Below are 144,179 nucleotides of genomic sequence, written 5' to 3' on the forward strand. Positions count from 1 at the left end.
GTGAAGAATTGTGCTACGTCATAGATGCTCCATGATGAATATGACACTATTACACTTTTGAGAAAGATAACAGCAGAAAATGTGCCTTCTCCTTTTAAATTCTTAATTAGTGATTAAGATAAATTCCTATTTCCAGAGTACCTAATAACTGGTCATCAGGAGATGGACTAAAATCAAGCTGAATGTCAGAAGGAAACCAGGTTTTTTTTAAAAAAAATTTATTTATTTATTTATGTATTTTGGCTGTGTTGGGTCTTCGTTTCTGTGCGAGGGCTTTCTCTAGTTGCAGCAAGCGGGAGCCACTCTTCATCACAGTGCGCGGGCCTCTATCGCGGCCTCTCTTGTTGCAGAGCACAGGCTCCAGACGCGCAGGCTCAGTAGTTGTGGCTCACGGTCCTAGTTGCTCCGCAGCATGTGGGATCTTCCCAGACCAGGGCTCGAACTCGTGTCCCCTGCATCGGCAGGAAGATTCTCAATCACTGCGCCACCAGGGAAGCCCAGGAAACCAACTTTGCATCCAGAATTGGTTGGCTATTAACGACCAATCCTGTGATGACAAAAGTTTCGCACTGACAGCCACTGCCCGTGGCAGACATCACTAATCAATTACGGCACTGGCCATCCCTTCCACAGATATTTACTGGGTGTTTCCTACATGTCAGCACTCTAACTGGCACAGCAGACACTGCAGTGAACAAGGTAAACACAGTCCCTGCCCCACTGGAGCTTATATTCTACTGGGAGAAGAAGGCAATACACAGGAAAGGGTATTTCAGGTAATGAGAGGTGAGAGGATGACAATTAAGCAAGGAAAGGAGATGGAGTGGCTGAGAAGAGGGAGGAGGAAAGGTACTTTAGCTGGGGTGGTCAAGTCCTCTTGGTAGAGGTCACATTTGGGGAGAAACTTGACCAGTGACAGAGGGCCAGCCTGACTCCTCAACACAGGTCTCCTGACAGCCATTACCAGTCAACTGCCGATTGGCTGTGCTATGGATGAACCTTGTACAAGGCACGCTGTGGAATGTAGAAAAGTCCAAGGTAATAACCATTCAGTGGAGCTGGGGGAACACATTTAATTACATCCAACAGCACAAGATTCTGAAATACAGAGTGGAAGGAAGACTTGGAAAACTTGGATTCTCGTCTTCCTTTCAAACTTTCCAATTCTCAGTTTCTTCATGAGTAAAATAAGAGGGTTGAACCTGATGGTCTATAAATTTCCTTTTAGACCCTATGGTCAATGATTCTAACTAAAAAGCAAAGTAGGGTTTTAGACAATTGGAGAGATTAACTAGATTAAGGAGAGAAGTCTTTTGTAAATGGGGTCATTTGAACAGTCAGAGGGAAAAAAAAAAATGTAGCCACAGCTTCTTGGAGTCTTCTCGGTAATCTCAGAGAGAGCTACAATCAGCCCCTGGTTTTGCAAACAGCTTCAACTGCCACAATGCAAAGCAGTGTTCACCTTACTCTCTAGATGGAAACTGATTGGTGTGGTCTTCTCAGCCATACACACATATTCAAAATCACCATCATGCCAGTCATCTGGTCATCTCGAACACAAAGGGCTACACAAAGGCAAATCACCTTGTTGTGGAATAAAGAGGAAAGAGTTACTAGAGATTCATCTAGAAGAATCCACCTTTTACTGCTGCCTGCCAACAGAAGACCCAGAGCTTTCAGAAGTGACACACAAGAGAATTACAGGTTTGCATGGTAATGATGGGTCTGGATCAAGACTCATATATTTGTTTCTAAAATTCCTGATCTTTCTTCACAATAGCATTAAAAATAGATCCCAAGTGCATGACAATGTCCCCCTTTTTACAGGCAGGAGTTCATGTTTGGGTCATCAGCCATAACACAAATATTTGTATGTTACAGTGATACTGCGTTTTTAGATGCTAAATGATTAAAATTCACTTTGCGGGTAAAAGTGCTTCATACGTAATCTCCAGAGAGACTTTGACTTAGAGTGTCTGACTCCATTTGGACTTCTTGTCCAAGTCACACAGGATCCCTCTCTATTTGTACACACTTTGTGTTCCACACTGGCCTCTTCACAGTTCCCCCAGCTGCTGATGGATGCTGACTTGGATCTGGCCACCCTGGCAGACTGAGACATCCAGAACAAGCCAGCAATAGTCTTTGGAGTGACTTCCAATCCACAAACAGCCCCACCAATTCACTGTTTCTCTACTTTTCCATGCTCTGGAGCAAAGATGAAACTGTCTCTGCGACCCATCCTGGACCACAGGGACGGATGGTTTCATGGGGGGATGTTCTCTGCAGAGAAGAGCTCACGCTACCACTCCAGCACTTTGGACCCATGAACTGTTCATCAGCCAAGTGACAGCTCCCACACACCCCAGCCAGGAGCTAAACAGAATGACCAAGGGCTCGTGTTCCCTGGGAACATACAAGAAAGGGCAGTGCAGATACCATCTCCTCTATTGTCCCCCCTAAAGCAACAGTTCTGAAGACACTCACTCAACACAGCTTTGGTCTACACTCCAGAAAGCCTTTAGGGCCAGACTGGAGTGTTCCCAGCCAGAGACTCATGGTTAGTAATAAAGCACAGCAGTGATATTATCTTCTTCCTGGTCCTCAATCTTCTCATTTGTACAATGAAGGTTTGCATCTGTCTTTTAAGGCTTTCACATTGTGGAAAATAATTGGTGGATAAGCCTAAGTTCAAATCCCATCTCCGGCACACCATGTGTGACCTGGTTTTGATTTACTTGTCTGTGTAATAAAATAATATTTGCCTCACAAGGTAATGGTAAGAAACAAATTAATTAAGCATATGAGTGCACTTGTTAAACCACAGTGAGCTGTTTCACATGATATATACAGTGAGAGTCCTCTTCCATCACCATTCAGCACAGTTCCCTCCCCATGGAGATGCTCACTCAACTGATTATCTGTTGGATTTAAGCTGACAATACACTTGTACCTGCAGTGTAGCCCAAACTCTGCTTGAAAGAAGAGTTTATGTGGAGCATCTCTGTTGAAGACGGAGACCCCAGGCTAACCACACCTCCTCACTGGTGAAATCTGGTCATAGCATCCAGGCAGGCAGTATGAAGGATCTGGGTAAAGGGAAAAGGAAATCAGGCACCTAGGAGTGAGTGTTAAGTGTACCTTTTCTGTTTCACTATCTTAGTGGCTTTAAGACAATTGCCATATTATATCTTGTGATTTTATGGGTCAGGAATTCAGGCCAAGTTTAGCTGGGGGATGTTTCAGTTCCACATGGCATCAACTGAGATCAGGCTGTGATATTTAGATGGTGTGATATTTAGGCTGAACTGCAGGATCCAAGACAGCTTCACTCACAGTTGGGGGGCCTTGGAGTGAATGGCTGAAAGGCTGGGCTCAGCTGGACCGTCAACTGGAGTAGCTACATGTAACTATGCCAACATGGTGGTCTCAAGGTAGTCAGACTTCTTACAAAGTAAGCTGGGGCTTTGAGGTAGTGTTCCAAGAGACCAAGGTGGGAACTTCAAGGCTTCTTCTAACCAAGCCCTGGGAGTTATACAGTGTCACTTCGGCCACATTCTATTGGTCTAGTGGTTCTGTTGGACCACTAGGGCTGCTCCATACTCAAGGGGATGAATAGCAAAGAATCTGCAGCCATCTTTAATCTACTCAATACCTGAACCTCAGTTCTGCTTTCTAGGATGAGCTGTGGGTACCACCCTTTCCAACCTCTCATCCTTCCCAATGTCCTGCCAACGTCTTCCTCATGTAATAAGGAAGCCAAGACTGAGATGTCACCAGGGCAACAGAAAAACCTCAATAGGTAACCCCCAAGTAGAGCTGCCAGATAAAATACAGTATGTACAGTTAAATTTGAATTTCAAATAATTAAAATAATAATAATAACTTTTAGTATGCATTTTTGGAGACATACTAAAAAAAAAAGTTGATCATTTGAAATTCAAATTTAGCTGGGTATTTTTCTTTATTAATTCAGGTAACCCTACCCCCAAGTGACCTACATGGGCCATGTAGAATTAGGAAGAAAAAACTTAATTTAAGCCATAGAGACTTGGGGATTGTTTGTTACAGCCAAATAGCCTAAATTGACTTAATTTCTCATTTTTGATGAAAAAATATTTTGATTAGGCTTAAATGAAGCTCTAATATTTGAAAGGAAGTCGGCAGCTCCTCTGCATAACAAAAGAGAAAATTGAAAGCTCTGGGATGTCACTTGAGAAGGAGAGATGGAGAGAAAACTGATAAAACACAGCCTCAGCCAACAAGAAATCTCCTGTCTACTTGAAAAATAAGAGAAAATGATGGTAGTGAGTAGTCCTGAGGGCACAGAAGTCATTGTGGGTTTGGAAGAGGCATGGAAGGACTTCGTGGGAAAGGTAGGCTTGCCTGACCTGGGGATGGCCCGATAAGTAGGATTTAGACACCAAGGAGGTGGGAGCTAAGTAGGATTTAGACACCGAGGAGGTGGGAGCAGGAATGTCCTGAGGGAAAAAGCACGGCCACTTTTGTCTGTGCTGTTACTTTCCAGCTTCTTCAGCCCCTGTGGGTCTAGGCTTCCGGGCAGAGATGGAGATAAAGCACCAGGTGGCCAATGGGCCCTAGCTCACAGGACTGGTCAGATGCTGACAGATCTATTGCATGCCACCGCAGAGGTGTCTGTGACTTCCCTGGGCCTCTGGACCCAGAGATGAAGTAAAGCCACCTGGTTGGGGAGTTGATGTTTCAACACACAAATCCAAACATTTTCGCTAACTTTCGTCTGAAACGTCAGTGTCATAGGAAATCTCCTTGATAGTAAGGGCCTGGCTCTCTTCATCTTCATGTGGCCCTACCCTACACAGCCCCACCCTTAGTGCATGGTGGGTGAAATAAGTATAAGAACACAATCAACAGGACCAGGCCCTAAATATATTGAGAGACCCCTTTAGCTGCTACAGCTACTCCTTTTGGCCACCAGGGGGCGGCATGGTGTCTTGAACTACAAACTGGTTGGGTTTCCGAACCAGGGTGGATGTGATTCTCAAAAACTAGTTGGTACCAGGTTGCCAGCCTCTGCCAACAGTTTCCTGAGCCCACAGCAAAGGGAGACAGAGAGAGGTAGTCATTTTCTTCCCTATAAAACTATTTATCCAATTTAAAGGAACACTCTTGGTTCTGAGATTGTCTTTCCCAGTACATGTTTTATCATTAAAACCTCCTTTCTTTTATGAAATGATGGCAACTATATGTGGTAGAGGGTTATTTTTTATTGTTAAAATTCTGATTTAATCCAATAAATAATGGAAACTTTCTGGTGTTCACAAATGATTTCAGAAAACTACTTTTTGGGTTTCTGAAATCAAAAGTCAGAGATCCATTCGTGTAGAATCATACAGGGCCCGGGACAAAGAAGGGGGTAGAAATAAACCTCACCTTTGGGTCCCCAGCCTTCTTTCCCACCACCCATTGCTGCTTCCTTCCTGCCCACCAGGCCCTGGTCAGCGGGTCACCTCAGGGCTCTCTGCCCTCTCCCTGCCCAACCTCCTCCTCCTAGTTGAAACCCATTCTCAGGAAAGAATCTGCCATCAGCAGCTTAGTGAACATTTAAATCACTCCTTTTCTTGCCCAGAAAGACTGGCCTTCTGATCTCTGATTCCAGAATGCAGATGAGTGCAGCCAGTTCAAGGATTTCAGGCATCAGCAGAGGAAGATGTGAGATGAAAGCCAGTCAGTGAGGTGCTGAAATCAGGCCACCCAAGGGGCTCGACGATCCCAATCTGCTTTATCAGGGAGGCCAGAAGGGCTACCCCCAGAGCAAGTGGACCAGGTTCTCAGACAGAAGGTCCCAAATGCTCATTCTTCACTCACCTTTCTGGAAAGTCACAGGTCAAACCCATAAGTGCCTATGATATTCTGTTCCTGATAACAGAGAGCCTTCCATCCACGGGATGGGCAAGAGGTGACTGCCCAAATCATAAAGGCCTGCTTCGGTCTCACGCCAAGAGGTACTGGCCACAGTGCACGTGGAATACAGTACTGCACTACTTTTAGCAATGATTGCATCCAACAAATCTGTAAATCTGCACTGAGACCTGCCATGGACGCCATAGGGACACAAAGGAATATGAAACGCAGGGAGGCTGCCTGCAAAGATACTCCAAAACAATTGCCAGAATTGAAAAGAGATGACAACTGGTTTGTGAGACTTGGAAAAGCTTCATGATCTGGGCCTGGAATAAAGGGTAGGGTTTTGACAGGAAACAAGAAACGAAGGACCTGTTCAGCAAAGATACAGCCTGATCCAAGGGCTCGAGAGGGAAGTACGGGATTGTGTGTAGGGCACAGGGCTCAGTTCAGTTTCGCCAAAATATCAGGCAAGTACCAGGAAAACAGGGAAATATAAGGAAAGGCAGGAAGGCTCAGCAGGCAGGCAGAGGTGGGCCTGAATCCCAGGGCCACAACAGACCCCTCAGCAGTCTTGGTTGACTCCCTAAGCTGAGCTCTTTGACTATCAAATGTGGATAATGGGCCTTACTTTTCAGAGATTTAAATAAGAGAATGGGTGTGCAATTGGTATTACATTTTGGTTTACAAACCCAAGCAGTAAAAAAAAAAAGTTTTAAAGTAAGTTTTACTTTTTTCTTATTCAATTTCTGTTCCAAGCCTCATTATCCCTGATGCGGGAAATGTCATGTCATATAGTTCAGGCCTCTGGCTGCAAACGTTCTGTGCCAAGTCGGGCCCACCCAGCCCTCAGTGCTGGCATGTACAGGGGCCTCTCTCACTCCACCTCCCCCTCACGTGTGACTCACACTGACTGCTCCTCCACCATCCTCACCCCGAGGTCCCATAAGCCCAGTCCTTCCCTGGTAACTTGGCTGAAGGTGGATGAGAGCAACGCGGCCTCCCTGGGCTCAGACCCACCAGCACCCTGTCTCTTTTCACCCCGAGCACTACCTTCTCTCTCCCCAACCTGGGACCATTGTTGTCTATTTACTACCTGTGCTCCCAAGTCTATCAGGGAAGGCCTAAACTTTTTTTTTTTTTAAACATTTAAGGATGCTTTCATATTTTGTAGTGACATCAATTTTTCAATAGAAAATATTTGGCCAAGCGTGACATAGACAACATACATTTGAGCTTGGGTGAGTTTCTAGAGGTGATTTAAACGGTATGTGATAAAGTTATTTTTACCCATAGCTCATTGGTTCTTTTTTTTTTTTTTTTTTTTTAGGCCTAAAATTCTGAAACTCAAAAGCCAAGAGAACTCCTTTCTGCAGAGCTTTGGACTTGCTGACATGCATCTACTGGCTAAACGGGGCAAAGGGGGTCTGCTAAGAAAACACCAGCAGTAAAGTGACTCATATTTTGAAAATACTATCCTACTGCTCCACTCAGCTGCCCAGCTCACTGGACGTGTGTGAAGGTCTAGTGTTGTCCCTGGGGTGTACATTTCTGTCACCCAGGATGACCGGCCGTCTGGGTTTGCTTTGCTCTCAGTGCTAAAAGCAGGAAAGTACCAGGCAAACCAGAACACGATCATCGCCCTGCAGTAAACGTCATGACTTTCCCCAGTCCAGGCATGCTAAACAACCCTGCGGGTGGAGATTACAGCTCAGGTCTTAGAATCCAAAGTGTTGAACAAACAAGAAGTCTCTCCAACAAAGGCTTTTTTTTTTAAACAGGGCTACTGGTTATAATGTCAGAGAAATGCCAGCAGCGAGGTGTTTGGCAACTGGTGGGATACCACAAGGCATCACGGAGGGAAGACTCGGATAGCCAGGTCCTCTTGGGGGGGCTCACCCCGCAGCCCTACCCTCACACGTGGCCTTCTCTATGACTCTGGTCCACACTCGGCAAGCCGCTGCCCCACCACAAAAAGGACACTCGACTTCTGTTCCATATTCTCGGAAATAAAAATATTGTAGGCTCGCCTACCCCAGTCCCCCGGGGATTCATTCTTCCCAGCTTTCTGCGTTTTGACTGCAGCCGGGCAGGCGTCTGATTCTGCAGCTCATCTGCAAGGCGGAAAAGCAACATGGAGTTCCACAGCCTGAAACCTAATTTCTGGTACGAAGGTACCATCTGGTGGATATTGCGGAAACTGCTCACGTCCTGTGCTTGAAAAGGAGCACCTGAGAGCAGCTCGCCCGTCAGAATGCCAATGGTAATAGTACTCCAAGACCGAGCGAGAGCTCAGCATCCAGATACCGGCTCTTTCCCTTAAATACTGGACTCCACATACAGCTATTCTCAGAACCAATCAGAAGCATCTAACAGAGTCTGTTTCCTGGCGTCCTTTGTGCCGTTTACAAGGACAGCCGTCCCCTTACCTGCGGTTTGGCTCTCTGCGGTTTCGGTTACCCACGGTCAACCACGGTCTGAAAATATTAATTAGAGAATTCCAGAAATAAATAACTCATACATTTTAAATAGTGCGCCATTTTGAGCAGCATGATGAAATCTCGCGCGGTTTTAAATCCCGCCCGGATGTGAATCAGCGCTTTGTTGGGCGCAGCTGCCTATTGGTCACTTAGGAGCCGACCGGTGTCAGATCAACCAACAGCTGGGATGTCTCCGGGCCTGTGTACAAGTCACCCTTATTTTACTGAATAATGACCCCAACGCACAAGCGTGCTGGTGCTGGCAATTCGGATGCCAGCCAAAGAAACTGCTCCCTTTAAGTGAAAAGGGGAAAGCTCTGGATGTAATGAGAAGAGGAAAAAAAAAAAAAATTATATGCTGAGGTTGCTAAGATCTACAGTAAGAACAAATCTATCCGTGAAATTGTGAAGAAGGAAAAAGGAGTCTGTGCTAATTTTACTGGCATACCTCAAACTGCAGAAGTTACTTACGACCACAGCACGTGGTAAGTGCTTAGTTAAGACGGAAAAGGCATTCAATTTGTACAATAAGATACCTTGAGAGAGACCCATTCACATGACTTCTATTACAGTATATTGTTATTTTAAATTTTTATTTTATTTATTTATTTGGCTGCATTGGGTCTTCGTTGCTGCACACAGGCTTTCTCTAGTTACAGCAACCGGGAGCTACTCTTCATTGAGGTGTGCAGGCTTCTCCTTGCAGTGGCTTCTCTTGTTGCAGAGCACGGGCTCTAGGTGCGCAGGCTTCAGTAGTGGCAGCACACAGGCTCAGTAGTTGTGGCGTGCAGGCTCTAGAGCACAGGCTCAGTAGTTGTGGCTCACGGGCTTAGTTGCTCCGCGGCATGTGGGATCTTCCCAGCCCAGGGCTCGAACCCGTGTCCCCTGCATTGGCAGGTGGATTCTTAACCACTGAGCCACCAGGGAAGCCCTATTTCAGTATACTGTTACGATTGTTCTATTTTATTATTAGTTATTGTTCATCTTTTACTGTGTCTAATTTATAAACTAAACTTTATCACAGGTATGTATGTAGAGGAAAAACATAGTACATGTAGGATCTGGTACTATTCATGGTTTCAGGCATCCACTGGGGGTCTTAGAACGTATCCCCTGTGGATAAGGGGGGGGGAATGACTGTAAATCAAGTAGCTATTCATTGTCTATTCTGTTCCTCTGAAGTGTAATTCTGCTTCTCTTTATCATGGACATTCATCTCTGAGAGTTGTATCTTAAGAAATCTAGTCATCTCTCATTCAAAAGCCTTTTGCTTGCCGAGTCCAACTCTCCATGGACAGATTCACACATGTGGTTAATCCTTCTGTGGAGGGGTCCTCTCCCCAGCTCACCATGGCCCCTTCCTCTGAGACTCTGTGCCCCTAATGAAGATGGGGGTGCTTCCAGCATGCTTGTCCACCAGTCCCCGGCTGCAGCTGGTTGAGCTGGGATGGCCATCTCAAGGTGGGCAGCCAGATTCTTGCCTTCCTGGCATTTGGGATTTTGAATCGGTATTCAGAAACCATGAACTGTTGCAGCTAGATCTGCAGTGAGGTGGACTCTGGTACTGAGGGGCGACTGTCGCCACCACGTGCACAGGAAAGCAACCAAGGCTGGCCGGCCACGAGCAGACCCCAGACCGGGGAACAGCCAGCTGCAGAGACCCTCCTGTCTGTGCTGTGGAGCATTCCGTGTCCCGGGTTGCACGCTGGCCCTCGGACTTCATGAGCCTCACTGTGTCTACCAGGGAATTCCCCTTTTTCTACTGGAGCAGGCTCTGCGGTTACTTATAGTTAAGACACACAGACTCTCTCTCACACCTGCTCGCCTGGAGAGCAGGTTTTCTCCAATCATCGTCCAGGGTGCAAACAGTCTCGGGAGGAAGTACCTGGTGACGGAGAAAGGAGACACCCACTCCCCATCACAGAGTCACGCCGCAGTGGGTGGCAGAGGAGGCAGCCAGAGGCTTCCCTGATGGCCCCTGGGTTCCCCGGGAAGCGACTCTGCAGTTTGGTGGGCAGGCTGCGGGAAGGGAAAGAGGCAGGATGAAGAACTGAGCTGCGATGCCGCCAAAAACCAGCCTCCGCCATCCCCACGGGGAGCTCTGCAGTGTAGACGGCCTGTCGGGGTTGCCCACATTGGGCGAAGACGTCCCAGCCTTTATACCCTCGTATCCATGTCAGTCACTGGGTGTGGGTCGCCTAGCAAAGGCAAGCCCTGGGACAGGGAGGCCCTTTACTGCTGTAGGCTGTCTGCTACAGGCCTCCCAGCAAGGGGGCAGCAAGTCCTTCCCTGAGGGCATCCCCAATACCTGACAACTAGCTGGGCTCCTAATGTGGTGTTTATTCCCTTGTTAAGGTCTCATTCCCGCTAGGAGACAGCATCTTTCTCGTTCTATTCTTTCTTACCCTCATGCAATGAGAAATTGACACAGGCGTTTACCCAAAGTACATTAAACCATCCCCAAAAGACCAGGACCTGTATGTAAGAAATATGGGGGAAACCACCAACACTTGTCCCATTTTTACTTTTGCCCCTTTGCCTCTTCTCTTTACTGTACTATTTCTCCCCTTTTTTGGTTTTCTTCCTTCTCTCCATTCCCGCCTTCTACAGGTCAGAGGTTTGTTTTCTAAGAGGATAAGCAACAGGCTGATTTGTACTAGGGGGTGAGTGACGGCTAACTGATCATTCCTGTCCAATGCAATCTTCTCTATTCCTGCTGTGGTCCAGATGTTCATTTCACCTCTATCTAGACAGTCTTTTACTTGGTCTCCCTTCTCCATTTCTTCCCTAGTCCACCTCGACCACTGAAGCCACACGAATCAACTTTAAATATCACTTTTGTCACGTCACTCCCTTGCTCAGTGTCTCTTCACTACCCTACGTGCTTAGTCCAAGGGGCACTGGACCAGAAGTCAGAGGCCTGAGGGGCTGCATAGCTTAGAAATGAAGAGCACATGCTCTGGAGTCCAACTGCCTATAGGGTGAATCTCATTTGCAACGCTTTCTGGCTCCGTGGCTTTGGGCAAGCTACTTGGACTCTTCTGCCTCTGTTTTTCCATCTGTGAAATGGAGGTGAAAGCAACATAACCAGCTGTGAGTATTTGATTAGATAATACACTGAAAGCATTTAGAATAGTGGCTGGTACACATTACGTGCTCTATAATGTCAGCTATTAGTAGCACTGTTAGTACTATTATTACCACTCATTCATAACACAGTATTATTAGTACTATTATTTACGGTATGATTCCTACTGGTAGTAGTACTATTAATCACTGAGTACCAAATAACTGAGTGACCTTGACCTTGAACAAACCACTTTATCCTACTGAAGCAGGGGCTTCGGTTTCCCCACCCTTAAATTGAGGGGATTGCCAAGTGTCCCTTCCAGTCCCAGAATTTTGTTTCTCTCCTCCTCTTCACGTCCTTCAAGACCCACGCCGTCCACGCACATTACTATGTTATTGTATGGTGGCTACAATTTCCGGCTCACCCTTACAGAAGCCTTCGTTCCCCCTTCTGCCCAGCTTAGAACTGTCCCTGCACCCCTCCACGTGCTCTCGGACTTACTAGCTAGAGGACAAAATTTGGTCTCTGTGATCTCTGTGTTTGCCTGTAACATCTGGAGCAGCTCCTTCTTCATAGGCATTCAGGAAGTTTTCGTGGGCCAGACTGATGCCAAGCGCCGAATGTCTTTGGCCACTTTCCAGCTGTGTGTCTTCCCTGCCTCTCCCCCTCTGGAATCACTCCCCCAGCAGAGGGCCTGGAAATGCTCTGACTTTTTTCAGTTGCCAGTTTAATTTGCCACCATCCGTCACAAGGCAAGTTCTCAGGGGCCTGGAGCACATCTTGCTGGGGCTCCTCGTGCGGGCGCATTCACCTCCAGGCAGAGAGGGGGTTCACATACAAAAGACGACCAGGACCACGGTGGGAGAGAGGAGGAGGTGGAAGCTGCTGGAGACACACTGTTACAGCCTCCGGTTTCTGAGCTCTCCCCACTCTGTGGGCACTGATAGAATTTTAGGAGCTGTCATCTAAGCATTCAGAAAAACTAGTATCCTTGAGTACAGACATCTTCCAGAAAGATGGCCTCCTAGATACATCGTTTATTCTTTCCTAGGTTAACGCCTGCGGCACCCACCACGAGTAGTTTAAGGTTAGGCGCCAGTAACAGAAGGAATTGACAAGAAGTTGTAAGATCCACACATGTGGGGAAGGGAGGTCGGAAATGCCATTTTTTTCCAGAAGCATCAATGATAAAATCTGTAATATCAGATAAGGAAGCCACCACAATGTGAATGAGTGGAGCAGCCTTGGACCAGTATCCTCTGGCGAGAAGGTCAAAAATATACTTACAGGGCTTCCCCGGTGGCGCAGTGGTTGAGCGTCTGCCTGCCGTTGCGGAGGACGCGGGTTCGTGCCCCGGTGCGGGAGGATCCCACGTGCCGCGAGCGGCTGGGCCCGTGAGCCATGGCCGCTGGGCCTGCGCGTCCGGAGCCTGTGCTCCACGACGGGAGAGGCCACAACAGTGAGAGGCCCGCGTACTGCAAAAAATATATGTGTATATATATATATATATATATACTTACATATATTTCAATCTGTGTATATTTGGGCCTGTTGACTGGCCATACTGGGTAGTTTGGGGGGTTTTTTGTTGCTGTTATTGTTGTTGTTGTTGTTTTGCCGCATCACTCGGCAGATGGGATCTTAGTTCCCTGACCAGGGATCAAACCTGTACCCCCTGCAGTGGAAGTGTGGGGTCTTAACCACTGAACCAGAGGGAAGTCCCCACTTGCTAGGGTTTTAAAAAACATGTATCCTTTTTAAGACCTAGCCAGATTTCTGGCAACTTCAACCCTCCAGAACAAAACCAGGATCCCAGGGTCGGGTAAAAATATCACAGCATCACTGCCTCACTGTAACACCAACTGGTGGTAAAGAAGGAGTGGAGGAGGAGGAGAGAAGCATTCAAGGAGTAGAGAAGCACTCTGGCCTAAGGGAACTGTACACTCACAGCATCACGTTCATTGTGAAGACCATTCAGTCTTCTGAGAGCCCCTTTTATGCTGCAGATGCAATTCTGAAAATGAATACAAACCAGAAGGTCACATGAATTCAAAGTCTGGCATTTCCCAGATTCATCTTGCCAACCTCTACAGCCAATGCTAATCTCAGTTGGTACTGCCCGGTAATTCCATCCCTGATTAATCTGATCAAAGGACTTGTGCCCAGTGTCTCTTGTTAACACATCATGGTGTGGTCCCTAACCTAGGGTTTGCTGCCATCTCTGCCACAACACGATAGAGGGGCTACAGACTGACTCTTGGGAGGGTGATCGCTACCATCTAGCCTTGGGCATTTGGGAGAGGCTCTATGTGCTGCGCTGATATCCAACCTCCTGAACCCTAAGCGGGACGTTTTATCAACTTCACACGTTCAGAGTAAAAGAACAAAAAAATCTCTGAAGGAGCCATGTTATGCTGGGGACAAGCCACTGGAGCTGGGGCTGTGCCTTCCTCAACCAGGAGTGTCCCACCCATCCTCTCCTCCACTCTTTCCAAGAAGAGGACTGACCCATCACTTTTCCAGGGTTAACCCGCCCCCTCTCACTTTCCATCCCACTAGCTCTTACCTCTTCTGGGAACTTGAATCAGAAACCACTAAACGACTCTCTCACCATGCCTCCTTCGCCCAGCCCCCGGGCATGCTCCCCACTTCCTGGGATAAACAAGCCCACCCAACCTGTCCTCTCTCCCCCGCTTCCACCACTCTGCTACATGGAACCCTTTTTCACTCCTTTAGGTGTACATTTTTTTGAAAAAAGCTGTTAAGAATCATTAGGTCTGTCTGAGGACCCTCTCTTTCAAGGTTGCACCTTGCAACCTGCTGCAATTCCCATTTCTCTTCTGAAGTTGGTCCCTCAAAAGCCACCAGTGATCTTCCAGTTGGGAAATTTAATGACCTTTTTTTCAGCCTTCGTCTTGGTCAACTCTGCAGCTTTTGGCATTCCTGCCAGCATGTCCTCTGCTCTCCTGATTCCCAAGACATTCCACTCTCCACGATTCTCATGCTAATACCGTGACTACCACTCCTTCCTCCTTTGACTCCTCTTCCTCCTTGAGCCCCCAGCATGGCATTCTCCAAAGCCCTGTCCTTGCCTTGTTTCTCTCCTTTAACTTTCCTTTTTCAAGATTTCAGCATTTACCTCTTTGTCCATAACTTGTGATCTTCATGTTCAGTTCTGAAGGTGCTACTGACCTAGAGATCTCTATTTCCACCTGCCTCATGGACATTTCCGTTGTTCCCTTCCATACACCCCTCACAATCAACAGGTACCAAAGTGAACTCATCACTTTCCAGCCTAAACCTGCTCTATTCCTGCTTCTGCTGTCGGCACCAACATCCATCCTCACCCCCGAGCCAGGCTCAGCACTGTCTTTCCTCCACCTCTGCCCGGGTCTCATGATGCCCTGAACTCCATCGACAGCTGCTCTGCGCCAGCTTTCTCATACCCACTCTCTTGACCCTCTTCCCACACTCCACTGTAACTCAGGCCTGCACTTTCTCTCTTCTGGAGAATTAAGTGGTAGGCTAACTTCTTGGGATTAATTTGTGTGTTTTCATGTTGTCATTTCCCTCCTCCATTCCATGAAGACGGCTGAACACTTGGTGCATCCTTGCCTCTCATAAAATCCTTTCTGGCTTTTATTGGAGAAAGCACACTTAATGCCTTTGTGGGCAACAAGGGGACAAAGGAGATGCTTTCAAGGAAGGAGGAGGAGAGACAGGGAAAGACTTACAAAATAAAAGAAGTGGAATCCTATTCAACAATATAAAGGTAATACTCAGCACCGAAAATGAATACTGATATAGACAAGCACGTGGAGGGGTCTCATATATACAATGTTGAGTGAAAGCTGAAGGATTCTATTTATAATAAATTCTAGAACAGGTACACTAATTGACAGGGACAGCACTCAGTAGAGTGGCGGCCTTGGGGTAGGGGGCAAAAGGGAGCTTTCTTGAGTGAGAGGAATGTTCTGTATCTTGGTTGGGCTGTGGTTATATGGCTATTCCATTTATCCAAACACATCAAACTCTACACATGAAGTCTACAAATTCCACTGATTGCCAAGTTTAATAAGAGGCCAGAGGGCTCCCCCGGTGGCACAGTGGTTAAGAATCCGCCTGCCAATGCAGGGGACACAGGTTCGAGCCCTGGTCCGGGAAGATCCCACATGCTGCAGAGCAAGTGAGCCCGTGCGCCACAACTACTGAGCCCACACACCGCAACTACTGAAGCCCACGCACCTAAAACCCGTGCTCCGCAACAAGAGAAGCCACCGCAATGAGAAGCCCGCGCACCATAACAGAGTAGCCCCCGCTCGCCACAGCCAGAGAAAGCCCACGCGCAGCAACGAAGACCCAACGCAGCCAAAAATAAATAAATAAAATTGAAAAAGAGGTCAGAGATTGGAAAGGGTGATGGGAGGAGTTACCTGAGTATTTCTGATGGTAGCACCCTGAAGAGGAAACACCACTCAGAGGAGAGGGCTTTGTGGTCTTCAGGGAACCTGGACCTTGGACTCCAAGGGTCCTAGACTTAGGAAAGCTTCCCATACCCTCTGCCACAGGAGACCACTCAACTTTACAGATGTCAGTGCAGCTATGATCGAGTGGAGGGTAGGGGTCCTTCCCAAGCCTCTCAGGTACCTCATTAAGTTTCGAGATTTGAGAGCATCCTTGGGAAGGCAGGAGTGCCAAACAACGATGGAGACTGAATTTCCTATCAGCCCAGCAGAATGAAACTGAAATCTCAACCTGAAAGAAAGAGAGAAATGGGCATTTCGTGTACACCAGGCTTGATGGACTGAGAGTCATACCTCCTACAAAGGGAAAGACCTCTGATTTTTCTCTCAATCAATACTTCCCATCCACTCTGATAAATTAATCTTCCTCAATCACAGTTGGGGGTCATGTCTTTCTCTGGCTAAAGTCTTCAATGACTCCATATTCCTTAGAGAAAACAAAAGTCTATATCTGTTGGCCTGAAATTCAAGGGCCTCTTCAATCTGTCCGCCTTCCCAAGCTCATTAGCCACAACTACTCCTCAGTCAGGAGAGAGTGAGAGGATGCTATGTAAGAAGAGACCGTAACACCGCTCAGAGGAGCTATGTTGTCCTGTTGCTAGGACGTCACACGCTTCCAGACCATAGTTGCTCCACGCACCATTTGGCCAATATTCAGAGAAAGTGAACACATTAATACTTACCTAACCCAAATATAAAAACAAGTGTAAATCTCTCAAACATTGGGATCCGTTCCAATCACATCTTTCATAATAGCCACACACAGTAAATGTTTATGCACGTGTGAGTTTGGGGGATGCGTGAGACAAGCCCAGGCTTTGGGGTGAATCCCTGCCCCGCTCTGAGGGGAGCTGTGTATCCAACAATCCAACACGTGCACACACACCCATTCCAAGCAGCTGATTTATCTCAGGAAGATACACTCTTCCACTTGCTCTCACTAAGCTAGACACTGAAATCCACTCAATTTAGCGCATGGACATATGTTGTAATTCTGACCATGGAGACGTAAGGAGAACTCTTCTGGGAGGCGTGTAGGAAATTGCCCGTTTTCTTAAAAAAGATCATCCAGGAAGAGATGTCTCTTCTGCTGCTGGATGTGATTATGTCTGGACAGGAGACCTGAAAAAGCAACCATTCACTGTCAACCATGGGAAGAGGCAGCCCAAACACGGAGCCTCTCATGCTGAGACTGGCACGGCAGAAAGATAGGGAAAACAGGGTCCCTGATGAGGTCAGTGGATTATCGGATTAATCAGTCCTGGAGTGACCTACCTATAGACGGCTTCAATACAAGATTACATTCTTATTTATTTAGTTAATCCATTTGAGTTGGATTTTTCTGTTAACATGTATCCAAATGGATTCTACCTTGGTCAAGTCTTTCACCCGTGCTCAGTTTCATTTTTCTCCTCTGTAAATGGAGCTAGTGATGCCCAATTCGTGGGCTGATTCTGAGGATTAAGTGTGAAGTATCAAAAACACTGCCCAGCACAGAGTAGGTGTTCAATAGATAGTAATTTTTTATTTTGTTTTGTCTTTTTTTTTTTTTTTAATTTGGCCATGCTGCACAGCTTGCAGGATCTTAAGTTCCCCAACCAGGGATTGAACCTGTGCCCTCTGCAGTGAAAGCACAGAGTCATAACCACTGGACTGCCAGGGAATTATAGTAGCTATATTACTGGCAGTAATACATATAACTGGTAGTTATATTTTTAACTAGTTGTCAACGTTGTTTACCAGGTAGCAAAAAATATACTCCTTTAAACACTTTCTTTTTTCAACTGTTTTTTTAGTATTTATTGAACAGAATTGAATCTTTCTGTGGAAAAATTCTCAAAACCAAGGCTTAGGATCATGACTGGGAATCTTCATTATCTTTCACAAACACGGTGCATTCAGGCCTTGCTGACGTGTGTAGATTCTTCCTGTCAAATATCAGAAGATGAGCTCAGGACAGGTCAGAGCATCTCCAGCAACTCCCGTGGTCCTGAAAATGAAACCCACTCCTGGAGTGATACTGGGGGCGGCAGGACTGGGCACTCAGTGTAGAGAGAGAGCCAACCAGGAAGAACAGCATCCTGGAGATGTTTGGGTCAGCATCAGGAAACTCCATCAGGAGCCGCATAAGACAGTGATCTGTAAAGCAATGGTTGTCAGCCGGGGGGGGGGGGGGGGGGGGGGCGGGCAAAGATGGGATAAAGACAGCTGGAGACGGGGAGTGGGTTACCACCTCACACAGTTTTCTTCTTGAGAACGTGGCTTCTCTCTCTCCTTCGCGTGGAGAAAGGGACGTGTTCAGTTTGTCCCCAGACGCTCACCCAGGCTGGGGGACCCGCCCTAAGAGAATGTTTCCTGATATTTGGAGATGTCTGCATCTTATCCTCCAGGTGGATGTCTGCTTTGGCGACGTGGAAGGTGCGTGAGGTGGGGTCTGCAGCTCGTCGGGGCTGCCACAGCAGGGGTGAGCTTCAGAGAACCATGCGCAGGACGCCTCCACGCAGAAGAGCAGCAGACTCCCCAGGAGGCTCTCCACCTCGCAGAGCCCGGCCTGGCCTGCCGGTCCCCCGTCTCGCCATAATGAATCTGTAGGATTAGAAACCTGATCGGCAGCAGCAACAAGGAGAGAAGAGAAAACTCTCCGACCTCCCACCCCTCGTGGAGCAGGTGCCGGGGAAGGGGACAAGGGGAGAGAGCTCGGGCCCTGGACGTCTTAGCGTCAAGTTGCTGGGGCAGCCCTGGCCAATCTGAGCTGTGGTAAAGGACAGGGGTTTTGAAATGACTTGAGACTGCAATTTTAATAACACAACCAGACCACAAAACAGCGGATCCTGAGGAACGGAACAGCACTCGTCGAGACTGACTCTCTCCTGGTTCCTTCACGCGCGTTCTGTGGAGAAAAATAAAACCGTTCCAGTGTACGTCACTGAAGTGATCGGGCTTAATCAAACCACTTAGTACATCCAGAGGAATGTGAGGACAGGAACACAGGTAAGTCCCTTGTCACTAGCTCAGAATCTAATATACTGACATTCATTAGGGAGAAAACACTAGAAGAGAGAGCTTTCAGGACCGCGTGCCAGGCAAACATGAACTAAGGGGCACGACCACGAGGAAGGAGCACGGGTTACGCAGCGTGTGCGCCTTTACCAAGTCCTTCCTGGTTACTCAAAAGGCTTTCTCTATTGCTTCCTATTTCTGCTGGTTTTATGAATCCCTGCATACCTAAGTTGCAAGGAAAAGCATTACTTTAGGCATAAGATGATCAGCGACACCGATCCCCCAGCAGCCCCTGAGAGCCAGAGACTTTTGCCTCTCCATCATCCTCTACAGAAAGGGCAAGGCCCGCCTGGAAGGCAGTTCGGTGAATTGAGACTGTTTTGCTGCTGCTGTGTTGAGATCTATTAATGCCGTCAGTGGTTTTCCTGAGCTGTTTTTAATTAATGGTTTATTTCAACCAAAGTGGTGGATGAACAAAAGTAAATACGCAAAGGTTTGAAAACAAATCAGGTTGGAGTGAGGAATTGTGCATTTACTCCTGCACATTTTCAGCTACCAATGACATGCTGTATTTCCTTAGAGGGCAATCTGACGGTTTATCACCTCTTTGAGTTCCTGTGCATCTCTTTAACCTCTAGTGATACTATTAACGGGGGGCTTATTTGCACTTACCGCACGTTATGACAAATACATCTATCCACGGACATTTAGGTGACTGCAGACAGACGGAGCTATAAAAAGCTTCAACTGCACCGCGCCTCATTGCCTGGGTAACTTGCACTTTGTTAAGCAGAGGTAGAATTGTGAGGAAGAGGATACCACAATCTGTAAGGTTTCAAACTTGGAGAAAGTCTCAAAGAAATAGCTAAGATGTGAAGCTTCTTTGTGGAAAGTGTTTACTGAACATCTACTATATGCACAATGCTGGTCAAGACACTGAAAAAAAAAATCAGATGGAATTTTAAGCACAGACGCCACCCTCCAGGAAGAGATAATACTTTGTGGAAGAAAAATTATCTACACACAAAACCATTAAAAGTGAAAAAACAGGATACATGGATATATGCAACATATTATGTAAATACATTACACATAGATTTAATGCTAAATTGAGAATTGTCAAAGTGGACATCTGTCCTAGCCCAATCAGCCTAAGGCTTCCAGAAGCAAACCAATAGTCTGACAAAGTCAATAGTCTGACAATATCCTTTGCTATGAAAGTACCTGCACATGTACTGCACATGGAGGAAATGCTGAAATTACCAGTTTGGGTGGAAGGGTGAAATTTAAATAAATCAACATTGTGATAGGCTCAGAGCAAGGCAGGGCTCTGTGTAAATGGCTGAACATCAGGGCTTCCCTGGTGGCACAGTGGTTGAGAGTCCGCCTGCCGATGCAGGGGACACGGGTTTGTGCCCCCGTCCGGGAGGATCCCACAGGCCGCGGAGCAACTAAGCCCGTGAGCCATGGCCGCTGAGCCTGCGCGTCCGGAACCGCAACGGGAGAGGCCGCGTCAGTGAGAGGCCGGGGTGGGGGTGGGGGGGCTGAACATCAGGTTTGGACAACAAATTGGACCTAGGGTTCTATATCCTTCAAAACAAAAGTTGATATGTTCAGTGCTGTGTTCCCAAACCCCTATTTGAAGCTCTGTCCCTCATTTGGAAGCCAAGGCAACTTTTGTTATCAAAGCAAATTACATAAAAGGGGGATGTTTCATCTTACTGATATAATTTCAAATAGCAAAATTTCTGATAGTCTAGGATATTTAGAAAACAAAGTTTCTCAGTGAGTAAGAAAGCAACAGTCACTCGAAGAGAGTTGTTATGACACATTACAGCTGCAGCATGTCCATGGGAGAAATACTGTTTCCTGTTAACTCTGCAGCTGGCTTTATCTGTGCCTCACGAAGGGCAATGCAGATTTGTATTTTCTCAGTCTGAGCTAATTTTTGCTTTCTCGCCCCCATTACGACCTGAAACACACACTGTGCTGCATTTCGTTAGTAATGTTCAGGGCTGTGTCCAAGTTAAGCTGTAACTGCAAAGTGCCCTGTATCCCCACCAAGGTCCTAGCACAGTGCCTCCTACGTGATGGAGGCTCAAAAATATTCTTTGGACTGAATTTGATTATCAAGAAATAGCAATATTTCATCAAAGCGGCACACCAAGCCCACGCAAAACGAAGATTAGGTCGAGGCAAGCAGGAGGTCAGGGAGCTCTTCAACAACCCAAAGACCTCCCCACTTGCAAAACTGAAGGCAGGCTTCTTCCTCAGCTGGAAGAAACAATCATTTAACAGGATTTCAGTACGAATCCATTAAGCAAAGTTGCACCTACAAAAGGAACTCTCAAAAGAAATACGCAGCTATGACTCAGATTAGCCTTCTGTGCAAATCCTGCGCATGTGAATTATATACTTTCAAACTGGCCATCTTTCAGATCTTGCTCGTTTTATGAATGGGAACAGTAATCAGCCTTTTCTTTCTGTCTTATCCTACCCAAGAATAAGAGGGGAGGGGGAAACATTCTTAAGGGTGACTCTTTAAGAGTTAGCTTTAGGCTTGTGCTATTTGAGTCCACTTTGCAGGTTTTATGAGGCAGCTCTAGGACAATGTAACAGCACATAGAAGAAAGAAAAATGCTTGCTTCTTTGTTAAAGTATAACTTCAGTTCATTTCTTTGCTACTTAGGCTAAAATGGCCCAAGGCCACTTACTTAAGGAACTTTAAATCACTTTCTTCTGCTATTGTCGCTAGTTTTGAAAATATAAAGGGCCCAAGCAGGAAATCTGCCTGGGAATGGGAAATGATCTAGCCAAGATCGTAGGTGGCGCAGAGCACACAAGCCCTGGTCTCAGAACACCATAAATTCTCGGTTCTTGTTGTAATTTTATGACTTCGGTCAGTTAAAAAAAAAAAGTTGAGATTTTCTGTGGGAAATAAGCAATTTAAATTACAGAAGAGGGTATATATATCCTAAATAAATATACTCTGGAATATAAAACAAATCACAATCCTCTCCGATGCCAAAGCTCAAGTATCTCAGGATCAGGATACCTATGGTTAATTCTATGCTAAAATACAAAGAGCAACTGGCCAAACCAATCCATGCTGTCACCTAAGGTTCAGTTTGATATGTAAAACACACCACTCAAGGAGCTCTTGATCACATGTTGCAAAATGGACGTAGTTCTGAACTTTTTTCTGGGTAAGAAACCTTCATTTACCCTTTGTATATTAACCTTAGACAAACGTGGAACTTAAGTTGATGGGTGTCGCAAATCTACATGAATTAAAGACAATTATCAAATCATGTCTTTGTAACTTGAGATGAAACCGATCTTAGATTTTTGTTGACTTTGCAATTAACTTGGCATCTTTCCAATGATCTATATCACTAAAGAGAAACTGTATAAAGCCTACCCTTAAAGTCTCAGAAAAGAACACCATTTCTGTTTTGCTATAATGCTCCTGCATCTTGAACAGTATTTAGCATACAGAATGTTAACAAACTGATACTGCAGAATAAATCAAACTGTGCATTACTGAAACAGCCTAAGGAACATTGTGTTTTTACTGAAGTCAAAGGTATATTGCTGAAGATGGCATCCTTTAAATGGGAAAGTGAAATGTGTTGTTCCTATAACCCAGATCCAAATTGTTCTTGATAGCAGCAAATCTAATTGAAATATATTCATTTATGAACGGAGAAGAGAGACATCTAGTGGATGGATTGAAAGACTAAACTCAAAAGCCACCCCACTCTTTCCATCTCTTGTTAAATGTCTGAAAAAGCCATTTGTCTTCTTTGTGAAATAGGTCAAAAGCAAGTTAGTTACTTCAATTTCAAGAATACTAAAATGCTAACGATTGAACAGAGTCTTCTACTTGGGGTTTAAGAAGCCGTATTTTTCTCCTTGCAGGGGTGGGGTGGGGTGGGGGGATGGGGGTGGGGGAAGAGTACTTAAAACCCTTTAGTTCATCCTTCCAGTGCCCTAAGGAATAATGTCCAGAGTTGCAACTTCCATTTTATAAAGGTGAAGAAAGAGAAATAGGAAAAGACAGTACTGCTCAGATCAAATTTTGAGATGTATCAGTGGCAGGTGAATTCAGACATACAACTCAAATGTAATCCAAACGTGAGCTCATTAGCAGATCCTTGATCTTGAAGTTATTAAAATATACATATTAAGGGTTGAACCACTTTTTCAATGGCCCATCTTGCAAGGGATGAAGTTAAAGACAGCTATAAATGGATGTGTAAATAGAATTTTAATTTGTGCCAAATATGTGACCTATTTTTAAAACAGACATCACCCTGCCTGCATCGTAAGTATTCTTTTTAATTACTGAATCAAAAGAGTGGCAGGATCAAAAATACCATTTCCACAAGTCCTTTTTGATCCAGATCATTTTTCAAGAAATATGTGAGCACTTCCCACATGCCAAGAATTGTATTTCATAACATTATCACAAACTTCACTTTTACTTGTAGCCTAAAAACGCTTTCCCAGTTTTTAAAACCAGTTGAGGTACTTTCTAATTAGCAAAAATCCAGTTACATCACTGACAAATTTAAATGTCAGCTTCAGGGAGAGCGGAAATATGGTACATAAATTTAGCACGAATTTAGACACATGGCCAAAATGTGTAAGAGCTCAAATATGCCACTTGGCCTAGATCAGGACAGTTTAAGGTTCCAATGGTTGTTCTGTATACGAAGTGTACTTTCTTCCTTTTTAAACATCATTGCCTCATAACATCCAATTCAGCCTCGAATAGACTTGCTGAGTTTTAGGCTCTTGCTATTCATTCAGCCTTTCAGCCTGGTAACTATGGGCATCATGCCTGACTTGGTAGAGACACATATTTAGGTCATTTGATCCCTCCCACACGCCAGCAGCATCTAGCACAATAATGCTGGTATAAGCTCTCCCAACAGGATGGGCGTGAGAGGCTAAGCAATGCTGCCAAATAGATTTTGAAAAAAAAAAATTAATAAACCATATGCTGTTCAGTATAAACAAAACGTAAAAACAATCATCACCAACAAGTCCTATTCAGCCACTAAGTACTTAAGTGGCCTCACATAGTGTGTTCTCTCATCTGTAAAATGTGAGCTGAACTAGACCAAACTCTGAAAACTCCACAATGTTACTAATGTCAGTTGTGTGCGTGTGTGATCTCAACCTTAAAGGCATCAATTTTCCAGTCTCTCAATGTCTTGAGGGTGGCAAACATCTTCCCATCTTACGCCCCACTCTTCAAACCTGTCCACATTCACAACATGCTGACCCTCCCCAGCTACTAACCATCACACAGGCCGTTGCTTCCATAACCAAAACATCTTCCCCACCTATTCTCCATCTACCAAAATTTTATTCTTCTTTCAAGGTCTCAGGAAAGACCAGTAGTATTTCAGTAGAAACTGCCCGGTGAAGTACTTCCATCATCTCATGAATGTACATGACATCCCAGCTAAGCATTATGGCACCAAAAAACAAGTCTCAGATTTTCTTATTGCCCAACCCTCTAAACAGTGGATTCTTAAGAATTTGCTTGGGAAAGATATCATGTATGTCCAATAAGAGAAAGAATGTATGGTTCTAATTACAGTATCAACTTTCTAATAAACCTCCAAGAGATTAACAATCTGCCGTATCACTGACTCTTATTCATTGAAAAATGGAGGCAATTTTTAAGTCATCACCTCTAAATTAATTGGTTTAAAATGGGATCTGGACAAAAGAATCAAAATTCAAAACAGAGCTAGAAATCAGTAGTGTTTCTACTGTTGACATTGAATGTTACACAACATTTCAGGGCATTTCAATTAGCCTTGTACAATGCTATGATTTAGAGACATGGCCATTTGTTTACACCATGGGGATTTCAAAATGATCAAAGACCTAGTTAAGGAATTATTGAAGACCTACTTCAGAAAATTTATGATCACTTAAATAATTCCCCACTGTTTTATGTAGAATTTCACTGTTTTATTTTTAAGGCAAATATTCAGCCTTAGTTTTCTGATATAATTTTAAAGGAAAAAAGTTGTATACTCATGTAATTCAAAGTTTTAATTTCAAAGTGAAAAATGGATTTTATTCACTCATCTATCAAACACATTTACCTAAACACTACAATGTGCCAGGAAATATGTAAGGCACTAAAAATACCAAATGAATAAGACAGACCCCACTGTGCAATTACTTTGACTATTATTGGGTAACATTTATCGAAAATAAAGAATTTCAGGCACACACAAAATAATAATTTTAAACTGTAGCCACACTTTATAACTTTCACCTTTACCGAGCCGAGTTATTTTTTCCTAAAAACCAGTACTACCACCACCGCCATCTTTATGAAAAGAAATTCTTATCTAGGATGTCTCTTAAAACTCTGGGCAAAATATTCCTCATTCCTCTGACAGCATCCTTACTAATGCATTAGTGTCTAAGCTCATGACATAATGTTCTATTCATCTTCATGCAGTGCTTGAACCATTGTATGTAGTCAAGAAACGGCTCTGGGATTAGAAGCCCCAGACTTGATGCATTATATAGGTAGTATAAATGAGTTGTAGTGTTTGAATAAAACTGAAACTATTTTGACTCAGCATCTTAGTTTTAAAGTAATATATAAAAGTCACCAAAAGTGAAGGAACACTGGAAAACAGTAAAGAATAATTATTTGCTAAATCAAAATAACAGAAAAATACCTTTCTTCTTCCTAATTTTTAACTTCCTTATTTTCTCCTTTCAGGTTTTTTTCCAAGTTGCCATTTTTTCTAAATCATTCATTTCTATTTTTCTTTTTTTTTTTTCTGTTCCTGTGACCACTGGAGCAATGTTAATGCAATTCTGAATTCCAGGAGGTGTTATTTCAACTCCAGGTCCCAAATGCATCAGTGGAACTGGGTTATAGCATGGAGAATACCAAAGACAACCACAGATTTTAACTTGTTTTTGTTAAGATTTTATCAGGACCAAGCAGGTTATAAAGTTCCGGTATGCTGAAAAACAAATTATGTGGAAGGGGGATGAACATGTTACAGTATTAAGGAGTTATTAACAATGAGTAACAGAAATCCTTTTCCACTAAAGTCTAAAAACTTTCCATACTCACAAGCAGAAGCTAGACATTCTTGCTTAAGGTCAATTTAGGTGTGGTATGGACTAATTACAAAAATACTTATTTTCAGAACTTGCTGTGAAAGTTCTTTATAACTTCTCGCTAACAACTCTGTCTCTGGCCAACTAAACAGACTAAGTGGTATTACACAGAAATATGTTCTAAAACACAGGATTCCAATATGAATGGGAGAATGTTTCACCCCTAGAGTTTGCACATATTTTGGTTTGTGAGTATGTTAGCTAATATATTTAGTGCCCATTTAACCTAAGCTGGGATTCTGGGTATTAACACTGAAAAGATGAAACTGCATAGGGCTATCCAAGGTACTCAAGTCTATTGATGATGAATTACAAAACAACAGGGAGTACAGGGTCACAGGAGTCAGAGCTGGGCTGGTAAGAAAATCAGAAATACCCTGGACTTTATTACTGACAGATCAGTCCAGCATTTAAAGAAACAACAGCACTCTCTACAATGATACAAATAAGCTTTTTACATGACAAATAATTTCCTCAATATTGTTACAAGTACTCTGGTACCACCTTTAGGGTTATCTGAAAGAATAAAGTTTCTATTCATATAGATATATTCTCTAGGACTTCTCTAGAAACTAAGAATAAAGAACATAATAGCCTATTATCCCTATAGTTCATTTTATTATTTCTGAAGATATTTCTAGAAACTGCAGGAACAATTTATTTCCATCTGTTAAAGTAGCTTGGAAAACAAACCAAAGAATTGTATTGAGGGACCCGAATGAAGAGGGTGATAACTTGCAGTCTACACCATTTACTAATGTTTAAGGGTGAAGTTGTACTTACTAAAGAGTAGGCATCCAGTTAGATAGCCATCATCTATTTTACTTCTGTCCATTAACATTTCTCAATTGATCAAATCCCTGCCTATTAGAAAGGAGACCTTCAAAAACATCTTTACTACCACAAATGAATTAATTGAAAAGGCTACGTTATATTCTCACAACTCATAAAAACTGCACTGTTAAATCCAGATAACAGTACTACATTTATATTATAAATTGAATTAAAGTCCAGAAAGTTCAAAAAATATGTCCATGATTATACAAATATATTTTTCATGTTTTAACAATAACAACAAAAAAAGTTGGAGGAATTGTATTATCAATCTGTAGAACCAGAATAAAAATTTCAACCTCTGGCCTCAGTCTAGTGTCCTTGCAATGCAGCACGCTCATGCAGTCTGACATCAAATCAGTTACAGATTTTAATTCACTTGGCCAACCTCTACACATATATAACCAAAGGTGCTGTATATAGAAGAAATGATATATAATGACAGGAGAGATATAAAGAAATAAAGAGCACTGTTTCTATCATATTATACATCAGGCAACATACAGGAAAAGTTTAGAGTCTTCTTATTTCCCCAAATAAGTTTAAGCTTAAAGCAAAACTTCTGACCTTCACATTTTCGTATCAAATAGTTAAGAACATCTTTATTAAAGTATGCATGAGACTGTAATCTGCAACTTTGTAAACACGTTTTCCAAGCTTGCTTATTTACTATTCAACCATCCTAGATGGAAAAGACATTTATGACAATACTAATAATACTTTGTTGGGCCAGGAAGATGAATTCTTCAATGCTTATCAATTTAGTTCTGTATCAAAACATCTTTGAAAAAGCAAAGTGCAAAACAGCATATATAGTAAGCTCCTATTTGTGTTAAGTAAGGGAGCTATAGTCATTTCTATATGCACAGAAAATTACAGGGACACATAAGACATTCTAACTGTAATGATGAGAAAATGAGACAGGCTAGTGTAGGAAAGAAATCTACTTTCACTATGTACTCTTTGGTACTGTTCGAACAGTTTTTTTTACAACATTCATGAAATACTTTTTCAAGTAAAAGACCTGTGACCCTGATACTATCACCACTACAAGACACAGTATGTTCTTGATTCCCCCACTCAAAGGGTTAAGAGTCACATAAATGATTAATATAATTTTAAATGTCCAGATTCACTCTAAATAAAAACTAAACTCTACCCCCCAATTCTATCTTTATATTAAAAACAAACAACAAAAACAATTAAATTGTTCTTCAACTTTTGGACAGAGGTATATATATTAACCCTGTGTGTTATTTCCACGGATTATGAAGTTCAAGTGTTCACTGGTATTACTGCTTAAGTTCTAAAAGCCATTTTAGTCTTCTATAAATAACTGGTAAAATTTCAAGTTCATAAGCAATTTTCTACCATATACATTGCAGAGATTTCAATGAATCCTACTATCAACAGAAATAAAAAAGTATGTAAATATATAAACACAAAGTAGAATGACACTGCTTCTAAAAAAAAAAAACAGAAAAGGTAATTCAGTTTTAATTTATTTTCATCACTTGTTCTTCATGATCCAGATATTTTAAAATGCAATGAAAATTAACTTTCCATGATATGTCAGGGACTGGCACTAAAAATATGTTCAGACTGCAAATGAGTTATACAAATGAAAATATCAAATGGAGATCCAGTTATCAAAATGAAAGCACTCAACATATTAAAAGTTCACAATTATTTGTTTAGAGCACATAAAAAAGTCAGCTTGCTAACCAACTGTTGTGATTTTTAAAGAACTACTGCAGAGGTTTGAAGAAAATAGATTTATTAGTTAACTTATAAAGAGATTAAAGAGCTTGAAACAAGTATTAAAAAGAAATCTGTGCCTTTATTAGAATGGTGTTAGGCTTTAAATATACCAATTTGGGTAATCAAATTATTCATTTTTTAATAAGAAATGACACTGCAGAACTGCAATACTGGTCCAACAGTCTTGTCTTTACTTTTCCTTTAAAGCGAGAAAACAGAATGCGAGTAATCAGAAAGCACTAGCAGGCATCAGTTAATCCAAGATACTAGCTTCTTAGTTCCAAAAGCACTTGCAAAGAAAACCATTGGGGGGCACAGGGTATGGAAGCACTTCCTAATAACTGGAATCCCATGAGTGTGTGTGTATGCCAAGTCTCACAGGCTATTTTTTGTATTTATCCTTTACTTGGTCACTTTTTTTCCCTCAAATACTAGTTTTTCTTTGACTTTTTTTTCCTCAAAGTATAAAAAGTATGAAATATAAACAAGCTCTTGCATTGCACACTTCAGAGTGTACAATTCAAGCATTATAGAGCTATCTACATACCGATAAATCCCATCAAATCTTGGATAATTCAATAATATACAAAATAGCAGGGCACAGAAAGAACTAAAACCCACTTCTTTTTGTTACACGTAAGATTCAAATATTCAATCTAAAGAAAAACACTTAATCGTTTTGGCTCTCCTCTACATTCGCATGTTGATATACTTATTAAAATATTCCTGTATAATTATGTTTGGTCTTATTATTTCAAGTCAGGTTTACAACCTCAAAACCAGCCATCCTCCAGACAAAACAGGTAATCAGAAAGATTATTTCTTCCCCACCTCCCTAACCCCAATAAACTATGAAGCCAATTTTACGACATGACTCCAAACACTGGATTGTGACGACAAATGCTAGGTCCAATTTCTTCATAATCCTTTTTGGTGTGGCATACTTGGTAGAACTCAGGCTGCAAATAAAAGCATATATTTTTGTAAAGGTCAAAAATTTACCGCTTTCCCACATGCTTTAAAATAGACTTGTTAAATCTAAAATGTTTATTATTAGTTCATTCATGGTACTTGAACAAAGCTTAGAAATTCTAGCAACCATGACTCAAAATCAGCTTTAAGTCTATAACCAAAACTGAAAAGGAGCATTTAACTCGAGTCCCTCCATCCCCCTCCTCAACACCTGTTTCTCCTGGGATTTTGAAATTCTGAGGAATGGAAGGTTGAATCTCAAATGCTCAGACCATTCTGTTGAGGCTTTCCCACATTGTACAGTGAATCAAGAAAAGCAGCAGCATTAATCTAAATTACAGATAAACTACTCCTAGTCATGCTACAAAAACTTCTAGATTAACTTGTTTTCCTCACTCATGGTCTGGTATGGACAGACTGTTTGTTCCATGCTCTCTTATCTCATTTCTCAAAAGGCAAAGGTTTTTTTTTCTTTTTTATATCTTTATTGGAGTATAAATGCTTTACAATGGTGTTAAGTTTCTGCTATATAACAAAGTGAATCAGCTATACGTATACATATATCCCCATATCCTCTCCCTCTTGCATCTCCCTCCCATACTCCCTTTCCCACCCCTCTAGGTCATCACAACATGTTGAACTGCTCTCTGTGCTACGCAGCTGCTTCCCACTAGCCATCCATTTTACATTTGGTAGTGTGTATATGTGAGTGCCACTCTCTCAGTTCATCCCAGCTTACCCTTCCCCCTGTGTCCTCAAGTCTGTTCTCTACTTCTGCATCTTTATTCCTGCTTTGCCACTAGGTTCATCAGTACCATTTTTTTTTTAGATTCCATATAAGTGCGTTAGCATCTGGTATTTGTTTTTCTCTTTTCTGATTTATTTCACTCTGTATGACAGACTCTACGTCCATCCACCTCATTACAAATAACTCAGTTTCGTTCCTTTTTATGGCTGAGTAATATTCCATGGTATATATGTGCCACATCTTCTTTTATCCATTCATCTGTCGATGGACACTCAGGTTGCTTCCATGTCCTGGCTATTGTAAATAGTGCTGCCATGAACACTGTGGTACATGACTCTTTTTGAATTATGGTTTTCTCAGGGTATATGCCCAGTAGTGGGATTGCTGGGTCGTGTGGTAGTTCTATTTTTAGTTTTTTAAGGAACCTCCATACTGTTCTCCAGAGTGGCTGTATCAATTTACATTCCCACCAGCAGTGCAGGAGGGTTCTCAAAGGGCAAAGTTACACACTCAACTAGGTTATACATCACAATTGAAGACAATTCAAATTAAGGAAGCAAATAACTTTCAGCTCTTATTTTTAAATGGTTTTCAATCCAAGGTTGTATAGTTTTCAATAATTCAGATAAAAGTTCTTACATTTTATTTAATACTCTGTGCACTACAGGATAAAGCACCATTATTTAGTAGGCTAACAATGTTAAAATATCTTTTAAAGGGCTTTTAAGATGTTTTGTCTGGGGAGAGGGATCTTAGTAATTCCCTTTATTCAGTTTAGAACATCATACTTCCTATGTGATGAAACATAACTCTTAATGCTTTTAAATATTTGCACAGAAAAAACAATGACCTTCTGATATCTGTATTACCACAGGGTTAAAAGATTTTTCCCTACAGATAAATTTTAAAACTTTAAAGGCTCACTCTAAAAAAACAAACAAACAAAAAACAAACAAAACAAAATCCAAATGAATTCCACTTTTTAAAATACTGTGTACATTTCTATTCAATAACTTCCCTGTACAATATTATATAAAAATTTAAGAAATTCCTCTTGTTCTTTTAAATTGTATAAGTACTAATAAATTCTTTTATCTTAAAAAAACCCACAAATTTTAAAGTAAGCTTCATCTCACTTACAGTGGAAGCCAGCATGGATCCTCCAAACCAAACTGCGTATCGCTGCATGTGGTGTGTAATGACTTGTACATCAATAGGTTTGGGCTATAAAAGACACAGTAAGATCAGTTCAATGGTAAATTCAAACAACAATTTCTGTATCATCTAACCTTAGATGTACATACTCAAAAATAAATAAATAAAACTTTAAAAGATGCGGGGGAAGGGGTACACACTGCAAAACAATACAACAAAAACAAATTAAGCTAATTTTATTATTTTTTAAAAAATATAACCACACTGAAGTGAGGGAAAGGAACTAACCCAGGTAACCTGTGAACACAATATTATGGCTATGCCCTCAGGCTTAAGATAAAAACTAAGTAAACACTGAACTCCAGTTAGTGGGTCTACTCACAGTGGTATGGATTTATAATTCTGAAACTACTATATATGTATTCCAGGATTGAGCACAAACAAATGTATTATAGAAAATATAAGCCAGGTTTCTTACTGTCAGGGAAGAACATTGCAAATATGGGAAGGTAGAAGGTAGAATGAACCTTATGGTGTTCTGGAACTTGCATTATCAGTATGAATCCATAGTTTTTAATTTATATAAATAGAGCCAACTAGATATAGATGGATACTCACACACATCCTAGCTCTGACTGCCAACAAGGCCTAGAAGCAATGACCCCCTCAGTAGCAATGAATATACCTAGTGTCCAAATCTTGGTTTCTTTTTTTTTTTAATTGAAGTATAGTTGATTTACAATATTGTGTTAGTTTCAGGTGTACAGCAAAGTGATTCATATATATATATTTTTTCAGATTATTTTCCATTAGAGGTTATTATAAGATACTGAATATAGTTCCCCATGCTATACAGTAAATCCTTTTTGCTTATCTGTTTTATGTATAGCATAAAACTTTGTTTCTTAATAGCATTCTCCACTAAAAGGAACAAGGGTGCATTGAAACAAAATGGCTGATTACAAGACTGGAGAAGAGAAAGTACAAGATGAACCTGCAATATCTTGCTGTTCCAGAAAGTAAGGAAGTACCTAAAGAATACTGGGGCCACAACAAAAGGAATAAAAACCACCTTTGAATGATTCCTACTGGCCAAATCTGAGAAAATTTGACCATCAAAATTAATAATAGTATAATGATATGTTGATATTATATCACAATGATATTAATGATACAGCCTATAGAATAACTGAGAAATCAGGAGTTCATAGATATTAATGAATGAATGAACGAGGTGGAAGGAAATACTCTTCCTTACAGTAAAATGAGACTATAAAACATAGAAGAAATGACAGAATTTGCAAAATACCATTTGGCCCCTACCACAGTAATAACTATTTTAGGAAAGAAAAATGGATATTAAAACCAGTGGGTGAGAGTTTGATGAAAATCAGGATAGTTACATAGTCTGAAAGTATCTCCCCATAAGATTCTTATTAAATATAAAGGAAAAAATAACTTTATAATAGAGGAACCTGACAGACACTTAACCAGGTGATCAAAGTTAGCATATGGGACAAATCATATCATGTGTCTAGTGATACAATGCACTAAAAAGAATACAACATCACTTCTGCGGTATTACTGCCAAAAATGCAAAATCTGAACCTAATCATAACGAAACATCAGACAACCCCAAACTGAGAAAAATTTTGCAAAATAAGTTGTCTGTACTCTTCAAAAAAATTAAGGTTATAAAAGATAAAAAACACGAGTACTTTTTCCAGATTAAAGGGAAATGATACCTAATTCAAACATGTGATCCTGGATTGAATCCTAGACCAGGAAAAAAAAAATAAATGTATTTTTTTCCTTTTGCTATAAAGAATAACGGGAGAAATTTGAATCAGATTATAACTAGATAAAATATTGTGTATCAAGGTTAATTTTGTTGATAACTATAATGGTCTATTTTTAGGAAATATACATTAGAATATTTAGGGGTAATGGGCCAACATATTTGCAACTCATTCTCAAATACTTCAGAAAAAGGTATATGTGTGTATTTGCATATAGACATATATTTATAAAAACAGAATAATAAAACTAGTATAAAATGCTAAAATTTGGGGAATCTAGGAGAACAATGTATAGGAATCTTCTACTAGATTTTGCCAAGTTTTTTAAAGCATGAAATTATGTCAAAATAAAAAATTTTTAAACTTACATGTCATAAAAAGATCTGGCTTTTTTTGTTTAAAAAAAAGCTGTTTGGCTGCCATTTAAAATTGGATTGACAAGAAATAAAGCCAGATTTAAATACAAATACATAAAGATGTTATGAAGATCTATAAAAATGACTGAGTACAATAAAAGGGAAGGAGGCGGAGTCCTCTAGTATACAGGTTTTTCCTGTATAATTAGATATGTCAGCACAGTGCTAACATCACTGAGGGAAAAAATCTCTCATTTCTTATTTAGAAATATACAAGAAGCTTAAAAATATTTTAAACATTTTTACTTTACTGAAATATTGTTTTCAAAAACAGCATTTCTTTTTTCATTTCATGTATCTGTAATGAGTCATTACAAACTAAACAACTACTTTTTACTGTACTCCAAGGGGTAAGTTTAAGATAATCAAAATTTAGGGGTTGAAAACAGTCAGCTGTCATGCAATTTCTCAACAAACAGCAATACAAGAGTGTTGTAGTTTACTTTTAAGTAATTTTGAGTCACTGCGGTAGTCTCAGATGGAGCCCTCATTCTTAGTAGTTTTCCAAGTTGAATAAAATGTGTTTTACTTAGCAACATATCCTCTGAATCAATGTTTTGCTTCAATATCCCACATTTAACAAAAATGAAACAAAATTTACTGAAAATGTCTTATAAATACATAAAGCAGTCATCTGAGAATTTAAGGCTAATTCTGACCTTTTGCTAGCAAGCCCAGAATTACAGGACACGTAATAGAAAGGTTGTTTTGCTGTACCCCCAATTTGATTTCACACTATGAGGCTGCTATGGGAGAGGCTAGAGGCTAGAGTCTGTGAAAGCAGTCTTGACCACACAACAGCCTCTCTCTCTCAACTCTGCTTTGCTGTCCTGCTGTAAAAGGTATTTAAAATTTTGTGGACCCATAAAGAATATCGCTGGAATATGCAAGGAATCTATTATATATAAATTATCTGTTTGAGACAGATATCAAAAAAATCTCTCTCATGGCTATAACCAAGAATATTTTCTAGAAATGTAGATAATATCCTAGAGGAATGGAATGACCGAGAATATCATGAATATGAATCTCTATAAAATTAACCACTTTCCATTAGAATACCTCAGGTTCCTCTTACCTTTCTAAATAAAAGAAAGTTGGCAGACATTTTGCATTCCCAATATAATAATCAAGGCACCGTCAACCTCCCACCAATAACTGAGAAAACCAACCTTCAATCTACCACCACTCAATTCCTCACTTAATTTCAGCCTGGCATCTACAGTTCTTTTCAAATCTCTTTGCAAGCGACGTCCGAAGTCCCTGAACATGGTTGAACCTCCAGAGAGGACAATATTCTGTATTAGTGGACAAAATAAATAAATACAACTTTTATGTAAGAGAAAGAAGAAAAAGTTTAAAGATACAAGAAACGGTACTAAAATCATATTATACCCCTTTGAAGAGAGGTGTTTTTAAATTTACGTTCATCAACAGAGAGAAAACAAAGAAGTTTTTTAAAAGTATGACCTAGAATAACAATTTTGCTGTCAATACTGACCTTGTAGAGAGGACGTCTGACATCAATAGGACAATTCTGAATTACTTCATCTACAACTTCTGAGATAGGCTGAGTAAAGTCTGGATTAGCAAACTGAAAAGTAAATTGGACATATGACAGAGATTAGACCACTACTGACTTAAATATCACAATAAAAAATTAAGGAAGTTTTCAGTTCAAAAATAAAAGGACTTCTGGGCTTCCCTGGTGGTCCAGTGGTTGGGAGTCCACCTGCCGATGCAGGGGGCACGGGTTCGTGGCCTGGTGCGGGAGGATCCCATATGCCGCAGAGCGGCTGGGCCCGTGAGCCGTGGCCACTGGGCCTGCGCGTCCGGAACCTGTGCTCCGCGGCGGCAGAGGCCGCAGCGGTGAGAGGCCCGCGTAACAGCCAAAAAATAAATAAAATAAAATAAAATAAAAGGACTTCTAAAAACCATAAATTCTGGTCTCTGATTTAAATTAAAGACACTGAAATCAGAGATTTCAGAAGAAATAAAATTAAAATAATGATCATATATACCATTTCATAACCACCAGAATAGCAAAAATGTAAAGCCAAACATATACTATGAGCTGGCAAAAATCTGTGCAACACGTTACAATGCTGATGAGAATATACATTGATATAAACTCTGGAGAACAATTTGGCAACATCTAATAAAATTTAAAATGTACTCACTACTAACTCCACTTCTTATAACAAACCCCAAAGAAACTCCCACATATGAGCTATTACATAAAGGCATAAAATTATAGCAGCTTTGCTTCTAAGAGTAAAAACAACCCAGAAGTCCACCAGCAGGGTATGAAATAAATAAAATGCTTTGCCGTCAATCCTCATTATTCACGGATTTGGTTATCTGCAAATTTGCCTACTCGCTAAAGTTATTTGTAACCCTGAAATCAGTATCTGCGGTGCTTTCACATGGACATGAACATGTGCAGAGCTGCGAAAACTGGAGCTGACTCATATTCACATTCACAGTTCAGGTGGAACAAGGCAACGCTCTGCCTTCTTGTTTCAGCTTTTATACTACAAATAAGTGTCCTTTTCATGATCTCTTAGTGCCACAGTTTTTCCATTTTTGTCGGTGATTTTGCTGTTTAAAATGACCCCCAAGGATAGTGTGAAGTACTGTCTGCTGCTCCTAAAGCACAAGAAGGCTGTGATGTGCCTTATGGAGAAAATACAGTGTTAGATAAGTTTCATTTAGGCACGAATTATAGTGCTGTTGACTCTGAGCTCAATGTTAATAAATCGATAATATCTACTTTAAAATGTGTCTTTAAACAGAAACACACAAAAAACAAGGTTACATGTTTCAGTGACAAAAATGTTGTAGCCTGAGCCTCACAGGAACCTAACTCCGCATTTCCCTTAGGAGCAGTGGCTCAGCATTCACTAATTCAGTGTTTACAGAAACTTTATATAACATCTACTGTGAATAACAAGAATGAACTGTATTATTCACAGGATGATATACTCATAGTCAAAATAAACAATTTCCAAATAGTGACACTCGTTTTTTGAAAGTTGAATGCTTCCATATATGCAAATTTTTTTAAATAATTCTTTTATGGATACATGTACATTTAAAAACATAGACTGGAAACACACTAAATTCATGACTGTGATTACCTCAGAAGGAAGAAAGGATGAAAAGGAAGTAGAGAAAGGAAAGGGTCTGAGGACGGTATTCTTTCTGTAGTTAATTTCATTTACAAAATAAATGAAAAATGTTAAAATATTAGTTATGTGTTTATTTGGGGTGGTTAGGTACATGTGTATTATACAATATACTTTTCAGAATACTTTTTTAACAGACTGGTTAGATGGGTAGGCTTGAGATGGAAAGTTTGACAATTTAAACTATTACATAAATGGAATGAGATTAAAGATAATAAATAATTTTAAATTTAATTTTTATATATAACAAAGAGATCTGATACAAGGAGAAACAATATTAGGGAAAGCTTCCTTTTTACCCATCATTTATTTTTATATGCATACCTATAGTCCTCCTAAATCAGGCCGTATATTTCCTGAGAGGAACCACAAAAAAGAAAAACATAAAGAAGTTTTCAAATGCTGGATCTCAGAATTAAACTTGTATTCTGAAACAAAGATCTCATTTTACCAAAATTTTTCAAAAATATGTGTAAGTTGCTATGTCGTTAAAATTGGAAAGGAAATGCTAGAAGGGATTTTTCCTAGATTAAAATAAAAGGTCAGACTCTAGCTCTAATTTGTCAAAAATAAATAGGTGTTCTTTATTAAAATGAATACAATTTAAATACTGTCTAGAAAATGAGGTGCCTACAACCTCTCTTGGCCTCTCATTTTTAGAATTAGGTTGTTCTAATGGGAGAAACAACATTCCTTTGTTCATTTAACTGATTCCATAACTTGACTGATAATTATCAGGCATGTGTCAATTTTTTACAATTTTTAAAATTAGTTTTAAGCTATTTAGAGGGTGGGCACACAATGGAGAGATTTAACGTTACCTGAGTAATGAAGCATAATGACAGAAAATATTTTAATTTACATAAACTAAAATACCACTAACAAAGGTTCCACAGACCTCTACTACCACAGTAAGAGAAAAGAAACTGGCAGTCAAAATCTAATTTTCCGAAACATGCTGATGAGTGTAAGAAACCCTAACAGGGATATACAGTGGGTATAAAAATGTGGCTCATACTGAGTCTCAAGAACCCAACCTACAGACTAGGGAGTGTTTTATCTGTCAGAGGTGGTCTGTATTGTACTCTGTGGAAAAATGGGATAATACGGCTCAACTTGGCTGCCTTCCTATGCCATTTATAGACAAGCTCAGGTCACAGGCAGGGAAGGGCTTAGCTGATGGGTAACTGGAGCAAGCAGAACTGGAATCCTGAAAATGTTATCTTATCAACTTGTTGATACAAAACTTTCAAATTCTCTGTGTGGTTCTTTGTTAGCCATTTCTTCAGTATTTACCTAAAACAATAATATACACACACACACATACACATGAGATTAACCTGCCTGTAATTATTTTTCTACCTTTAAGACAGTTTGTCTGTTATACCATGAGCAAGCAAAAGGCAGGGATAGGGTCATTCATTCCTGTGCCATGTACCTGTATGCCCTTCTCACAGTAATTTTTAATCAGGAATATATAAAAGAAAATATTTACAAACCTTTAAGCATTCCCATACCCTGGGATCTACCCACAGAAATTCTGATTTAGAAAGAAATGGAGTCTGACTTGAAAATATCTTTTGAAAAAGCTCATGACTACTGTGCTGCAGAGCCCCAGGTGAGAACGAGTAGAATAATATACAGTAAAGAAGCAAGCAATGAATATTTCTAAAATAAATTTAGGAGAAAAGAAAAAATTAACAGTAAATTAACAATAAAGTGTTGGAGATTTATTCGATACTTTAATACTAAAAGGCTCAACCTAGGGTCCCTATTCGTATCTTTAAGCCTTTTCTTTTACTTTCAGTAAAAGGATTAGTCTTGCCTAACTGCTCCTTGATCAGGTCTTAGTATTACTGCAAGTAGCTATCAAGGAAGAAATATCTTTTTTCTCTTCTGAAAAATTTATAGGGAATGTACCCAACTAAAGCACAGCAGCCCAAAGAGGTTTGTCAAAAAAATTTTAATTTCCTTTTAAAAAAAAATGAAGTGCTAAACCCATTCCTTCTAAAAACAGTTCTTTCTACTATTTATGATAAATTTAGCAGCTCAACAATAAATATCCCCATATTCTTTCACACATTTTATCTTCAGTGTTCAATCAAGCTCAAATGCCCACACTTTCATCTAACCAAAACAAAACAAAAAAAACCTGAGCAAATCCTTCAAATGACAGAAATATCTAAAATTACAGAAGAATCTTAAAATTAACTTGGGAAGTGACACAGTTCATACGATACAAAAAAAACAGGTCTATTTTTGGAAAACGCGGTGAACTGAACACACACCTATCTAACCTTGCTCTTTCTCTATTAAAAGCACCAACACAGAGAATTTTTTTAAGGCATAATCCCCAAAGTATGGAGGGACCAGAACAGGAAGAAACCGCAACAAAATTTGGTAAAACAGAATCTGAAAAGCAGATGGATAAGACCATGCACTCCCGCTAAAACACTTAATAAGTCATCAGTAGGAAAAGCCACGAATCCCCCAAAGAACTAGTTGTACCTGTCAGCGCTGAAATTTAGTTAGAAGGAGGGCAGGGAGGAAGACTGGCAGAAAGTCTCTCTGAGGAGCAGTTAAAGCCCCAGATCCCCCCCCTCCAAAGAAGTCTATCAAATGCCTCCTCATCATCCAGGGAGAAAACTGGTGAACCTATACTCTAAAGGGAATAAAGCAGAGTGCCAGGACTCTTTACACACCACTGAAAGGAATGAAAGCAGTAGGATTTTAAGTGAAGGTATTCATGCAGCCTACTGCTAACACATAAATACCAACCCTCTTCCTCAATTTGGCTGCCAGCCTTTACTCTCTAGGCAGGAGTCTTCTCTGGGAACTGGATTACCCGAAATGATCTGAACAAACACACATAGGGCTATCCTCCAAAGAAAAAGCCATAGTCAACAAAGTCCTATACTCACAAAGCTTAGATTTCCAACAGGCTGAGCATACCCCTCCTAAATGAGTGATCCCCTAGAGTCTCTAGCATGTAAAATATAGGAACCAAAACAAAGAGAAAGGCAACTTGGAAGAAAGCAGAAGGAGAAAACTTTAAAAAATCCCAACAACCTCTGACTAGTATCCTCAGAGAGCCAAAAGATATGCAACCATGAAACAAGTACATGGTAGCATAAAAAAGGAGTATCAAAAGCAGAGGTAGGGGAAGTTCTTGAAAATTAAGTATGTTACCAGAAATAAAAAATTCAATAGAGGTTCAGAAGGCAAAGTTGGATAAATCATCTAGAGATCAGAACAGAAGCACAAAGAACAACTAGAAAAGAAAAACAGCACAGCAGAATGCTAAGGAACAAAGTGAAGATCTACAAGTATCTATCTGGAGAGAGAAAAAAAAGGTCCTATACAAGGTTTAGAAATCAGAGCAGTTTTTCACTTCAAGTTATAATGGAAAGCAATCAAGCAGTAGCTTCAAAATGCTGAAGGAAAATAATTTCCAATCTAGAATTCTACATCCAAACTACCAAACAAGTGTGAAGATGAAATGAATACATTTTCAGACATGCAAGGTCTTAAAGTTTTCATTTTCCATGTACCCTTTTTTATCAGGAACTCTATTGGCAGATGATCTCCACCAAAATAAAGAAGTGGACAGTAAGAAAAGGAAAGACACAGGACAGAGCAAAGAGGGATCTAACTCTAACACAAGAGAGAGGCAAAGGGAATCCCCAGAATGATAGTGAACTCTCTTATCAGGTGCAGAAGGAAACAAGTTCAGACTGGGACATATCAGATGCTCTGGAAAATTAAACTGATGAAAAACCCCTATGCATCTGAGTATTCTGAGAAGACAGATTCAAAGTGAATTAATGACAATGATTTTAAAACTAAGTGGACAACTTATTAATGACTTTGTGGGAAACAAAACACTAGACAGGAAAATATTTAATGGTAAACTACATGGCTCACATCTAAATAAAATTTGTGTTCATCAACATATAAGCACTGGATTTTTACCTAACTGAAATTACAATCTAACTATTGGGACAAAAGATTATGAAAAGGTACTGTTTGTGGTGGAGACAAAGGGAGGAAAAAAAAGGCAATCCTCCTCTTCCCATAGCTAGAAGTTGATAGAAAAATGTCTAAAACTGAAAAAACTTGAAGTTGCAATATAACCAAAGCTATTTGCAGCTATGGATGCAATCACCAAAACAATCAACTAATAAGAGTATACCTCTAGAAAAAAATTGGGGAAATATATACAGGGCACTCCTACTTTTTGCTAAAATTTAAACAATTAGAACTTTTAAACAATGTGTGTATACATAACTAATTTTTTTTAAACTTTAAAAAAGAAAAAAGGGGCTTCCCTGGTGGCGCAGTGGTTGAGAATCCGCCTGCCGATGCAGGAGACACGGGTTCATGCCCTGGTCCGGGAAGATCCCACATGCCGCGGAGCAACTAAGCCCGTGAGCCATGGCCGCTAGGCCTGCGCGTCCGGAGCCTGTGCTCCGCAACGGGAGAGGCCACAACAGTGAGAGGCCCGCATACCGCAAAAAAAAAAAAAAAAAAAAAAGAAAAAAGAAAACAGATTTCTCATAGAAGAAATTTCAAAGAGAAAAAAGCTATGGAGATGAAAAGATGTTGCAAAGTTTTAAAAAACAATGAAGAAAACTTTGTATATCAAACAATAAAATTACTTAAATTAATAAAAAAAATTATATAAGAAACCTTAAACAGCAAGATATATTTTCATCCAGATAACTACTATCTTCTAAGCAATATGACATAACCAAAACACATTTTATTTACATATCTAATGTTTCAAGGCTTTTAAGACAGTCAAGATGTTAGCTAAAGATATCTGTAAAGAGTATTTCACTCAAATGCTTCTTCTTTTGAAATCCAGGGTATCTCCTATCTTCCATGCTATTATCTATCTTGTGGATCCTATTCATCTAAGACTCTGGTTCAGAATCTTCCATAATACTCTAATTCGTGTCCTCAACTTAGGGTTTTAACATCTCTCTCCAACATTTCAACTTCAAAACAACTGATGTTCCTTAACTCAAGTGACCTTTTTAATCCACTTCTACTTCAGCCACTCACATATACATGGCCCCACTGGAAAATGTGCCCTGATTTCCAGCTACATGTGGTTCTTTCTCTCCATCGTCTGGAATCCCCAATACCATGACAGAGGGAAAGTACAATGAAATTTCAATGCTCAAGGATGAAAAAAGGAGGTAAGGAAACAATAAAATAATCCAACCCTGTCTGGAAGACAGAAAAGGGACTTTACATCCTAAGTGTTTCCAGAGCACCCTGTAGCACCTTCAAAATTCCCAGAAATTGAAAGTATAAGAAACTACATAAGGAAAGAAATTATTATAGAGAACCAACAAGGACCTACTATATAGCACAGGGAACTACTCAATATTTTGTAATAACCTATAAGGGAAAAGAATCTGAAAAATATATATATATACATATATATATATAAATAACTGAATCACTGTGCTGTGCACTTGAAACTAACACGATATTGTAAATCAACTATACTTCAATTAAAAAAAAAAATACTAGGTGGAAAATAAAGAAAGAAATTGTTAAAATTATCTACATGGAATAGTGATACCCCCAGGTTCCTTTCCAGACCTGGTATAACCAGGTAGTTACCTACAATGTCCATGAATAAGTGAAAGAAAGAATATACGAACAAACAAAATGACACAAATAAAGAAATGAGCCAAAAATGTAGGAAAAACTAAATTTTAAGAGAAAAAAAATCACATTACATTACTGCCTCAAAAACAAAGAACATTCATGGGTATAATATTATAAATAATGTCATACTACTGATTTAACATAACAGCCAATAATAACATAACATAATAGACTAAGAGAAAAGAGGTTCTAGAAACAAAATCAACTAAAAGGAGGTTAGCAGATAAACTACTTACATTGATATATCAAGAAACAGCAGTATAAGCACTTATTTTGAGATCTGGAAGTAATTACCAAGAGTAATGGCTAAGTAAGAGCTAGCGGCTGCTCGGCAAATCACTGTCAGGGCTATCTGACTTTTAAACCCAAGCGCGCGTGCCCTTTTTAATCTAAAGAGCCGCAAAGAAAATGTGCTGGCTAAAATCTGAAAACCCCTGCATACCTGCCTGACAGCAGCGCCCTATCCTTCTGGGGCTCACTCCTTTGCTCCCCACTTCCAACTATACGTCAATTCATCATGACCTCCAATCCTCGCCGGTATCCCTCACTACCTCTAAGTAATTCAGCCTTCCGGATTCCCTCTCTTCTCTGGGCTGCACCACTTTAACCTCTGCCTTGGCAAAGCCCTTTGCTCCTTTCCCAAAACTGCCTAGTGGGGCGGGGCGCGGGGCGGGGACGACACCATTCTAGGGCTACAAGTTCTGAGTATCTCATTTCAGTGGTGCCCCACAACTCGTAATACAGTCACCTTCTTAATTCTCCTCAAGAGTGATTCCAAGTCACCATTCTCTCCCAGCCCTCAACCTTCTGTCTGATCCCTTCTCCAACACAACAGCTTGATTCCAGTTCATGAAAAATAATTAAAGCTATGAACTATGATGATAAACTTCTTCAGCTATCTGCCTGCTCCTCTAACCCTTTCCAGCTCCACATTTTCCTGCACCCATACTTAACCCCTTACCTCTGTCCCTGGAGTAAACCCTCTTAAAAATGAAACTAACCTCAGCCTTCTTACAACTGACTTCTTACCAGTTCCCTGTAGCCACTAAGCCTTTCTTTTACAGCCCCCTCTCACGATGCCCAGGATGACAATTCCCTGAGCTTTACCTCTCACTGAGCGACACACTGCCTCTATCACACCATTCCATTGAAATTGCTCCCCTAGGATCACCACTAATCTGGATGCTAAAAACCCATGGGTATTTCTCAAATTTCCTGTCACCTCACTGTAGCAACTGGCACTATTTAACCTCCTCCCTCCCTGAAACATTCACTTCTCTCAATGTCAGCACCACAATCCCTTTGCTTGTCTCCTTCCTTTCTGTATTTTTCAGCATCCTCTGCAGGCTCCTCTTACTCTGCCTGTCTGTAAAGTGTTAGTGTGCGCTAAGGCCCCATCCTTCCCACTCCACATTCTCTGCCTAGCCAGTCTCCTCCTTTGCACCATATATGGTGATGACTTGATATCTATCCTCACTCCAGGACACATGCCCCAGTTCAAAACCCTTAGAACCCAAGTGTTCATTTTCAAACTTTTTAAAAGATGCATAGTAAAACTCACCTCTTTCTACCTTATCTATCTTCTCCTTCCATTTTCCTAACTTCAGTGATGGCAAAACATTGAGTTGCTCAAGTTACAAACCTGGGAATCATCACAGATTCTTCATATTCTTACTCCCCTCACATCTAAGCAATTGGTAAATCATGTCAATTCTATTCTTTCTCTCACCTCCTTTCTCATTCTCATTGACCTACCGACTTTTTTTCATCTGGGAAACTGCAATAAACTCACCTGTTTCCAACACAATTCATTCTGTTCCTATCTATCCAACCCAGTGCAAGCAGTGACCTTTCCCATACCATACACAAATCTGTCATTTCCATGCTGAACATTTCTGCACAAGCACAGAATACAGTAAACTCCTTTGCACAGCATTTTAGTCTCTCACTAACACCTACCTGGATCCATCTCCTACCAGTCTCTTCCTTTATACTTTACTATCTAGCTCTCTTACACCCCAGACCTCTTCCCAGCTTTTATATATATATATATATATATGTATATATGTATATATATATATATATAGTTCTCTGTGAGAAATGTACCCCCCTAACATACCTGCCTGAGAAATACCCATTCATCCTTTCTCAGTTCAACTGTTATCTCCTCTAAGAAGTTTCCCTGGGCTTCCCTGGTGGTGCAGTGGCTGAGAGTCTGACTGCTAATGCAGGGGACACGGGTTCGAGCCCTGGTCTGGGAGGATCCCACATGCAGTGGAGCAACTGGGCCCGTGAGCCACAACTACTGAGCCTGTGCATCTGGAGCCTGTGCTCCGCAACAAGAGAGGCCGCGATAGTGAGAGGCCCGCGCACCATGATGAAGAGTGGCCCCTGCACCATGATGAAGAGTGGCCCCTGCTTGCCACAACTAGAGAAAGCCCTCGCATAGAAACGAAGACCCAACACAGCCAGAAGTTTCCCTGATTCTCCAGAACAGACTTAGATGCTCTTTCTTCCCAAGCCCTCACCAGATACATGCATTCATTAAGCAACTATACCATTTTTTAGATATTCATCTCATTCTTTCACCTTGATTAGAGCAAGATAAATAATTTCTCATCTTAAATACACAATGCTTAAACTGAGATCATGAAAACCGTATTCACTTACCACTTGCTGACTGAGTAAACAATACTAAACAAACTATTCTTACTGCTGAATAAGCAGAATAGGCATTTAATGTTACTAATTTTAATACAAAAAGTTCTTGTACTAACTTACTAGAAGAATTTTTCATTATTAAAAGCACATATTTCATTAATTTAATATAGCCTGTATGTTGCTAACACTTCATAAAGAGAGAAGACTATTTTGCTAATAGTTAAATATTTTGTTATGATAGTCAATTGAGGGTTCTTTGTATAATGGTTATTTTATATGGGAGGAGGAGGAGAGAGTTCTAGAACACCTCCTAAAATATTTTATTTAAATGACCATGAATTTAAGGGCTCCCCACCCTCCATGACCCCAAGTAAGCCACAAATATTAGACAAGTTTCATTTTTCTAAATGTATGAAATATAGTAACTGTTTACCCAGTTTTAACACAAAGGCAATTTTTTTCTTGAAAAAAATGACTCACTATAGTATTTTAGTATACAAAAGAAAGTTCCTGAGATTAACTCCTCTGATATAGTTGACTGATATTTTCTGCTGAATATTTCAAAACAATTCCATCTAAAAAAAAACTTACCTCTGGATGAAAAAATATTTCAGGTCCCAAGAATCTCTCATATCCAACATCAATGGAAAATTCTTTCTTTGAGATAGCATTGATTCCAGTATACTGTTTAATCCACTTTGATCCATCTGTATCATACTTGTTAAATTCTTTTACTAAATCTGGGCAGACATAACTATAGCGCTCCTAGAAAAAGAAATGAGTAATTTTTTCCTCTTGCTTTAGGAAAAGCGAAACAGAATGCCATATTTTCAGTAAACTAAAATCAAATGAAAAAACATCTTCAGAAAATAAAATTAGCAAATTAAGCTGAAGAAAATTTTATGTTAGGATGTTATCGTATGTGTAGTAAAAATAAACAGCTCATCTATACATAACTAAAGGTTTCACAAATGAAGAGAATAAGACTTAAACTAAAGAGCCAATTTCTAATATTTCAGTGCTATTTCATGAAAGCACTCATTAACGTCATCCAAAATTTTATGCTGTTTCAATAATTAAAGGAGTTCATATTTTAGAAAAAAGAAAACATAAGATACACAAAGAACTGGAGAATAAATAGTTGACATAACCACACAAATTAATATAGTAAGAGGTGCAAGTTATTAGGTATAAAATAAGCTTCAAGGATATATTGTACGACATGGGGAATATAGTCAATATTTTAAATGAAATACAACCTTTAAAAATTGTGAATCACTGTATTATACACCAAGAACTTATATAATATTATACAGCAACTAAACTTCAGTTAAAAAAAATTTTTTTTATTTTTTACTTTTTTTTACATCTATAGATCTTTAATACCTATCTGGAACGAAAGATTATGGGCTAAGTGAATGAAAAAAAAAACTGAAAATATAAACTATTCTTTTTTACTATATCACCTACAAGGCTGAATCGCTACATATTTGGATATACATCCTCAGTAAAAGTTTTCATCAAAAATGCAGTTCAAACATGTTATAACTTTCTATCTGCAACTCCTGATTGCCAGTCTCTCTTTTTTTTTTTTTTGAAGAACACATTTCACATATTTGTATACATCAAGGATTCTATCCAAGATAGGTACAAATATTATTACTGATAACCAACACACATAATGGGAAAGAATACTGGAAAACAGAAGATAATCTGAGTATGTCATATTAGGTCTTCTTTCTCCAAATCTTGGATGCACAAATTACATGGAAATAATGATCCTTAAAAGACATTAAGGCTGAGCACTAGTATGCTCTAGAACAAACCCTTGGTGTTCTTGTCAATTTTTAAACTCCAGAGATTTCCCAAAGATGTTGAAACAGCAGTGCTCGTATTAATTTTTTACATATTTAATTTTGATGCCACCTACCTGAGGTGACTTTTGGCAACCACTTACAAATTCCTTTACTACCTAGGAAGTAGTAAATTCATTTTCATTCCTATCCTTTGATAAGCAAGGAAAACACTATAATCATGCAAAGACTGTCAAATATATGGAGTTATTTTTACCTGGGAAGTTCTGCTTTGACATATTCAAAACATATGTGAGACCCAATGAAATTTTTTAGGTATGTTGACAAATGATAAATTTAAAAAGCAATGTTAAATATTTTGGTATTTTGCATGAAGCCCTGGTGTAGCATACAAATTATTAAAATACCTTACACAGCCTTCACATTTTTCTTCTATGGGCCATATCACTTGAGCCAATCATTGCCTCTATTCTACAGCCAAATGAATCAATGACATCAAAAATTTTGTTGTAACAGAAAACTGCTAGAATTAAAAATAAAGAAGTCAGAGAAAATTAAGGTGTGAGGACTCTGAAGTGAACTAATTACAGGCATACCCTGTTTTACTGTGCTTCACCAATGATGTGTTTTTTACAAACTGAACTTTTCTGGCATCTCTGCATCATCAGATGACCGTTAGCATCTTTTAGCAACAAGTATTTTTTAATTAAGGTATGTACAGTTTTTATAGACATAATGCTATTGCCACTTAATAGACTACAGTATAGTGTAAATATAACTTTTAAATACACTGGAAAACCAAAAACTTTGTGTGACTTGCTTAATTGCGATATTCGCTTTACTGCAGTGGTCTGGAACAGAACCCACAGTACCTCCAAGGCATGCTACATTTATTTTTACTAAAGAGAATAATCATAAAAATGTATGTTGAAGTCAGTTGGTATAAATGTTCTTATATGTTAGTCCTCTCAAATGTGAAATGTGGTGAGAGCAAGCAAAGGGTTGATATTCTCCCAAAATTTCCTACAAGAAATACAGAGAAAAAATACATGTAATTAAGAGTAGTGGTTTGTAACTGATTAACAAAAGTTTTTTTTAAACTACTGTTCTTGACTTAAGCATTTTTCATGTTCATATTATAACATGATTTTAATTTTTAACTAAATTATATTCTTAACTTTTTTTTTTTTTTTACCTTTACTGCCTTAGCAGTTTCCAAGGATTGCTCTGGAGGAATTCCTACTTCTCGGTCTCTCAGCAATTGCTGAATAAAATATGTTATATCTCGTCCTGCGATTGGAATGTGCTTAATACAGCTGCCAATCACATACCCTTCAGCCTAGATGAAAAAAAAAAGTGTCAAATTTACTTTCAACGTTTTCAAAAACCAGTTATCACCTAAATTAATCATTAAAGACCAATTTCTCAGATTACTGTATTTGTATCCTTAAGTATTGCTTTATCCCAGGAGAATTCTTCTAGTCTTTATTCCTCAACTGTATTCCTCACAGTTAACTTAGCACAGAATTTATAATACTGTACAGATATTATGAACAAGAATGAACAAAACTTATGAACAAAGCTTAGATTTATTCTCCTACTGATAAGAGTTTACAACCAAGACTGAAATGACTCAACAACAAAGAAACAGTGAGTTTCAGAAGTATTAAAGGTTTTAGATAACAGACTTCAAATAGGATATTAGTTTTAAATCTTCTATAATTTCAGCAAAAAATTTAGATTGCATTGTAAGAAATTTGATCATTAACCCACAAGGTGGCTATCATTTTCCTAATGAAGTAGATACCAACTTCACAAGCCTGAGGCAGTCCATGTACCATCATAATTCCAAATAATTTTAATTCTGCAGAATGAATTCATAAACTTACTAATACAACTGAGAAGTACAAAAATAATGTAGCAAAATTAAATTTCATTAACATTATTGTTTATGAAATGGTAAAATATTATTTGTAGTTAGACTGTAATTAGAGATGTTTACTATGAGCCCTAGAGCAAAAACCACCAAAAAATAAATGACAATAACAAAGAAATATATAGCGTAGCTAATAAGTCAATAAAAAAAGATAAACTGAAATTATAAAAAACAGTCCATTAATTCAAAAGAAGGCAGAAAAATCACAGGAATACCCAATTCTTAATATTCTTACTAAAACTCTTTCTTTTCCGAGTTGGTAACTTCTTTTTGCAAATTATCTATTCTAATATTAATTATCAAGATAATAATATTACTGCTTAATTGTGTAGATGTTAATTAAGACAAGACTGTGGTCAGGAAGAACACAGATCCTAGCCCCACGACCTAGGATTTGGTGATCTTAAGCAACTCAGTTATTCGCATTTTATAAATGAGTAAACTGAAGTCCTCAAAGGATAATATAATCTACAGCATAGATCGTGAAGTTTAAATGAGAATTTTAAATGAACATTTTAAGAATCTTTATGTATCTCTAAGCAACATACATATATGCATTATTTAATCCTCAAAAAAGTTTTATGACATAGGTCACTATTACTGTCCCATTTTGGGAAAAGAATATGTAGCACTAAGAAAGAAAAATATGCCAACTAAATTATAAAAAGCCATCAAAATGTTGGACACATCCTAACTTCCAAGATATTAAAATATCCCCCAATGGCAATAAAATAAAATGCAAAATATCCATACAATGAAATATTATTTAGCAATAATAATAAATGAAGTACTATACATGCTACAACATGGATAAATCTTGAAACACTGGGCTATGTGAAAGAGGACAGTCACAAAAGAGTGACTCTAGGACGTCCCTGGTGGCGCAGTGGTTAGGAATCCACCTGCCAATGCAGGGGACACGGGTTTGAGCCCTAGTCCAGGAAGATCCCACATGCTGCAGAGCAACTAAGCCAGGGTGCCACAACTACTGAGCCTGCACTCTAGAGCCCGTGAGCCACAACTACTGAAGCCCGCACACCTAGAGCCCGTGCTGCAAGAGAAGCCACGTCAATGGGAAGCCCACGCACCGCAGCAAAGAGTAGCCCCCGCTCGCCGCAACCTGAGCACAGCAACGAGGACCCAACACAGACAAAAATAAAAACAAACAAACAAAAACAAAAACCTGGTGACAAATGTTTTAAAAAAAAGAAAAAAAGAGTGACTCCATTTAAATGAAGTATAAAGAACAGGCAAATCTACAGAGACAGAAAGTAGATTAGTGGTTGCCAGGGGCTAAAGTTATGGGGGGACAGTGAATGCTAAAAGATACAGGGTTTCTTTTTTTTTTAAACATCTTTATTTGAGTATAACTGTTTTACAATAGTGTGTTAGTTTCTCCTTTACAACAAAGTGAATCAGTTATACATATATGTATGTTCCCATTACTCTTCCCTCTTTTGTCAACCTCCCTCCCAGGGTTTCTTTTCAGAGTGATAAAAATGTTTTAAAATTGACTTTGGTAATGGATGCACTTTATGAATATACAATAAAACACTGAATGGTACACGCTAAATGAGTGAATTGTATGGTATGTGAATTATATCGCAAGGAAGTTTGTATTTTTTTAAAGAAGGGCAATTATTACTATTATGACATCAGAAGAATAAATTATGACATCTAATCCAAAAGTAGTCACTCGGAGGATGTAATCTTCAACAGAGGTTGCCTGATGCATTAAAAAGAGGAGTAAGAATAATGAAAAAATAAAAGTTCTAAATAATTTCATTCCTTACATGTTATTCAATAACATAAAAATTACTTTAAAACAAACCTTTCTACATATACGCACCCAATAATAATTAGTATGAATTCAAGTAGTCATTTTGAATCTATGAGACACAATAAAAAATCTAATTTGTCATTAAAAATTGGAAGCAGAAAGGCTTTGGCAGAAAAATGCTATCTCTCACAAATAATCCAATCTGATGCATTTTTCTTAACATGCTTGATTAAATCCAAACCATGAAGCACAATCACAATTTGAGCTTTTTAATTCAAAAACGTAATTCCCCAAAAGTCATTAATGGTCATGTACTTTCGACTAACTGCTATTTAGTAGATAACCTATGACCAGTACGAAATCTGTTAATTAAGGACAAGAAAAACTATCAACTGGCTAACACACAAACAGATGCATCCCAACTGGAAAACTGAGTTCCACGTTTAAGACAAGAAAGGCATATTTCCATTCCAGATACTCTAATTCATCATTTCCTAATTATGAATTAGATACTATTTCTAATAATTTTCTAATTATTTTTAACTGTAGTACAAATCTATAGCAAAAAAAAAAATCTGGAATTTGTTTACAAAGTTCTAGTAATAATTTGAGCAAAACACAGCTATAGCTGAATGGTCAAATTACATCAAATTTTTAAGTGTAATATTTAAAGTTTTTAAAAGGTGGCATTAATTCATATAATTTAACTTTTCCAGGAGTTATCTGATATCCTGTTCAGTAATTTTAAACCATCCTTACCACAGGGATGACATGAGTGACACCGTCTCCACTGTCTATTACCGTACCGGTCAACGTCCGTTCTCCTACTTGTCTGGAGGTCCACGATGCGGCTAAGGCAAGAACAGCCTTGAACAAGAAGAAATATGACAGGCAAAAAATAAAAACAGTTATTAGAAAAAATTTTTTTACTGGAGTACTTTATGCAATTTTAAATGTAGTATCTTTGGAAAGAGAATACACAAAATTAATTTATATTATACAATAAAATTGTTCACAACCTACATATTATTAAGACAACTTACAGGCTTACATTAGTCTTTAGGGGCATGTTTACAAATTTTCGATATTTTAGTGAGGGCCATTTTCCTCCTATACCCCCCAAAAATGTGGAAGACTAACATGAGATAGTACGGTACTAACATATGGAAGACTAACAAGAGATAATACAGTACAGGACTTAAAACTGTGTTTATATGGCCTAGCCTGTAACATACTACAAAGTAAGGTAGAGAAGCACACAACCACCAATCAGCAGAGTTATTCAGTACATAGATGGCTATACTAAGTATCACTCATAAGATTAGCTCCAAATTTTCTAAGTGCAACATGCATTTAGGAATATGTAACCAGCTATTTAACCAGAAAAGGCCATTGCACACTTCCAAATACTATGATTTAATGAGGAAAGCAAAGTTGATGAAATAATGTATTTCTGCAAAATATCTTGGCATAGGCAATAAAGCATAATTTTTTCTATTAAAAGAGTTTGCAAATTAAGAAATTAATGAAGCTAGTTCATTTTTTTAAAAAATTACCTAAATTTCATACAAATCCAAGCCTCGAACAAGATAAATAATTAATTAATTAAAAAGAGAACTAAGGTGGCTTTATTTTACCTATTTGCAATATAATAGCTGAAAGGGACCTAGAAAGGTAACTAGGCCATCCTCCTATTTTAACACAGGATCACACCATAATAACTGTGGGCTAACCAAACTACAAAATAATTTATATACTTTTTAAGCATTTGTGATATGCCAGGTATCACATTTGCTACAGCGTTAAAAAACAAGTAAGAAGTAAGCTCTGATCCTGAGGGATGGGAGAGAAGCTGTTCCATACAGATATATACACAAATTAAATGCAATAAAATATTATGGGGATTTGTGATATACACGATACAGAGGGGCACAAAGGAGGCAGTGGTCAAATATAAGTAGTGGTAAGTCATTCAAAACAGACTACAAAAAAAGGACACAGTGAATGTTACAAGGGTAAATGAATGTGTACAGAAAATTCTTGACATAGAGTAAATTCTCAATAACTAACAGTTCCCTTATTTCTGTTCTATAAAAGGTCTTGATTTATCCAAAAACCATTAACTTACTTCCTTTAACATTTCCCTTTTACTGACTAAATAGCTCCATTCTAATACGATTTCTAAATTATCAGTTCAGTAGAGAACTATGATACGCTTTGAGGTTAAGAAAAAAATACATATATTTTAAGAGTGAATTAAACCAGATTAAAATTTAAGAGTGAAGCTTATTTTGACTTATAAACTTGCTTACCTGTACAGCAATGTACAAGCCTGGAACATTGAAGGACTCAAACATTATTTCAGCAGTATATTCCCTGTTTTCTGGAGTATTCAGTGGAGGTTCAGTCTATTAAATTGAATAAGATTTTAAGAATGCAATATCAAATTATTTTTATAAATTTATAGATAATTTTTACGTGAGAAATAATGTATTTCAAACACTGTATTTAAAAGTCATTAAACTCAGAGGTACAAAAATAAAGACACAGAGACCAAAAAAAACCAGTATAGAACTCAAACAGATCTGTATGTTTATATAACTGCTAGAGTATAAAACGGAAATGTTTACACAGTTTAAGATGTTTCTTCAGTTTAAGTTATGTGATTGCATACATCACGTGACTTAGAAACCTGCGGGTTAAGTCTGGGCCAGAACACATCCCAAAGAGGCAAGAAAGGACCTAAGGAACAGCCCTCAAAATCCTGGACTTCATGTTTCACTTATGCCTCAGGAATACCTAAATCATTTTATATTACCAAAGCTTGAAACTACATAAGACATCATTCTTTTTTTTCTTTTTTTTTTTTTTTTTTTTTTTTTGCAGTACGCAGGCCTCTCACTGCTGTGGCCTCTCCCGTTGCGGAGCACAGGCTCCGGACACGCAGGCTCAGCAGCCATGGCTCACCGGCCTAGCCGCTCTGCGGCATGTGGGATCTTCCCAGACCAGGGCACGAACCCATGTCCCCTGCATTGGCAGGCAGACTCTCAACCACTGCGCCACCAGGGAAGCCCAAGACATCATTCTTATTAATCTGATTTGACTATCCAATCCTTTTTGTTATCTCAAATATTTAAACTTGAAGGGCAAAAGTTTAAACCTAAGAAATAAAGAATTATCTTTTTGACTTTGAGGTAAGGAATGATTGCTTAAATTTAATGAACATAAATTGCAAAAGGAAAGACAGATAAAACAAATTCATTACAAATAAAATCATTTTTTTAACTTTAAAAGACACTATAAAATTTTTTTTAGAAAATTAACGAGGATTAGACTTTTTCCATATGTAAAACCTTTAACTTCTAAACTACTTGATGTGTTGAAACTTACTTAGGAGGGTTTTGGACTATGTTCAAGAGTTTGAAGATAATTCAGTAAGAGTTACATATAAAATATTAAGCAAACTAAAAAACGAAGGCAGTTAAATTATAAACTCCAAGAAAAGCAGAAATTCTATACAAAATAAAATACAATCAGAAGACCTCACAAGGAAAATATACAAATAGCTAATAATCACATGAAAAAGTACTCAATATCATCAGTCATCAGAAAAATGCAAATTAAAACCAAAATGAGAAAGTTTACCCACCCAACCAGAATGGCTAAAATTAAAAAGACTGACACATCAAATGCTGGATCTGGATACGTAACCAGATCACTAACACATGGTTGGTGGGTGTGCAAAAAGGTACAATCCCTGGAAAAAGTTCTGAAAGTTTCCTATAAAATCAATCATGCATCTTTCCTGTGACACAGCAATTCCATATCTAGGTATTTACACAAGAAAAATAAAAACATGTCCACAAAAAGACGTTTAAGAATGTTCACAGTACCCAAAAAATATTCATAGTCAAAAACTTGGAAGAGCCCAGGTGATTATCAACAGGAAAATGGACAGGGAGGCATACAATGGAATATGACCCAGCAACAAAAAGCAACAAATTACTTGTATATGCAACAACATGGATGAATCTTAAGTTTATGATGAGTGAAGTCTTACCAAAGAGCACATCTTGTACAATTCCATTTACATGAAACTCAAATATAAGCAAAACATGTATGTATTGGAAAAAATCTGAACAAGGGTTGCCTCCAGGGCATGAGGGCAGGGATTAACTAGAAAAGGGCATGAGATAACTTTCCAGGTTAATAGTAATGCTTTGTTATCTTAATAAGGGTTTAGGTTACACAGATGTATGCATCTGTCAAACCCAGGGGATGGGCAAACTACATGATGCATCCTGCAGGCCAAATCTAGTCCACCACTTCTTTCTGTAAACAGAATTTTATTGGAACACAGCCATAGCCACTCATTTAAGTATTGCCTATGGCTGCTTCCTACTACAACAGCAGAGCTAATTAAGCAGCTGCAAAAGAGACCACATGGTCCACAAAGCCAAAAATATTTACTAACTAGCTTTAGAGAAAGTCTGCCAATGACCAGTCAAACCCATAAAATGGTAGAGCTAAGATGTGTGATTTTATAGAATGTAAGTTTTATATAAAAGAAAAAACGTAAACAATAATAAACTCTAGTTGATGATAATGTATGCTAAAGTATTTAGGGATGAAATGACTCCATCTGCAACTCATTTTGAGGTGATTAAAAAAATAAGATGGGGCTTCCCTGGTGGCGCAGTGGTTGAGAGTTCGCCTGCCGACGCGGGGGACGCGGGTTCGTGCCCCGGTCCGGGAATATCCCACATGCCGTGGAGCGGCTGGGCCCGTGAGCCATGGCTGCTGAGCCTGCGCGCCCGGAGCCTGTGCTCCGCAACGGGAGAGTCCACAACAGTGAGAGGCCCGCGTACCACAAAACAAAAAAAACAAAACAAGATGGAGTGATAGAAGGATAACCCAATAGACAGATGTCCTAAAACAATTATAGTAAAATTAATTGCTGAGTCTAGGTTGTGGGTATATTGGGCGTTCACTGCAAGGTTCTTTTCAACTTTATGTTTATGGTCCAACCATTAACAATATTCACAATCACAATAAAATATAAAATATTAAAAATATTAAAATATTAATTTAATCCAAAATTAAACTATGTCACAGAAAGAGGGAGAAGGTAAGGATTTTGTGTTAATGAGGGGATAAAAGGAAAAGAACGAAATACTCATCTTACCTAGCAGGAAGTTAAGACTGCCTAATATTTTAAAAAAACAAAAATACAGGCTTCCCTGGTGGCACAGTGGTTAAGAATCCGCCTGCCAATGCAGGGGACATGGCTTCGAGTCCTGGTCCAGGATGATCCCCCATGCCGCGGAGCAACTAAACCCGTGCGCCACAACTACTGAGCCTGAGCTCTAGAGACAGCATGCCACAACTACTTAAGCCCACGCATCTAGAGCCCGTGCTCCGCAACAAGAGACGCCACAACAATGAGAAGCCCACACACCTAAACGAAGACCCAATGCAGCAAAAAACTTAACATAAATTAACAAACAAAAATACAAGAAATACATAATATAACTATCAAGAAAAACTCTAAAAATTTAAAGTGTTTGCCCGGGGGGAATCAAGGGTTCAAGGGTAGGGAGAGGTGAGGAAGGAAAATTTTAATTTAAATCTGATATCATAGCACTTGATTTTTTAACATTATGAACAGGCATTGCTTTGGTTAAAAAAAAAAAAAAAAAAGAAAGAAAAACGTTTAAAAATTAAATTATATTGTACTTTGTTACCAAGAATTACAAATGAAATAATAATCAGACCAGTTATTTTTTTAAAAAAGAAAGTGCCATGTTTCCAACTTTTTCCCCTGAAACTTACTGTTGAAGATACTAAAGATGATACAGCTTTATAACAAAGTCTTTAGACACATGACAATTTAGTAAACAAGAATGTATGCCCTACAAGTATAGATGCGATGAAAACATTCTCATTAAATTTCTTCAAAAATTTCCTCACAGAAATTAAAATTTGTACTTACCAAAAGAAAATAATGGTCTTCAGGTTCCGCCCTTAAATATTTAAAGATCACTTGCTCCATAAACCTTTCCATCAAGTCCCAATCTTCAACTATACCATGGCGGATTGGCCACTATTAAAACAAAAAATAAAATAGGAATTAAATCTTTACTAACATCAAAAAAAATAAAAAAAAAAACAGATTAGTATTAGATGAGGATAGCATTTCTTAGGTGTGCTAATGACACGCAGATCATTCAAAGATGCATACTTAACTATTCAGAGATAAAAGAAATTATTTCTACAACACATTTTCAGATATTTCAATTAAAAAACAATGCAAATATGTCAAAATGTTAAAAACTGTTCAATCTATATGGAAGGTCATTGTACTGGTCTTTTGAGATTGCTAAAAATTTTGTAATAATGGAAACGTAACCTATTAAAATTTAGCCTGTGAAAATTACAGGTTATGACAATTTGCTTAATCTTTATTAGCTCTCTCACAAGTATTTGTTGTGTGCCTAATATATAAAACACAGTTGGTAAGTATAGAGCAAGAATAACCATAAATCGAAAGCAAAATTTTATAAGACAAGTCATATGTATTTGTTATAGAACCATGGTTCCAAAACTGAGCCCCAGGTTACCACAGCAAATTCTCAAAGACACCGCAAATATTTTACATTTTCCAGGGAAATTTGGTGATACTCAGAATCAGTTTGGCATTGCATACCTACTATTTTAAAGTAGTTCAGTTTCAACATCAGATCATACTAGTTTCCCTTCAAGTAATATCACTTCTTTGAAAAGCTGGGTTGCCAGCAGTTGCTATGATGAAAGCTAAATACCTCCCCCAAAAAACCCATGTACAATAAGAAATGAGGATGGTGATGTGCAATCTGATTCCAGGTGTAAGAAACTGTGAAGTGCCCGACAGGCACATGCATCCTACTAGTAATTGTGATTATTTAACAATTAAAAATATGTTTTGGGCTTCCCTGGTGGTGCAGTGGTTGAGAGTCCACCTGCCGGTGCAGGGGACCGGGTTCGTGCCCCAGTCCGGGAGGATCCCACGTGCCGCGGAGCGGCTGGGCACGTGGGCCATGGCCGCTGGGCCTGCGCGTCAGGAGCCTGTGCTCCGCAGTGGGAGGGGCCACGGCAATGAGAGGCCCGCGTACCACAAAAAAAAAAAAAAAAGTCTTATTCTTTTCAAGTGGCTACTAAGTTGCTACTTAACAAATAGAACTGTTAGTAATTCCTTTCTAAGTGACACTGTAAAAAATTTTACTGAGACACTAAGGGCACTGAGAAAGTTTGTGAATCTCTGCAATAAAATAGTTTCACAACACATGTAACTAAAGATTAGTATTCTGAATATACGAAGACTTCCTTAAGCAAAGTAAAAATATAGGCATAAAACTTCAAAAAATATACAAAAAAACAAAAAAATATAGTTCCATGCACATAGTACAAATACACACCCAGTACTTAAGGCTGAATGCATTAGTGAAATAAATATCCTACAGTCATCTACTCAATCATTAAATTAAACCTTTTATCTATTAATTCCTAATATCCACATTTCACCATAGCCTTCTAGATACTTTCTAAGTCATTATACTATACTTAAAAAAATAACTTTTACTCCCCACTTTGCTTTAGGAAAGGAAAAAATGTACTACATCATTCATTTTATAACATTACTGGAACTGATATATTTTAATGTTCTAAGTGTTATTTATTCATTTATTCCTCATTTATTATTGTGCACCTACTATAACCATTGGCACAAATGCTAAGGACATGAACATTCTGCCATAAGAAGTTGTCCAGTGAAAGAAATAGATACAAACATAACATTGTAAGTTTTTAAGGAAATAAAGTACCTAGGACAAGATGATCAACTTGGCTTCAGAGGGAAAATGGGAAGGCTCCTATTCCTCTATGATTGAGGAGGTCGTATCTAAGCTGGGTCTTAAAGGAGCAACCTTGTTAATTTTGTTTCCAGGGGGTGGGGCAAATAAAGAATAGAAAAAAATATATACAAACACCACAATAATATACAAACACAACAGTTATCAATGAAAAACATGTGTGCCTTTAGGGAAAGGGGTGTAGACAGATAGATCAGTTCTACATGAAGGGGACCAGGTTCTCAAAAACTATTACTTGCCTTGTATTGGGGTTTTATTCTATAAGAAACAGAACATCAGTAGAAATTTTCAAGCAGGGTATAAATAAGAATAGCTTTGATTTTTAATAAGATTATTATAGCAGCACTGGGAAAGCCGAAATGAATCTTAAAAGAACCAAGGAAGAAAGACTAAGAGCCCCAGCTGTGGTGTAAATAACGCTAGGCCAGATTCAAGATTTCTGTCACTACGAGGAAAAACTCAAAGATATCATCACTAGGTTTCTGGCTCTAGAGTCAGGATGGAAAGGATCTATTAATCAAGGCACAAAAATTGTGGTCTGTCTTATCTTGGAATAAGCAAGGGTAGAGTATATGTAATAAATTTTGTTTTGAGTATATTAAACTCAAGAGCCAGGTAGTAGGTAGGTGACAGTAGGTACTTGGAAATGGGGTCAGGGAATTGGAAGTAGAGATGTAGGCTGTGGTTGCTGACGAAGGTGTGGATGAGACCACCTAGAGAAAGTCTCTAATAAAGAAATAAAAGAGAATCAAGGACAGTACCTGGGAAATACTGACATGAGTAGTAGGCAAAGGATAAAGAACCAGTGACAGTAGGGGAAAAAAAATAAACAAGTAACAAATAAAAAGAATAGTCCACGTTAAGAAGAGAACCAGCAGAGTAATCTTGTAAAAGAAATACAAATCAAGAAGGATGAAAGTTGTTACATATAATTGGATTTAACAAAGAGCTTACCAAATAATGAGACTAAATAAGAAGTTCAGTTTTAAAAGAGGAAAATAAAACAATAGCTAAAATGCTGAGGAAAGAAGGTAGGATTGAAAGAATTTTTGTCGTTTTGGTGTGTTTGTTGCATTTGGAAGACATGAAAATGTGTTCAGTTCACCGACTTCATCACATTCAAAGGTGTCTTTTCCATTTTGGTCACAGTTTAGATCATCACTATCATCTCTAAATCCCTGAAATGCAAGTACACCCCTCTCTGATCACAACTTCTTATCCTTCTAGCATACTCCGGCACCTCACTATATCTCTCTCGATCACAATTAGACTTGCAGTCCACTGGCTGTTGTAATTCTTCCCTCGCCAAAAACCATCCCCCTCACAACACACACAACAGTTTAGATTTTAGGCCCCATCACTTTGACTATTCATACTTCGTTTTTCATTCCATCTTCCAAAACCCAACTCAGCACAGTCCTACCCTAAACTTGCCTATACCCAGAATGCTGATCACACAAATCACACAGAACTGGTTGATAAAACTAAGAATTCTTAATTGCTATTCCCAAATGGACCTAAATTTACCCGGCAAGCCTTTGTTTCCCTACTCTGTTATCCACAGTGATGATTTTAAATATTCTCCCTATCACTCAGGTTTCACTTTCTCCCCCCTTATTTCCTGGGCAGCAGAGATAACATCACCATGTATTTCACAAGGAAAGCAGAAGCCAACAGTCAGGAATCCAACTTTTCTTCACCAAATCTATAAAACTGATTCCATACTTACCTCTTTTTTCTTTTTCACTTTTTATAATGTAAGAGATCCTCCATATATCAATTAGATCATCTGGATTCCATCCCTTTAACTTTGTCAAGAGCCCTGTATTATATTCCATCTTTCCTGTTACTTTAATCTCTTTTTCTTTCTTTCTTTTTTTTTGTGTGTGTTGGAGATTTCCCTTTTCTATAAAATTTAAATAAATGGAAAGAAAGGCCATGTTCATGGATTGAAAGATGTAACATAATTAAGATGTTAATTATTTTAAAACTGACTTATAGATTTAATAAAACTCCAATCAAATATCTCAGTGGGCATTGAAAAATATAAATAGACAACTGATTCTAAAATTTATATGAAAGTATAAACTACCTACAATAACCAAATAATTTTGAGTGAGCAAAATTGGATAGCTTTTTCCTTTTAACATCTTTATTGGAGTATAACTGCTTTACAATGGTGTGTTAGTTTCTGCTTTACAACAAAGTGAATCAGTTATACATATACATACATACATACGATCTCTTTTTCTAATGACTTTCACACTAGCATTTAAGCATCTCTTCCATTTTAAGCCCACAACTTGTCTCTTCATCTCTCCTTCCCAATCAAAGCTAAACCTCACTGAATATTACTGTCATTTTTTTCCTTGTCATTCATAATCCAATCTACTTTAATCCAGCCTCATTGCTCTTCTAAAACTATTCTTATTAAGGTTATAAATGACATCCTTGTAGCTAAAGACAGCAAATAACCTATGCGCTCTAGCTTACTTGATCGTAGCATTCCACACTCTTTATCTCTCCTTCCTGTTTACCCAGTCTCTCTAACTATGCCTTCTCAGTCTCCTTTGTAGGCTTTCCTCCTCCATCCAAATCTAAATGATGCATTGATCAGGCTCTGTCCTAGGCCTACCCCTAGGGAATCTTACCCCTTCCAAAAGTAACTAATACCTTCTAAATATTTATCTCCAGTTCTGTCTTGTTACTAAGCTCCAAGAGCCAAATATTTGTATAACTTCAAGACACTTATAATTATCTCTTCAATGGCTTCCTTTCCACCAATTATAATAGACTTGAAGTCAGGAAAGCCATTTTTCTTATTTAATCTCAGCAGTTAGTAAAGTTGTTTATACATGGTAGTTGTTTGTTAATGAATAAATTACTAAAACTGAAGAAAAGAGGGACCAAGGAAGAAATGTGCAAATTAGGTAAAGTCAATTTGAATAGTGTTTCCCTTTTGGTGCAGGTGGGGTAGTGACTGTGGGAGCAGACACAAGGAAGGCATTTGGGTTACTAGACTTGCTCTATGTCCTGAACTTTTATGATTACAGTCACAAAAATTTTTAAACTGTGTAACTAAGCCTTACCTATTTTACTGTATATAAATTATACCTCAACAATAATGGAGAAGGAGGAAGAATGGTAGAGAACAAACAAGAAAGGGAAAAAGATAAAAAGGAGAAAAGAGAGTGGCACTTCCAGATGACATAGGCTTCAAAAGGGCAGAAAGTGTGGGTCTGAATAAAGACGGGAGGGAAATATCTCTAGGTGTGGCGATGTGGAGGCAAGAGAAAGCCAATCACATTGCTGATTCTGAGATGGAAAAAGTAAATACTGCTCACCTGAAGGGGCTAAAATCTTCCTCTTGGGGAAAAAACCAGTACAGTCAAAGCGAGGCTGGGAGGAGCCACAGAGAAGAAGAAATTTCTATTGTGAAGAGGTTGAGGGTATTAGGCTTGTAACTGACTGAAATTCCAAGTGGCACAATTATAGAACAAACTAATTTTTTGAAAGAAAATGTTATTTATATTTATACACATCATAAAAATATACCTTTGTTGCATACGTAGGTTTTTCTATTGCTTCATCACCAATGAAGAAGTCTAGGTCATCAACACCTTTCATCACTCTCCTTTGAGCCTGATCACCCACTTTTGCTGACTCCTTAATAGCAATACCTTTAAAATAGAAGTTATTTATACATGTCAAAAATTGTATTTTTTTCAAATGAGACAAATTTTTCACTTGTATTTCTTCCATAATAAAGTGTTACTAAATAGAACATGATCTAGTATATTTAAAGTGTCAAATTAAAGCAAAAAGGTCATTAAAAAAAAAAAAAGACAAAATTCATTTAACACAATGAAAACTCAACTTCCACCCAGAGACAAGACCTCAAGTGGAAAAAGCCCCAAAGGAAAACAAACAAACAAACAAACAAACAAAAACCAAGTACTGCTGTGGGAATGTTTCAGTTATGTTTTTAAAAACTATGTGAGATCTATTTTGATCTGAGTAAAATTATAATTTCACCAAGTCAACCTATGCTTGATGGACAATCAGAAAGAAAAAACTGAAAAACAGTTATAAAAGTAGGAAAATTGCACGGGGAAATTTTTTTAAAGCTTTTTTCATATTTCTATCCTATTTGCATCATTATGAACTAGTAGTTTAGGTATAACACTGGCATAAAGACCTATTAAACTTAAATCACATATACAAAAGGAAATTTCAAATCATTTCAGTAAAACCCACAACAATCTTCTTATATAATTTCAGAAATCCAGCATACAGTTCTAGACCTAAAACTTATATAGTTCTTTTTTTTTTTTTTTTTTTTTTTTTTTTGCGGTATGCGGGCCTCTCACTGCCGTGGCCTCTCCCGTTGCGGAGCACAGGCTCCGGACGCGCAGGCCTAGCGGCCATGGCTCACGGGCTTAGTTGCTCCGCGGCATGTGGGATCTTCCCGGACCAGGGCACGAACCCGTGACCCCTGCATCGGCAGGCGGATTCTCAACCACTGTGCCACCAGGGAAGTCCTATAGTTCTTAATGAAGTTATAAATTTCTGAATCCTTCAAGTTAAACAGTTCTTCATTCAAAATATCTGCCTGGGGACTTCACTGGCGGTCCAGTGGTTAAGAGTCTGAGCTCCCACTGAAGGGGGTCTGGGTTCCATGCCTGATCAAGGAACTAAGATCCTGCATGATGCACGGCACAGCCAAAAATTTAAAAAAAACCAAAAAACTGCATGCACATAAGCTCATCGATGTGGCATCCAACTGTTACACTTTCATTTAATAACAATTTATATCCTTAATAAGGTAGGTAGAAAATACTGAAGGAAACTCTAAATCCAATCTACTTCTAAATGTTAGAAAGCTTCTCTAGCAATTTATTTACAGTGTACACAGACCGACATTAGATGGCTCACTATAAACTTCCTAAAAAACAAAGATTATGAAAATAACTTTGAACCATATCCACAGGTTTTCCAGATCAAATATCCATGCTCAATCAGTGGCAGTGATTATATTGGCTCATTATAAAACTACCTCTGCAGCATTAAAACTGTCTGGGTGAAAAAAAAAACCCAAAATCAAAAACCTTTTCATACACAAATGGATTTTTAACATGCCACAGCTTCTCATAGACAATGAAATCTAAAACTGTAAATTTTGACAGAAAGGTGAAATAGAGAAAGGATACAATGGTGATGAGAACCCAAGGTTCAAAAGTTTAAAATTATATGGGCTTCCAACAAAGACTGAACACAGCCACTTAAGAACATAAGCAAAACCAAATTTTACAAGGATGAGAATTAACATTATCAGTAATCTCCTGAAATAAACGTTTAATCACAACATAATGCTTTATAAAAGATTATAAATTAAGAGATTACAAAATCAGCATTTTATGGGTTGAATTGTGTACCCCCAGAAAGATATGTTTAGGTCCTAACTTCTAGTACCTCAGAATGTGACCTTATTTGGAAATAGGGTCTTTCAAGTTAAAGTGAGGTTAGCAGGATGGGCTATAATCCAATGACTGGTGTTTTTATAAAAATAGGAAATTTGGACATATCCATGCATGGAAGAAAAACAATGTGAAGACACACAGGGCAGCCATGTGACTGGAGTGATGAATATACAAGCCAAGGAACATCAAGGACTGTCAGCAAACACCAGAAGCTTTAAGAGGCAAGGAAGATTCCTCCCCTAAAGCTGTCACCAAGATCTTGGCCCTGCTGACACCTTGATTTCAGACTTCTCCACAACTGTAAGTTTCTGTTGTTTTAAGTCACTTTGTCTCGGCAGCCTTGGGAAACTAATACAACCACACACAGTGGTATAATACTAACCTCAAATATAACTAATATTAAACTAATACAACCATACACAGTGGTATAATACTAAACTCAAATATAACTAATGTCAAGTCCACAAAAGTACTTCTATTTTAGTCAGCAATATAGACAATATTTGTCATCAAAGTCTTAAACAACAAACTATCAATATATTTATATATAAATGTGGGACGAATGTTAAAAAAAAAAAAAAGCAAATCTGTCCCTCAGTGTAGATAACAAATATGCATGAATAAAACATAAAGAAAAAGACAACAGTACTACAAATTAAGACCACTATATTCCTATGAATGAGCATCAGTGTCCCCTAAAATCTATTCCAGGCATTAAAGAATTAGACTTAGGTAACAGCCTAAATTCTTAGATAGTAAGAATTAGATTATTAGATAATAATCCCTAGAGAAGTATACCAAAAGTATATCAGAAGTGCAAAAGTCAAATAGGTTTGTTTCTAGAGAGTGAAAAAAAGTATGTACTAGCTCCCCTTTAAAGATCATTGACACACACTTCACACATTTTTATTGTTCTTACAACAAAACAATCAACCTGTTCAAGTCTGATGAGTACCCAGTTGAGACTAAAGATCTGCAGTTTGGGGGCAAGCATAGTAATTTCTACCTTGTTCTCAACTTCACAGATTCTGTATCCTAAGCTGCTTTCACTATTCTCTGCAGCAGCTTATTTTTCCATTTCCTTCTTATTTTCATAAATTAATAAGAATACACAAAAATATTCAAACAGTCTAATACTAGTGATACTAGAACTGTCTAGGAGTTAGCACCACCAAGGAATCGCTCAAAAGGTTTATCATCTGATATGCTAAAGTTGTAACTTGGCATAGGTCAGGTCGTTCAGAAATGTTACTACATTATGTACGAAAGGTGAATTGGGGCTTCCCTGGTGGCGCAGTAGTTGAGAGTCCGCCTGTCGATGCAGGGGACGCGGGTTCGTGCCCCAGTCCAGAAGGTCCCACATGCCGCGGAGCGGCTGGGCCCATGAGCCATGGCCACTGAGCCTGCGCATCCGGAGCCTGTACTCCACAACGGGAGAGGCCACAACAGTGAGAGGCCCGCCTACCGCAAAAAAAAAAAAAAAAAAAAGGTGAATTGTCTAAAAGTCAGAAGCCCAAAACAGGTTCATCAGGGAACACATACATACCCCAGGATAACAAGTAAGAGCTCTAACAAACCAAGTGTGAGAGTATTTTTTAAAAACTTCTGAAAGAGAAACTATTGAAAGTGGACAGTCAGCTAAAGTGAAGTTAACAGAAATAAGATAAAACAAAAACAATGTACGTATGGTTATAAGATGTTAGAAAACAGCTGAAGTCCGCATCTCTAAAGATGAGATGCCATCCTTATTTTGAAACATGAGCTCTTGTCAGGGATGTCAACAAGCACATCCACAAAACAAAGGATAGCCTTTGTAGGAGTGTGATGGGGAATGCATTACTTAATAGTAACACAAACACATTATTAACAGCAATACCCTCAAAGCAGAAAACTGTTTAATTATCAGCTCATTTATTTTTGTCTTTAAAAAGATACTTGGCAGATCTGGTAAATGAAGAGCTAAACAGAGATCTGAAATGAACGGTCAGAGGTACAGAAATGAGGCCATGCTTAGAACTTGGCAAACCATGTTTTTAAAGGAGTGAATCTTAGAGTGTCAAAAATGATTATTTATTTTACTCTATTAAGAAAAAGATATTAAATCAGCTTATTTGTGACTTAAAAGAAATACTTACAGGAAGGGATGATAAACTGTGGTTCCGTATTTCCAGCATATCCTAGTTTTGTATACCTGAAAAACAAAAAGAATTTCATAAGGATTTCACAAATATCTCAGCAATTATGAATTTAGTTCTTAGATTTCCATTTGTTATAAAGTGAGATTCCACTTTGAGTAAATAGTATAAAAATTCCATCGTTTCAGTTCATTTAAACATCTCTGCTTTCAAAATTATATCAAAATTATAAATACCCATAGCTTTTAACCAGGAACTGCACTTCTAGAAATTGATCCTACAGGGATATTCCTACATGTACAAAATAACATATAACAGAGCCTTTGCGACAATCTTCCTTATAATAGCAAAAGAGTGGAAATAAACAGCCATCAAACTAGTTAAATATGCTTAGCTTATACTACAGAATATTATGCAGTTATTAAAAAAGACATTGAAGAAGCTCCTTATGTACAGATATGGAACAATCTCCAAAACGTATTGTTAACTGAACAGAAGCAAGGTACAGAACAATGGTTCAACTATGCGATATTTGTATAAAAGTAAAGGGTAGGGGTAAAACAGGTAAAACACAAGCTGCTCATCTCCTTACACGGCCCTGCAATAAACCTTCCTCTGCTCCAAAGTCCAATGTTTGGTTTGTTTGGCCTCATTGTTCAGTAGCACCTTCAGAAAAACTCTTCCTTCAGACAGCTAGTAGACACTTTGATAACTTTTCCTCCCCTTAAGCTTTAAACATGGGATTAAACAGCTTGGATTTTTCTTAAATCTTCCACTTGGATAATTGGATTAAATTTAGTATAGGAGTCAGACATGGGACAAACGTTCACATTTGGAAGTTACTTACTCAAACTGATCTACAGATCCATGCAATTGCTATCAAAATCCCAACAATGTTTTTTGGGAGAAAGAGAAAATCTATCCTAAAATTCATATGGAATCTCAAGGGACTATGAATAGCCAAAACAATCTTGGAAAAGAACAAAGTTGGAGGTCTCACACTTCCTGATTTCAAAACTTAGTACAAAGTTACAGTAATGAAAGCTGTGTGGCACTGACATAGAGACACACAGACTAATGGAATAGAACAAAGTCCAGAAATAAATCCTCCCATACACGGTCAAATAATTTTTGACAAGGGTGCCATAACCATTCAAACAGGGAAAAGGTAGTCTTTTCGAGAAAGGGTGCTGGGAAAACTGGATATCCATTAATTAATGAACATGGACTTTTATCTTATACCACATACAAAATTTAACTCAAAATGGATCAAAGACCTACATATAAGATCTAAAACTATAAAACTCTTTGAGGAAAATATAGGGGACAAAGCTTTATGACATTAAATTTGGCAAGGATTTCTTGGACATGACACAAGGAGGCAACAACAGCCATAAAAAAGTAAATTGAACATCATCAAAATTAATAACTTTTGTGTACCAAAGGACACTATCAATAGTGTGCAAAGGCAACCCACAAAATGGAAGAAAACAGCTACAAATCATATATCTGATAAGGAGTAATATCCAGAATATATAAAGAACTCCTACAACTCAACAACAAAATAAACAACCCAGTTTTTAAAACAGGCAAAGGACCTGAATAGACATTTCTCCAAAGGAGATATACAAAAGGCCAAAAAGCACATGAAATGATGTTCAACATTAATAATAATTAAGAAAATTCAAATCAAAACCAAAATGAGATACCACTTCACATCCATTAGGATGGCTATTACCAAAACATCAAAAACAAAAACAAACAAACAAAAATATCAGTGAGGATATGGAGAAACTGGAACCCTTGCACACTGCTGATAGGAATGTAAAATGGTGCAGCTGCAACAAAAAACAATATGGCAGTTCCTCAAAAAATTAATCACAGAATTACCACACAATCCAGCAATGCCATTTCTGGGTATATACCCCCCCGCAAAAAAAATGAAAGCAGGGGCTTCAACAGATTTTTGTACACCAATGTTCACAGCAACATTATACATAATAGACAAAAGGTGGAAGCAACGCAAGGGTCCACTGACAGATGAATGGATAAACAAATGTGGTATATACATACAATGGAATATGAGTTAGCCTTCAAAAGGAAGGAAATTCTGACACATGCTACATACAATATGAATGAACCTTGAGGACATCATCCTAAGTGAAATAAGCCAATCACAAAAGGTCAAATACTATATTATTCCACTCACATGAGGCACCTAAAATAGTCAAATTCACAGAGACGGAAGCAGGATGGTGGCTGCCAGGGATGGAGGTGGGGTATGGTTGTTACTGTTTTATGGGTACAGAGTTTCAGTTTGGGAATATGAAAAAGTTCTGAAGAAGAATGGTGGTTGATAGTTGTGAATGTACTTAATGCCACTAAACTGTACACTTAAAAATGATTAAAACTGTCAATTTTATGTTGTGTATATTTTACAATTTTCTTAAAAAGCTATGTAAACCTGACAGCTACTGGGGAAAATAAATTCTGTACATATCGTACATGTTAAAACAAAATAAATCTAAATGGATGAAATATTAAAACAGGATAGGGAAATAAACCATAAACTTTAAAAGGTAATGCAGGATAACTTCTTTATAACCCTGGAATAGGGGAGTCTTAGTAACTATAATTCAAAATCCAGACATTAAAAAAAGACTGATACTCCAATTATGTGAATATTTAAAACTTCTTCACAAAAACATACCAAAAGTAGCCAAAAGAAAAATGACCAAAAGAGAAAAATTATCTGCACTCAGAGACAAAGAGTTAATCACCTTAATATATAAAGGATATCTAGAAGGTGATGTCAACAAGAGAGGGAAATAAGGAGGGAAGAAAGGAAGAGTGAAAGGTAAAAGACAATAACCATTCAAAGAAAAAGAAATATAAATGGCTATAAATGAAAAGATGCTCAACTCTGTGGGATAAAAAAAGAAGAAAAAAGGCAAATTAAAAGTATACTGAGGTAAATTTCATACATTCCTAGTTGGAATGATAGAAAATAATCAAAATCATTTGTAAATAAAACAGCCACTTTGAAAAACACTTAAACATTCACTTACCATATGACCCAGCAATTCTACTTCGAGGTATATACCAAAGAAAATATGTCCCCACAAAGAAGTGTAAACATTTGTTCATAAGAGCATCATTCATAATGGCCCAAAACTGGAAGCACAGTGTATATTCATCAAGAAAACAGATAAGCAAGGCTTGATATATGCATACAAACCAAAATTATTCCATCTATGAAGAATCAGGAAAACATAACCCATTCTCTAAGGAAAAGACATTCAACAGAAGACAAAATGACACAATGTTGGAATTATCAGATAAAGACTTGAAAGCAGCTGTGACTGTCAAAATGAAATAGTAATGACTAATAGTAAATATCACAGAAACTCTAAAACTATTAAAAAGAACAAATGGAAATTACAGAACTGAAAAATGCAATGTCAGGTATAAAAAATTCTCTGGATGAGCTAAACAGCAGAACAGAGGAAATACTCAGTGAATTTGAAGGCAGATCAGTAAAAATCACTCAGTCTGACAAGAGAGGGGAAAAAAATTTTAAAGAGAGACACAAAGTGAAAAGAATAGCTCCTCAGAGACTTGGGGAACAATATCTGAAAGGTGACATAGGTTCCAGAAGGAGGGGAGAGAGACAGAGATGCAAAATAAATCCAAAGAAAACCATACCTAGGCACATCATAATCAAACTACTGAAAATCAAAGATAAAGAAAAATCTTGAAAGCAGCCAGAGAAAAATGGCTCATTAACAGGAAACAAAAATTCAAATTACTAGCACCTTCTTATGAGAAACTATGGAGGCCAAAAGACAGTGGAATAACATTTTTTAAGTCTGAAGGAGGTGCAAATATAGTCAGCCCAGAAATCTTTTAAGAGCAAAAATATCCTTCAAAAATGAAAGTGCAATAAAGACATTTTTCAAATAAAAGAAAACTCATTCTCCAGGATAGATCACATCTTGGGTCACAAATCAAGCCTCAGAAAATTTAAGAAAACTGAAATCCTACCAAGCATCTTTTCTGGCCACAATGCTATGAGACTGGAAATCAATTACAGGAAAAAAATGTAAAAAACACACATACATGGAGGCTAAACAGTGCACTACTAAATAACCAAGAGATCACTGAAAAAATCAAAGAAGAAATAAAAAACTACATAGAAACAAATAACAATGAAAACACGATGACCCAAAACCTATGGGACGCAGCAAAAGCAGTTCTAAGAGGGAAGTTTATAGCAATTCAATCTCACCTCAAGAAACAAGAAAAATCTCAAATAAACAATCTAACCACAAACTTAAAACAACTAGAGAAAGAAGAACAAAGAAAACCCAAAGTCAGTAGAAGGAAAGAAATCATAAAGACCAGAGCAGAAATAAATGAAATAGAAATGAAGAAAGCAAAGATCAATAAAACTAAAAGCTGGTTCTTCGAGAATATAAACAAAATTGATAAACCCTCAACCAGATTCAATAAGAAAAAAAGGGAGAGGACACAAATCAATAAAATTAGAAATGAAAAAGGAAGAAATCACAACTGACACTGCAGAAATACAAAGGATTATATATATGGAATATAAAAATAAATAAATAAATAAATAGTACTGATGAACCTAGTTGTGGGGCAGGAATAAAGAGACAGACATAGAGAATGGACTCGATGACATGGGGTGGGAGAGTGAAGTGAGAGTAGCATCAACATATATACACTACCAAATGTAAAACAGCTGGCTGGCAAGAAGCAGCAGCACAGCACAGAGAGATCAGCTTGGTGCTTTGTGATGACCTAGAGGGAGGATGGGAGGGAGACTCAAGAGGGAGGAGATATGGGGACATGTGTATGCATATGGCTGATTTGCTTTGTTGTGCAACAGAAACTAACATGGTATTGTGAAGCAATTATACTCCAATAAAGATCTATTTTAAAAAAATGAAAAAAGAAAAGAAAACTCACTGCCATCAAACCTGAGCTAAATAAAGTTCTTCAAGCTGAGGGGAAACGATATCAGAGGGAAACTGTGGTATTAATGAAGAACATCAGAAATGGGAAACAGCTAGGTAAATGAGACTTTTTTCTGCTTAAGTTTTTTAACATACTTTTGACTATTTAAAGCAAAAATCAAATTATCTTGTGGGGTTATAACATATGCAGATGTAATACCTATGGTAACTACAGCACACAAGGACAGTAGGGTAGAGGGAGTGTCAAGAGAGTTAACAGATCTATAGAGATGCATGGTTTCTACTCTGCATAAAGTTTTAAATTATTAACTCTAAGTAAAAAAATAAATAAATGGTATACCGAAATTCAACTATACCAATTTTTACATTAAATGTAATACACTACAGTCTCCAATTAAAAGGGAGGAAGGAAGGAAGAGAGAGAGAAGAGAAAGGAAAAAAGAAAAAGAAAGGAAGAAAGCCCCAGCTGTATACCGTCTGCATGATATGCACTTTAGAGATGGAGAATGAAGAAAGATGGAAGGCAAATAGTAAACGTAATTCTGAAGTGGCTGTATTGATACCAGATGAAACTTCTTTAAGAAAAAGTTAACCCCAGAGATAAAAGAGAAATTTTATAATAAAAGGATAAATTCATCAAGAAAACATAACAATCTTAAATGTACATGTGCCTATTAACAGTATAACGTCAAGCATGGTTTAATAGTACAAAAATCAAGGCTCTACTTTTTAGAACACCTCAATGAATTTCACTGGTTGGAAGGCTACTCCTCAACATGCAATGTATGGTCTGATCCCTGTTTCCCTTCCCAGACTCATCTAAGTGCCCACAATTCACTTTCATAATCTTCAACCCCTGCAATATACTGTTATGTCTGAAGTAAAAAGAATCACTTTTATAAAGCCTTGATAATTATATTCAGGAACAAAAAACATAAATTCTAGCTCTTACAAAATATAAATGCTCCATCCTTCTTTTCATTGTTGCTTTTGTTTTATTTTACCCTAATCCATTTTTTCCTCAAAGGCCCTTTTGAAATCTTCCATTTTCACCAGTCCTATGGGACACATCTGATTTTCATAGTATGATTTCCAGGCAAAATTAGTACAGTCCTAATACCTTCCAACTTTCTGTTCCTTAATAAATGGTGTGTGTGTGTATGTGTTTTCGTGCCTATGTACACGTGTGTTTTAATATTAATTACACTACACTTTATTACTTTGAAATATCTCAAGAATACTTTCAAATTTAGTCCTAAACAGGGAAAATACATTTTGTGAATACCTTGATAATTTCATATCAAATATTTTTGTCAATTGTAAACAAAAATTTACATATATATGTAGAGAAAAAATAAAGCTACACAAGAATAATTCTATTATATAATGCTAGCATATACATACACTTTGTCTTCTAGAAGTCTACACAAGAAATAGTAAATTCTGATTATCTACAGATAGCAGGATGGGAGAATTTTGGTTTTCAGATTAACACTTGTCTTAAATGGTCTAACCGTGCACTAAATTATTTTTTAAAAGAATTTTTGAATAGGTAACATTAGCCCATGATAAAAATTTTAACAAATAAAACAAGAAGCAGTACTAAAGTAAGTTTCCCTACCACATAAAAAGTACTAAAGTAACCTATCTCCTAGCCACCCCGTTGCTAACCCAAGAGGCAATAACTTATGTATTCCAGAGATAATTCATGCATAAAGAGGCATGTATGTTACTTTAAAACATGTCATTGGGTTATCCGGGTAGTGAAATCATGAATCTATGTCACTTCTTTATGCTTTTCTATACTTAAATAAGAAAGTGTCATTTTCTAAGTGGTCTTTAAAAAGAGACCATAAAATGAAAAAGACAAAGCTATCCTAAGTTTATGAAATTCATAAGGGCAATATAATACTTTGAAAAACTAAACCAAATTTTTTCTTTGTGGCCTAGGGAAGCAAGAAAAATATACAGAAAATCTCCCTGGACTGTGGTAGCAATGAGAAAAGATTTACAATGCTGGTTTTGGTCAGCAAAGTTGGAAATTGCTTTGAGAAAGGAGAGAATTCAAAAGCACTTCTGAAGTTATCAAAGTGATTAGCAGAACACTAGTGGAAATGTAATAAAGTTAGGAGAGAGGGAAAATGAACAGAAAAAAAAATGTATACAAGGAATGGTTACTTTATTGTGGTCCTAACTGCCTCTGGGCAGGGGGGAAAGTAGATTAGAGGAGAGCCATTTATAATGTTCTTTCATTCTTAAAAAATGAAAAGAAATGAATCATTACCAGGTAATGATTCTGATAAGTAGGGGTATATGTTATATTATTCAGTATACCTTCCTAAAAGGAAGAAATTTATTTATGGAAAGAATATTTTTAAGTAGCAAAACCAGTTAAAAGCAGCAGCATCCCTCATGTTGGATATTATTTTTAATTCTGCAAATTCATGTTTATTTATTGAAAGCATGTAGTTGATTTGACAGAGTACTTTTTTGTTTAATACAATGGTTCACTTTTCTTTTTGCTTTGAAAAAACTTATCACAGCAAAAAACTACTTGAAGATCCCAATAAATTATGGATACCGAACCACTAAATGAGAACAGAATCTTTAAAAAAAAAAACCTACATTTCAAAAATGAACTGGAATAAAAAGCTAGGACAAAAATCATTCCAGAAAAGAACAAATATGTACCAAAGCTATTACACTAAATATGGTGTGTGACTCTATAGACTACCTAAGGGAGAAACGGCAGTAGAGTTTTAACTTTCAATGTTGCAACAATTTTAAACCATACAACAAAATGAATATAAGACCCTAGAATTTTAGGGTGGATAGAACCTTAATAATTTAGTACAACCCATTTTCCAAAATTTCTTGGTATTGAGACCACTAATTTAAAGTTGAAAGAATTTTATCTCAATATGAATGACCAGCTTCCACCCTAACATATTATAAAAACAAAGTAAAGCACACAGAGATTTTTACATAACAAGCATGTAATTTTCAAATTTTAAGTGAAAACTGAGGTCTACAAATGAATCCCAATGCCAACTTTCATGATACCTCAATTCTCAGCTTAGCTATATATAGTTTTCTTCGTACTTGTAGTGTAAGGAACTTTTAGCACAAGAATGTAACGGCTAATTCACAGGGAATGTTAGCTATAAAGATAACTAGCAATTTTTAAAAAAGCATTTCCATTTCCAGTTCCCTCCAATGTTTTTCTCATTACATGAAAGTCACTATTTAACACAAAAAGACTGACAAGCCTGTTGAGTGGAAGAACCTGGATTCCTAAATGTCAACAGAAATATTCTCCCAGTTCTTCCAGATCTAAAACTTAAAATCTAATAATTCCTTCTCACTCTTAGGGAGGAAAGAACATGGACCACAGAATCAGAAAATCATGAGTGAAATGTTTGCTCCACAGTTTACTGTCTTGTGATTATAGACTTTATTCCTAAGGAATAAAACCAAATTTGCAAGGCAGTCATGACAATTAAGATAACAGTGGATGGCATTCACTAAGTATTCAGTAAACATTCATTTCTTCCCCCGGGTCATTTTCCTTTATCCAGAGTCTTCCTTTTTTCCCTCTATCCACTCCCATAATTATTCTTTCAAAGACTCTTGGCGATGTTTTCCCAACCTCTTTGCTACTAACCAGTCCAAGCATCCACCACTAAACATGCAGACTACAGCAGTCAATACTCGTCCCACAACAGAAGCCAGTCACAAATGGCCACAAGTTGCATAACTCCACTTTTATGAAATAGCCAAATAGGCAAATCCACAAGGATAGAAAGTAAATTAGTGGTTGCCAAGGGTTGAGGGTGACGAGAATGGAGTTTCTGCAAATGGGTATGAAGTTTCTTTTGGGGGTGATAAAAACGTTCTAAAATTGACTGTGGAGATGGTTGCACAACCTGGTGATATACTACAAATCACTCAATTATACACTTAAAAGGGTAAATTTTATGGTATGTGAATTATATTTCAATAGAGCTGTTGAAAACAAAATAAAATAAAATAAAATACTAGACTCAGATTAATACTGCATAAATTTAACTTTTATCAGTCTTCTGCTTAATGATCTACACAATCAACTGCCCATCAAATCATTCCAAACAATTGTGTCCCATTTAAACTCCTTCTGAAATAAGGCAGGATAATAAATAAATAAAATACTTGCTGTCCCAAAGCTCCCAATAGGAATACCTCAATTCCCAGTATGGCCATCTCCTAACTGATCCCTCCCTCAAATATTTTGAAACTCCTTCCTGACTTCCCTTCATCAATAAAATATTTGCTGGGCATTACTAAATACTATGCATGAGGCCATAACTTGGAGACCGAACAAAAGACATCCTGCCATCATAAAGCTTTCAAGTTAGCTTACACATCTTACCCTGACAAAGTCTTCCTATCCTTCCATCTATCATATCCTATTTACACTTTTCCAAGGATCTGATCAAATTCATAAACCAACCTCCGAATACTACAGCCCTTGTTAACCTCCCCAAACAAGTAAATACTAAAATGCCATCCTTACTAATGAGAACCTACTCTTTTAGCACAGGGAACTCTACTCAGTGCTCTGTGGTGACCTAAATGGGACGGAAATCCAAAAAAGAGGGGATATATGTATAGGCGATTCATTTTGCTGTACAGTAGAAACTGACACAACATTGTTAAACAACTATACACCAATAAAAATTCATTTAAAAAAAATGTTGGCAATGCCTACATAACCAGAAAAAAAAAAACTATTTCAGTCCTGGTTTGTGCAGCAGGTCACATTACTGGTATTTATAATCACCTTCTTTCAACACCCTTGTCCTCACCCAACACTCAGCTCTTCATGGTTCTCTGCCTGAGGAGATGACTCAACATTCATTCTGGAATGCTTTGACCATTAGATGTTCTGCCTCAATTAGGTTATTATAATTGTCCATTGACTTTTCTCCCCAGCTTTACTGACAAATAAAATTGTAAGATATTTTAATAAATAAATAAAATAAAACGCCATCCTTAATTATTTCACATACATTAGTTTCATCTCTGTAACTTAACTGTAAGCTTCAAGTATAGAACCATGCCATAGCTTTCTGTACATATCAAAGCGTTCAGCATAGAACTGAAAACACTAATAGTGAAATAAGTAATTAATTACTTTCAACACCCTTAATAATAACTAGAGTCACCATTATTTACTGTATGCCAATTATTTTGCTATGCACTTTACATTAGCCCTAATATTTATCATTACCTTGGATGTTCTATCTCTTATTACATATTGGGAAACTGCAACTCAGAGAAGAAACCACTTCAGAGAAATAGCAAAGCTAGATTTGAACTTAAGTCCCAGTCAATGCTGGTTTGTACTGTCTCCCTAAAGCATGAGAGATTACATACACAATAAAACCAGAGAAAGAACTAACAGTATATTTTTATCATGCTACCTATGTGATCTCTGGCAAGTAATTTACACTCTATGTCACAGTTTCATCTGTAAAAGAGAATAACAGTAACTATCTCATAGGGTGAGGTATAAAATGAATTAATATATGTAATGCAATCAAATGAACTGTGTATGGCACATAGTATGCACTATGACTGTCGGCTATTATTTTTTTATCATCATAAATCACCATAAAGAAGTCATCAAATATACTTCCTACTCTTCATAAACCTGGTTTATAACAGATTGTGGCTTCATACTACCTACAACATGAACAAAGTTAGTATAGAATTCAAGGCTTTCCAGGCTTCCATAATCCAGCTCCAACATCTTTCTACTTTAATTCAACCCAAGAAGCACTTACTGAGCACCTTCCATATATCAGACTCTTTCACTATTTCCCTGTATCATATCAAACATTTCACTACTTCTCTGTACCATCTCAAACATTACTACTTCCTTGTACTATATCTAACCTAACATACCCAAATTCTACCTTTACACTTCCCACGTCACTATTTCCTCCCACTGTTCTCTCACCTGGTACACTAGTCTTATTTCTGCCTATCAATATTTTACTTATCCTTAAAGGCCTACTTCAATTATTATCTCTATCAGGAAATTTTTTTTTCATGTTCCCTAGAAAATGTAAATTTTCCTTCACCTATGATTCCAAAAAATTTCATTTTATACCTACCAGAGCATTTACCATACTGTCATAATCATTTGTGTACATGTGAGCTTCCTAAAGGCAAGCAGCATTTCCTATTCATCTTTATGTTCCCCACAATGAAAGTCCTGCAAAAGTATTTATTCATTTGCATAGATGATGCTTACTATTCACTGAAGACCAATTTCTCCAACTATAAACAAATGAAATGCATAAGCTATTTCCTCCTTTCCAAGTTTTATATATATGTGTGTACATACACACATATATACACATCCCATTATTTCTTGGGGAAAAAAAAAAGTGTAGCTCAAATTCTTTAAATTATAATCCTGGTTTACAATTTCAAAAAAAAAAAAAAAAAAAAAAATGGGCTTCCCTGGTGGCGCAGTGGTTAAGAATCTGCCTGCCAATGCAGGGGATACGGGTTCGAGCCCTGGTCCAGGAAGATCCCACATGCCACGGAGCAACTAAGCCCGTGTGCCACAATTACTGAGCCTGCGCTCTAGACCCCATGAGCCATAACTACTGAAGCCCGCGTGCCACAACTACTGAAGGCCGCGCGCCTAGAGCCCGTGCTCCGCAATGAGAGGCCACCGCAATGAGAAGCCCATGCACCGCAACGAAGAGTAGCCCCCCCCTCGCTGCAACTAGAGAAAGCCCGTGTGCAGCAATGAAGACCCAATGCAGCCAAAAATAAAATAAATAAAATAAAAATAAATTTTTTTAAAAAATTAAAGAAATAGCCTGTCATTATCAAATAGGTCCTGTTTTCCAAAATACTCCAAAATGCCAAATTGCTAGAATATTATACCTCTGTTCTAAAATCCCATACTATTCACACCATCATCCATTATTCTTAAAAAACAAAAACAAAAACAAAAACTGCTTTTTCAACACGTTTAGGCTGAATTTTTTGGAAAAAGTTTTAATTCAAATTGCTAGTCAGTAATGGATCATGCAGTTATCAAGATGAAATAATAAGGAATTTAAGGCAACATAAATAAAAATGGGCAACTGACTTCTCCATACTCATCTTTTCCCCTACAGTGAACACCAGAATTGAATCACCATTCCTATCCTGAGGGACCCTCAGGAGGCAAAACCCCACATCACTTAATAGAAGGAGGAAACTGATGCTGACCCATCCCACTCCTGTCAGCTTCTATATATCACATGATCTATGTCTAGCCAATCTGAGCCTAGGTCAGAATTTTCAATCTTGACTGACTAACCAAAAGATGAAGAAATGGTTTAGACTTCGTATTGCTAGTGTCTAGTTGCAGCATTCTGCAGACTTCCTGCAGCATGACTGGTAGTAGACTCTTGATACCTGACCTTCCTTTTTCTCTGCTTTTCTGGACCTGGTTCTTCAGCCTTCTCAAGAATTTTGTGATCTACATCATATCCCTTCAATAATCCCTTTTTTTGCTTATGTTAGCTAAAGTTATTTTGTTGTTTGCAGCTAATTTCTCACTGATATAACCACAAGTCACATCTCTCATTCCTACTTCTCAAGAGTTTGCTCTCAATTTTAAATCCTGTTTCATTTTATTAAAAAAATCAAAGTTTCGTTTCTAAAATAACTTTCCTGACAGTAAGGCAACTTAAACAAGCAAGGCACATCCCTTTGAAAGGCATTATGGAAGCAATAAAATTCTCAACTAGTCTTTTATACAAATAACAAATTCATCAAGAAAAGGTAGGAAAAAAAGCCCCCCCCCCCGAAGTCTCTTTCTTTTGCTGTTACCTCTACCTTTTTTGATCATTATAAAAGTTTTAAAAGAAATACCTTCAAACAGGAAACATATAAGCTCTTACGTGTGCTTTTTCAATAAAATGTATCCAAATTCATCATATCAATTTGAGATCATGGAACTCAATATATCCATGGTTAAATTTATTCTCGTTTAGAAAAAAAATCTACTTTCTAATAGCCATGTGTTTCTTTTAATCTATATATTCATTATTTGCAGAGTCAAATGTCAAACGTGTACTAAGTCCTCTGAGTCTAACATAAAAATTATTTTTTATAGTCCTATATTCTTAAGTTATTTTTATTCATAGGTTCAACTGTTTCATCTCTACGTTTTATGCAATCATTAGTGAGGAATGACTTTTTTAATGCATCGATTATTTATTTTCAAATTTCAGCTTAACGAATATGTACACCTTCATTTTAAAGTTGTATGTAATTAAACATCATTTCCTTAATTAAGCTGTCCTGAATTAACCAGCAATGGTCAGTTTTACCATGCTAGACACAATATATGTCTTTATAATATTCAAAGGACTAAATAAATAATTCTATGTCATTTAACTTACATGTGTTTCAGGTTAATAAAATCAAAGAATTGGTCACAAAGACCTCCCTATATAGTTCATATTTGTTAAAAATTAACAGTTCTAAAAGTAGAAATTTATTTTTCTAAATATGTAGCTTAAAATTTGAACACTCTTCAAAAACTGGATTTAATAATTTAACCAGCCTTATTGAATAATATCTCAAGTTGGGGTAATATAGTAGTGGGCCCTGGAGTCAGACTGCCTCAGGGCTCAATTTCTATATCTACTACTTAACTATTTACATAAGCAAGTTACTTATGCTCACCATACCTCACTTTCCTCATCTTTAAAATGGTAATTATACAACAGTACATACCCACTTCTCAGGGTTTCTGAAACTGTTAAAAACTTAAAAGGCCTTGAAATGGCTGATTTGTATACATTCCATGTAATAAGTCTTTAAATAACTGAAATCCAAAACCTAAAATAAATATATCTAAGATTTAAATGCCTAAAGCAATTTTAAAAGCACATTTCTGTGAAAAGATCATCAATTTTATGAAAACGGTCTCGAACGTTATGTTGGAACATAAAATCACAGGTTTTCATCTGTGCCTTATACTGCGCATTTTTATTACAACAGAAACACTAAAGAATTCTGATGCATGTGTTGCACCACATCTCAAACAAGACTACTTTAACTACAAAAAACATACACATTACTTCGACTATTAAGAAGAAATTTCAATTACTATAACTCATAAACATGAACTTCTAAGAAAACCTAAAAGAATTCAAGAATGCTGTCAACTGACACCTAAAAAACACACTCCTGAAAGACATTTCTCAACTCTGGACCTCTGTTTAATTTGTAAATAAAGAGTGGATTAAATTACTTCTCAAATTTTTTTTTTCAGCTCCATTAATTCTGTGTGAGTAATTAGGCACTTCTCTTAATTCACTAAAGTGTAAGTGTCACAAATACACATTAAACACTATTTTTAATAGCCTCAAAGTAACTGAATTTTTTAAATGCTTATAAGCAGAAGAAAAGCACACTGTATTTTAATTATACTAAACTCTAAAACTTTAAGCAAACACTTGGGTTTTATCATAGACCAATACTAAAAACATAGTTTACATTTTTACAGTTTCCAACCCAACCCTAAACTGTAAGGTATTTTGCATCCCAGTTCCCCTTTTTAAGACTTTTACTCTCCCTGTAGCAACCCCTCATTCACACTAAACCCTGTAACTGAAAAAGTGTTAAAGACATCCTTCGCAAGAGTATGGCATTTTCACAAAGGGCAAGAAGCCTTAAAGGAGAATGTTTAAAGATGGAATGTTCAGCATCAGAAGAGATGAAGGAAATAGTCTTTGAGGTATGGGTTAGGGGTAGGGAGGAGAGGAGGAGTAGAAGGGAAAAAGAATATATGTGACCACACAAATTCAAGGCTGTTCCTTTACTGGTTGCAAGGAGTATGTAAGAATGACTTGTGTTTAAATGAACAGCTTGGAAAGGTTTTGAAAAAAATTTTGAAAGAAAATCATTAAAATTCCACAATGCAGTCCTTTGGAAAAATTAAGATACTATTTGTCTTTCTGTTCTGGTGTTAATCAGTTATGCAGGTACCTTTTATATATTTTATGATATAAAGGCCCACATAAAGATATAAAACAAGCAACACAAAAAACAGTATTAATCAGTATCCTATTTTGAATAACCAAATTTAAAATATTTATCCAATAACATCACCTTATCTTGCATCATTACTTAATAATTCATGAATTTATAAGTGCTTGGTAAGCTATAAAGCATGTTAATGTAGTGATATTATTTTGCGCTTACCTCCTTAAGCTAGTGGCTATCACAGATCCATAGTGTCATAAAAGAGGCTACAAGTTCCAAAAGAATTGCAGGTGAGCATTCAAATGCTTTTATTACAGGGGAATTTTGTTTCAGAAAACATACTGCCTAAAGGTGCATTTGAACCACCCCAGACTTCTGCTCCTAGTCCAAGCATTTCACTGTTTCCACATGGGAGGAGGGGGAGCCCTGTGGACAAGGAGGAACACTGTGGAGGAAAATTTAGCCCTACCTTGAGCTAAACTCTCCTAAGGACTTTGCCTCCTACAAAGTGGGATGAAATCACTCACCACTTCAAGCCACAGTGCTCACTCATTCTTCTCTTTGGCTCAAGAAGCCAGATCACATAACCAAGATTTTTTAAGGAAGATTAATATTCAGTCTTTTTGTTCTCTCTGTAAATTGTAATTTTATTAGCTTCAATTTAAAAATTATAATGATTATTGTCAGATCCCCACCTTCATTTCTGAAGCTCCTATATTTTTAACTTCCCCTAGAACATTTCCAATTATGGATCATTAATCCAAATTCCAATCTTACTCAGCTTCTTAAAACCAACTCCTTATTGTCCCACTCAAACTCAGAATCGGAAATCTTCATTGATTCCTATTTACGATACACTAGAAACAACTGCCAAGTCCTAGCTATACCTTTATCTCTCAAATCAGCAAAAACATTTTGACTGAGCAAAGAACTGTGGTAGACAAAGCCCACAGGAAATAAGAAAATAAGCATAAGACAATGTGTTCCTTTCCTTAAGGACTTTTCAATTCAATAAAAAAGGGAGCTAACTGATAACAGTAATAATTACATTGTGCTGAGCTCTTACTATGTACCAAGCACTGTGCTGAACCATCTTCATGCACTATCTCAAAAAAACAAAAACCCCGTAAGATAGATCCTATGATCTCCAAATTACAAAATTACCTGTAGAGTTTGCAGTGTACAAGGTCACACAGCTAGTAAATGGTAGAGTTTGAACTCAAAAACAGCTAACTACAAAGCCCTTGCTAACCCTAAATAAGCCATACAAAACAATATAATTGCCAGAAGAAAGGTACAAACAAAAGAAGGGATCTTTCCCAAATTTATCTCTTCTGCTCCATTCCCACTGCCAACACCCTATTTCAGAATTCCTGCATAACAGGGGCTGAGAGGACTGCTTAAAACTCATCTAAGAAGGACCTCCCTGGTGGCGCAGTGGTTAGGAATCTGCCTGGCACAGCTTCCCTGGTGGCGCAATGGTCAGGAGCACGCTGGCCAACATGGGGGACGAGGGTTCCAGCCCTGGTCCGGAGGGATCCCACATGCTGCAGGGCAGGTGGGCCAGTGTGCCACAGCTGCTGAGCCTGCACTCTGGAGCCTGCGAGCCACAACTGCTGAGCCTGCGTGCCATGGCTGCTGAGGCCAGCACGCCTGGAGCCGGTGCTCCACAAGGGGAGAGGCCGCCACAGTGAGAGGCCCTTGCACGGCTGCAAGGAGCAGCCCCTGGCTCGCCACAGCTAGGGAGGGCCCACGCGCAGCAGCGAAGACCCAAAGCAGCCAAAAATAATAAGTAAATAAAATAAATAAATAAATTTTAAAAAGAATCCGCCTGCCAATGCAGAGGACATGGGTTTGAACTCTGGTCCAGGAGGATCCCACATGCTGCGGAGCAACTAAGCCTACGCACCGCAACTACTGAGCCTGAGCCCTGGAGCCTGCGAGCCACAACTACTGAAGCCCGTGCGCCTAGAGCCCGTGCTCCGCAACAAGAGAAGCCACTGCACCACAATGAAGAGTAGCCCCCGCTCGCCGCAACTAGAGAAAACCAGTGCGCAGCAACGAAGACCCAATGCAGCCAAAAATAAATAAAATTGTTTTTAAAAAGAATAAAGAGTTAAGCTCACTAATACAAATAAAGCAACGTGCATAGGTCTGAAAAGAAGTGCCCATGGTGTAACAGAAAGAACACGGGGCTTAAATGCAAAAAAAAAAAAAAAACCCTTAAATACAAATAGCAACTCTCACAACCCACCTACATGACATTAAAAGAGTAATTTAAATTCTCTGATCCTATTTTCTCACTTGTAATATGAGGTAAAAATAGCTGTCACAAGACTAAATAAGTTAAATAAAAAGCCTGACCAGCAGGTCCTCCACTAGTGGGTCTCCCTTCTGTGCTTAAAAGTAAAATTTCCGAACATTTTTACAATAAGGCTGAAAAGTTCATTAGATTCAATATACACCCAATCCAAAGTCAATATTCCAACACAAAATTGGCAGGCAGGAAGAGATTGAAAGGAAAGGAGAAAGATATTTTAGGCAAGACTAAGTAAGAATCTAACTTCTCAACAGGATCAAGTGTGCTATACTTACTGCAAACAGCATGCAACAAAAAGACCCATGACGGAATAAGAGTTTTAATGAACCTTTTTTGGTAACAACCAGATACTGTGAATGTTTCTGCCCTTGCAGACAACTGGAGAAATAGTGTTATTACATATCATGTACACAATTCATGTAAGAAACATGAACTCCCCACTTATATTTTCTGCCACCCGCTCAGCTCTTCCCCACTGCTCTCAAACAACAGCATCCTACCTGTACTAACAGCTAGAATGTGACTGACAGGATGAATAATGTAAGCTCCTCATCCACTGACTCCAACAAAATATTTATCTTTACATTTTAAGATTGCTAAGAAGTTTAACTCAGAGAAATTCCTTAACTCATTCTAGATCTGAATATATCCAAGAGCTCTACAGTAAGGCTATAATAACTCTGCACATAAGGAGTTCCTTTATTTGGCTTGAACGTTGAAGAATTCTGAGGGAAAACATGCAAAAGATAATTTAGGATAATCTTAACTTTACAAGTATTACAACGTTTTTTTAAAAAAAAAGTTTTCCTCACCACTGGTAGCCCGTTTGAGTCTGTACCTTAGTTCTTAAGCAACCAGCTCTATCAATAAGAATCTCTGTCCCAAAATTTTATTCTACATTACCATTCCAATACAGACCGCCCACCAAAAAAGTATGTAGACATGGTATCAATATGAAAGAAGTATTTTTTTCTAAATTCTTTCCAAAAGGAGTTATCTATTTTATGATCTGGGACGGTGATTCTTTATCTTACGTTGAAATAAAAGACTTTTGCTGGAGGATCTCTAATTTTAAATTTAGGGATTAAGCTTCATGTATCGAAACTCTTACAGCTTTTCTAACCTAAGACCACCAAATTTCACAGATGGCCACTTTTTTCAGTCACCGTTTGCCTAACTTATATAATGAAATGGAATGAGCAACTTGATTCCAGTTATAATTTTCCACTTATATTAAGTGGGTAACTGTGATCGATGAATGCATTCTCTAAAGCACAAAGGAACACAAAAATTGTAGGTGCACAATTTGCATCTCCGAACGTAGAGTATTCTGGAACATGAAACTCTCTATTAAGGCCTTATTTAGAGATGCTTATCACAGGTCCAATTTCAATGAGCTATCCTCTAATTGCTAATAAAGTTGAAGGTGTAACTTTCCAGGATTGCATAATGGGCAACAGGAAAGACCAAAATGCCTTCTGAAAACCAAAATAAACGGATCTCTAAAGGTGGAATTTCAGAGACTGACAGATGGTAAAAGGAAGTGAGAAGTATCCTAATCAGTTCCATTTAAATCATGAGTGTCCAGCTAACAACCTCTCCCGGTGAGATTAAACTAATGAAAGAATGTAAGAATAACTGCTATATTAAAACAAAAATATCCTAAGCATAGAGTGAATCCTTGTCCCCCACGCCTCCTGCTCACTCAGTCTGTGTCTTAAATTCAAGGCTGCCCTGTCAGAAAGAGGTCACTTAAGGATAGTTAACCTCAATGAAATACCCAAGACACTAATTCAAAAATAACCAAAACTACTGCGAAAGGGAAAAAAATGAAGTGAGAAAGAGTTAACACCCTACTTAAGATGTTACCATGTTATTTATTAGGGCAACAATTAGCTACACTAATTTTACTGACAAGGCAATGATTACTAAAGCATAGAATATTAATTATGTAGCAATATTTTTCACTTTAACAAAACATACTTGAAAATCCTTTGTTAGTTAGGCTGCCAAATCTAATTTTAAAACTCACCCTACACATAAAACTACTCACCAGCTGGACTAAGAAGGGAGGGGGAAAAAAAATACTGGTTCAGGGAAATGAAATTCGATTAAGAAAAAAGAACTTTAATTAGCTGTCCATCGAAAAACTACATGGAAGTTTCCAGGCTAAACGAGGCTGGTGTTTCCTATATTACTATTGAATTAACATATTAATAAATCGGTTGTTTCCCTATGCACGGCTGGGATTTTAGAAACCGCCACACTTGCATAAAGGTATGAGCATGAAGATTACAGAGAAATGTTAACAGAGAGCAAATAGTGAGGAGCAGACCGTCCTTTAAGTAACAATAGTTTGTTTGCTGAATAGTAGAAAGGGGGGGGGAAGTCTGGCAGTCCACTTCTCACAACAACCCCCCAAACAAAAAATGTGGAGTATTTGGGAAATGAGAGAAGTAATACTATATCAGCAAGGTATACACACGGACAAAAGAAAACACTTCCGATACTGCAACGTAAAGCAGTCACTCTACATTAAAATACAGGCAGTATTTTCTACGTAAGTATAAAGTGTGCTGCAACTCTCTAAAATGCCTATTAACACAAAAGGAACGACCACTTTCACGCCATCCTGTATGTAAGTAAACTACACTACAGACGTATGATAAACAACTCCTTGCAAAGCAAGCACATCCCTTTACAACTCTATCACCTTCCTCGCGCCTTAAGATACCGTCACAGAATGAACTTAATGAACAACTTAAATTAACCCTCCTGGGTGCTTCCTCCCTCTCTCCGTGGAACACAAATACATTTTTTAGGTTCCCATAAACTGACACCCAGCACCAGTCACTCAGCCTATGTGAAAACTGTTTAATTTTGAAAATTCTAGTAAGATGTGTTCAGGTTGGAAACGAAAAACTACCTTATAAGGGTATAAAAGACTGAAAGCAGGAAGCGGCTTTGACAAAACTAAGGAAGTTGCAGCGCGCTTGCTCACTGGGGGACTTTTTCGAGGCAAGAGAAGTAACACATGACATCTTTCCCTCAAATTAAACTGTGACTTGGTTGACCGGTAAGAACGTCGTGGGAGATGTTAAAGACCGGGGGTCGAAAAGCAAGAGGAGGCGGGTGGTCAAATGAAAGTCCCGCTCTAGGTTCCCGTTTTCCGAGTCCGACTCTTCCCCTTCCCCACCCACACCCCGGGCAGAATGTTGTCACAGCAATCTTGCAAAACCTACCAGGAGCGCTTCTCTTTCCTCGCTCCTCTGCCAGGCCAGTCCCCGCGCTCGATGCCCCGCGGTGCCCAAACCCACGGGCAGGAGGCGGCACGGGGGGAAAGGAGGGCCGGGCGCGCCGAGCTCCGCGACCACCCCAACGCGACCGCGGGCCCCGGGGAGGCGACCGTCCCCGCATCTCCGCGGGCGGCGCTGCCCACGGCGGTGGGGGAAGGGCTGGGAGGGGTCGAGTGGAGGAGGCCGCTCCCCGGGGGCTTCTCGGCCCCGCGCACCCGCCCGGTTCCCAGAGGGTGAAGCGCGAGGGACGAGGGAGGCCCTGGCTCCGGGCCCCACCCCTCGCCAGCCGGCGGAGCCAGGGTGGACACAGCCGGCAGCGGCAACTCGCCGCACCGTTCATCTCCCGGCCTCCTGCCGTCCCCGCCATTTTCCTCCCTCCGCCTCAGTTTCCCCACCCCCGCCCATCAGCCCCCTTACCCCGTGCCACAGTCCACCACACAGGCCGGCAGCCGTCCCGCCATCTTCCTCCTCGCCTGCTGCTGCCGCTGCCGCCGTCTGCTCCGTGCCGGTTGGGGCCAGGGATGGGCGGCGAGAGGTAGAGGCTATCTGACCATCCACGGCCAGGCCGCCCTCTCCGTCCGCGGGGGAGCCGGGAAGCCAAAGCAGTAGCGAGCGAGCAGCAGGCTCGGTCAGCGGCTACCACTTCCGCAACCCGGGCGGGCAGGCAGTCCCCGCCCTGCCCCGCCGCGGCCTCCTCCCCCTCTCTCTCCCCTCCTCCTCGCTCCTGCCCCCACCCTACAACTTCTTCCCCTCGCGCCGCCTTTCCCCGGGAAGCCAAGATGGCTGCCGGTGCCGACGCCCCGGCCAGGCCAGGCCCAGGCCGCGAGCGCTCCCCGTTCCGGCTCCGGGAGGGCGGGGCGAGAGAGCATGCGCAGTGAGGTGCGCCTCCGGCCGCCGCTCCGGTCCCGACGGTGAGGAAGTCCACTTCGGATGTTCGTCCAGGTAGGGGCGGGGACGTCGGCCTGAGCCTCCAAGTCTCATTCTGATGCTGGAAGGGGCTGATAGTTTCAGTTACTTCTGTGCTTGGTTGAGGGAAGGTTGGGACCGCCTATCGCCGCCGCGAATATCTTCTCCGGTGCCCCGGGGAAAACGGCCTAATGGAAAACGTTGTCAGCGGCACACATCCTTTTTTTCTAACTTGAGTGGCTGCTTTTCCGCGTGGAAAAGAGCGATATCAGACCGAGGGTGAGCAGTCGGTGGAGGGTTGAACAAAGGCTTGCGCCGTGGCTCCTCTGCCTTTGTGCGTTCTTTTTTTTTTTCAGTTACACTTGTGCGTTGTTACAGCCTCGCGTGTTACAAGCGTTACAACACGGTTTAGATTGAAGGCCCTCCGGAGGGCAGGCCTGTGCCCACGAGGAAGGCAGACCTCCCGAGAATATGGTCTTCGTAACATACTCTACACAAATACACCTTTGATGGCTTTGGACGATGACAAAGATTTCCCTCTGGAGTAGTTTAAGATTCTACTGTTCTACTTTTGCAGGATGAAGCCAAAGATTAAGGACCAAAGATTTTAATTTAAAAAAAAAAAGCTAAAAACTGGAAAGCCTGGAACAGTGGTTTTCAGACTTCTCAAAGCGTGCATGAGAATTACGTGGAAGGCTTGTTAAAGCACAGAATGCTGGGCCGTGAATTCTCTTGATGATTTGGTGTGGAGGGGGCCCTGGTAATGTGCATTTCTACAGAGTTCCCAGGTGATGGGATGGGACCCGCCCGCCCCCCAACCTGGGAAAACTATAAAGTGAATAGCTTTTTTCTCCACCAGGCTTACCTTCTGATAAACCATGTGGATATGCTTATATGTGACTGAAATAGAAATATGTTTGCTCAGAAAGGATGTCTAATTACTCCAGAAGATTTAGACCAGCCCGGGGGATGAGCTATAGGTTTTTCATTCATTGGGCAGATAAGGATTGCTCACCCACTCGATTATGTCAAGGGACTCTGCTGACCCTAAATATTCTATAGGCATAAAATAGATAAGGTCTCTGTGCTGTAGAGTTTACAGTTTAGAGGGGAAACATACAAATTGTGTTAAGAGCAATAGAAGCCAGAAAGCAGGGGGTATGAGAAATGGGGAGGAGGAGTGGGAGAATCGGAGGGAGGTAGAAGGTAGGGGAGGCTTCTCTGACAAAGTGGCATTTAAAAGCTGAGAGTGGAGGATAGTAGGAAATAGAGGAGAGGGTGAGGAGGAAGGGGAGCCTTCCAGGAAGTGGAAACAGCAGGAGTCAAGGCCCTGAGGTGAGAAAGAGCTTGGCTTCTTCCACAAATTGAAAGAAGAGGCAAGTGATCAAAGTGAAGTGAGCCAGGGGAGACGGAATGGGAGATGAAACCTGAGAGAGAAGGAAGAATCAAATGATGCAAGGATTTGTAGACTTCTTTAAGTGTCTTAAAATTTAGCCTGAAAGCTATTTGGAAGCCATCAGAGAGACTTAAGCAAGGAAGTGTTCTGGCTGCTTTGTAGGGAATGGATCCCACAGAGTAAAGAGTGAAGTGAATGGTCATGTATCATACATGATGCTGGCATTCAGGGATAGAAACGTGGGAGGAGTAGCATCCAGATGGGATTGGATACGTGTGAAGGAGACGTACTAAGGGGCGTCACCATCATTACCATCAACTGGTGCCCAGCACATCCCCAGCTACTCATAGAAAAATACATAATCCTCAGGGGAGGCTTTCCCCAGAGGTCGTCTTCCAAGAAGGCAGACAGAAGTGATTCTTCGTTCAGATGCATTGTTTTGTTTTGTTTTTCCCTACATGTAGAAGATGCTACATGGGGATTCCTTGCTCCTTTTTTCACCATCAGGTATTTAAGGTCATTTGGGAGACCAGATGCCTAAAGATTGGCTCTGACACAGGAGGGAGATGTGGCTTGGTTGCAGTAGAGAAAATGGTTGTTTCCAGCATCACAGGTGGTTAAGTCAGGACTAAAGGGATCTTACCTAAGGGGTCCCAAGGACAGAGGTTAGGAACTTGAACTCAGGGAAGTTCTCATGCTCAGGGAAACCCAGAGTGGTAGGTCCTCAAAATGGCTGTCCAAATGCTGGCCTTGGGTGGGTTGTCATGGAAGTAGTTGCATCAGTGTTCAGAAACTAGAATGCTCCCACAGCCCGGGCAGGCAACATTATAAGTGAGGAGGGTATGGCAATGCGGAGAGCCCACCAAAGACAGTAGAAAACTGTTGCTATGTGGGAATGTAGGCCTGGTGTTGCCAAAGCCTCCCTTTATTCAAGAACAGTCAGAAATCGGTATTTTTATCTGTTGGTAACTAAATCTTTGAAGGCTGTATCTGACCTGTAGTCTGTCAGTTTTCAATGTTTGATTTGAGAGGCTGTTTAATGTTTACTTGTGTATTACATTCAAATATGAGGTTGATGTCAGTGCTAGGTGCTGTATCTCATTTCGTAGGCGTGAGGAACCCTGCCACAGTTTCTTTCACGTGGTCAGGACTGTCCTTCGTCTATAAGGCTGTGACAGTTAGAAGCGTTTGGAAGCTTGCAACACTTAACGAGAAGTGTCATTTGTGGAGGTTCCTCATAACATCTACCCAAACGCTTTGCTTGCTCAAGACCCCTTCTACTTCCTGCTTCCTACGTGCCACATTGTCAGCGTCTGTACTTTGGAGACACATCTGGCCAAAGCATTTCTGACCACCCTGTCTGCATATGCACCCCCTGCTTCCTGCCCACCCTTCTCCAAATACAGAGAAGCAGAGGATGTCCAAACTGGAAGCCCTCTTGGAGATGATCTTGTAAGATGTGGAAAGGAAAGCAGTGGTGGATGGGTGGGGTTTGTTTGACCACTCTAAATCCATTACTCCCTGGTAGCATCCTAATTTCCCTTTTAGTTCAGGCCAACCAGGTGCTTTGTTCTTGTTAGTTTCCAAGCCCAGTTCCCAGCCTTTCAAGCATTTGTGCGTCTTACAATATCCTTCCAATAAATCCCCTTTTGCCTAACTTAGCAGCAATCAGTTCCCATTACTTGCATCAAATTTAAGAACCCTAAGTGATACAGAAGCCCAGAAAGTTTAAGTGATTTTCCCAGTATCTTAGACAAACTAGGGAACAGAGTCCAGACCAAACACCCAGTTCTGACCCCTTTTCAGGGCTCTTTAGTTATAATGCCATAAGCATTGTTTAATTTTGACTGATACACTGGTTGCCAGTTACCATGAGATTTCCTAGGTCATTCCTGTGTTTTAAGGCCAATTTAGCACGTGTCTCTGAATCTTAAAATGCCCAAGAAATTCACATGTCACTCAATCACCATTATTTTAAAGTGGGAAACATTATTATTTTTTTAAACATTACTATTTCAGCTTAGGTACTTGCTGCACGGGTGACTATTGCAAGTTGGCAGACCAGTCAAATCTACAGAGAGCAGTGATTAAAGCAGATAGATAAATGGTCAAGATGCCCATGCAGCCTAGTGGTCAGAGGAGATGATGGCTGTGAACTGTGGCTTCTACTTTCTCAAGTTGTGTGATCTTAGATAACTTCGTATGTTGAGAGAACACTGAACTTGGAATCAAGAAACTTGAGTATGAGCTTTTTAAATTTAAATGTAATCTGTTTCTTCATCTATAAAAATGGCAGGAATACCTAACCCACAGGGTTGTTGTAAAGCTTAAATTTTTTAAAAAGCATATTACAAATTATAAAATGATTTTATGAACAGATCGAGAGGAATATGGTTGAATTATAAAGTAATGACTCTGTTACTTATTACTTATACAGAGCTAAACATCCAAAAGTTAGTCCTCCTTTTCACAGAATTTCTTTTGGGGCCTGTGTGCTTACTCTTTTAAAGTTATCATCATGCAAAATATTTTTGGAAGGTTTCCTTCAAACTTGCCTTCAGAGCCGTTACACATTCCTTTCAATATCTTCATTGGTAACAAAGCTTGGCCCTTTGTGGGTAGGTTTGATTTTTAGAATTGGCCCAAAATTATTTTTTCAGAGCCAAGTCTAATGCATAAAATGGCCAATCAGCTAGGGCTATGGTGGTTGTTTTTTTTTTTACATTAATTTATTTGTTTGTTTTTCTTTTTGGCTGCATTGGGTCTTTGTTGCTGTGCACTGGCTTTCTCTAGTTGCGGCGAGCGGGGGTTACTCTTGGTTGCGGTGCACAGGCTTCTCATTGTGGTGGCTTCTCTTGTGGAGCATGGGCTCCAGGTGCATGGGCTTCAGTAGTTGTGGCTAGTGGGCTCTAGAGCGCAGGCTCAGTAGTTGTGGCTCGCAGGCTCTAGAACGCAGGCTCAGTCGTTGTGGTGCACAGGCTCAGTTGCTCCGCGGCATGTGGGATCATCCCAGACCAGGGAATGAACCCGTGTCCCCTGCCTTGGCAGGCGGATTCTTAACCACTGTGCCACCAGGGAAGCTCAGGGCTATAGTTTTTGATCAAAAGTTTTGTGTGGGGGCTTCCCTGGTGTTCCCTGCAGGGGACGCGGGTTTGAGCCCTGGTCTGGGAAGATCCCACGTGCCGCGGAGCAACTAAGCCCGTGAGCCACAACTACTGAGCCTGCGCGTCTGGAGCCTGTGCTCCGCAACAAGAGAGGCCGCGATAGTGAGAGGCCCGCACACCGCGATGAAGAGAGGCCCCCGCTTGCCACAACTAGAGAAAGCCCTCGCACAGAAACGAAGACCCAACACAGCCATAAATAAATAATAACTAAATTAATTTTTTTTAAAAAAGAAGTTTTGTGTGACTATAAAGTATTAAAATTGGGTTTTGAGATGACTTCCTGACCATGTTTCTAAAAAGTAGTTCTAGAAGGATTTTATTCAATGGTCACATCCCTGGGATAAAAATATTATACTCATGGGGACGTCCCTGGTGGTCCAGTGGCTGAGACTTTGCGCTTCCACTGCAGGGGGCATGGGTTGGATCCCTGGTCAGGGAACTAGGATCCCACATGCCTTGCTGCGTGGCCAAAAAAAAACAAAAACAAAACAAATTAGACTCATTATATGTTTAATTTCAATTCAACGTGTATTTCATATAATGATGATATCTGTACAGTGTTTGAAATGAGGTGAGGGTCTGTAGGATATCACCCTAGTCCCCACCCCACCACCTGCAAATGATGAATAGTTTATTTAAAATATAACTCTCAATGTGAAAGAAAATAAAAGTCAGACTCCCCACACACACATACCATATTACATATAAAAACAAAGTCCAGATGGACTACAAGTCCTCAGTGTAGAATAAAATCCAAACTCCTCATTGGCCTGCTAAGCCTGCCAGTACCTGCCTCCCTCTCCAGCATGTCTCCTCAACCTGAGGCACTAGCCACATCAGCCTTCCTGCCCTTCACACATCCCAAGGCCATTCTCACCTGCATCTTCTCCCTCGACTTCTCCCCAGAACAGTAGTTATTCCTGAATCAGTTTGAATCCCATCTCCTCAGAGAAGCTTTTCCTGGCCACTCAGTCTGGAATAGCCCGCCTCACTCTACCATGTCACCATGTTTTAATTCTCTGGTGAAATGCCTCGCTTTTTTATTGATTCATTGCATTATTGTCCGTCTTTCCTAACTAGAAGGCATCCCCACTAGAATTTGAAGAAGACGTGGCACATAATAAGTGGTCAACAAATAGTTGACTGAATGAGTCGAATAATAAAAACAAAACTATAAGTATAACAAACAATAAATGCTGGAGAGGGTGTGGAGAAAAGGGAACCCTCTTGCACTGTTGGTGGGAATGTAAATTGATACAGCCACTATGGAGAACAGTGTGGAGGTTCCTTAAAAAACTACAAATAGAACTACCATACGACCCAGCAATCCCACTATTGGGCATATACCCTGAGAAAACCATAATTCAAAAAGAGTCATGTACCAAAATGTTCACTGCAGCTCTATTTACAATAGCCAGGACTTGGAAGCAATCTAAGTGTCCATCGACAGATGAATGTATAAAGAAGATGTGGCACATATATACAATGGAATATTACTCAGCCATAAAAAGAAATGAAATTGAGTTATTTGTAGTGAGGTGGATGGACCTAGAGTCTGTCATACAGAGTGAAGTACGTCAGAAAGAGAAAAACAAATACCGTATGCTAACACATATATGTGGAATCTAAAACAAAAAATAGTCATGAAGAACCTAGGGGCAAGACGGGAATAAGATGCAGACCTACTAGAGAATGGACTTGAGGACACGGTGAGGGGGAAGGGTAAGCTGGGACAAAGTGAGAGAGTGGTAGTGTATATACGGACATATAAACATTACCAAATGTAAAATAGATAGCTAGTGGAAAGCAGCTGCATAGCACAAGGAGATCAGCTCGGTGCTTTGTGACCGCCTAGAGGGGTGGGATAGGGAGGGTGGGAGGGAGAGACACGCACGAGAGAAGAGATAGGGGATATGTGTATATGTGTAACTGATTCACTTTGTTATAAAGCAGGAACTAACACACCATTGTAAAGCAATTAAACTCCAATAAAAATGTTAAAAAAAACCCAACGCAGCCAAAATAAATAAATTAATTAATTAATTAATTTTTTAAAAAAAACTAAGTATATTAGAAAATTAGAAAAAAATTCAGGAAAATATTTGTATTAGCTCAAGGTGGGAGAGACTTAAGTAAAAGTAGAAACCCATCGCCATTCATGGAAAGATTTGGTTACATAAACAAATTTCCAATGGCTAGAGATTTTTTAGAATTTAGAGATTAGAAGAAAATGGTTACATCACATATGACAGAGGTTAACATCTCTCATAGTTAAAATGGTAAGAAAAAGGCAAATAGTCCAACAGAAACATTGGCAAAGGGTATTAACACAAACTCCCTACAGAAGAAATTTAAGTGGGCAATTAACATAGGAAAAGAGGCTTTTCATTCCTGGTAGTAAGGGAACCACAAATTAAACAATGACAGATGTCATTTTTCACCCATGATTCACAACATTTAAAAGGAGAAAAAAATACCTAGCAGTGAGAAGTGTATAGGAAAATGGATATGCAACTGAACACTGTTCCTGAGAATGAATTGTCACAGCCTCCTACAAAGTTAACCATCAGCATCTATTAAAACTTAAAATTTGGGCTTCCCTGGTGACACAGTGGTTAAGAACTCATCTACCAATGCAGGGGACGTGGGTTCGGGCCCTGGTCCGGGAAGATCCCACATGCTGCAGAGCAACTAAGCCTGCAAGCCACAACTACTGAAGCCTGTGCGCCTAGAGCCCGTGCTCCACAATGAGAAGCCCATGCACCGCAACAAAGACCCAGTGCAGCCAAAAATAAATAATAAATAATTTAATTTTTTTTTTTAAAAAGAAAAACAAAAAAACCCTTAAAATTTGTTTACATTAGTCCTAGGAATCCCATTTGGTGAATCCTAAAAAAATAAAAGTACTGATGTTGGAGGGAGAGAAGATTATGATTATGAAGAATTATTTTAAAATGTGAAGATTTAGAAACAGAGCCTTCAGTTCAAGTGCCTCTGCGACCAGGTTAAATCTGAGGTTTCTTTTAACTCAGAAGAAGAGGAGCCTGGATTTTGAGGGCCTTCACAGTCTCTTCCATATGTCCGTGTTAACCTGCAGGGATATGGAGCAGAGACTGATATTTGTATCTTCTCCTTAATAACAGTATTTGGATTTTACTCTGGTGCTTGTGTGCCCAGTCAAAAGACATTTCTCCACCTCATGTGAAGCTAGGTGTGGCTGTATGACAAAGTTATGGCCAGTGAGATCTAAGTGGAAGTATTTGAGTGGGAATTCTGGAAAATATCTTTAAAGAAGGGCTGACTCAGGAGAGGCTGACCATTTTGTTTTTGCCCTCCACTTTTTTTACTGCCTGAAACACAGATCAAGTGACTAGAGCTCCTTAGCCATTAGGGATGATTAACTGACCTTGAGACTAGAGTCCACGTCCCAAGGAAGATGGAGGAGAAAAATAGGGGGAGCTCAGGTCCCTTGTGACTCTGAAGCTGTGGACCCACACACTTCCAGACTTATTTTACATGTGAGAAAAAGAAACCCTTAGGGTTTAAGCCACTGTAATTTGGCATTTTCGGTTAAGTTAATTCTAATTGATAATACCATGACATAATGTTAAATGCAAAAAGCAAGTTGCTAAGTAATATCAGGAGGATATAAACTCAAATGCTTATAGATGTTAGGCCAGTAATATAAAAAGGTGGATTAGTGGAGGTATGAATAATAGGGAATGGAAAGGACCATGTTAAATTGGAAGGCCTGTGCAATGTCAATAATATTATTATCGTGTAGGTATGTGAGTCCAGGTCATTCATGTTAAATTTCCTTAACGTTTTGCCAGCAAAATGTTTTCCCCAACTGTGGGCTGTCAGTTTGTGTGACTTTGATTTGTAGTGTGATCTGATATTTGGAAAACTATGGGAAAAAAGGAGTAGTAAGGGAGGTGGAAAGGAAGGAAGGGTGGGCCCTATATACATATATGTTTCTATATGGTGTAAACATAGAAACTACATGGAAGGTTGCACACAAAGCAATGGAGACCTGAGAGAGATGAGACTGAAGGAAGGAGATTAATTTTTTCATTATAACTTTTGTTATAACTGTATTTTCTGTCTCATTACAATGAATATACATTAATTTTGTAATTTAAAAAAACAATTTAATAAGGTAGGAGGAAAATTGCTGAGAAGTTACCCAGACTGGAAATCCAATGCAAATGTCACGACATAGTCACAGAAAACTTTTAGGGTGATTCAGTCTGAGCAAATTCAGTGTGTCTTAGGAGCAGGTCATTAAGTATTAACACCTAAAATTAGAAAATACAAATTTGAGAGAGAAAACACAAACACATTGTAGGTAGCAGTGACTTTTGTTAGGTGTCAATGAACAGGAAGTCATGTAAACATATGCGTCAGTTGGAGAAAAAAATAGAGAAAAAAAGTGTTTCAGGAAATGGAGCCATGATTATTTTTTAAGTAAAAGATAAGAAGAAATGCATTCTGAGTTCTCTGAAGTTACAATGTGACCCAGTGTGTAATTACATTTAGTTTAATATATCATGTTGGTTTTTATTAAAACTGGTCCTTGGGCTTCCCTGCTGGCACAGTGGTTGAGAGTCCGCCTGCTGATGCAGGGGACACGGGTTCGTGCCCCGGTCCGGGAAGATCCCACATCCGCGGCTGGGCCCGTGAGCCATGGTCTCTGAAAGAACTGGTTCTGGTTTTAGAGCAGCCCAGATTTTTAAATAGTCATTACTTTTTCCTACTTCTGTCTCAGGCATTGCCATCTCTTTAAACCACATATCTGACTAATGTTTAGGCTTCTCCTCTCCATCTAAAACTGTGCATTTGGTTCCAATTTGATGAGAAGAAACTGAATTATGAATACATTTTTTTTCCTGACACATCTATTTTCATCCTTTGGTAAATGTGACAACCTGTGACGGTTCTCACATTTCTGAAACTCATCTCCCAATTACAGAAGAAGGTAATAATGATAATATGATAAACAATATTGAATAGACCAACCCAATAAGTTATTTGGCTGTTTGTGGTTTATCCAAAATGAAGTTTATCAAACATTCTCCTCCTGCTTTTCCACCCTACCCCCTACCCCCAGCCCCTGACACTTACTATATGCCATAACAGCATTTATGGTTGGGAATTATGATCCTTAAATAGCAGTCAGTTGCTCTAAAGTGTCAGTGTTTTTTCCACAGAATAATAATTCTGCAGAAGGCACTTAGTATTAACTCCCCAGTTTAGCAAATGAGGAAACTGGGGTACAGAGAATTAAGTGACTTATTTAAGATCTCACAACAAACTAGTAAATGACTTGTACTTAAGTATATCTCTAGAGGTTCATAGAAGAGAAGAGCTTTATTGAAAATTCACACAATTCTTGTGTAGTACAACAAATTCAGTGATGCTATAAAATTAGACATAATGTCTTATGGTCAAGACACTTATGGTAGTAAATGAGAGAAAGCAAACTCAAATCAGCTTAAGAATAAAAAGGAATTTTTTTCTTTAGAGTGAGTGGAGCTCAAATAAGTATATATCCCAAGGGGTAAACTGTCTACAGTCCTTTACAGCTGGATGCAAAGGCTCAAAATATCATCAGAAATTGCCTCTCTTTCTCTTTTGGCTTTGCTTCTCACTGTGTTGGCTTCATTCTTAGGCAGCTTTACTCACTCCACGGCAAAAATGGCTGATGTTCTAATGCTTTATCAATCCCAGTGCAGAGAGTACATCTTCCCCTATGGTCCCGACAAAGGAACTGGCACGAACTCTCATTGGCTGCCTTGGATTAGGTGTCTTCCCTGAGCACTTCACTGTGACTCCAGTTGGGCAAGCCTGGGTCACATGCCCCCTCCCCCTAGCAGTCCCACCGAAAAGAACCACATGGACAGAAAGTGGAGGAGGAGGAGTCACAAAGGGAAAAATAAGTGTGTAATACCCAAAGAGAGGTAATGAATCTAAGCAAAAACAAACCAAGTCCATTAAAAATTCAATTTACATTTACATTAACTTATAAACTGTTACAACTAAGTGTTAATTTCTTGCTTAGTGGTTGGGGATTTATGATAAGTTCCTTGAAACAAAAATACTACCAACACTAAAGCAGAAAAAATAGAAATACACTGAAAAATATTTTTGACTTTGCAAAAACAAAAACAAAAAAAGATGCATTGCATGTGTGTGTGTATCTTGCCAGCCCATAAATGAACACAAAGGCAAATGAAAAATAAAAACATTGGCCATCTGCCAAACAATACATTAATCTAAATGTTTAATGATTCCCTCAATCCTGTACTGGGAAAGCAATTATATTTTTGCAGTAGCATTTATTTTGGTTTCCATTTCATCTCAAATGCTGAAGAACTTCTGCTAGCTTCACTTAATAATATTCTGTTGGAAGATATATAATTATTTAGTTCATAAAGAATAATAGTCTATACACAGCCAGTTTCTACCATAGTGTGACTAGAACTCTGTTCATTCATTTATCCATCCATTCATTTATGTTATGTGCCAGTTATGAATCAGGAACAAGGCTGGACACTAAGATTAAAGAGATGAGTAATTTGCAGCCCCACCCCTTGAAGAAGTCCAAGTACAGGAAGGAAAACAGACAAATGAAAATTAAAGTACACTATGAGCGCTTCCCTGGTGGCACAGTGGTTGAGAGTCCGCCTGCCGATGCAGGGGACACGGGTTCGTGCCCTGGTCCGGGAGGATCCCACATGCCGCGGAGCAGCTGGGCCCGTGAGCCATGGCCGCTGAGCCTGCGCGTCCGGAGCCTTTGCTCCGCAACGGGAGAAACCACAACACAGAGAGGCCCGCGTACCGCAAAAAAAAAAAAAAAGAATCCGCCTGTCAAGGCAGGGGACACGGGTTCGAACCCTGGTCCGGGAAGATCCCACATGCCGCGGAGCAGCTAAGCCCGTGCACCACGACTACTGAGCCTGCGCTCTAGAGCCCGCAAGCCACAACTACTGAGCCCACGTGCTACAACTACTGAAGCCCGCACGCCTAGAGCCCGTGCTCCGCAACAAGAGAAGCCACCGCAATGAGAAGCCCATGCACCACAACAAAGAGTAGACCCCGCTCGCCGCAACTAGAGAAAGCCAGTGCGCAGCAAGGAAGACCCAACGCAGCCAAAAATAAAATAAATGTTTATTTAAATAATAATAATAAAGTACACCATGAGCAGTGATTTGCACAGGGCTTTTAAAAGCAGAGGAGGACCCTTAGCTCACTCAGCTGAGAGATCAGGGAAAGCTTTAAAGAAGAAGGCTTAGGGAATGCTTTCCAGGGTAGAAAAGGAGTGAAAAGCAATTCTGGAGAGAACAGCATGTGCAGGGACAGAGGCTTAGGAGAACCCTGAGAGTTTCAGAAGTGGATTACAGCTGTGGCCATGGTATGGGGTGTGTACCGGGGAAGAGTCAATGTGAATGACTGTGTGTGCTAGGTTTGGACTTCATCTTGCAGTTCCAAAACCCTGGTCCCCCGACTAGAACCAGGCTGACAGTAAAGAGCCATCTGAAAAACTTGTTAAGAAAACAGATTACCCAGGCTACACTTGCAGAAATTTTGGTTCAAGAGGAATCTGTTGGAAAAAAAAGTTCCCTAACGTGATAATGGGGCACATCCAAGTCTGAGAGCCACTGTGCGTGGACAGTGGGGATCTATCAGAAGGTACTGGGAAAGAGAATAGCATGTTCTAGAAGGATAGCTCTTTGCCAGTGGAAAGTTGCAGTAGAGCTGATCAAAACAGGAGATGGAGAGACCCGATGGGAGACCGTTGTGAAAGAACAAATTAAGAAATGGCAGGTACCTGCACTGTAGCACAGGCAGATGTTCAGAGATACTTCTGCAAAACGTAATGGGCAGCACTAGACGGTCTGTTTGATGTGGGAAGTGAAGTGGGGGGAAGGAGCAGGGGGAGGTGGAGGTGGCATTAAGTTTGTAAAGGGTGCCCTTGAGAACTGGGAGCCAGAGGTAGGCGGGAGGCGTGGCTGTGTGTACAGCAGTGTGATGTTAGCTCAAGGTGGAGGCCAGGCTGGAACTTGCCATGGGCAGGAGGCCAAGGCTTGGGACTGGGCTATCCAAGATCCAGAGCCTCAGCTTTGCAAACCTTGAACTTGAAAACCTGTGGATGACTCCTCGCCTAAGGACACCTCCCTGCTTTGTGCCACCTGTGGTCCCCAGCAAGAGTCACCTCTCATAGCTTCTCTAGCAGCCTCTTAGACTTTCTCTCTAGCTTATAAACTTCCTGAAGCTAGGAATTATGTGTATCTACATGTTCTCAGAGCCTAGCCTTGTGCCTGCACACATTTGATGCCTCCATTTCTGGGTGAATGAATTTTATTAATTATCTAGATTACAGCTACAACAGACTCGTTATGTAGGCTTTGGGCCTCGTGTGTGTGTGTGTGTGTGTGTGTGTGTGTGTGTGTGATCATATAAACTAGTATTTCTAAAATTGTACATGCTTCCTTTGTTTTCCAAAATGCACATTTTTGATGAATAAGAGTATGCAAAATACACTGCTTTCTTCCAAATATTAATTATTGCAAGGTGCCTGTGTAATCAGTGAACCAGGCATCTCCTATGGATATTAATTTAGATTCCACCAAAAAGACCTTGGTTAATAAAAAAATATATTTTTAAAACTTTCAATCTAATTAATTAAAGACAAGGAACAATTTTCATTTCAGTTATCCAGATAAGCATTTGTGGATCCAGAGAGATTATTTTTAAGTAGAGTAGTATGATCACTTTAAAGGATCTATTTATCTTTTTCTCATATGATGCCATAAATAAGAAAAGCTTTACTTAAGCCCATGAAAGATAAATAATACAAGGACAGAAAATGTAAGACTTAACTTGTTGGTTACTTCACTCTTTATGTTTAAGCTTTCATTCTGTTCATTGATTGGATGATTCCTTTTTTGTTTATTTCCCATTATCTTTGCCTTCCTCACTGCAGATAAGTGCCTTCTGAGTACCTAACAGGAACATCCTACTTATCGAGTTTGAAATCAACAGAAAACTCAAATAGGTACAACTTTTCTTTATAATTTGCTCTCATGAGAAAGCAATGAATGGCAAGTAGTCAAGCTAATATCAATGATTTCAAAGTGCAGTTTCCAAGCAGATGTAGGAATTAACTTCAGATAACCAGAAAATATAAAATGGCAAAGATATTGACAAAAAGAAAAGTCCATTTGGACTTCTAATGTCTACCTTTCAGACTGGTTATTTGGAGTGGATTCCTACATACAGATAATGAATTGCAACTCTCTAAGCCTATTTGACCCCTTGTTACTACCCTGTGTGTGCTGATTGATGGTCTATCCCCGTAATATGGCCTAATTATCATGAAAATCTATGACTGTGTTTCCTCTGACCTCTAGGAGACTGTTTTATACGCCTCTACTAATAGTTTATGATGTATTGTGCTAGTCCCCTCTGTTGACTCAACTCCTGTTTATGACCCTGTATTCTGTATGCAATATCAGTCATACCTCACTAGCTTTGCCCAGTCTCTGGTTTTGGCTTCTCAGACCTGCTTTGACCATTTGCTACCCAAAGCCCAACATAACATACTGCACTAGGGCCTTAATGTGCTTGTCATTTGCCTACTTGCTCTCAAATCCATTCATTCCTTGCCATTCTCTTATTCTGTCTGTTTGGAAGGAAGCTGATTCCTGCCAACTCCATTTCCTAGACTCACTTGACCATGCCAAAAAGGAATTAGGACAATGAAAGATAAAAAGATAAATTAGGAACACTGGCAGAAGAAGAAGAAGAGAAGCCAAGGTATTTTCCTCCTTTTCGGATTCAGGGGGCTTCTCCCACAGTGACTGCCTCTCTGTGATTCTCATTCTAGGTCCATCTGGGGACGGTGGCTCTAGGCCTCTGTTAATCTAGCCTGTCTGTTGGTCTCTCCAACCCTAGGGATGGAGGGCAGAGGCTTCCTGCTATTGCTTCTCACTGAGGTTCCCTTCCTTCCCCAGTTTGGCTTTCTGGCCCGTCCAACACCTTTGTAACCAGTTCATTGTATTAAGTTCCCTCAACCAAACTACCTCGCTGGGGCTCTGGTTTCTGACTGGTCTCCAGAGACAATACATGGGGAGTTGTTAGGCAAAGGACCAAATGGTCATCATCATCACAGAAGAACTCAGGAGGGTATTGCAAGGCTCACATCCCAAAATGCACATCAGAGATATAAAATAGCTAATGAACATGCTGTTGGAAATATATAACTGGAAACGTGGTCATTTAATTTTTTTAAAAGGAATATTCATTTAGTTCTTCATTCATTAATGATCTCGCATCAATAAAGAAACCATGGGGAATGGAACAGAGTGAACAAAGAACCATGCCCACGCTGAGTCCAAAATAATTCCAAGTGGATTTGCCTGCACAAAAGAAAGCAAGATGTAATCAGCACCCAGTATAGGTAACGAAATATGTTTAGCCCTGTTAATATTAAATGGCAATGGAGACTTCTGCTGCCCTCCCCCCAGAAACTCTCTCTCATTAATTTAATCTTTCCATGACACAAAAGCAGTCACACTTGTTGTGTGGAAGAAAGAGTCGAGGACAGTTGTCAGTGGCCCAGATGGCCTTGGAGTGACCCATCCTTCGAGGTAGGTTTCCAAATCAGAGTTTTGTGCTTTTGGGAAAGGTTGAAGCTGTGGTTTCATGCCCTTGGGTAGGATTCAGTTCATTGTGTCTCGCTTTTAAGTGAATTCTTTTCTGGTTTTGTTGAAATGGAACAGAACTGGAAGCTACAAGGGGTTGTGGGGAGGGCTAGTTTTATTCTGCAAACAGTGATGGGCTGTATGTTAGCTTCCTGGCACCGCTGTAACAAAGGACCACAAACTTGGGGGCTTAAACAACAGAAATGTATCGTCTCACAGTTCTGGTGACCAGAAGTCTGAGATCAAGGTGTGGGCAGGGTTGCTTCCTTCCGAGGGCTCTGAGGGAAGGATCCATTCCAGCCCTCTCTCCTAGTTTCTGGTGACTTGATGGCAATCTTCAGTGTTCTTGGGCTGGCAGAAGCATCATCCGATCTCTGTTTGTGTTTTTACAGTCACATCTCTACCATTTGGTGGCATTTAAGGTCACACATATGTAAAGAAAGTTAAACATTTCTTGTACATTTACTTTTGTGGCCTGAAATGTACACCTGCTACTCAGTGGAAACAGGAGATCTGGGTTCAGATCAGGAGTCTCTCTGCAAGCTGTGTGCCCCACTGGACAGTTACTCAGTGTTTCTGAACCTTGGGTTACTCATCATTAAAATGGGGATGTTAACATTAGGTTGAACATATGAAACTGACATTTTTGTAAGTCAAAAATCATTGAGTACTGACAATTTCATATGATTCAACTTAATACCTATTTCACAGACATAAGGAAAAAAATTAAATAGAATAATATTCTAGCACTGTCCCTGGTGTTCAGTAAATGCCTAATAAGCACATGATTTATTAAAAGATATGTAAATAAAACCCTGTGGCCTAATGGTCATAGTATAATCTAAGCTTGTAATATCTACCCCTTGCCGTACAGAACATGAAATGCCTATCAGTTCTCTTTTCTCCCTACATCCCTCCTTCCTTCTTTCTTTTCTCCTCCTTCTTTCTTCTTAAAGTTTAATTCTTATTCTCTTTCTTTGTCTTCAATTTTATTGCTTCATGTTTTAAATAGCTAGTATGTTTTCATGGTTCAAAAACCAAAAGGCATAAAAAGAGAACATCTATAACATCACTGTCCTCCATCTGTCCAGAGCACTATTTCTTATATATCTTCCTGATGTTAAGCACATTTAAATATGTGTTCTTCTGTGTGAGTTCTAAAAATAGCTTTAAAATATCTGTATTTCTATGAATACAAATATATATACGTATATACATATGCATATATATATACGTATATATATTTGTAGTCCAAGACTATCCATTTATGAACAAGAAGCTGAGGCCCACAGAAATCCATGCCCAAGGTCACTCTCACAATCAGTAGCAAGGCTTGGACATTAATTATACTTAGCCAGCACTCTATGAGGTTTCACATTACAAATATCAACTTTAAATGTAAATAACCTATTTTGTTAGGCAAATAAGACCTTATTTATTTATTTGGTTTATGGGCAATGGAAGCCAGGTCAAAGTACCTCATTATTCATGGCTTTGTATTTGTGAATTCTCCTACCTGCTAAAAATTTACCTACAACCCCCAAGTCAATATCCATGGCATTTTCATCGTCATTCCCAGAGATGAGCAGAGGGGCCAAAAATTTGAGTTGCTGATTATACACATTCCCAGGTGAGGTCACACAAGGTGCCACTTGGCCTTCTTGTTTCAGGTCTCATACTATAAACAAGTGTCCCTTTGTGGTCTACTTAATGCTATCTTTTTCACATTTTTGTGGGGATTTGGGTATTTAAAGTGGCCCCCAAGGATAGTGCTGCAGTGCTGTCTCCCACTCCTAAGCATAAGACGGCTATGATGTGCCTTATGGAGAAAATACAGTGTTAGATAAGCTTCTTTCAGTCACGAATTATAGTGCTGTTGGCCGTGAGTTCAATGTTAATCAACAATATACATTGAATAATGTGTCTTTAAACAGAAAAACACATGAAACAAGATATGGGTTCAGTTGACAAAAATGTTGTGACCAGAGGCTCACAGGAACCTCACCCTGTATTCCCCATAGGAACAGTGATTCAGTATTTGCTCATTCAGTGTTCACAGCAACTTTATAGAATTTAACTACTGCGAATAATGAGAATCGACTGTATTTTAGAGTACAACATATAAAGTCAAGTCTTCCTATCTTACTTTTTAGTTCCTAGTGCCAGTTTGGTTTAAGTGCTTTTAAAATATGATAGCTGTGCTATCACAGCCCACATTCTTGAGTTAAAAAAAATTAAAGCTTTTATTGGCTGCAAAAATGGCTCCTCAGTGCAATTTTGGAAGGGATGGATTTAAAGCCATTGTTGGTTTGAGCGGTTCAAATATCTTGCTAATTTCATAGCCTTTGAACCACTTATGAAATAGCAGTAGCTACCAAGTTTGCAGTTCCTTTAGGAGTGTCTATATTTCTTACTAGCATTAAAGAAGAAATTTACAATAATCTTCACTTGGGAATTACGAGTGCATGTCATTGTATCAACAACATGGCATTCAACCTTATTTTGCCATTAATAGAAAATGCAGTTTTTATGTGAATTATAATAAAAACAAAGTATTGCTTAGCAAGTTTTTACTCGTTATCCCAAGTACTGCTACGATTTATGTTCCAGTGTATAACATATATGTTATATGTTGTGTTATAGAGGAATGAGTATAATTCCTTGCGATTTGTTAATATGTAGATATTTCCAGGAGGGACAACATACTAAACTTTATCAATTTCTTTTTGTTGCTTTATATCATTTTGGACCATTGTACTTTATAGACAAAGACAATTTTGACCAATCATACCTCAGTATAAATGAGATTACCAGATGTTTTCCTGACTACAGATTCTTCCAGAAGGCTTTGGTGGAGAGAAATGGGTCGGTGGGAGTAGAAAAAAGAGTTCAGCAAGAGATAGTGAGGTAATCTGTGTAAATGGCCTGTTATGGGTTGAATTATGTCCTTTTCAAAAAGATATGTTGGCATCCCAAGCCCCCAGTACCTCAGAATGTGACTGTATTTGGAGATAAGGTCTTTACAAAGGTAATTAAACTAAAATGAGACCATCAGGATGGGCACTAATCCAATATGACTGGTGTTCTTCTTAAAAGGGGAAATCCTGGGGACTTCCCTGGTGGCCCAGTGGCTAAAACTCTGCACTCCCAATGCAGGGGGCCCAGGTTCAATCCCTAGTCAGGGAACTAGATCCCACATGCCACAACTAAAGATCCCACATGCCGCAAGTAAAAGATCCCGCATGCCACAACTAAAGACCCCACATGCTGCAGCTCAAGATCCCACATGCCACAACTAAAAGATCCCACATGCCACAACTAAAGATCCCTCAACTAAAGATCCCGCACATGGCAATGAACGTCCCACAGGCCACAACGAAGATCCCGCGTGCTGCAACTAAGACTTGGTGCAGCCAAATAAATAAATATTTTTTTAAAAATAAAAATAAAAGGGGAAATCTGGATACAGAGACCAGGCACGCGCGCGCGCGCGCACACACACACACACACACACACACACACACACACACACAGAGAAGGAAGATTTTCTTTTCTCGCCACTTCCCTAGAATTGTGCCTGAGAGGCACCTCAGGCCCAGCTGCTCCTGTTCTCCCCAGTCACTCCTTTCTTGCTGGCAGTGGATGGGAACTCTGGGATCTCACTGCTTTTACCTCAGCTTGTGGGGCTTATGTCCCTCTCTGCTCTCTGGCAGGATGTATACCTCACAGCCCACTTTCTCTGAAACCCCTAAGTGTACTCACCACTAGCTTCCTCACTGGCTCCCCTGGACCCAGACCCTTGCTAGTCTCAAGAAACAGAAAAGTCTGACTCTGACACTGTGCACAATTAAAGTCTCAAATCCTTTCAAGGCATTGGCCTTGATATTTCAAAAGCTTAATCTTTTGCTTTCAATAGACTCTTCTCTTAAACTCTTCCCTACTTATGATTTTGAAGTCTATTTTGAAATGCAAAAATATCAGGAATCAGCTCTCTGTTTCCTTTCATTTTCTTAAGGTAATAAAGGCAAAATAATTAGTAGCCTGAAGGTTGAAGGTTCAGGGAGGGGTAGATATAACAGGAAAGAACAGATGGGAAAGAGGGGAACATCAGTTAATGTTCAAAATACTGTCCTCCCACATATATTTGTTGTTCTTTTCTTGCCACAGCTTCTCAGGTAGTTCTCAAACTTGAGGATGAAGCAATTATACTCCAATAAAGATGTTTAAAAAAAAAAAAAAAAAACTTGAGCATGTCCAAGAACTATCCACTAGAGTTGCACAGACCCCATTCTCTTCAAAGAAGACTACTTTGGACCAATGGAAGCAGTTAAGCCATTATATTACTTTTCACTTGTGGGCACATTCAGATTGAAATAAGAACTTGCAGTCTTATAAATAGAAGGAAATTCTTTAGGTAAATAAGACTGAAATTTATTTTTCAACCAAGAATTGAAGAGCAACCTGGCACTGGCTGAACACCAAAGCCTCTTGTGACTGCAGCTTTGTGGCCCTATGGCTTTGCCTGTGAAGCAGTTCTTTTAGACACAGCTGGGGTGCTGGGCCCTTATTGAGGCAAGACTCACATAAGACAAATCCTTCAAAATGACATGACGGAACAGAGAGGAGAGTCAGGCAGACTGTTCTGCTGTGCTACATCTAAATTGCAAAGGAGAAGAGAGACAGGGGAAATGGTGTAATTAGAGGCATTTTAAGCTCCGTCGTAGGAGGAACAGCAAAATATTCTATATTTGAAATTGTAGTGGGAACTTGAAGTTCTAAGGTAGTGGGGACAGGGATAGGGAACAAGGAGAAGGGAAGAATAAAAGGAAAAAGGCACAGTGTGCTTTCAGACTCAGAGAGAAAGTGTTTGATCAGACACTTCGAAGGATCTGAAGGCACAGTGCTAGGAGAAAGGAGTAGTAAAATCCCATTTCTCCGAAGTACAATGAGAGATGTAAGGCTAGAGAAGAAAGAACAAGAGATTGAGGGGCAGGGGTCGAGGGCGGGGTTGACAGGACAGAAAGGACTAAAATGAAAGGTTGAATATTTACAAGGCATCAAATAAAAATTGATTTTTTTTTTTAGTAAAACTATTTCACTGTACAAAGTCTCTAGGCGTGCCATTAATATTTAATTTATTGTAGATTTTACTGCTTTATCACACTATGTATTTTTTTCTAAAAATGCTTTAAAAAGTGCTAACCAGTCTTCTTAGCCACAGTTAAGAGTACAATTGTGGAGCCTTATGTAGACTTAAGAGAGTTTCCCCTCCTGAAGGCTAATATTGTTCTCTACCTGATCCTGCCAAGCTGGGGAAATAAGCATGAGTTGTTTCTTCAATGAAAAGCAGCTCTCAAAACTGCTCTGGTCCTTAGAGGAGAGGCAAAAACACCAATGTTGCAAGTTTCTCCTTTAAAAGCTTTCTTGGACAAGTAACCCCTCACAGTTGTATAGCACTTCATGCTTTTAAAGCACTTGCAGGTGCATTGTCTCATTTGAATTTTAGTGAATTGTATCATAAAGGGCATTTTCTATATCATGTGTTTTTACATACTACTTTTTCCACCATCAAAACCAATTAGACATGGTTAATTAGATTCTTATACCCTAAATACTCTCAGCCTTTCACTGTTTTCATTTAGTTTTTGTTTTCGTTTTCTCTTTCCTTCTAACTAGAGAGCATTTTATGCTGTGGTCAGTTCTCTCGACAGTCCAAATTTCTAGTCTTTCACTTAGCAAAGTGACACAAGGCCTCTAAGACCTAGACACTAAAGTCCAGGTTGGGTGGATCTCTGGGATTCTGTGTCATTGCCAGCTGCCCAGGTCATTCACTGGTAGTGTGAGAGTTACTGCGTCCTGTTTATGCTGTGGAAGGACATCAGAGGCCATTGGCCAAAGTTTTAGAGCCAGACTAGACCAGGCTTTGAACTCTGGATTTACCACTTAATAGCTGTGTGGCATCCTCTTTAAAGTGGTGATATCCACTTCATGTCATTTGTAAAGTTGCTAAGTACCGTAGAGTTCCTGCCAGACAGTAGGCATTGAATGAATGTTCATTCTACTCCTTACTTCAGAGAAGGAAGACTGTTGAAAAATGGAGTCACCCACAGTTTATGTGACAAGGTCTGGGGTTCGATCTTCTTGACAGAAGTAGAGATGGGAAGGCTACCCTCAATCCCCAGGGTAATTTTGTGCATTGCTAAACACTGACCAGTCCACCAGGCCTGCTGAAACCAGGGCATCTGCTGACACCCCAGTGGATGCTATAGTCCCCATCAGGCAGATCATAAGGTATCTACGCACCATAATCCCAAAATGGCCCCAATGCATACCGTATTCCCAAAGAAGACTAGGCCAGCCAGCCCCATAATTACACAACAGCAGATGCAGACATCACCAGCCAACCAACATCACTCAAGACATTTTGCTTTCCTAATAGGGGGCAGAAACAGTTTTGAGTGTTTTTGCTTTAAAAGATCTACTTCCTTTCTCTTTTCCTAAACCTCATCCCTGAGGAGCTCCTAGACCTGTTCCTCTGTCTGGGTCAAGTTCCCTGCTTTTCAGCTCAGCACGCAGTCTTAGGTCTCCAGTAGTTTGTTTTGTTTTGTTTCGTTTCTCCTTTAACAGCATATACGAAGAACTAGTGTCTTAGCCTCTGGGGAAAAGCCTTGGTCTTTATCCCTCTATGGAAGAACGCAAACAGAAGCTCTCCACAAACTTAACTTGATAGTTGCTGATTCTTTGCCTAAAGGAGAGAACCAAGCTGGAAGAACTGGACTGGAAGGTCAGAAGAATTTGCTTCCACAAGACAAATGATCTCTCTGTGACAGACAGGTTCAACAAGCATGCATAGAGTACATACATTGGCCAAACACTGCATTGGATGCCAGGACATAAAGGTGAGTAGAACACGGTCCTTATCCTATAGCCTTCAAAGCCTACTTGAAGAACAAATGAAACCTGTGATACAACCTGTCATGATTGTGACTGATGCTAAAAAAGCCTCAAAATGAAAAGTGCTCTGGAGTCATAGAGGGGAGATCATCAGCTCTAATGGGAGGAAAGGGAGCTAAGAGAAGGCTTCACACAAGGGCTAATACTGATGCTAATTAGAATCTCCATGTTGGTTCTAGCCAGCAGTTATTTTGTGAAAATGAAATAAATTATGGAGTTTATTGACATTTCTGGTCCATACTAATTCTTTTATTTTTTTCTTAACAATCTTTTCAATTTATTCATAAATGTCTATTTCACAAATGTGTATGTGCATATATGCATACATGTGTGCATGTCTATGTGTATATATGTATGTATGTGAATATGTTATAAATACTGTGCTTTCTTTTGTGACTCTTGGTCCTGCCTCTCTCGTGTATTTCAAGCATTAAAGTATGCTTAAAGCTATGCTTCTTCTACATAGTAGATATTAATGACAATTTCTTCTAAATAAGCTGAAACTGGGTTCAGTATGCATTATATACATACCTCTTGTGACATTAATCCCCCAAATACCTTCCTTTTTTCCTTTTGAAGGCTTCCATCTTTATTTTCTGCTCCATATTTTCTTCACCATGCTTGTCATATAGTTTGCCAGTGTCCTGCAGCCTGTAACACAGCAACGTGCTCCAGGATCCCTTACAAGAAATACCTGGAGAGGCCCAGTATTGTGTGGTCTCGTTATGCAGCCCTGGTTATTACTTTCAAAGCTCCATGCAGGTCTGCAACTTCCAAACAAGTTTGTACTTTGGAGCTTGTTGCCGTCTTGATTGTGAGGAGATGCTCTATGCCCTGCACTCCTCTCTTGATTGCCCTTAGGAGTATTTTCTGTTAACAGAATATTTGCTGGAGTTTTCAGTTTCAACCTGTCTACAGCTGCCTGTCCTTGAGCTGTCTCTGAGTCACACTGATCCGAGGAGAAGGGATTGTTCCTACTCACGTTTTCATCGGAAGAAAGCTTGAAGTAGTGTAACCTGGTAAAGATTCTTTAACTGAACCCAAAACTCTACTTACTGTGCAATTCCTGTAAGCGTCCTCCCTAGCTGCTGCTACTTCATCATTTTATGTCCATTCTTGGGGAGTAGGGCAGCCTTAGCTGAAGCTTACCTCACATCCCTCTTTTAGGTAGGCCACAAAAGCACTTTACAAACTATAATGCATTATACAAACATGGAGTCTTATATAATTATGTTAGAAACAGCCACCCATTTAAAAAGAGTAGTCTGTCTGCATAGATCACACCCATCTCTCTGTCCTTTGTCACCGTTTACGTGAACTGCTTTGGGACTAAGTTGCCTTACTGTTCCTTGCAGTCAAGAGGCTACCTGTGTGACAGCACAAGAGTCCAAAAGAGACTTCAACTTTTTAGGAATATCCCTGTATTTTGAAATATATATATATAAAGAACATTGATTAATTCTGGGTACCTGTATATTTTTTAGTATCATCTATGGTTTTTTCTGCATTTGTAAATTTAAAAAATTAAAAATCCTCCCTGAGCAGAACTGTATACCTGCTAAAACATACATAATTAATGTATGTTAATTACATTACATTACAAGAACAGTAACCCAATTCTGCTGAATCGACTGGCTCTTAAAGGTAACTTCTAAATCTTCCACATTTACCTTTTTTCTTTAAAAAATGTTCATTTTCTAGTTTTTCTTAGCCTCCCCTCCCCTATTTATTCTGAGAATACCCACTGTGCTTGTCAGAGCATATTTATAATAGTAGGCAACTGGAAACAATAGGAAGCAGATGCAGACACTGAGAATTTAAGTCTAATGACTGATAGTGTATTGATGAAAACATGTTAATTTTTTTTTATTAATTTATTTATTTTTGGCTGTGTTGGGTCTTCGTTTCTGTGCGTGGGCTTTCTCTAGCTGCGTCGAGAGGGGGCCACTCTTCCTTGCGTTGCGCGGGCCTCTCACTGTCGCGGCCTCTCGTTGCGGAGCACAGGCTCCAGACACGCAGGCTCAGTAGTTGTGGCTCACGGGCCCAGTTGCTCCGCGGCATGTGGGATCCTCCCAGACCGGGGCATGAACCCGTGTCCCCTGCACTGGCAGGTGGACTCTCAACCACTGCGCCACCAGGGAAGCCCCCATGCTAAATTTTTAAAGTGGCATTTTCAATTGTATATTATACAATGATTAAAATGAGTTAAACATTGTATATATACTGTGCATGTATGCGGGGGATAAAATTTGGAAGGAATACGAAGAAACAAAAATTACCATACAGTAGGGAAATTATGGGTGACTTTAAAAAATTGCTTGTAAAAATTTAAAGTCTATTAGCTATAAAGAAAAATGAATGTCCTTCCATTTATGTCTTCATGCCATTGAGCTTCGTACTTTCTTTTGTGACTCTTGCTTCTGCTTTTCTGTCATGTGTTCAAGGGTTTAAGTGTTATTTATGCTCCTTCTGTTATAGTACATTCTAGCTATAAATGGTGATTTTTTTTCCACAGAAGCTGACAGTGGGTCAGTGTGCAGATTCCCGTACCTTTCTCCTTAATTTTCATTTCTGTGAAGTGTGAGCTGTACTGTTAAGCACCTTAAGCACCAGCCTTGCCTCACATTCCCTGTCACTCTGCTAACAGCCCTGGGAGTGCAGCGAGGAGACCCTGCTAGGAAACGTACTCTTGAACTTTAGCGCTTCGTTTCTGTGCATGGATGGCCCAGTCTTGGTGCAAAATTAAAAAATCACCTTCCTGATTCTCTCTTTGCTGTATCCCGTCACTCCCCTTAAGCCACCAAGCTATTATTTTTTTACCCTTCTATGTATACTGTGTGCCTTGTGAGTCATGCTCCTGGAACATTTTACTTGCTTTGCAGTACAAGTTACCCCCAAATCTGAGAATTTCGAAATACTAGTGTTTCCCAATTCCCAGCAGTTTTTTTGTTTTTTGGCTGTGTTGGGTCTTCGTTGCCGCGCGGGCTTTCTCTAGTTGCGGTGAGCGGGGGCTCAGTAGTTGTGGCTTGCAGGCTCTAGAGTGCAGGCTCGGTAGTTGTGGTGCACGGGCTTCGTTGCTCCGCGACATGTGGGATCTTCCCGGACCAGGGCTCAAACCCATGTCCCCTGCACTGGCAGGTGGATTCTTAACCACTGCACCTCCAGGGAAGCACCCCCCCCAGCAGTTTTTTTGCTTTAAAAATGTCATCACTGAAATAATACCTGTATATATAATATATATGAATATATGTATATATGTTTATATTATATGTACATGGATGCCAAAGTATGCATCAAAAATATAAAATCATGTATTAGAATTAAGGAGAGATGTTTTGCTGTAATGATAAACACTGGCAAAGAGAAATAGAGTCAGTCCTTAGTATACAGGCCCTTAATGGATTGGCAATGCTTTTTTTTTAAGGGGAGCAAATATGTTATAATGTTAAGATTTGATAAAGCCAAGTGGTGGATGTATATGTGTTCCTATACTAGTCTCTATTATTGTCTGTGTGCACAAACTATTTCACAATTTTTTTAATGTTGTTTGAACTTTTTTTTTTTTTTTTTTTTCTGGCCACTCAGCTTGTGGGATCTTAGTTCCCCAACCAGCTATTGAACCTGGGCGCAGGGCAGCAAAGTCACCAAGTCTTAACCACTGGACCACCGGGGAAGTTAATGAACTTCTTATTCCATTGTGCTGATACCTTTTCATTGAAATCTTACAGAAGACAGCAGTGAGAGCATTTTGGAAGTGGAACGGGAGGGGACCCTCTACAAAGTGGGGAGTTGAGAGATACAGGTCATAGTTAATGGAACAGGAAACAAAAGGACATACAGTAAGAAAATTACAAAGAGGAACTAAAGTGCATTACCTAAAATTACAATAGAGGCCTTAAAAATAGTGAGACATTCATACTGAGAGGGGGGAGGGTCTAAGTGAACTAAGTACTCATGTATCAGAATGGGAAGGAAGTCCACAGATAAAGTCTGTCTGATAAACAAAGAAGTGGCAATATGACTATTATTTGAAGGCTAGGGAAGTAACCACCCAAAAGAATTAGAACTGTAGCTGTTGAAAAGTTAAACTTGGTTGCTTCCTAAGTGTGGGTCTAGTAGGGTTTGGGTGGAAGGCAAAGGGTGGGGTAGGGCTGGGATGTCACAGCGGGGCATTCTTACCTTTTGCAGTAAGCTCTTCAGCACCATTGATTTTTTTTTTTTTTAAATAAATGTGCACACATACTGCTTTGATTTTTCTTTTAAAGCTTTCAAGATTAACACAATAGGGACTTCCCTGGTGGTCCAGTGGCTAAGACTCTGCACTCCCAATGCAGGGGACCTGGGTTTGATCCCTGGTCAGGGAACTATATCCCACATGCCTCAAACTAAGAGTTTGCATGCCACAACTAAAAGGATCCCACATGCTGCAATGAAGATTTGCATGCCACAACTAAGACCCAACATAGCCAAATAAGTAAATAAATAAATATTAGGGAAAAAAGAAAAAAGATTAACACAATAGTAAGACCATCAGACCCAAGAAAATATCCCCCTCTTCAATAACCTGATCAAGTTACTATTCACATCTTAAGCTATGTTGTCTGCTTGCAAATAAATTGTTTTCCTCCTCAATTTTCAATTGTTATCCTAGAATTATCCTTTGTTTTTCTTTCTGTTTCTTTTCCTTCTTTTAATTTTTACCCTCTACAAACATTTTGGAAATAATTTTTCTATACAGAAATTTGAAAACTACTTATCCATTAAAGGAAAGTTTGTTTCTGATGGACTATTCAGTGAAACAAGGAAGACAATTCAACTGGCTTAAAACATGCCTTTGGTAAGGATATAGAAATAGAAGGTAGAGCCAGGGGGCTGGAGGGATATGGAACAGAGTAGCTGCTAATGGGCTTTTTGGGGGGTGATGAAAGCATTTTAGACTTAGAGAGTGGTGATAGTTGCACATCTTTGGGAATTTACTAAAATGACTGAACTGGGGACTTCCCTGGTGGCGCAGTGGTTAAAAATCTGCCTGTCACTGCAGGAGACAGGGGTTTGAGCCCTGGTCCGGGAAGATCCCACATGCTGCGGAGCAACTAAAGCCTGTGCACCACAACTACGGAAGCCCGCGCGCCTAGAGCCCATGCTCCGCAACAAGAGAAGCCACTGCAGTGAGAAGCCCGCGCACCGCAAAGAAGAGTAGCCCCCGCTCACCGCAACTAGAGGAAAGCCAGCGCACAGCAACGAAGACCCAACGCAGCCAAAAATAAATAAATAAATAAATAAATTTAAAATGACTGAATCGTACACTTTAAAGGAGTGAATTTTATGTACGTGAAATATATCTCAGTTTTTTTTAAGTCCATGAAAAATGCTAACAAGGGAATAAATTAAAATGATAATCATGATATTATACTTGAGGAGTATTTTTTTTCTATCACATACTTCCCTAAAGTTTTGGTAATGTGATACTACCTACATAATTTCAGAAATATTTTAAAGTAACATCATTTTCCTCAGTGTGTGGTACTATCTTCATGTGTCTAATTTTTTCCTCCTAATGTCATAACATTTTAAATTTTCTCCTGTACTCAAAAGTGCATAATTATTCACGTCTTGATCAGTTTTATTTATAGTTTTGGGTTTGGTGTTATGCTTATTCTTTTCATCTTTTTTTTTTTTTTTTTTTTTTTTTTTTTGGCGGTGAGGGGACCTCTCACCGCTGTGGCCTCTCCCGTTGCAGAGCACAGGCTCCGGACGCGCAGGCTCAGCGGCCATGGCTCACGGGCCCAGCCGCTCCACGGCATGTGGGATCTTCCCGGACCGGGGCACGAACCCGTGTCCCCTGCATCGGCAGGCGGACTCCCAACCACTGCGCCACCAGGGAAGCCCTCTTTTCATCATTTTGACTTTGCCAGATTGGTACTTGTGGTTTGTTCTTTCTTCAGTTTTCTTCACTCACTGGAACACTTTGCTGCTTTCTTTGAGAGCTTTCCCTGAAACACCTATAAATGCCTTAACCAAATTGTGACTTCGTGAAAAAGGAGCTGGATTTTTCTGCCTTGAATCATTGCTCAGTCTAATCAAAGCTGGCAGGAAATCTGGAGGAGGGGGAAAAGGAGCACAGGGAGAGTAAGAGGAGGAAAAACTCGTATTTATTGAGCTCTTTTATGTTCCAGGCTCTGTCCACGCATTTTCTCAATACTCCCTCTAGCCTGAGAGTATTACTCTCTTCATTTCAATGTAGTGTCCGGGGCTCAGATAGGTTAAGCAACTTGCTCCAGGTCACACAGCTGGTAAATAGTAATGGCAAGTATCCGACCCAGTTCTGTCTAACTTCAAAACCAGTGCTCTCTCCTCAACACCTTCATTTTTAGTTAGGTCAGTTCTATTGAGACACATTGCCAAGATGGCCTCCAAAAGTTTATATCAACATAACAATAATTAGTGGATTTTCATGTTTATTGGTCATTTATATATTTGCTATTAGTAGATTCTCTTATGTGTATTAGCTATTTATATAATTTCTTCTCTGATTTTCCTGCTTATTCCTTTTTCCTGTTCTCCTACTGTGTTATATGTTGTTTATGATTCGTATTGACTTGCAGCACCCTCACTATATCATGGCTAATGGTTTTTTTTCCTGTTATGATTATGATTTCTTAGATTGCCTTTAATTTCCTTTGTTTATTGTACTTTTACATGTAAAACGATTATACTTGTTCACATTTTAATCTGTTTTCTTTAAGGTTGCGGGGTTACTGTTACTCTAAGAAATTTTTTTACCACCCTGAGGTTATAAAAACATTTCTGTGAATTTTGTTCTTAGTAGTTTTAGCATTTTCTTTTTTATTAAGAAATATTCAGGTCTTTGATCTACCTGAAATTAAGCTAAGTATGTATGAGAGGGAATTAACATTATTCTTTCTTTGAACAATAACCAGTTTATCTTTCTCTCAAACAATAACCAGTTGTCCCAAACCAACTTATTTTACTTTATATACTGATTTTGTATGCATCCTTTGTGGAATACTAAATACACACACACACACGTGTATATATACTAAATTGAGATACATGCATATACAAGATCTGTCTCCACAGATGGCCAACAGGCACTTGAAAAGATGCTCAGCAATGCCAATTATTAAAAAAATGCAAAGTAAAACTACAATGTGGTATCACCTCACACCAGTTAGAATGGCCATTATCAAAAAGTCTACCCATAATAAAACCTGAAGAGGGTGTGGAAAAAAGGGAGCCCTCCTACACTGTTGGTGGGAATGTAAACTGGTGCAGCCACTATGGAGAACAGTATGGAGGTTCCTTTAAAAAACTAAAAGTAGAGTTACCATATGATCCATCAGTCTCCCTCCTGGGCAGATATCCAGAAAGACAAAAACAAAAGTTATATGCACCCCAATGTTCATAGCAGCAGTATTTACAATAGCCAAGACATGGAAACAACCTAAGTGTCCATCGACAGATGAATGGATAAAGAAGATGTGGTACATATATACAATGGAATATTACTCAGCCATAAGAAGGAATGAAATAAGGCCATTTTCAGCAACATGGATAGACCTAGGGATTATCATACTAAGTAAAGTAAGTCAGACAGAGCAAGACAAATATCCTATGATATCACTTATATATGGAATCTAAAGATATGATACAGGGACTTCCCTGGTGGTCCAGTGGTTAAGAATCCACCTTCCCATGCAGGGGAAGCTGGTTCGATCCCTGGTCGGAGAACTAAGATCCCACACGCTGCAGGGCAACTAAACCCACACGCCGCAACTACTGAGCCGGCGTGCTCTGGAGCCCATGTGCCACAACTAGAGAGCCCACGTGCTCTGGAGCCCATACACCACAACTGCTGAGCCCACGTACCACAACTAGAGAGAAGCCCACACACCACAAAGAAAAGCCCATACACCGCAACAAAAGATCCTGCAGGCCGCAACAAAGATCCCGTGTGCCGCAACTAAGGCCCAACGCAGCCAAATAAATAAATAAATATTAAAAAATAAAAAATAAAAATATGATACAAATGAACTTGTTTACAGAACTGATATAGACTCACAGACATAGAAACAAACTTATGGTTACCAAAGGGGAAAGGGGTGGGGAAGGAGGGATAAATGAGGAGTTTGGGATTAATAGATACACAGTAATATATATAAAATAGATTAAAAATAAGGACCTACTGTAGGGAGCTTCCCTGGAGGCGCAGTGGTTGAGAATCTGCCTGCCAATGCAGGGGTTTGAGCCCTGGTCTGGGAAGATCCCACATGCCACGGAGCAACTGGGCCCATGAGCCTGCACGTCTGGAGCCTGTGCTCTGCAACAAGAGAGGCCGCGATAGTGAGAGGCCCGTGCACCATGATGAAGAGTGGCCCCCACTTGCCACAACTAGAGAAAGCCCTCGCACAGAAATGAAGACCCAACACAGCCATAAATAAATAAATAAATAAATAAATAAATAAATTTTTTTAAAAAATAATAAGGACCTACTCTATAGCACAGGGAACTCTACTCAATATCTTGTAATAACCTATCATGGAAAGTAATCTGAAATAAATATAGATGTATAGATGTGAATCAGTTTGCTGTATACCTGAAACTAATACAACATTGTAAATCAATTTAAAAAACAAAGAATCTATAAATTTTCTAGTCTGTTCAATTTTTTTGCCTATTCTTAAACGAGTACTACACTGTTAATTTTGATATTTGATAGGACAAATCTTGTCTTCTCGCAATATCTATTAAATAAACAAATCTCACAAATAAATAAATAAATTTTCTACCCAAAGATGCTAAAGGAATTGCTCAAATTCATGTATAATTTAGAGATAGAATCCAGAGAATAATCTCACTATCTTGAGTTTGTATTCATTTTCTCTAACAGACTTTTATTGAGTGCCTACTATATGCCAGAAGCTGTTGTAGCTTCTGATAATCCAGCAGTGAAGGAAACAAAAATTTATGCCCTCGTGGGGGTAATACATATTATTATTATAGATAATATATATAGAGATAATAATACTATAGGTAATACAAATAGATATGTTCTCTATATACCTCTGCTAAATTTCCCAATTTTTGAGAAATAAATCTTAGTTATTCCTTCAGCATAATTGAAAGAGCTGGAATCTTGCACTTTCTGTTTCACAGCTTCTTTTCCTTGCATATAAATGTTTTAAATTCTACAGTTTCATTTCTCTTTTTTTAATGCAAAGTAGTTTCTCTTCTATATTCAAGTTTGGTTTCTAAAAACCTCTTTGTAGAGAATTCATTGTTGAGGAGCTTAAGACTTTGTGAGGAAAATTAAAGTCACAGTTAAACTAGAAAAATACATATTTTCCTTAAACAGTGCTGTAATTAAAATAAAATACATCTAGCACACATTATGCATCTGAAATTAGTAATTAATTTTCCTTCACCATGCCTTGCTCAGGGGGAATTTTCAGAACTTCTCTTCAATGAAGTTTCCCAAGTTTCAGAAAATGCATGATTATATTATTTTAGAGCACATAATATTCATGATGAGTCTTTTTTCCTCCATAAGTTCTGATCATTACATTTCAAATTTTATGACTTGGAATAATTGAATCCCAATATCTAGTATCAACATGACCTCAAAGAAAGTGACTTGACAGGAGTTAAATGTAATTATATGTTTGGGCTCTGAAGTACAAATCTGGATTCAGAACCAGCTTTGCCACAGAATCACTGTGTGACCTTGGGCAGGTGAGGTCACCTCTCTAAATTAGGATCTCCACATATAAATTGGTAAGAATAATAATAGTGCTTCATAGATTGTGGAGAACATTAAATAAGCAAGAAATGTAAAGTTAACAGCTTAGTGCTTATTACATGATATATGTTAAATAAATGTTAGCCAGTACTGTTGTTACTGAGATAGATGTTTGGCAATATCCTTTCACTACAAAGAACAATGGTTCGTTTGGGTGGTGGAAGTAGGGGTACTGTGAGGATATTTGTGTAAGTAAAGACTTCAAGAGTCTTCCTGGAATCCAGGAAAAATGACGGAGTCAGTCCTCGTGGACACTGGCAGTCATCAGGAACTAGAGGCATCCAGTGAAGAGTTGCCAATCTGAGTCACCTTGTTGCCTTGGCAAGTTCAGGGATCCCAGAATTGCAGTGACTCAGCTTCCCTCCATATGCCCTGCCACCATTCCTATTTCTACCCACCAATTTCTCAACTCTCCTATGAATACCTTGTGATTTTAGTTTGTCTTTTCTGATAACTTAAAGCTTCAACTTATTCACAATTTGTCAGTTCAATGTCAAATTTCTAGGAGATAGTGTTGTCTGCTTGACCGAAAATATCCCTATTTGGACAGAGGTTCTATGCCAAACCTCCTCATAGGCCATAAACCCATAAAATGGGTTGCTTTGGGGTTACATGCTCCTTCCTGGTTCCAGTCAGCTGAGGTAGGAGAACTGAGAGCTAAGGGATTAAGGGAAGGGTGGGAGAGGTCACATGGTGTGGAACATGACTGTTCTCTCAGTAGGAGCCACAGGTTTTGCGGTTTCTCCAAACGGGGCCATGTGATGACTGGCTTGCCCATACCTATACCTTGGATAAATTATGTGTAATCTATTCAACATAGCAAAAAAAGAAATATATCACTCTTCTTCCCTCCATTCATAGGTACTTATTATTTTGGTTGGTTTCAAACTTGGCACAAAATGGGGAAATTATTGGCTCAGAGGCTACAGGAAAAATGAAAATGTAGATGGCCAAACCCAGTCTTTCTTCCCATATTACTTTGCTTCTTGTTTTAAAATTATACCCTATTTCTTTGCTCTCTGATCCCCATAAACTGTGACTGTAATCTTGAGTGATCTAATGCTCTCTCAGTGACCTGTTTCCAGTTTACAAAACACTTGGCCCATATATATGGTTTATTTTTAGCTCCCCTAGGCTTCCTTTGAACTCCTTTTACTTCCTTAAAGTCTTAATGTTTTAATTCCTTTACTCTCAGGATTCACGTTGCTTCCTTTTCCTAAAATAGTTTGGTACCTGCCATGATGCTTCTCATTTACTTTGTGCTTTACCTCCATGTTTTCCCTGGAAGTCTTTCCTCTCACTTTTTCCTTGCCTCTGTCATTGAGCTCATGAAGCTGCTAGAGTAAGTAATCTTGGTACTGTTTCCTCAACAAAGGTTTGGGACTCGTCCACTTTTTCTTTTCTTTTTTCTTTTTTTTGGGGGGGGGCACACACTGCATGGCAGGTGGGATCTTAGTTCCCCAACCAGGAATCACACCTGCACCCCCTGCATTGGAAGCGTGGAGTCTTAACCACTGGACCACCAGGGAAGTCCCCATTCTTATTCTTTTTTTTTTTTTTTTTTTTTTTGCGGTATGCGGGCCTCTCACTGTTGTGGCGTCTCCCGTTGCGGAGCACAGGCTCCGGACGCACAGGCTCAGCGGCCATGGCTCACGGGCTTAGTTGCTCCGCGGCATGTGGGATCTTCCCGGACCAGGGCACGAACCCGTGTCTCCTGCATCGGCAGGCGGATTCTCAACCACTGCGCCACCAGGGAAGCCCTTATTCTTTTTTTTTAATAAATTTATATTTTCATTTATTTATTTTTGGCTGTGTTGGGTCTTTGTTGCTGCACGGGCTTTCTCCAGTTGCGGTGAGCGGGGGCTAATCTTCATTGCGGTGCTCGGGCTTCTCATTGCGGTGGCTTCTCTTGTTGCACAGCATGGGCTCTAGGCACGCAGGCTTCAGTAGTTGTGGCACGCGGGCTCAGTAGTTGTGGCTTGCGCGCTCTAGAGCTCAGGCTCAGTAGTTGTGGCACACGGGCTTAGTTGCTCTGTGGCATGTGGGATCTTCTTGGACCAGGGATCGAACATGTGTCCCCTGCATGGGCAGCCAGATTCTTAACCACTGTGCCACCAGGGAAGTCCCATTATTCATTTATTTTTATCTTCACCATTTCCTGAAATTGAAATTGATGAAAGTGAAATTCATCTTCTTGTTTTTATTCTATTGCCCCCTTTTTCTCATTCTTCTCTTACAGAATCAGTTCATTCTTCTGCATTCAAATGGCAAATAATACCAGATACTGCCTGTGTTAATTTGCTTGGGCTACTGTAACAAAGTACCATGACTGAGTGGCTTAAACAACAGAAATTAATTTTCTCACAATTCTGGAGGTTGGAAGTTTGAGATGAGGATATTAGCAGGACAGGTTTCTTCTGAGACCTCTATTTGGCTCGTACATGGCCATCTTCTCTCTGTTTCCTCACATGGTCTTCACTCTCTGTGTGTTTGTCCTAATTTGCTCTTCTTATGGGGACACCAGTTGTATTAGATTAGGGCTCATAAGTAGTGGGAGAGGGACAGGAATCTGTGATTCCCAGGCACTTTCAGGTTTGGAATTCACTAGCCTTGATGATCTTGATCAACTTGAATGTTTACTAGTTGTCCCTAAAGCTGCTTAACAACAGACTTGGGGCTTTGAGGTATCAGTCCTTAAGAAATTTCATCTCGTCCTCTTGATGGGAGCAAATTTATTTTTATAGGTAGACCACTGAATGAACCAAAGTGCTGCCACTTTTATCTTTTTCCTGCATTGAGCTGTGATGTGATAAAGTTATTCTGTTTTCATTAAAAACAGTTTAAAAGACTATTGCTTTTAAAGCAGTTTGAAAACAGTTGAGTGGTAGTGGAAGAAAGAGGGTCAGCCTTTGAAGACATACAGGCCAGCATTCGAACCCCAGTATTACCACTTATCTCACAGCAACTTTGGGTGAGTTGCTTAATCTCTCGGAGTCTTGCTTTCTTTATCAGTATATGGTGGAAAGGACACCAAGCTAGGAGGTGACTGCAAATTCTTTGAGGTCATTGTTGTATTCCTAGTCCTTGGCATTTAGATGCTCACAGAACATTTGCTGAATGAGCTAATAATTTATATGTAAACTATCTAGCATAGCACCTACTTAATAAGAGGGAGTTAGTGTTACTATTACTGCAAGCTTTTTCTCCTTTCCTTTTTTTTTTTTTTTTGTGGTACGCGGGCCTCTCACTGTTGTGGCCTCTCCCGTTGCGGAGCACAGGCTCCGGACGCGCACGCTCAGCGGCCATGGCTCACGGGCCCAGCCGCTCCGCAGCATGTGGGATCCTCCCAGACCGGGGCGCGAACCCGTGTTCCCTGCATCGGCAGGCGGACTCTCAACCGCTGAGCCACTAGGGAAGCCCCTCCTTTCCTTTTTTTTTTTCATCATGCTCAAATACCACATGTGCTTGCACTTCAAATTTCAGAAAAAGATCATTTGAGGAGGTGTACGGATTTGGGCAGGCTACAGTTGAGAGATAGCCAAAGGGGACTTTATTTTGACCTGGAACTTTTATAATTTTACAAGGAAAGTATATTCATGTATTATTTGTTCTATTAGAGAAAAAAATAGAAAAATTTAAAAAGTAAATAGAAAACTTCCTTTACATCACCCATGAATGGTCTACCAGCCAGCTTAGGAGTTTTTCTTTGAATTTTCATTTATAATTTTGCACACACACACATCAGACACAACTTTGCATCTAACATATTTTCCTTTCCATTAAACAAGCTGCCTTGAACTGCCTTTTCTGATGGAGAAATATGTAGATCTCTTCTTAGTCAGCAGCTGACTCACCCCCTGTCATCTAAACCCCTTATTTTATCATGTTCAGAACAATTCCACTTAATTTACTTAAGGCTTTTTATCTTATCTCGTGAAGGACTCTGGTTACCACATCTCTTTTTCTCCATGGTGAACACACAGAGTGTGGTGCTGTGCGCAGCCTGGGCAGAGAGTGGCCTCTTAACCCTTGGATCCCAAGTGACAGCCATCTGTCCAACATTCTCAGCCTGGCTGGCAGGACCCTCCAGCTTGGGCCTCACTTGCCCTAGTGTTCTTTTCCAGCCACGTATAGGTAGACTCCTCAGCATCTCTAGTGTATGCTTAACTCCTTGGGTGTGGAGCCGAAGCCTTCTAACTGTTTACGTCCCTTCAGCCCAATGGCGCCTTTCTCATGAAGGAAATGTTCCTGTTGGATGACTGATTTTGATTTGATCTTATATTAAAAAAAAAAAAAAAATTGGTTGTCACTACTTTTTATCTATAATAAATAGGAAGTTGTGGCCAAGAAGCAACTTCCCATTTTTGTAACAAGTAATTTCCAATTGTCTACTGTTTTTCAAGGTTTCAGCTTCCCTTAGTCATGTACTTATCCTGAGCTCTACACTGAATGTCCTTTGTTTTTCCCCATCTATTAATTGGCTAAAGGCATGTTTAACTTCTGCTCCTGCAGAATATGCTGATTTTTAGAACTTAGAATCTCCTCCACATCACTGGAGGAGAATATTTTACTGGAGAAATTTCAGCATCTCATCTTCTCACCCAGAGTGCTGGTTTGTTTGTTTGTTGTTGGTATTGCTTAGTAAAGACCACTGGCTTTGGGAAGCCCTGGGTTTGAATCCTGGATCTGCCATTTAGTAGTATGTGGCTCTGGACTACTTATTTCACTTTTCTAAGACATACTTTATTTTTTTATAGTATTAAAAGAAAAAACTGGCCGTATGTAATGATTGTGAAGATTAAATGTTAAATGAGAGAATGATGTTAAGGACTTCACTCAGTGGCTAGTCCACAGATAATGCTTAATAGTATCTATGATTATGATCAAGGTGGATATTATAAACTTTAGTCATTCATTTATCCATCCATTCATCCAGTTATTATATCAAAGCCACTTCCTTAGGCACCATGGGAAAACAAAAATGATTGACGGGCTTCCCTAGTGGCGCAGTGGTTGAGAATCCGCCTGCCAATGCAGGGGACACGGGTTCGTGCCCCGGTCCGGGAAGATCCCACGTGCCGCGCAGCGGCTGGGCCTGTGAGCCGTGGCTGCTGAGCCTGCGCGTCCGGAGCCTGTGCTCCGCAACGGAAGAGGCAACAACAGTGAGAGGCCCGCGTACTGCAAAAAAAAAAAAAAAAAAAAAAAAATGATTGAGACATTCATTCTTCCTGCTTTTACTAAATATGTGTGTGTGTGTGTGTGTGTGTGTGTGCACTTTTACTATCTCTATATATTTAACTATGCAAACCATGGTGATGTAAGTTATAAGCACTGGCAGTATCCATGGGTTTTTTTTAATGTTAATCACTTAACCAACAAGACTTTATTAAATATCCTTAATACTTGATACTCTGAGGAACTCAGGAGTACTATACACTCAGTAGTCCTTACAAGAAGTTTCTATGGAGATGTAGCTACAAAGAAGGACTGTATATAATTGAGAAATTGCAGACTACAGAACAGTGGTTCTCAGCCTGATCTCAGCCAGCACGCACTCCAGCAACTGTGACTCACAGGGACACACCCTCAGTTAATCATGGTTGTTCCAGCACCTGCTCTGTCCCCCATTACTCAGCAGATTGTGAGAGTAAGTGTCGTGTAAAAACAGGGATAGCTCTGAGCTCAATATTTTTGTTTTGTTTTGTTTTAAGTGGATTATTAGCAAATTTCAGCGCTTTCACTATCAGATAAAAATGATTTGGCTGAGATTGGGAAACAGAGTCAGAAAAGGGTCCTAAAAGTAAAATGCCTGCAGGGAGTGAGGCGAGCTGAATCTGAAAACCTACAGGAAGCCAACAGGGAAAACAACCTCAGTGAGCAGGATCCACTTGCCTTTTAAATGGGTCTGTGCCCACATCGCCCGAGGGAATCAAAGGACCCCGTATTGCCAGCAACTCTGGTTTCTCAAGCGACCCAGACGTCTGGGATTTTATGTGAAATCTCTGGATTTTAATGTTGATTCAAACAATTTTAAAACAGTATGAGACACATCAAACACATCTGCTTTATCTCAAACCTACAGACCAAACTTTTAAGTTTTATACCCTAGTCAATAAAAATATGTTGAACATGCAATTCAGAATATAATTTATAAATTATATACGTGTACTCAAAATGTATGAGGGCTTCCCTGGTGGCTCAGTGGTTGAGAGTCCGCCTGCCGAAGCAGGGGACATGGGTTCGTGCCCCGGTCCGGGAAGATCCCACATGCTGCGGAGCGGCTGGGCCCGTGAGCCATGGCCGCTGAGCCTGCGCGTCCGGAGCCTGTGCTTCGCATCGGAGAGGCCCCAACAGTGCGAGGCCCGCGTACCACAAAAAAAAAAAAAAAAAAAAAAAGTATGAATTGAATGTTAATAATGCCTTCTTTCTTTTAGGAAAAAAGTATATCTAAACGGATGTTCTCACATTTGCCGTCTTCACCCTAGAGCACCACCTTGGTGCTCTGTCTGGACCCTGGTTGCTGGAGGAGTTAAAGGTCATGGGTAAGTGAAAAGACCTTCTCTCTTGCTCTCTCACCCCTGACACCCAAATCCCAGTTCCTTTACTCAAAGCAGCCGCTATAAATAGTTGGGGGATTTTCTCCTGTATTTTTCATATATTAATTTATTCAAAGGAAATTTATTAATAGCCACCAGAGGGGCTTCCCTGGTGGTGCAGTGGTTGAGAATCTGCCTGCCAATGCAGGGGACACGGGTTCGAGCCATGGTCTGGGAAGATCCCACATACCGCAGAGCAACTAGGCCCTTGAGCCACACTACTGAGCCTGCGCGTCTGGAGCCTGTGCTCCGCAACAAGAGAGGCCGCGATAGTGAGAGGCCCGCGCACCGCAATGAAGAGTGGTCCCCGCTCGCCGCAACTAGAGAAAGCCCTCGCACAGAAACGAAGACCCAACACAGAAAAAATAAATAAAAATAAATTAATAGCCACCAGGGACCAGGCCCTGTTTTGAGTACTCGGGGGTCTTCCCTCACGGGACTCTTCCCTCACTGGACTGTACCTGCTGTTAGGGGAGAGAGCTAATAAACAACTAAACATTCAACACACAATTAAATGTCAAATGGTGATCGGTGCTATGAAGATAGGTAAGTCAGGGTGAGGTGAGAGGCAAGGACAGGTAGGTAATGAAGCGGGAGGGAGAGTCCAGAGACAGGGACTAGGAAGGGTCCCCCTGAGGAGCTGACATCTGAGCAGAGGTCTGGGGGACAGGCCAGCCTCAGTGTCTGTGAAAAGCACTACGCAGAGGGACCATGAGTTGTAGTAAGAATGAGCTAGAAGGGCTTCCCTGGTGGCGCAGTTGGGTGCGAGTCCGCCGGCTGATGCAGGGGACGCGGGTTCGTGCCCCGGTCTGGGAGGATCCCACATGCCCCCGAGCGGCTGAGCCCGTGAACCATGGCCAAAAAAAGACTTAATAAAAAAAAGAATGAGCTAGAACAGGACGAGCATGAGGTCAGAACCAGATCACAGGAGGTTGTGGAGACCTGGTGAGGAGTCTGGTTTTATTTGACCTGATGAAGAAAACTTTAAAGGTTTTGAACGGGGCGGGGAGGGTGAGGGGAATGATGTCATTTATTTTTTTCTTTTAACCGGATGCCTTGGGCTGCTGTGTGGTGACTAGACTGAAGCAACGAGAAGGCTGCTGACCTAGTGTAGGCAGGAGGTGATGGCTTTCCTCGGATTCGAGCAACAGAGGGGTGAGATACGGATGGAATCAGGATTTATTTAATTTATTTTTTTTTGCCCTTCTGCCCTTGGGATCTCAGTTCCCCGACAAGGGATTGAATCCGCACCCCCTGCAGTGCGCAGCCCTAACCGCTGGACCACCAGGGAATGCCCAGAATTGGGATTTATTTTGCAGGTAAACTCAACAGAGCTTTCTGATGAATTATTCTGTGCATATACAAGGTTATATTTATATTTGCCACTCCCTCCATTTTTAAAATGCAAATAATAGCTTAGTATACAAACTATTCTGCATTTTGCTTTTTGTCACTTGATGTTAGACAGAGATTATTGCATATCAGTCTGGATTAAAGACACTGATCACTTTCTTCTCTGCCTTTTTTCTTCCGGTTGTGAATTGTACTTAAGTTAACATGCACATAATTTTAAAGGCAAATATTTCTCTGTGGCCTTTTGTGAAACACAGCAGGTCCCTGTCCCCTCACATACCATTTACTCCTTCCCAGAGGCACCAGTTTCACCTCTTTCACCTGATTATTTTGGTATTTGCCTCCATTTTGCTAGATAACATTTTTGCACTGCTAATTCTTGACTTTCCAGTTTTAGATAAGATCTCTTGATTTTCCATTCAGGAAGAGGAATGGAAGAGTAGGACTCAGCTCTCTTTTATCCTTCCTGCCCCACTACCTGTCCTCACTTTTTGTACTCTTTTTTCTCATAATTCGGTCAAATTGTATGTTTCATTAGTTCAATATTCAGTGTTAACTGGCTGATTTATGACTAATTAAACACTAATGACCACAAAATCTGTTGTAAATTATGGTTAGTTTTATTTGCTAACAACATTCTGTTATCCTCAGAGTTAATAATGGCCTATTTTTTTCCTTTGCTTAGTTATCTTTATATTTGTCATGAATTCAACACCAAAATCTTTAACAATTGTCTAAATCTTCTCTCAACATGTTCAGACACATCAGTTATGTTTTACAAATTTCATCTTCTTAAAGAATTTTCTCCTGGAAACTTCTGCTAAGCTCTGTGGTAGATTGTTAACAGAATTGTCCAACAATTCCCTTTCTTGTAGCCATGCTCCTTTGCTCTGCAACTTTAAGTACACTTTCCACTTTAATTCTGAACTTGACCATGTGATTTGCTTTGGCCAATGAAATGTTAACAAGCACGGCACAGTAGTTGGAAAAGTCCTTGTGTTTTGGGCTCTTGGAGTCCTGCTGCCATGTGAAGAGTAAGGTTTACCTGCTGGATAAGGAGAGAAATATAGCCCAGTCACCACAGTGGCTCCAACCACCACCACCACTTGTCAGGCATGTGAGTGTGGCCATCTGGAACCAGTCAACCCCAGCTAACCTGCCAACACACCACAGATGCATGAATGACCCTAGCTAGGATCAGCCAGAAGAAATGCCCAGGAATGTGTGAGCTTAATGGTTTGTTTTAAGCCACTGCATTTTGGATTGATTTGTTATGCAGCACTAGGTAGCTGATACAAGCTGCAACATGGGTTGGTTTGCTGTGGGGTATAAATACTATCCTGGGACTTTCTTGACCACTGTCCTTGGACTGTCTTTTGCTTTTTTCCTGTATTGGATCTCCTATTTCCAGTAACCCACATCTTCCGCTTGCTTGGTGTCATCCAGTGACTTCCCAAGAAAGGGTCTACGATAAGTAAATTGTTTAAGATCTTGCATGTCTAAAAATGTATTTTTAAAGAAATTTTCATATGTAAATGGTAGTTTGATTGGGTGTAGACTCTAAGTGGTTAATTATTTTCCTTCAGAATTTTGAAAGCCTTTCTCCATTGCTTTGTAGCGTCCAGTGCTCCTGTTCAGAAATTAAAATTCTATGTCAAATGTTGATAAGACGAACCCTCAATATCTGAAATAAAAGAACAAAGCTGAATTTAGTGCTTGCTATGCTGCTCAGGCACAGTCGCTCCAAGCAAAGCAGACTGTTAAGCTTGTCTGGGGCTTTGGGGAAGCACAGAGTTCAGGGACTGGTGGACTTTCACAGGCTTCAGTGGGTTGCCATCTGCAGAATAACAGTTCCTTGGGTGTTTTTATTGGAGTGAGTCCATCCCTAATGGGCCAGTGGTCAGAAGTGAGCAACTCATGCTGGTTGGTTGGTTTGCAAAGGCATGTTCATCTGTGGGTGTTGCCTTTGATTGATTAAGTAAGTTTAACACCATTTAAATGGCCATTTGTTAACAGGACCATAGAACAATAGCCTTTACCACCTTTGGGGGAACGTTTTTATTCTCACTAATTACTGATCCTATGAGTATGATGTGGATTTTTTTTTTTTTCCTCTTTACAATCTTGCAGGATCTTCTCCTTGCCCTAAATGTTTGAAATTTCACAGTGTTGTACCATTGTGAATCTGTTTTCACTTGGTAAATCTTTTGGTCTGGAAATTCAGATTATTAAGTATCTCCTCCTCTCCATCTTCTCTATCTTTTCCTCTTTTTTAATGCTAATTTTCCACAATCGGTTTCCTAATTTTTTTATCTCCTATTTTCCATCTTCTTTTCTTTTTGCTGATAAAATTCCTCCACTTTATATTTTAACCTTTCTATCAAAGATTTTTATTTCTGCTATTGTATTTAATTTTCAAGACCTTCTTTATGTTTTTGGAACATTCCATTTATTTACCTGTTTGTTTATTTATTTGGGGGTAGAATTCTGTTCTTATTTCATAGTTATAGTCACTTCTCTCTGTGATGTTTTTGACATATATTTTATCTTTATTTGTTCAACATTACTTTTTTCTCTTTATTTTATTTTCTATCTTCCAGGTTAACTTTCCACAGATACCTCATACATAGTCTTTGTATTTGACAACACTTAAGAGTGTGATACTAAAATACTGACTGGAAGCTCTGAGGATGTGAGAGATGGGCTGATCTGATGTGAATTTTCCAATATGAGCATCAGACTGGGCTGTTTAATGGGGAGATTTCTGATGTCAGTATTTTTCTAATGTCATGTCTTTCTTCATGGACTAGCCATATATCCCAGAGAAGACTCTTTCAGTCTCCTGCCAGGAGGGTGAAGGTCTAGCTTTCAGTGTCCTGGACTAAGAGCTGAGAAAGATGGATTTGGCATGTTATGTCTCCAAAGCAAATACACATACATTCATTTATTCCCCTGTTGTTAGTACAGCTTCAACTGCACTGGTATTCTTCCATGCAGACCATCTATTTTACTTCATTATGAAAATAAACCATCATTCTTTGCCAGTTAAGGAAAGGTCAGTTTCTTGGGATGCTGCTTGGATCTGGGGAGGAGTCTAAGGATCCAGTTACTTCTAAAACAGACTTCCTAACCAATGCTCCGTATTAAATCTATACCCCTTTTATTTTCACTTCTACGAAGACCTGCTGCCATTAGTTTCTAAGTCTTTGATTTTCTGTAAATCAGATTAATTCCTAGTTTTCTCTACTGCTTGATTGAATTCAACTTTCTCAGCTCTGCTTATTCTATCACTATGTATTCATCTGCTTTCCAGCTTCCAAAATGATCCCTTCTCCAGCTCCCTCCATATTTTGTGTTTAAGCCTTAAAATATCCCTTCACTGGTTGTGTTAGTGGGGTCTCGAAGGTGAGAAGGTAGAAGTACATGTTAAATCTCCTATCTTCACACAGAACCTGCTTTTTATTTTCTGTTTATGTGAAGTGTGTTAATGGCGTCATAATTGAATTTAGCTTATAATTTATGTGAGATCAATCTCAAACTGGTTTATGAAAGATGGCTTCAATTACAATAAGCTTAAAGCAATGCTCTCCTCCTTAACACTACAGACAAGAAAAAATAATTTGACACTAACCCAGTGAAGGGGGACACATAATTATAAATCAAGATTAATATGCCTGGTAATATTTTTTATATTCATTTGTATGCCCTTGCTAAAATGCAGATTGTGTAACAACCTTAATAAGAAAATTCCTAAGCCTGTGCAGACTTGTGGGAGAGGTGTGGTCATGCATAATCTCACAAGAAAATCTGCCAAGGTGGTGCATACTACAGAATTCATAATTTACACTTTCATTCCACACAATAGCTCAAAGCCAGAAACATACGTGTTCATGATGAATCTTTGCCGTGTTAATCACTATTTCCTGTTGCACCACAAGTTTAATACAGGCTTCTTGACAACCTGTCACTAGAGTAATCTGTTTACTAGTCTCATGATAAATCATACACAAGGTAAGTTAAGATTGCTCTGTTAATTGCAGTCATTTTTTCCAGAGTTCTGCTCTTCTGCAGCCTTTTGGGGATGACTGGCTTCCTTCCCTAAAACCAAGCCAGACAACAACACACTGAAACACTGGAAAACAAAAATAAACAGAATGTACATGTAGGCAGTTATTCAGTTATTCCATCTCCCGCTGAAGTAACTCCTTATGCTCTCCTGAAACCATTATCCACTCTCTCTTCCTTAAGACAATCTTCCCCTGATTCTGCCACCTCTCATAGGTTGCCTTGGACCTTCCAGTGGTCTTTTCGCAATTCCATCCTGTTTCATCCCTAATCAGTGTTTACTGAGATCATTCACACCCTATTTATTGAGAAATAAATTCCAAAACAACTCAAACATAATGAGCCTCAGTAGGAAATCTTGATTTCCCACCTCAAACCCAAACCTTCACTCCTTTAACCATATGCTAGTTGGTAATAATAAAAGCTTCTATAGAAGAGTTATTTAGCTATGGTGCTAAGTACTCTACATATATTAACTCTTTTCACTGTCGCAATAACCCTATGAAATACAATCGATTATATACCCATTTTTATAAAGAAGAAAACTGAGGCCAGAGAATTTGTGTAATTTGCTCAAGGAAAAATCCCTGGTCAGTGGCCGTCCATATATGTGAACCGTACCCTCATTCATCCAGTTACCCAAGCCAGAAACCTAGGAATCAGCATTAAGTTCTCTCTTTCCTTTTTTCTCTACATTCTTACCATCTTAGGCCAGGCTACTGTCATTTCTCACCTGAACCAGTGTACCAGCCTTCCAACTGTTTCCATTCATGTTGCTTATAGACTATTTTTCATATAGCCGGCACCTGAATTTGATAAATCCATAAACATAATGAGAGATTTTTAACAAACTTCTTTCAAAAACTGACTTCATGTCATCAACAATAGTATGGATAAAGATGTATCTTTATTGTGTGGACAACACAACTAACGAACAAAGTCTGATGGACATTTGTGGGATACTGCCCACACACAAGGTAAGAGAATACACATTCTTTTCAACAACCCTTGGAACATTTACAAAACCTGACTATGTCCTAGGCCATAAGATGAGTTTCAGTAAATACCAAGTAAGGATTATCAAATAGACTACAATCTTTGATCACAATGTAATAAACTTCAAATTAGTAACAAAAAGATAATCATCTTCTCTGCACTGTTTTCCCCTGTGCTCTAGGGAACTACAATTCCCAGGCTCCCTTGGGCTCTGACAGTGGGAGACACTGGCAGCACTGACCTTAGATTAGGAGGCAGAAAGGGGAAAGGCAGGATGTTTCCTGCTTCCTATGGATTGCCTCTCTTGGCTCCCAGCTTCTGTTGGGCAGTTCCCACTTTGGCTCTAACTCACTTCAGGTGGGTCCAACTTTAAGCTTGGGTAAAGCCACCTTCTTCTGTTGTCCCTGCAGACCTAGAAGTGGTAATGACTTTCTGCTGTTGATAATCTCTAGATTGCCTCAGTGTTCCCAGTTGGCTTCTCAGTCCACGGCCACCACGAAATCAATTCTCTGTATTAAATTCCTCTCCAGTCAAATCTATATATCTATATCTTTATCCATCCATCTGTCTATTATGACCAATATAACCCCATATATTTAGAAATCACATCTAAATAATTCATGAGTTAATATTTAGAAATGAGCAATTACACAGGGATTTCCCTGGTGGCTCAGTGATTTAGAATCCACCTGCCAATGCAGGGGACACGGGTTCGATCCCTGGTCTGGGAAGATCCCACACGCCGCGGAGCAGCTAAGCCCGTGCGCCACAACTTCTGAAGCCCATGCGCCCTAGAGCCTGCGTGCCGCAACTACTGAGCCCACGCACCACAACTACTGAAGCCCATGTGCTGCAGGGCCCACGTGCTGCAACTACTGAAGCCTGCTTGCCCACAGCCCGTGCTCCGGCAGCAAGAGAAGCCACCACAATGAGAAGCCCATGCACCACAACAAAGAGTAGCCCCCCACTTGCCACAACTAGAGAAAGCCTGCGTGCAGCAACAAGGACCCAATGCAGCCAAAAATAATAAATAAAAATTAAAAAAAAAAAGAAGTGAGCAATTAAACTATGTACCAACATTTTGGGATGTTGGTAAAGTATTACTTACAGGGAAATTTATATCTCAAAAAGCAAGATCTGATGTTGACCCTTCTCCAAGTTTGGCTGACTTGTTTGTGCTATATTCACCACTCTATTTGTTTTAAAACTTTTCCTTTCTTTTACCAGTTCTGTGTAATTCTTTGATTATTGAAGCTTCCATAGCTCTGTTAAAAACTTCCACTGATACTGTCCTATTGGCCTTGGAAACAATACTTTCATCATCCATGCCTGCCCCAGGCATTAACTTTATGCTTGTTTCTGTATCCTAAAATTTGTATCTCTTGCCTTGCCTTGTCTTCTGAACACCATTCCCCTGTTTACAATTGTGTATTGGACACACTACATATTTTTCAGAACACCAGATTTGACATGGCTAAACCTAAATTCATCATCCTGCTCCCCAGCCTCTAGAATCTGCTGTTCTTAGTCCTCTGTGTGACCCTGTCACTTTCCCAAATACCCATCCTTGAAAACTCAGACACCTACAAGGCAGAGACCTCGTCTCTTTCATAGTAATGGCTTTCGTTCCAAGCACAGAACCTGACATGTAACGAGTATGCAGTCAATACATTTTGAATCATCAGAAGACTCCACCGTCTCTCTAATTCCATATCCCTATTTTTTATAGCTCTGTAATGCCCTCTCAAATCCATACTCTGCTTTCTATTTTCATGTGACTAGTCTTCTTGACTGCTCACCTAGAGAAAGGCAGCAGGATAGGCTGAAATTCTGAGAGTTAAATTATAGCTAATCTCATAATAGTGTTCAACAAACACCACCTTAAAAACAAAATGCTTCTTAGCTAGAAAAGCAGGACCTGACTGCAGGGTTCTTAATGAGGTTAACATAATTGAGAAAGAATGTGTTGACCCAATGGGGAGTTGGTATGCGGAAAAGACTGCAAAGGCTAATATGCCAGCAGAGCCTGGTCAAGCTCTGTTCAGGATATCTCTCTGTCCCAGGACGCAGCTTCCTCTGGGGACACACAAAGCCCAGTTGTTTCAATTTTTTGTTGTTGTTGGATTTAACTTCTCTAGAACCAAAGCTAACCCACCCCTATATTTCTGGCAGTCCCACAGCTATTCCTTCAATTAGCCAGGCTCAGAATATAAAAATTATCTCTGACTCCCCTCTATTCCTCACATCTATTAATGCTGGAATGATGCTTTTTCATTCTTACTCTTTTTCTTCGTCTTATTTTACTCCTCCCTCTTCTCTGCCACCCATAATTTATAAGGCGCTCATTAAAACATACCCAGACTAGTCCTTCAATTAGACCTCTTTGCCTCTTTCCACCCCTCCTGAGGGTCCTGCCCACGGCACCAGGTTCCTCATCCTCTTGATGCCTTTTACTGCATAATGACTTACGACTGAGGAACAAAGATTCCCAGCATCCTTTCCATCCTGGTTTTTCAAATAGGCGCCGCTTTCCTCAGCGAACCCAGTGGTTCCCCTCTGGGCAGCATCACTGTGGGTTTCGGGCAGGTGGCTTTCTCCACCCTCTCCTGAACAGACTGTGCTTATGCTGGCCCCCCTGCCTTTACACTCAGGGTGCCCAATCACAGCCACACTTCAAAGTCCTATTTCCTCCTAGAAAACCCCTGCTGATAGTCCTGGTGACACTGAATCCTTCCTGAAGCTCTGGCCTTCTTTAGGCCCAAGGATATTTAGGTGAGATGGATTTTCCATGAAGCTAATGAGGCTTACACTTGAAGGCCCCCTTCCTTGGACAGCCCCCTCCAAGGCTGTATACCTAATTTTTATTTATACTTTAGTATTTTTTTCCTGAAAGAAGATCTTCCAAGGTGTAAAAGCCTGAGGTCCTACATAATCTGGATCTGTCCCTGAATTTAGGCAGTTAATTCTATTTTTTCCTTGAAGTATTTTCTAATTGGTTAGTGTACGACAAACTTGTTTTCCCACCTTGGTATGAGCTTCTTGCTACATAATGTTGTATGGTTTATAATGTGGTAGTTAAAAGGGTCAAAAGAGTCATCAGTGGGAGTCCCCCAGACCTATATCCAAAATTACCTCTGCAGGGCTTCCCTGGTGGCGCAGTGGTTGAGAGCCCGCCTGCCGATGCAGCGGACGCGGGTTCGTGCCCCAGTCCGGGAAGATCCCACATGCCGCGGAGCGGCTGGGCCTGTGAGCCGTGGCCGCTGAGCCTGCGCGTCCGGAGCCTGTGCTCCGCAGCTGGAGAGGCCACAGCGGTGACAGCCCCGCGTACCCCCCCCCCAAAAAAAAAAGAGATTGGAAGTGTCAAAATTACCTCTGCTGTTTCCTAGCTCTGCAGCATGTTTTATTTCTCAACTTGATTGAGCCTCAGTTTCTTTATCTGTTAAGTGGGAATGATTATAGCGAGGGCTGCATTATAACTTTCTGAGTCCCAAGGCACTTTTGCCCTCATGGGATGCTTACTCCATAAAAAAAAATCATAAATTATATTTTACGGCCATGTGAGTATAAAGACTAATATCCAGGGAAGATTATACTCCTTTATTTTCCCTTCTGATTCTAAAAGAAACTAAAACATTTTCATGGACCTCTAAAAGTATTGTGGACCCTAGGCATAGTACCTAGGGAGCATAATGGATAAGTTGGTCCTGATTGCGGTCTCCACACAGTAGAAGTCTGGTAAATAATAAGTGAGACAATGCATGTAAAGCATTTAATAAAGTGCGTGACACACATTAGGTGCTCAATAGATGCTAGCCATTATTATTTTTGTCATTGTTACATTCCTCTTTTGTATCCTTCACAATGAATAAAAGAAAATAGAAGTTTACTGAATTAATTTACTAGAGCATATTTTACTCTAAGCTATTTGTAGTGTTAAAAGATAAACTGAAACATACTAAAAATTTTAAAAGTTTATTTGAGCAAAAATCCACTGGAATCGGGCAGCACCAAACCAGAAGTGGTTAAGAACCACTTCACACACAGGAGCTAAGGGAAAGACTTTTATAGAGAAAAGGCGGAAAGAAAGCAAGGAAACAACTTGATTGGCTATAGCTTTAAGCAGTTGCCTTGTTTGCGAAAGCTTAGTTGGCTATTTGTGATAGGTTGTCCTTAGGTTTTGATTTATTCACCTGGATGCATTTCAGGCTTAGGTTTTGGTTTGCTTACATAGGCTACTAAGGTATTAAAGCCACATCAGTCTAATGGCCTTCTTGTTTAATTAATTTAACAGTAGCAATAGGCGTTGAGAAACAGAAATGTCACTTTATTGTGTATCATAGTATACAATATCAATTAAAGCAGGGTGTTACGTGCTTGCCTAAGTTTCCAGATTTGACGCACGCCCTGTATTTACAAGAAGTGACTGCCTGCCAAGAAGGTGCTCGGGTACCTTCAACTTGAATTTCCCAGCAGAGACTCTTAAATACTAGATTCTCAGACTCCACCCAAGAGATTCTAGCTCTGTGGCTCTGGAGTGGGATCTGAAATTATGGCAATTTTGAAGAGTAGCTAGCTTTGTTGGAAATCATCATCATAGGCAGAGCAGCAGAGGACAGTGGTGGCTAAGGGTGGCATGTGAGGCTATAGCTAACCTCTTCCCAAACTCTATAACACCCACCTCCCAATAAAATGAAAATAGTGTGCCTGCTATGAAAATTCAGGTTCAAGTCAAGTCCCCTAGGCACTCTCTTCCTGACCAGATTTCATCTTTAAGCCTCCTTAATAAAGTAAGTCTGGAGTCACCAGCAGAAGAGATATAATCTTGATGACAAATTGAAATTATAGTCAATTAACCACAATTCAGGCATACAAAAATGGAGTCAGGAGGCCATTGAGGATCTGGTCTCAGACACATCTCTGCACCAATGAGAACTTGAACTTTCTTTGAACTGTACCAGACCCAAAGGCACTACCAGCTGTATTCAGAACAACACTTGCCAGCTGCAACCTTATGGTCTCAAGGTCTCCCCTTGTAATTATGCAACCCTTTCAGACCCCAACCAACCCTTACTTAACAAGCACCCTTACTTCTTGCCAGCTCCAATTATAATTATTGATAAACAATTCATGTAACTAGGAGTAACCTTCAGTTTTTACCTTTGTGAGCCTCCCGCATTTTGTAGTCTGGCAGAACACAATTCGAGTGCTTCTTGAATCTGTGTCTCCCAGGTTGCCGTCCTAACAAACCCCAAATTAGCACCTTTTTATTTCAATCCGGTCTCTCCTTCGGAAATTTTGGTTAACAACCCCTATTGTAGCTTTTAAGGAACTTCCAGGATAGATGTACTACACACAACACTGGGATGGCACATTTTCAGGACTGATTAAGTACTGTAAGCATTGAGCATTCATTCAAAGGAGGAAGTAATCACTACAGGCTGAGTTGTTGGGAGAGGCCTCACAGTGAAGAGTCACTTGAGCTGAATCATGGAAGAAGGTAGACCTAGGATGTGTCATGGTCGGGAAGAAAGAACACTGGACTGGGGGGATCAGGTGGTCTAGGAATAAACGTGGCTTTGCCATTCACTAGCTGGGTGTCTTTGACAATAAAGATATAGAAAAATATAAACCTGTCAACATCTCCTCTAAACAAAAGATATATGATATAAGAATATTAATATTTGCAAAAATATTATTTAATTCAAAAAGCATTATTGAGAACAAAGAAGGATACACAATATGGTAAGGAATCGTCCACCAGGAAGATAGAATCATCATGAACCTGCATGTACCCCCTCCCCCCCTGAAAAAAAACAGCCTTGAAATATGTTAATCTCCAAACTGGGAGAATTAAACACATATCTATCAGATAATGATAGGTCACATATTTAAAACATTAATAAGCATAACGAATAATGGATTTGAACAAAAAGAAGGAGAAACTGAAGCACAGAGTTGTGAAATAACTTGCCCAAGATCATATAGCTAGTAAATGACAGAGCCTAGACTCAAACCCAGGAAGTCTTCTACTGCCAGCCTGCAGCTAAAGTGGCATTATGAAAATGTATTTACATAAAAATATTCAAAATAAGTCAATTAAGCATTCAATATTCAACTCAACAAATTAGAAAATAAAGAACAAATCCCCCAAAGAACAAACAAAAATTATCAACACCAAAAGCTGGTTCTTTGAAAAGCCCTATAAAATAGATTTCTTAAAATATTGACAGAGAAACTCACACAGAATGAAAGTAGAGCGACAGATGTGAGCAAAGAAGGGGATATAATTAGAGAAATAGAGATTTTTAAAAATTATAAATGAATAGTATAAAGAACTTTTTGCCAATAAATTGAAAACTAAAAGTGTATTTTTCTAGAAAACAAAAATTAACAAAATTGCCCCCAAAAATGAATGAAACAATACCCAACAAAGAAATGGAAAGTAGTCAGGACTCTCCCAGTACTCCTCTCTCCACTTACAAAAAGAGAAGGTGCAGACAACTTTATGGTGTATTTTAGCAACCCTTTAAAGAAATGATAGGGCTTCCCTGGTGGCACAGTGGTTGCGAGTCCGCCTGCCGATGCAGGGGACACGGGTTCGTGCCCTGGTCCGGGAAGATCCCACATTCCGTGGAGCGGCTGGGCCCGTGAGCCATGGCGGCTGAGCCTGCGTGTCCAGACCCTGTGCTCCGCGATGGGAGAGGCCACGACAGTGAGAGGCCCGCGTACCGGAAAAAAAAAAAAAAAAGCAATCCAAAGTTTTTAGTGATTTACAAGGAGAAAGAGGAAGAGAAAGAAAGCCATGAACTTTATTTTATGAAGATATAATTACCTTGACACCAAGGTGGGGCAAGGACAATACAAGAAAAGGAAATTAAAGATGAAGTTTTTCTAACTAAAATATTACCAAAGAGGCGTTTAGTCTGAGTCACAGTGGAATCTATTTGCCATGTGGAAGTAGAAAGAAGGCAAAGGAAGTCTTAACTCAGTGAAACTGCTGTGTTCTCCTCACTGACCAGTTTCCCAGATTATGAAGAGTGGGGCATCCTCCAACATGCAAAGACAGTTTTTTAAATTGGATCCTTCTATGACCTGAAGAAATGTGTTCTTATTTCCCAGTGCCATTACCATTGATACTTTGCTATTCTTTTTTTTGCTATTCTTCTTGATCTTATGTAGGGTGGAACGTGCCCAAGTTACTGTTCATCATTATAAACTCACCAGGCTACCGTACAGTCAATACTAGATTACCTGAAGCTTCAAGAATTTTGCTGGAAACAATGACTCCAAGCTCCTTCTACAGCAAATTGCACAACAGGGCTGCTTTTGGTTTGAGCTGCTTTTGTTCCTCCTCTTTGGTCACATGCCTTATTATTTCTATTTTTATAGTCAACGCTTGACTAAGTAGCAAGTTCACAAAGGTTCTTGCAGGCTGTCATTTGTCAAAATCTGTTTTAGTTTTAATTAATTAGTTAATTTAGTCTTTATGCTGTGGATAAAAAGGCTCCCTGTGTCAGAGATGGTACTTAATATGTTTTAGCTTTTCCTGCTTTTCAACAATAATCCAGTTGATAAGAGTTTTAAGAGCCATTTTATTTTATAGAATATATATAATTATATAATTTGCTATTTGCATATGGAAGACAGTATTGAATATCCATTAGGAATAAGGGCTTTGGAGTCAGAAAAGGTGGGATTCAAGTCTTGGTTCTTATAGAAAATGGTCTGGTTTTTTGTTTTTCGCCACCCTATGCGCCATACAGGATCTTAGTTCCCCAACCAGGGTTCAAACCTGTGCCCCCCTGCATTGGGAGCCCGGAGCCCTCACCACTGGCCCGCCAGGGAAGTCCCCCCAGTTGTTAATAGAGGTTACCTCTGGCATGGGGCAGGCACTCCACTTTTACTTTACCACCCCCTGGATTATTTTAATGAGCATGTATAACTTTTGTAACTTGAAGAGAAGGGAAGGAAAGGAATAGGAAGAGAGCTAATTTCTGTGACCTGAGGCTAACCATTCTGCCTGTCCGTGCCGCAGATTACTCATGCATTCTATGGAGAATAGTGAATGGGTTATTATGAGGAATACAGGAGATAATGCATGTAAAGCATTTTGCACTTCACTTGGTACAAATTCAGCATCCAGTAAATGTTAGCTTTTACCCCTAGGCAAAGTGCTGAACTCAATATCTGGCATGTAGGAAGTGCTCCAAAAATGGTAAGGAGTCAAACAAATGAGCAAAAAATGGCAGGTATTCTTTCTTTTTTCTTCCAGTTTTACTGAGATATGATTGACATACAGTAATGTATAAGTTTAAGGTGTACAGCATAATGATTTGACTTCCATACATCATGAAATGTTAAATAAGTTTAGAGAGCATCCATCGTCTTCTGTAGATACAAAATTAAAGAATAGAAAGACATTGTTTCCTTGTGATGAGAACTCTTAGGGTTAATTCTCTTAACTTTCATGTACATAACATACAGCAGTGTTAGTTGTGATTACATCCCCAGTACTGACTTATCTTCTAACTGGAAGTTTGTACCTTTTGACTGCTTTCATCTAGTTCCCCCTTCCAGCGCCCCCGCCACCTCTGGTAACCACAATCTGATTTCTTTTTCTATGAGTTTATTTGTTTGTTTTTGAAGTAAAATTGACCTACAACACTATGTTAGTGCACAGCATAGGGATTCGGTATTTCTTAGATTTCAAACTGATCACCACAATAAGTCTAATTACCATCTGTCACATGCAAAGATATTACATAATTACTGACTATTCCCTACACTCTGCATTTCATATCCATTACTCACTTATTTTGTAACTGGAAGTTTGTACCTCAATTTCCCTCACCTATTTCTCTCCTCCTCCCACCCCCACTTCAAATGGTAGGTATTCTTACTCACTGTATTTTTAAATTTTATTTTGCTCATTCTTTTTTATGGCTAGAAGGTTTTCCTTGTATTTTGCTTTGAGCTATTTGCAGTTGGTTCTTTGTTTTAAAGAAAAGATAGGCCCAAATTGAAGGACAGTCTTCGAAGTAACTGGCCTAGACTCTTCAAAAGTGTTAATGGCGTGAAAATAAAGGAAGATTGAGAAGCTATTAATGCTAGTTATTTCTGATACTGATCATTGAATATTCATTAATATCTGAAATTATATTAAAATAATTAGTTACTAAATAAATGTAGGTAATGTAGAAGCACTGTGATCCATCGCTAATAGGATGTAAATTGATACAACTTCCTGAAGGATACTTTGGCCAAACCTTTCAAAAACAGAAATGCACACACCCCTTGACCCAGAAATTCCACTTCTAAGAAATTATCCTGCAAAGATGCTTCTACTGGAGTAAAATGAAATGATACAAATAAAACGGTATATTCATTGTATGAGCAAAGTTTAGAAACTCGCTGGACCGTCAGTAATGGGATGCTTAAATAAATGATGATACACTCATAGGGTAGAGTAAAATGGACTTAATAGACTGCTTTAAATATACTTTTCCGGAAAGAATTCCAAGAAAAGGGAAGTTAAGAGAATAAGGCAAAGTATAGAACATTGGGCAGAATGTGCCCCCCTTTGTGTGTGGGGAAAATGTATGTATGTATGCAAGTATATACATTGATTTTATATGCAACTATTTGTATTTTATATGTATATATACATATATTTGTATACTTACATATGTCTATATACATACTTTTTAATACATTCATATATGTATGTATTTGTAAATGCATAGAATTGAGAAAACTGTGAGCTCCAGAGAGGAGATTGAGTTACCAGGAGACAGAGGGTGGGTGAGACTTATTTACCTTGGTATATACCATTTTGTGTTTTTTGTGTTTGGGGCAATATACAGGTATTACCTATCAAAAAAAACCCCAAAACTAACGAATATAGAGACAATGCAGAATGTTGGAGAGCCAACCTGAAATCAGTTGAAAGGAGTGAACACTTGTTAACAGCGTGAGTGCAAGCAGATGGAAAGAGAACTGTACTGAACAATTCTCCAAATATAGAAACAATCTACTGGAGAAAGTCAGACAAACATGGCGTGTCCAACAATCTGTTTCCAGTATAAAGCTTATCTTTTTATGGAGTGAGGATTTTCACATGACCCATTTCTTCTTTTTTTTGCAAAACTAAGGTAAAGGGGTTAATTTTATTGTATATGAATTAAACTTCAATTAAAAAGATAATGAATTTTTAAGAAGTTGATGATGACACATTCATACCATGGAATACTGCTCAGCAATAGAAAGTGAGGAATTATTGATACACACACAAGTTGCATGAATCATCAAGGCATTGTACTAATTGAAAAAAGCTTGTCTCAAGAGGTTCCATGCTGTAAGATTCCATTTATATGGCTTTCTCAGAGACAAAACTGTAAAAAGGAAGACAGATCAGTGGTTTTCAGGGACTAGGAGTGAGTGAGTGTAAAGGGATGGTAGGAGAGATTCTTTTTTAGAGGGTAGGTGACGGGATTGTTCTGTATCTTGCTCATGGAGGGTAGCTGCATGAATCTATACATGTGGTAACATTCATAGCACTTTACCTCAAAAGAAAAAATCAAAATAGCTATATGATCATTTATAAAATAAAAATGTTTTAGGTTAAAACACACACACACACACACACACACACACACACACACACACACCAAAATGTGGGGATTCTTGCAAGAGAATAGCTCCAAGGTAGAGTTCATAATTTTAGCATTTAAATTTTGATTCTGTACCAAGAGTCAACAAGGTTTTGCTGGTGATTTTAAATTGTAGTCACACTGTCCTTTTCAACATGGTAACCTTAACCCTCTCCATGATTCTCTCAGAAGAAGTCAGGAAGTAATTCCAGAATCTCATCATTACCAGAACACAGTGGCTACACACAGTACTTTCCCTCCCATGTGAATGTGCCAGCCTAGTAGACATTGGTGGATGGTCACGACATACCCGGTAACACCGTTTTACAGTTCATTGTTACAACACACCCCAGGTGCTGGCATGTAGCTAACTCAACAGAAGGGAAGAACCACAGACTCTAGGGCAGTGTCAGATCGAGAAAAGCAACTGCAGCACCAGTTCCTTTTCCCACGGTGGCTTAGCAGCTTCACGACTCTCCAAGGTAGAGAGGAAAATCAAGTCAAACGGGCC

The 144,179-nt window shown here is 39.4% G+C and overlaps 1 protein-coding gene and 2 long non-coding RNA genes across 9 annotated transcripts; 2 read left to right on the plus strand and 1 right to left on the minus strand.

Moving 5' to 3' along the window:
- The first annotated feature begins 8,312 nt into the window (after positions 1-8,312).
- Positions 8,313-19,462, plus strand: LOC136793586 (uncharacterized). Its single transcript, XR_010839083.1, has 2 exons — positions 8,313-8,848; positions 18,347-19,462. It is a non-coding gene; the product is annotated as an uncharacterized lncRNA (long non-coding RNA).
- A 9,433-nt stretch (positions 19,463-28,895) lies between these two features.
- Positions 28,896-87,934, minus strand: ACTR3 (actin related protein 3). Its single transcript, XM_059052222.2, has 12 exons — positions 87,481-87,934; positions 66,404-66,459; positions 62,344-62,468; positions 56,874-56,984; positions 53,194-53,289; positions 51,641-51,748; positions 48,361-48,504; positions 45,943-46,116; positions 35,319-35,411; positions 34,990-35,115; positions 31,588-31,671; positions 28,896-29,686 (listed from the first exon to the last, which is right to left on the minus strand). Exons 1-12 carry the CDS (start codon positions 87,522-87,524, stop codon positions 29,591-29,593), a joined length of 1,257 nt encoding a protein of 418 aa, XP_058908205.1. The 5' UTR covers positions 87,525-87,934; the 3' UTR covers positions 28,896-29,590.
- Positions 87,244-115,594, plus strand: LOC136793585 (uncharacterized). Of its 7 annotated transcripts, XR_010839079.1 has the most exons (6): positions 87,244-88,005; positions 107,403-107,561; positions 109,987-110,134; positions 111,070-111,208; positions 114,928-115,026; positions 115,231-115,594. It is a non-coding gene; the product is annotated as an uncharacterized lncRNA (long non-coding RNA). The 7 variants fall into 7 exon arrangements; XR_010839080.1 differs by lacking the exon at positions 111,070-111,208; XR_010839078.1 differs by lacking the exon at positions 107,403-107,561.
- The last annotated feature ends 28,585 nt before the right edge of the window (positions 115,595-144,179 follow it).

Source organism: Kogia breviceps, chromosome 2 (assembly GCF_026419965.1).
Source record: "Kogia breviceps isolate mKogBre1 chromosome 2, mKogBre1 haplotype 1, whole genome shotgun sequence".
In the NCBI taxonomy this organism is placed as follows: domain Eukaryota; kingdom Metazoa; phylum Chordata; class Mammalia; order Artiodactyla; family Physeteridae; genus Kogia; species Kogia breviceps.

Coding starts and splice junctions, on each gene's coding strand:
- ACTR3 (XM_059052222.2), bottom strand. CDS start 87,524: ATGGCGGGACGGCTGCCGGCCTGTGTGGTGGACTGTGGCACGGG. Junction 53,290..56,873: donor AAGACCATTATTTTCTTTTG/GTAAGTACAAAT, acceptor TCAATTTAATAG/ACTGAACCTCCACTGAATAC. Junction 35,116..35,318: donor TCAGACGTCCTCTCTACAAG/GTCAGTATTGAC, acceptor CCACTAATACAG/AATATTGTCCTCTCTGGAGG.